Source organism: Bidens hawaiensis, unplaced genomic scaffold, assembly GCF_021521415.1.
Source record: "Bidens hawaiensis isolate Kalapana, Puna unplaced genomic scaffold, B.hawaiensis_p1.1 tig00009224_1, whole genome shotgun sequence".
Taxonomy (NCBI): domain Eukaryota; kingdom Viridiplantae; phylum Streptophyta; class Magnoliopsida; order Asterales; family Asteraceae; genus Bidens; species Bidens hawaiensis.
The window spans coordinates 543,951-661,898 of record NW_027491681.1 but is presented as its reverse complement, the minus strand read 5'-3'; the positions used below and the strand labels follow the sequence as shown (position 1 = coordinate 661,898).

At 35.8% G+C, this 117,948-nt stretch overlaps 10 protein-coding genes, 1 non-coding gene and 5 pseudogenes across 12 annotated transcripts; 8 read left to right on the top strand and 8 right to left on the bottom strand.

Annotated features, from left to right (window-relative positions):
* Window positions 1-1,736: 1,736 nt before the first annotated feature.
* LOC143531742 (cysteine-rich receptor-like protein kinase 2) lies at window positions 1,737-5,590 on the bottom strand (annotated as a pseudogene). Its single transcript, XR_013135071.1, has 7 exons — window positions 4,813-5,590; window positions 4,448-4,561; window positions 4,234-4,373; window positions 3,721-3,931; window positions 3,000-3,234; window positions 2,770-2,920; window positions 1,737-2,152 (listed from the first exon to the last, which is right to left on the bottom strand). The product of XR_013135071.1 is annotated as a cysteine-rich receptor-like protein kinase 2 (transcript).
* Window positions 5,591-11,554: 5,964 nt separating this feature from the next.
* Window positions 11,555-13,283, bottom strand: LOC143531775 (cysteine-rich receptor-like protein kinase 2). Its single transcript, XM_077027001.1, has 4 exons — window positions 13,033-13,283; window positions 12,900-12,928; window positions 12,072-12,211; window positions 11,555-11,854 (listed from the first exon to the last, which is right to left on the bottom strand). Exons 1-4 carry the CDS (start codon window positions 13,281-13,283, stop codon window positions 11,555-11,557), a joined length of 720 nt encoding a protein of 239 aa, XP_076883116.1.
* Window positions 13,284-23,555: 10,272 nt separating this feature from the next.
* Window positions 23,556-24,085, top strand: LOC143531774 (putative LRR receptor-like serine/threonine-protein kinase RPK1 pseudogene; annotated as a pseudogene).
* A 1,735-nt stretch (window positions 24,086-25,820) lies between these two features.
* Window positions 25,821-25,936, bottom strand: LOC143531777 (small nucleolar RNA Z103; annotated as a pseudogene).
* A 135-nt stretch (window positions 25,937-26,071) lies between these two features.
* LOC143531778 (small nucleolar RNA snoR137) lies at window positions 26,072-26,219 on the bottom strand. Its single transcript, XR_013135082.1, has one exon. It is a non-coding gene; the product is annotated as a small nucleolar RNA snoR137 (small nucleolar RNA).
* Window positions 26,220-27,275: 1,056 nt separating this feature from the next.
* Window positions 27,276-29,900, bottom strand: LOC143531707 (D-cysteine desulfhydrase 2, mitochondrial-like). Its single transcript, XM_077026950.1, has 6 exons — window positions 29,439-29,900; window positions 29,279-29,321; window positions 28,260-28,586; window positions 28,035-28,164; window positions 27,795-27,950; window positions 27,276-27,674 (listed from the first exon to the last, which is right to left on the bottom strand). The coding sequence occupies exons 1-6, from the start codon at window positions 29,721-29,723 to the stop codon at window positions 27,458-27,460; spliced, it is 1,158 nt and encodes a 385-aa protein (XP_076883065.1). The 5' UTR covers window positions 29,724-29,900; the 3' UTR covers window positions 27,276-27,457.
* A 1,197-nt stretch (window positions 29,901-31,097) lies between these two features.
* Window positions 31,098-33,548, bottom strand: LOC143531734 (putative pectate lyase 5). The gene is made up of 4 exons (XM_077026978.1): window positions 33,382-33,548; window positions 32,314-33,054; window positions 31,482-31,620; window positions 31,098-31,403 (listed from the first exon to the last, which is right to left on the bottom strand). The coding sequence occupies exons 1-4, from the start codon at window positions 33,486-33,488 to the stop codon at window positions 31,179-31,181; spliced, it is 1,212 nt and encodes a 403-aa protein (XP_076883093.1). The 5' UTR covers window positions 33,489-33,548; the 3' UTR covers window positions 31,098-31,178.
* Window positions 33,549-35,925: 2,377 nt separating this feature from the next.
* LOC143531773 (proline--tRNA ligase, cytoplasmic-like) lies at window positions 35,926-39,086 on the top strand. The gene is made up of 12 exons (XM_077027000.1): window positions 35,926-35,980; window positions 36,465-36,538; window positions 36,730-36,822; window positions 36,919-37,035; window positions 37,103-37,290; window positions 37,365-37,431; window positions 37,517-37,639; window positions 37,814-37,966; window positions 38,034-38,318; window positions 38,407-38,625; window positions 38,708-38,801; window positions 39,022-39,086. The coding sequence occupies exons 1-12, from the start codon at window positions 35,926-35,928 to the stop codon at window positions 39,084-39,086; spliced, it is 1,533 nt and encodes a 510-aa protein (XP_076883115.1).
* Window positions 39,087-43,252: 4,166 nt separating this feature from the next.
* On the top strand, window positions 43,253-49,460 carry LOC143531733 (uncharacterized). Its single transcript, XM_077026976.1, has 13 exons — window positions 43,253-43,371; window positions 44,389-44,564; window positions 44,680-44,800; window positions 44,996-45,169; window positions 45,587-45,784; window positions 45,898-45,975; window positions 46,260-46,600; window positions 46,681-46,791; window positions 47,148-47,632; window positions 48,231-48,399; window positions 48,510-48,749; window positions 48,943-49,077; window positions 49,234-49,460. The coding sequence occupies exons 3-13, from the start codon at window positions 44,683-44,685 to the stop codon at window positions 49,366-49,368; spliced, it is 2,184 nt and encodes a 727-aa protein (XP_076883091.1). The 5' UTR covers window positions 43,253-43,371; window positions 44,389-44,564; window positions 44,680-44,682; the 3' UTR covers window positions 49,369-49,460.
* Window positions 49,461-51,178: 1,718 nt separating this feature from the next.
* On the top strand, window positions 51,179-53,713 carry LOC143531732 (large ribosomal subunit protein mL101 (rPPR4)-like). Its single transcript, XM_077026975.1, has 2 exons — window positions 51,179-51,423; window positions 52,307-53,713. The coding sequence occupies exons 1-2, from the start codon at window positions 51,184-51,186 to the stop codon at window positions 53,549-53,551; spliced, it is 1,485 nt and encodes a 494-aa protein (XP_076883090.1). The 5' UTR covers window positions 51,179-51,183; the 3' UTR covers window positions 53,552-53,713.
* A 1,193-nt stretch (window positions 53,714-54,906) lies between these two features.
* On the bottom strand, window positions 54,907-58,328 carry LOC143531772 (protein neprosin-like; annotated as a pseudogene).
* Window positions 58,329-59,057: 729 nt separating this feature from the next.
* Window positions 59,058-73,299, bottom strand: LOC143531731 (alpha-glucan water dikinase, chloroplastic-like). Its single transcript, XM_077026974.1, has 33 exons — window positions 73,080-73,299; window positions 72,638-72,968; window positions 71,030-71,071; window positions 70,828-70,928; window positions 70,648-70,726; window positions 70,101-70,192; window positions 69,865-70,018; window positions 69,127-69,513; window positions 67,465-67,572; window positions 67,274-67,372; window positions 67,041-67,175; window positions 66,847-66,935; window positions 66,003-66,137; window positions 65,401-65,563; window positions 65,216-65,305; window positions 64,944-65,129; window positions 64,658-64,720; window positions 64,165-64,227; window positions 64,033-64,092; window positions 63,787-63,939; window positions 63,616-63,699; window positions 62,881-63,057; window positions 62,118-62,224; window positions 61,830-62,043; window positions 61,386-61,489; window positions 61,154-61,286; window positions 60,928-61,053; window positions 60,734-60,844; window positions 60,538-60,636; window positions 60,288-60,461; window positions 60,095-60,187; window positions 59,566-59,681; window positions 59,058-59,404 (listed from the first exon to the last, which is right to left on the bottom strand). The coding sequence occupies exons 2-33, from the start codon at window positions 72,920-72,922 to the stop codon at window positions 59,200-59,202; spliced, it is 4,227 nt and encodes a 1,408-aa protein (XP_076883089.1). The 5' UTR covers window positions 72,923-72,968; window positions 73,080-73,299; the 3' UTR covers window positions 59,058-59,199.
* Window positions 73,300-85,708: 12,409 nt separating this feature from the next.
* Window positions 85,709-90,877, top strand: LOC143531771 (cysteine-rich receptor-like protein kinase 2). Its single transcript, XM_077026999.1, has 7 exons — window positions 85,709-86,612; window positions 87,309-87,422; window positions 87,530-87,669; window positions 88,007-88,217; window positions 88,332-88,506; window positions 89,768-89,918; window positions 90,539-90,877. The coding sequence occupies exons 1-7, from the start codon at window positions 85,853-85,855 to the stop codon at window positions 90,866-90,868; spliced, it is 1,881 nt and encodes a 626-aa protein (XP_076883114.1). The 5' UTR covers window positions 85,709-85,852; the 3' UTR covers window positions 90,869-90,877.
* Window positions 90,878-95,973: 5,096 nt separating this feature from the next.
* Window positions 95,974-100,691, top strand: LOC143531728 (cysteine-rich receptor-like protein kinase 2). The gene is made up of 7 exons (XM_077026973.1): window positions 95,974-96,794; window positions 97,270-97,383; window positions 97,458-97,597; window positions 97,909-98,119; window positions 98,611-98,845; window positions 98,927-99,077; window positions 99,731-100,691. Exons 1-7 carry the CDS (start codon window positions 96,029-96,031, stop codon window positions 100,052-100,054), a joined length of 1,941 nt encoding a protein of 646 aa, XP_076883088.1. The 5' UTR covers window positions 95,974-96,028; the 3' UTR covers window positions 100,055-100,691.
* Window positions 100,692-109,545: 8,854 nt separating this feature from the next.
* Window positions 109,546-110,492, top strand: LOC143531729 (cysteine-rich receptor-like protein kinase 2 pseudogene; annotated as a pseudogene).
* Window positions 110,493-110,929: 437 nt separating this feature from the next.
* Window positions 110,930-113,382, top strand: LOC143531769 (cysteine-rich receptor-like protein kinase 2). Its single transcript, XM_077026998.1, has 7 exons — window positions 110,930-111,053; window positions 111,123-111,262; window positions 111,351-111,407; window positions 111,516-111,651; window positions 112,365-112,599; window positions 112,713-112,863; window positions 113,041-113,382. Exons 1-7 carry the CDS (start codon window positions 110,930-110,932, stop codon window positions 113,380-113,382), a joined length of 1,185 nt encoding a protein of 394 aa, XP_076883113.1.
* Window positions 113,383-117,948: the final 4,566 nt, after the last annotated feature.

The following is a 117,948-nucleotide window of genomic DNA, read 5'->3' as shown; positions in this document are numbered from 1 at the left end:
TATAGAGTCCTGTGGGTTCGATATTCCGGACTTACTTAGCTTTAGTACAATTGACCGGTTCACTTGCCGGTGTTTTGTGTAGTTGAGTCTTAAGTCTAGTTTTTATTACTTGTTAATTTAGTTAATATTTAATTGACTGTTTTAAGCACATCACCGGTTAACAGCAGTTAACGCCCCAATCACGGGATTCAACCAGAGTATCGCATACCCGCTAGGACAGCTGACATTCCCAGTCGAGCTAAGCGATGGGCTCCACTCCCGAACAGAAGAGGTGGATTTCCTAGTAATGGAAACTTCTCACCCACAATAAGATATAATCTTGGGAAGAGAAGCCATTGGGGACTTCAATGCCACCCCGTCAACAGCACATGGGATAGTCGGAGTACCAACCCCGACCGGGATAGCGATGATCCACGCCAACAAAGAATGCAACATGGCGGAAAGAAAAGCGCCAAAAGTGCAAAAAACGAACAAGATCAAAGAAGTGGAAAAATGGGTGCTCAACAAGAGATTCCCAGAGCAAAGCATAACCATTGGCCCAAACATCTCAGAAGAAGCATGCGCGGCGCTCAAAACCTTATTACTCAAAAACATCGATGTCTTCGCCTGGACGCCAGCAGATATGACAGGAGTCCCAAGAAGCAAGGCGGAACATGAGTTAAAAGTTAATCCAAATTTCGCCCCGGTCGTACAAAAGCAAAGAAAGATGGGGCCAGAACAGGCAAAAGCCTGTGATGAGCAGGTCCAGCAACTGATCGATGCAGGTATAATCAGAGTAATTCGATACCAAACTTGGGTAGCGAACCCGGTAATGGTACCCAAGGCGAATGGCCAATGGCGCATGTGTATCGATTTCAAGGACCTGAATAAGGCGTGCCCAAAAGATTGCTACCCTTTGCCAGAAATCGATCTTAAAGTTGACGCATTGGTACCCTTTCAGTTCTAGAAAATGTTTTGTTATTTTAAGAGATTATCATTTATAATAGTATTATTTGTACCATCAATAACTTGTAATGATGTTTCATTCTCATCTGTGTTGGTGACCGAGCGAGCTATTTTCAAGCGAGCAAGATTCGTGCCAAAACTCAAGATGATCAATAGTTATTGTCCCGATTTCGTCAATTTAATATATGCGAGAAGACATTCTAATATACCATAAAAATAATTAGAAGTTTCAATACATATAAATCTCTATAAAATAAGTGCGCTGAACTTTTCAAGATTAAGACACATTACACTATTGGTGTATAATAATTAAAATAAGAGTAAAACAAAGTTTAAAATATTGCAGAAAATATACATTGTAAATGTTTCAACAAATTACAAGAGCAGACAAATACTATGTCACCAAATCAACAGAATCATTAAGAAAGAAACTATATTATTAGTATGGTATCTTTGGGTTGGGCACTTGGGCCGTATATACTCGGGCTGGACTTGTAAAGTCCGGGGTGAGAAAGAATAAGAATGGGATAGGATAAGAAAGTTGAAACCAATTTTGGGTTAACTTAAATGAGCCGAGCCCAACCAAGCGGAGACAAGTTCAAGCTTGAACTCAGATTGTTTACAAACCGAGTGGATATAGTCTCATCTACAACCAAGTTAGTTAATTTCAAGCAAGCTCTTTCTGAGCTTTTTTTGAGTGAGTCTCGAGTTATTTGAATAGCCCTAACTATCGTAACTTTAGTCCTCCGGTTTTCACATTACCCCCCTTATCTTGCACAACATCAACTTAACAACCAACTCTAATAACAAATTTTGTAATCTTGACTTGCTATTTTCAACAATAACCAAAAATAATTACATCACATTGTTATATAATATACACTCAGAAACGGATATGGGAGGATGCGCTAGAATTTTCACCATTAAAGTTATTGAGTAACTTTTGTGTGATGCTATTAAGTTCCATGGTTCCTTCGTCTATAAAAGGGGGATTAGAGGGTGCAGGTAAAGGTTCATCATTTACTGCTAACATTCTTAGTGCCGCTGACATGGATGGTCTTAGAGATGGAGCTTCCTGGATGCAAAGAAGTGCCACGTGTACCACTTTTATGGCCTCTTTATGGAACTTTATGTTGGGATGAATATGCATCATTAGGTTTGGATCAAATATTTCCTCCATTCTACTTTGCTTGAAATGCTTCCATGCCTGTTTGACAACACACGAATTGAATTTATTAGAATGGGTCTGGTAAAGTTTAACTAATAAACACTTTATCAATAATATATAATTCAAACTAATCCATTAATAAATAAACATGCCAAAATTGACGGAGGTTGTAAACGAGTCAAACAAATGGGCACAAACACTTAAAAGGAACGAGTTTTCTTGTTGTGTCCGTGTTCATTACTTAACATTCAATATGATAATAAACAAAAATAACCAAAAGAAAACAAAAGTGTTGATTCGCTCGTTACTTGAATATTAAGGTTTGGTTCTAAAGTTTGATTAAACTTATGCACGATGGGCCAACTAGTATTGCTAATAACTATTTCAAATGAGTATATAAATGAAAATAAATGAGTGAAGGTAGATGAACACACATAAACGAACGTTCACGAATGTAAATAAGCAAATGGGACATGTGTTCATATTAGTTCATTTAATTCAATGAAAAAAATTGCTTCACATTCATTAACGTAAGTGGACTTAACGTTTAACCGTTCTCAAGGACGCTTGGTCTGTTTACAGAACTGGTTGTAATCACAAATATTTACTAGCAAGTGTGAGCCATTGATGGTGTGAGGTGAAGTTTCAATACTTACCGTAGACACTAAGCTGTCAATATATTCAGTAGTTTTGCTTATGTTGTTTGCTACTCCAGTAACCACCTCCAAAAGTAACACACCGAAGCTATACACATCTGTCTTTTCAGTTAAATGACCATGGGCTAGATACTCTGGAGCCATATATCCACTAATTATGTTGAAAATAAAAAAGTTAGCTTGCTAATTTAAATTTAAATATATTTTAAAGATGAATTTAAGGTACTTACAGTGTTCCAGCAATGGCGGTGCTGATGTGGCTTTTATCATCTTGGAAAGATCTAGCCAACCCGAAATCAGCGATTTTGGGAAGAAATCTTAAGTCTAATAAGATATTAGAAGCTTTAATATCCCTGTGAATAATCCGGTTCTTGGTATTTTCATGAAGGTAAACCAGACCTTCTGCTATACCAATTATAATCTTAAATCTCTTCTCCCAGCTTAATCCTCTGCCTTTAGTTTCATCTGTAACAAGTAACGGTGAGCATAAAAATCAAATAACTGAACCATAGCTGAAAAAACTTAACTGATTGGATCGATTATGGTTATGTGTATAAATAACCGAATTACAGACTATATAACCAACATTTACATATTTTTTTTTACTTTTCATAAATAAATAAGGCGCCATGTGTTACAATTTTCTTATATTTTTTTTTATATAAAATAGCATGTTACCTGTTTATTCTTCCTTATACTTGACCAAAAATATAATCGATATTATTATTTAAACTTAGCTTAATCCACTCATGTCCAAAGCTGGTGAATAACATACCAAACCATCTTTTCCAATAACTGAATTAACAAAACCATTAACTACCAAAACCAATTGGTTACAAAATTCTGAAAACCGACGAATTGGTAATATGTTTGGTTTTCGCCCATAACTTATCTAACGCATTCTCACCCCTAGTAACAAGTTCACATTTTCACAAGAGTGTTTGAGATTACCAAAAATGAAGAGGTCGAGACTCATGTTAGGTACATATTCATATACAAGAATGCTCTCGGGCCCTGAACAGCTGCATCCTAACAGCCTAACCAAATTTTTGTGTTCAACGCTGCTAATTATGTTCACTTCATTGTAGAAATCTGCTGCTCTGAATCTGTTGTTGAAGAAAAGTCTTTTCACGGCTATTTCTCGTCCATCTGAAAGAACCCCCTGAGACAAATTTCATTGTTAAGACTTTATGCTTTAAGGGAAAAAATCATGAAACAACTCACATGTTTCAATATTATTCCAACAAAGTCACTCTTACTTCATGAGTTTTTTCTAATATCCAAATAGACTTAAGTTTCATTGTCAGTTCAATCTAATGAAATTATTTATAAATGTTTGAGCTTAACTCAAGCTCAAATTTTAGCTCGTTAAGAATAAACGATATCCTGAGCCCGAGCTAAAGCTGGCTCGGCTCGCTCGTTAAGCAACACTAATTCATGTGGCTGTGTTATACAATGTATTACCTTGTATACAGTCCCATATCCTCCTTGTCCTAGCTTATTGATTTCATCCCAATTTCCGGTAGCTTTTTCAATAGTGGAGTATTTGAAGTTCAAGCTTATGTCATTAAGAGTCTTTACCATTTCCTCAGCATCATAAGAACCTGAAAATTTTAATCCAATCACTAATTCATTTGTTCGTTTCCCGGGTTCTAAAACAAGATGGATATTGTTATACCATTTCTCCTGCGTTGTATATATCTGTGTTTCGTGATGTATAAAACAATCACCAAAGCAACCCCGAGAACCACCACAGAACTAAAAACAGAAACTACAATAGCTATTATCCTCCCTGCAAGTTGACATTTAATGGTTTCATTCAAGTAGCAAGGTTAACAACATGTTATATTTCACAAACGAGTTATATGTTATCTTTGACCGGTCAAAAGAAGGAAAAGCTAGTTACAAGTCAAATGTAACCTTTTATGTTAAAACCTCAATAAATCATTTTTTAGTTAACAAAATAGGCCATTACTAAAATAGCATACTTTATATATATTAATTGCACACTATTCTATAGTTTGATTCAATAACCATCATTACCTCGATTGCTATTGCTAGATCTGCTTGTGATTGGTATGGGATTGAGAAAATTTGTATCCGAATACCTCATAAAACACCCCGTATTTAATACACGACCCTCAGACCATGGTAAACACTTTGTTATCAACAACGATGCATTCTCCAAACATGCCCTACAAGAACTCGGGCTCAAAGTCTCCCAACATTCTGCTAACACATAAACCGAGTCATTACTGTCCGACACCAACATCTCTTCCCTAGCAAAATAATCAACATTTCTTAATGCACCCGACATAGCATTGACCACCGCCCAACTTGTAGACTCTTGAAACAACTCACTCTTTTGTGTTGTATTCCCACAAATTATATCATCATTCGGGCCTGTATACTCCTCAAAGAAAGTATGGTTTTCGAGTCGCATAAAACACCCGTCAAGATAAATGCGCCCCCCGTTCTGCGGGTAGCAACTCGGGAAATAAGTTCGTAACTGCGCATAGCATATGAGGCAATCTAGTGTAGAGAGATCCTGGTAGCATTGGGTGAGTAAATAGAACTTGTTGGGCCCACTACCTACCGTTACCGTTGAGACATGTGAAGTCTGCAAATCAGTGGTAGTTATTGTCGTTGCACGAACAAAGTTTTCGACGAATTGGGTACGGTTTTCAAAAAGTCCTCCATCGCAGCGGATTTTGATGACTTGGGTTCTAGCATCTCCATGGGATTTAGATACTAGTAATGAGGTTATGATCAAAGTGATGAATATCAAAGCTGTATGTGTGGATTTCATCTTCTAGCACATGTTACACTTGTGTAAGTATGCATTTGTAGCTGAAATATGATTAATGAGATACAAAGCACATAAATATTTATTCTCAATGGTCAAAAGCTTTAAAGTTGTTTTTACACACAGAAAAATAAAAGTAGAAAAACACACAAATTACATAATCATTTAGTAGCCAAAGTAGAAAAAAACTTATTGTACTTTTAAGTTGGCAAAAGTCTATTAAATGGTTCTTTTTGTCAGCAAAAGTCCATTAAATGGTTCTTAGCAAAAGTCCATTAAATGGTTCTTAGCAAAAGTCTATTAGATGGTTTTTTTTGGTTTTTTTTTTATTACCACTCTAAACTTACCACTAAATCTATATATTTGTCTATCACGAGACACATTTTTAAATTTCAAACATCTTGGTACCGTTAGACTAACAAGTTTTTGGATTATTACTTGCTTCTTAATTACACACTCACTAGCTCTACTCCTAAGACCAAATGTGGATAGGTTTACTTAACCAAAAGTATTGTCACGACAACGCCATATAATCATGAGTAGTGAAGTGGCTTTAGCTAACCAAATTTATAATCATTAGTTAATACGCCATTGTTTTCTTCTTTTTATTATTTTCATGAACCAATCACATATTCACAACCACTGGTCAAAATGTCAAATGAAGATGTGTAGCGTCCACTATAGTATTGTGTCTAAATAACACATTATTAATAACTTCCGAGTTTAACCGCATCATTTGAAAAATACAAAGTTTTACCCGACGCATGTAGGAATTAGATAGTGACGTGGAGACATCCAAATAAGGAAATATTACAAATAAGTTTTCTCATAGAGTTAATAGCCATTTTCGTCTCTGTGGTTTGCTACTTTCGCCACTTCAGTCCAAAGTTTGAAAATTTGTCAATTTAGTCCTTATAGTTTTAAACATTAGCCAATTACGTCCTCTCGTCTAACGGCATCCAACTATGCCGTTAGTTTAAGGGGTATTTTTATCTTTCTTCTGTTTATGTTTAGTTAATGGTCAGTTTCGTCCCTGTGGTTTGATACTTTTGCTACTTCAGTCCAAAGTTTGAAAAATTTTCAATTTTATGTTTAATTTATTCGGTTTTTTTTTTTGTATATGGTGTATTATGCATAATACGTTTTCGTCTATCTGACTTGTTCAACCTTCAAACATGAAAATTGAAATTAACGTGTAGTCTTACACCATGGCCCACTTTAGCTTATTTTAGTATTTTACAATATTTTTATTACATGTATTTGCCTATTTTCAATTTTTGTTTAACTCTTTCTCATATTCAAAGTTGTGGGGCAAATACATGTAATAAAAATATTGTAAAATACTAAAATAAGCTAAAGTGGGCCATGGTGTAAGACTACACGTTAATTTCAATTTTCATGTTTGAAGGTTGAACAAGTCAAATAGACGAAAACGTATTATGCATAATACACCATACACTCATACACCATATCGAACTAAGGAATAACAATCAAATTAGAAGACGTTATGAGTTATTATTGTTGTCCATTTTTTATTTTTTTAATTGTGACATTGAAATAAAAGGAAAATAAACAACAAGCTCCACTACTAGCAATTTTTGGATAAAATAATGTAAATCGTTCAAATATTACATTCATACATTTTGAAGTCACAACATTACTATTCGACTATAGTATAAAAATGAAAAGTATTAAATGCAAATAGTATAAACACGTGTATCGGTTGTCAGGACACACTTTATGGTGTTTGTTTGGTTACTCACATGAAGCAGCTTTTAACGCAGTTTGACCTACCATTAAAAATTACATTACGGGTTTACAATGTAAAACAGAGATGTGTGAAAAAAAAAATAGTAGAATACCGACCAAAAACAAGTAAAACCATAAACAAAACATCGTACTGACTTTTTCGGTTTGGGTACCGATAGGTACCACTAGCAAATATCAAAACCGAATGGTACCAATTCTGAAAACAGGAAAAGACGATTACTGGTACGGTGGTACCGGAACGTATCGGTGCAGTACCAGTATTACCTCTTTCACAATTCGATTCATGATTCGGATATCATCAAAAGCATATAGTTAACGATCATCAATCGAAACACGTGAATCCAACTAAAAACTCAACAATTTCAACACCGTAAACAGTTTCATTCCCGCCTGAAGAGGTAGGTCCCCGCAAATCCCAGTTAGACCCGCAAGACACACCTTGAAGAGGTACGTCTGCGCAAAGACTAACTGGTCCCGCAGGACCCACCATGCTCAGAGAGATGAAGACCTTACACGCAGTAAGCCAGCTGTTCTCGCAGGAAAGCCTCCCTTGGTACAGTACCCTGCCTGTTCCCGCAGCTATGGGTACAAGCCAAGAAGGAAGGCTACCCGCACTGACGGTAAGGCTACACGCATAAGGCACTAACTCTTATACTTCAGCAATGTCACCGGAAGAAGGAATGAGCAAGGCGGGAATATTCCCGCCCAAAAGAGCCAGTCCGTACGCTTCTGGAAGATCTTTTGTACTATACCTACCAAGGTATGGACAAAATAGACAAGATCTGACCAAAGCAGCCCATGAACCAATCACAGGGTGACAGCTCACCGACAATAGTACGAGGAGGAGCACGCTCTAGTACAAAACGTCACTATCAGCCGCTGCCTACCCACCAGCTCCTATTGTGGCACGTACATAGCCCGTAGTTGGTGGAAAAGGAATAGTATACAGCCGGCCATGTCACTATCAGCCGCTGCCTACCCACCAACTCCCATCGTGGCACGTACATAGCCCGTAGTTGGTGGAAAAGGAATATTATACAGCTGGCCGTACCTGCTTAGAAACCTACCTTCGGCTATAAATACTCCAACACCTTGGAACGGTATCATCATCTTATCTTCTCTAGCTATTTCTCTTAATATACACTTATATTCAGAGTAATCTAGTCTGATTCTCACGCCGGAGGGTGGTCACAAGGAGGAACCCCCCTTCTTCTCAGTGACGAGCTCACGATGTCTGTTTTGCAGCTCAAGAAGAATAACCATCTTTGCCGGACCTAACCCTCGTGGGAAACATCTACTTAACCCTAAGATTATCCGTAATTTGCCGGGGTCACTTAGTGTTTCTTCATTGGCGCCATCCGTGCATAAAAGCTAGAACTAATTCTTTTTCTCAGTTTTTTCAAAACCTCTGGAAAGATGGTTAAGGTTACTCCGATGCCAAGGCCAACGAGTGACCAAGAAACTCCGGTAACCACAACCCCAGCTACTGGGGGGAACACCGGCGAGTACACAATTTTTACGAACACTACCCCGGTTACCCAAGCCGGGGCAAGTGCAGTAAACAATCCGCCCCTGGGATTCATTGATACCCAGTTGGAGAAACAACAGACGAGGCTCCCCCGCCAAACACTTGATCAAGTTAAAGCTTGGGCGGAAGCACGTCAAAAAGAATTCCAAGCTGAGTTGGATGAACGTTTACGTTCACTCCAACAGGCTAATGACGAATTCGGAAGCACTCGACAACAGCTCAACATGAGCAATGATTGCGAGTATTCGGATGATGAGTGGGAAGAATCTGACAGTGACGCAAACCCTCGTCATAAGACGAAAGGGAAGCGTAAGGAAGCAGACTTCCAGCCGAGAAGAAATTTTGGAGAAACCTTTAAGCCAAGGAACGCGGGGGGAAACCCACGTGACTTCTCCAAGACTTTCAGGCCAACTGTTGCAAATGCGGGAACATCCAAGTTTGCAAGAGGCATTGCGGAAGCAATCGCCCCGAAGAGTGCCAAACAGATGTCCAACATCGGCACTTATGATGGCATATCCGACCCAGACGATCACCTGAACAGATACATAGCGGGGGCAACCGTCAGCAACTGGACGGAACCCACGTGGTGTTATATGTTCCAGATGACGCTGGTCGGAGCGGCCAGGGCGTGGTTTGACCGTCTACCGGTCCACCACATCTAGGGCTCGAGCATGAACTTCTTGACGATGTGGTGATACAAATCGACAGAAAGAGCACACTGGCACTCGCCATCAGTACTCTTGTCGTCCTTGTCAGACGCAGACATCGGGTTCTCAGGGTATACGTCGGACTCTTCGGCAGTAACCTCAGGATCGTGAACGGAAGACATGTTTTAAGGTAGGAAAGAGAACGATTTCAGGAGAATGCTCGACAGAAAAGTTGAGTATTCGCCGGAAATCGCTTAGAAGAAGAAGAGTGAAGTGAAGGTGTGAACTGAAAGGCACCTTCTCCCCCCTTTATATACTCATCGCAATGAATGCGATGAATTTAATGCGGAAGAGAGAGGAAGCGCAGGTGCAATGAAATGGCGACACGTGGAAAGCGCAACAGCTGTCGACAGGACGCGTGCCGTAAAATTCGCGCCCACGCGCCTGAAAAAGCGTCTGGAATGACCATATACTGTCACGTCGCCATAACTTCCTGCACATCCTGAACTGTCAGAAGAAACCGTCGGAAGACGCTAACATCCCTTCAACAGTTTGGACTGTTCTTATCCTTACACCAACTCTTCGAATTTCAAAAAGATTCAAAAATATTCAAAAATAAGAGGGAATATACCCCCTCACCTTGGGAAGCAAAAAACCATAAGACAAGTGCGGGTACAGTGTCAAGGCGAAACCCTTCACATACTTAGCACTTGCAGGGAATTGAAGCCAAGAAGGATCTTGTGGGCCATGCTTGCGGAAAGGGAAATAACACCTCCGCATGGCGGGAACGTTGACAACTAGATTGTTTGAAACTTCAAGGTGGAATTGGTAGTTTAACATAACTGATCACTATGTCCAAAACTACCAAAACCTCGTGAAGAGTCTATACAAGTGAAATTCAACGCTCCCGACTTGCGAAGAGGTTAAACACCTACCCGCATCATAACCAAAGATCAGGCAGAAAAGTTGGGAATTTCTGCAAGTGACATTAGGAAAACCGCGGGAAGAATCCCCACGGAAAACCTTAAAAAACAAAAACCTCTTTAAAACCCCTTGCTTAAAGTCCAAAAGTTCACCTTACTTATTAACAATTCATGAGAAGAACAATGGACTGGGGGGACTTGAAGAGGTAGGTCCCCGCAAAGCCCAGTTGGACCCGCAATACACACCTTGAAGAGGTACGTCTGCGCGAAGACTAACTGGTCCCGCAGGACCCACCATGCTCAGAGAGATGAAGACCTTACACGCAGTAAGCCAGCTGTTCCCGCAGGAAAGCCTCCCTTGGTACAGTACCCTGCCTGTTCCCGCAGCTATGGGTACAAGCCAAGAAGGAAGGCTACCCGCACTGACGGTAAGGCTACACGCATAAGGCACTAACTCTTATACTTCAGCAATGTCACCGGAAGAAGGAATGAGCAAGGCGGGAATATTCCCGCCCAAAAGAGCCAGTCCGTACGCTTCTGGAAGATCTTTTGTACTATACCTGCCAAGGTATGGACAAAATAGACAAGATCTGACCAAAGCAGCCCATGAACCAATCACAGGGTGACAGCTCATCGACAATAGTACGAGGAGGAGCACGCTCTAGTACAAAACGTCACTATCAGCCGCTGCCTACCCACCAGCTCCCATCGTGGCACGTACATAGCCCATCGTGGCACGTACATAGCCCGTAGTTTAAGACTACGAAATTGAGGTGCTTACAGTGTTCCTACAATGGCGGTGCTGATGTGGCTTTTATCATCTTGAAAAGATCTCGCTAACCCAAAATCAGCTATTTTTGGACGAAATCTCAAGTCTAATAAGATATTAGAAGCTTTAATATCCCTGTGAATGATCCGGGTTATAGTATTTTCATGAAGGTAAACTAGACCCTCTAATACTCCAATTATAATATTAAATCTCTTCTCCCAGCCTAATTCCCTGCCTTTAATTTCATCTGTGACAAGTAATAGTGAGCATAAAGACCATATAACCGAACGACAAATGAATAAAACAGAACTAGAAAGTCGATGGTTCGACTATTTAAATTGGTTATATGTTCGGTTTTAGCCCATAACTTATCTGACTCATTCTCACCCCTAGTAACAAGTTCACATTTCCACAAGAGTGTTTGAGATTACCAAAAATGAAGAGGTCGAGACTCATGTTTGGTACAAATTCATATACAAGAATGCTCTCGGGCCCTGAACAACTGCATCCTAACAGCCTAACCAGATTTTTGTGTTCAATACTGCTAACTATGTTCACTTCATTGTAGAAATCAGCTGCTCTGATTCTGTTGTTGAGGAAAAGCCTTTTCACGGCTATTTCTCGTCCATCTGAAAGAACCCCCTGAGGCAAATCTCATTGTTAAGAAATTTCATTTAAGTGTCATTGTTGTTTCAATCTTATGAAATTATTTATAAATGTTTGAGGTTTGTTAGAGCCAAACTTGAGCTCAAATTCTAGCTCGTTGAGAATATACGAGATCCCGAGCCTGAGCTAAAGTGAGCTCTGCTCGATTGTTAAGCAACACTAATTCATGTGGTTGTATTATACAATGCATTACCTTGTATACAGTCCCATTACCTCCTTGTCCCAGCTTATTAGATTCATCCCAATTTTCTGTAGCTTTTTCAATGGTGGAGTATTTGAAGTTCAAGCTTATGTCATTAAGAGTCTTTACCAATTCCTCAGCATCATAAGAACCTGAAAAATTTAATCCAATGATTAAATTGTTTGTTCGTTTCGCTGGTTCTAACACAATATGGATATTGTTATACCATTTCTCTTGCGTTGTATGTATCTGCGTTTCTTGATGTATAAAACGATCCCGAAAGCAACTAAGAGAACCACCACGGAACTAAAAACATAAGCTACAATAACTATTATCCTCCCTGCAAAACACTCGGTGGATAAAAATATTTTATCAGAGGCATGTATGTAGCTTTCATCTTGTTGAATTATGTTATCTCAAATTGATATGTAAATACATTTCTCTTCTAGAAACATGTTTAAGAGTGTAAACTGATCAATTTTATAAGACTAAGTAAAAATCTATATAAAATTAAACTATATTTGGGTCCTAACATTTATCAAATATTAAACCATCACTCCAGTATTAGTTAAAAATTAAACTTCCAATTCTTATAAAATGAATAATTAGATTGCTCAAATAAGTGTGATCCCAATTATCAAAATGCAAGTTTTGTTGATTTCTAAATAGAGTAGTTTCAAGTCACTTATAATCCATTTAAAGGTCTCGTTCAAGTAATAATTATCTTTGACTGGTTAAAAAGAAAAATAAAATGGGTCATAATACACCAAATGCAACTTTTATGTTTAAACCTCGAAAACCATTTTTAGTTAATTAAATAGACCATTGCTAAACTCACACACTCTTCATCTAATTCCTTTTTATCACATCTAATTCAAAAGTTTGATTCAAGATAATCATAATTACCTTTATTGCTATTGCTAGACCTGCTTGTAGTTGGTATGGGATTAAGAAAATTTTTGTATCCGAATACCTCATAAAACACCCTGTATTCAGCACACGACCCTCGGACCACGGTAAACACTTTGTTATCGACGACGATGCATTCTCCAAACACGCCTTACAAGAACCCGGGCTCAAAGTCTCCCAACATTCCGCCAACACATAAACCGAGTCATTACTACCTGACACCAACATTTCTTCCCTAGCAAAATAATCACTATTTCTTAAGGCACCCGATACAACATTGACCACCGCCCGACTTGTTGACTCTTGAAACAACATACTCTTTTGCGTTGTATTCCCACAAACCGTAGTATCATTCGCGCCCGTATACTCCTCAAAAAAAGTATAGTTTTGAAGTCGCATAAAGCACCCGTCGAGATAGACGTGGGACCCAGTTTGCGGGTAGCAACTGGGGATGTAAGTACGTAACTGGGCATAACATATGAGACAATCTTGCGAAGAGAGATCCCGGTTGCATTGGGTGAGTAGATGGGCCTTGTTAGGCCCACTACCTACAACTACTATTGAGATATGTGAAGTCTGAATATCAGTGGTAGTTATTGTCGCTGCACGAACAAAGTTTTCTATGAATCGTGTACCATTTTCGAATAGCCCTCCATCACACTGGATTTTAATGATTTGGGTTCTAGCATCTCCATTAGATTTAGATACTAGTAGTGGGATTATGATCAAAGTGATGAAAATTAAAGTTGTATGTGTTGATTTCTTCATCTTCTAGTACATGTTGCACTTGTGTGAGTATGTAGTTGTAGCTGAAATATGATTAATGAGATACAAAGCACATAAATATTTATTTTATACTTTTCATTCTTAAAAGTCAAAGTTTTTGAAGTTGTTTTCATACTCATTCCTAATTTTAAGTTTTTAACTAGTGGCATACCACAGAAAGAAAGAAAAAAAATGTTAGATAAAGACACAAATCTTAATTCCCCCCTAAGACCTAAGTTCACATAGGGATAGAACAACATGAACATTTGTGTATTTTTTTTACTTTAAATTGTCTATTTCACTCATTTATCTCGGTTTTTTCTTCTCTCGATCATTTTTGTTAGCAAAAGTGTATCAACTTGTTCTTTTTATTTATTTTACCACTCTAAACTTATTGTTATTGCTAAATCTATACATTTCAAATTTCAAATATTGATACTGCCTTTGGATATTATCTAGTTCTTAATTTTATATAAAATTTTAAAAAGTTATGTATAGAAAGTGTACTAGTTTATAAATACTATATGAAATTTTAACAAGTTATGTATTGGAAGTGTACTAATTTACAATTAATAAATATATGGAGTAGCATTTTCCAAAAACTTGATAATTTTTTAGAATTATTCCACATCGATCCTAGTACTACTAACTCGCTAAGCAAATCACCTTTTGCTTAGAAACTTCGTTAGTCATTATTGCTTGATTTTTTTCCTATGTGATATGATTTTTATCTGGAATTAGATAACGACTTGGAGAGCAATAGTCAAATTCACATAAGAAAATATTACTTCGTGCGCTTAAAGTTTTCTTATATTCAAAGTTGTGGGCCAATTACGTGTAAGAAAAAATATTCTGAAAGTGGGAGATGGTGTAAGGCTGCTCGTTAATTTAATGTTTGAACAAGTCTAAGGCTAAACGTAGTGGGCGAGAAAAGTGGAAGTTTTGGGGCGATTTTTTGGAGGAACACCCCCCCCCCTCCTTGGGCGATAATTGGGCGAAAATGGGCGGGGGCGGCAAATATTTGTCGCCTGTGGGTGTTTGAAAATAATAATAAATTAATAAATGGACCGTTGTGAAACGGTCAAATTTAAAAAAAATAAATTAAACAATATATATATATATATATATAAACATACATCCTTCTTCTCCATTTTAACACAAATCATACCCAATTTCTTACAAAAAATAAACAAAATGAATCCTAGAAACAACCCGAACCAACCGAACTACCAACTCCCTGCTTTCGGTCAAGCGTATGGTTCGCAATCGAGCCAACCGAACCAACCGAACTACCAATTCCCTGGTTTTGGTCAAACGTATGGTTCGCAATCGAGCCAACCGAACCAACCGAACTACCAATTCCCTGCTTTCGGTCAAACGTATGGTTCGCAATCAAGCCAACCGAACCAACCGAACTTACAATGGAACCAACCGAGCCAACCGAACCAACCGAGCTATCCGTATCAATTTTCCGACCCGAACCTAAACATGTACGCCAACTTTCTCAGCCCCCAAAATACAATGCCGGCGTTCGGGTCTACACCACCGGAGTCGGAGCCGGTGACGGTACCGGATACGCAAACGTCACGGGCCTCCGGTTCAAGCAAAAAGCCGACCCGTAACACAAAAAAAACAACCGGGGGAGACGATGGTGCAACGTGATCCATACAAGCATTGGAACGAGGAGGAGGTGGCCCTTGCAAGGGCTTGGATTAACATTTCGGAGGATCCCGACGTCGGTAAGTTTTTTAATATTAAGTATTTATTAAAAATGTATTTAGTGTTTATTAAAATATATACTAATTGTTACAAATAAATTTAATTTGTAGCTAACTTTCAAGCCACCGGGGTGTTTTGGAAGAAAGTATTTGAAGCTTGGCTCGCGATAACCGGTAAACCCGAAGACTACCCGGGAAAAGAAGCGGTTCAAGCCCACTAGAAGGGGCTTAACGCCGATTGTAAAAATTTGTCGGGATAATTAACCGGTTGAAGGGGTCCGGCTGGCGTAGCGGAAATAACGACATCGACATTATAGGTCAAGCCTTAGGCGAATTTCGAGCTCAAGGTCACACTGTTGAGCGTCCCGGGAAACCGTTCAAGTATTTGAGTTCTTGGGAAAAGCTACGTCGTTGCTCGAAATGAAATGTGGTACCAACCGTTCCGGCCGCCCGACGATCTGGCTCATCCTGGCCTTCAAAAAGGTCGAAGACATCATCGTCGACAAATCCGAGCACACCAAACACACCCTCCGATGCTCGTAGCTTCTTCCTCGACGACACGGTCAATTTAGCCGATGATTTGAATATACCCGACGAAGATGAGGTAGAGGAGTTGCCTTGACCACGCGGGAGATCGAGGAAAAATAAGGGGGAAGGTTCGTCGTCAACACGATTCAATACGGAGCCCGTTGAAATAAACGAGTGGGTCGATCGTTTGGAAATAAATGCCACCGTAATTACAGCCGACATTCGAGCATCCAACAAACAACAAGAAAAGCTGAACCAGACATTCGAATTAAAACAAATGAAAGACGACTACGAATCCCTCAAAGCGGAGGGGTTTCACGAGGATGCCGAATTATTGATGTAACGCCGACGTGAAAAAATGCGCGAATATTACGGATATTAGTTTCTTTTTTAGTTATGTTTTTTTTTCTTTAGTTATGTTTTTTAATATTTTTAGTTATGTTTTTTTTTTGTATTTCTTTTTAATTTTAATGCATTTTAATTTAATTATTTAAATAAATTGGTTTTTATTTAATTAGTTTAATTATAAAAAGAAAATAATAAAAAAACACACTGTGAGCCCAACTTGTAGCCTACACCATTACACCCCAAAAACAAATTTCCACTCCATGTTGACTGGACGCCACGTGTCACAATTCGCCCCCAATTGTAGCCCCTCCACTACACATAGCCTAATGGACGAAAACGTTTATGCATATTAAAAGACGTTATAAGCTTTTTTATTGCTGTTAATTTTACTTTTTTTAAGTGACATCGAAAAAGTAAGTCGTTTTAGAATTATATTCACAGATTTTGAAATCATAGTATTTTTAGTTGTATACATAAGGATACTAAAAGTATCAAATGTAAATGGTATAAGTATGTGTAGGTTGTCAAGACACGAATTCTCGTGTTTGTTGGGTTACTTTGCATGAAACAGCCTGAACATTTAACGCAGTCTAACAAATTAAAAGTTACGTTACGAATTTAGAACGGAAAATAGAGATGCTAGAAGAACAATCAATATGTTAACGTAACCATACCAAAAAAAATACCAATAGAAAACGGGTAAACCCATAACCAAACACCCTAATAAACTTGTTGGTTCGGTATCAAACAGTACCAGTACCACTGACAAATATTGGAACCGAATGATGCCAATTCTGAAACAGAAAAAAACGAATACTTGTAAATGCACCGACTCTGTTCGGTCTATGCTGGTACGTATTAGTACAGTACCAGTATTATCTCTTTCAAAATTCGATTCATGATTCGGATATCATCAACAACAAATAGTTAACGATCGTCAATCAAAACACATGAATCCAACTAAAAACTCAACTATTTCAACACCGTAAACAGTTTTGATCCTTCTAAAAATATAATAATAAAAATACGAAACTTATAAGTAGAGATTGAATTGCATACCTAATATATAAATCACGTTTCAAATTGCTTCTTCAATTCTGCTCCGTCCAGCGTTATAGAGCAAAGTAGATACAGTTATACATATAAATATATACACAGAGCTGGAGCTTTGGATATTAGTTTACGTATCAATTATTTTATTGTAGTTTAAAAATATAATAACTCTTTTCTACTGTTCAGGTAAAAGATATTTTGAATATATAAAACTAGATATTTACCCGTGCATTACGCGATGAATTCAGTTAGTAAAACTTGAACATCGTAGTGACGTGTTAACATGAATTCTATCGGTATTAACAACGTCTTTTATGGTATCAGAACAAAACCTAAAAATAAAGAAAACTCATGTTTTGGCCCATGTGGTATTTTAATTTTAACTATTTTGGTCCAATCGACAAAACGTAATCATACTTCTCCTTCTCCCATTAGACCCCATCCATGTGACAGGTATTTGTGTCAATTCATAATTCTTTTAAAACCCTTTTTTATCCCAATTTCCTTTCAATAGATTAAAAAAACTATAATAATTGTTAAGATATTGTAAACATTATAATGTTATAAGAATGTTGTCATAACTGGGCTCACGTTATTTTTAGAATTTAGCTTGGGCATTCCTCCGGGAAACCACATCGCCGGTCACTTGACAGTCGTTGTGTCACCCTAAGAGCGACGTAACACACAGTGAGACTAAAACCCAGGTGGGCTCGGGATTCGAACTGACAACCTCGCAAGGCTAACTGAAATCATTCATTGTCAATATTTACCCAAAGTGTCAAAGGTGGGAATTAAACTTGGGTCTCCATTGAAGAACCCAGACGGCCAGACCTCCTACCACTGGGCCACAAATGGGAGACGCGTGCTTTATGTTAACATAATTTCTTTCTTTAAGGCCCAAAATTATGTTAGCTTTAAAGGAAAATCGTTCCATCTATGCAACGACGGTATTCAATGTTCTGCATCTGTCGGTCGATTTCAAGTCATATCACATATGTATTGGAGAAAGGGTCCTCGTAGCAGCCAAGTGCATTATTAATGTTACCAATTTAAAACGTTTTTTGGGGTCACTAAAAGACAGTTGTTACCTTTAGTCGGTATCAACTACATTTGTTACAAGTCGGAACTAAACCCAAAAAATAGTTTCGTGAAGTTAACATATTTAAAACAAAGACACTGGCGACAACTCGATACGAATTCGATCGGTATCAACTAGGATCATTACATATACAAGAACTAAGATTGATATATTTAAAACAAACAAAAAGATAATAATAAAACAAGCTAAAAAAAACTAAAAGTTGCATAGAAGGATAACTAAAAAAAAAGTTGCAAACCATGTGTACTCGATTTCACATATTACGTATCAGGAGTTATTAACCATTAGACCATTAACAATTTGAATAAAGGAATATTCTCAAAAGAGTCTATGTGAAGAGATTTTAAAAAAAACAGCTTTTAAATATTCAAGTTTTCCAAAATGTCCGAGCAAATTTGGACTGGGCCGACACTTTAGTGTTCGTTTCGACGAGATCTCTAGCCCAATTAAAAGATGACAAGTGGATAAAGACTTACACGGGCGTCCAAATTTTTGAAAATTTTGAGGATTCCGTCCAAATTATTTCATAAAATCTTTTGTTAGAAAACAGTCTCCTCATACGGTTTTTATGTTTCCTACCTGGTCCGTACAAATTCTAAATTTTTTGAAAAAAGTTCCATTTAAATTTGGTCTGCCAAGACGCATTTCAGAAGAATTTATTCTAAGGAGACGATATTTTAATTTTTTCTATCTGATAAGAACAAATTCCATACAAGAACATTTTAGAACATGGATTAGGTCATTTCTATAAATATTAAAAAATATATATATTGTTTGGATGGACTTTTGGTATCTTAAATATATATAAATGAAAAATCTTAATTTTCTTTCAAGCCATCAGATTGCTTTATTTGTAAATGGTGATTTCTCATGCATTTGACCCGAATTCATGAGTATGGGTCTCATCAAACCTAGATAGCCATTAAACGGGTATTACATCTCATTATATTAAAAATTAATCTCATCAAATATTTAATATGAAAAGCCTATAAAATAGGGATATACTAAAAATTAATATCTAATTTTTTTTAAGAAAATATACTATTTAAAATTATGAAACAATTTTATAGTAAAAAAATAAGCGTGTCATTGGACTCATCAAACCCATATATCTTTTAAACATGTTATAACTTCTCATTTATTTGTGAAACTCTTTTATTATTAAACTCTATGTAAATTATTAAAATCCTTACAATAAATAAAATTAAAACAAAAAAAATATATAAATATTAGAATTATAAAATGTAAAACAAACCTCGTAATCACCTAATTTAATTTGTCAATGTGAATTTAGTTAGACGATTCCTTTTTCTTTCAAGTTTAACTTAAATGAAAAGTTTCACAAAATAATATCCAAATTATAACAAATGAGCATAAACAAATAAATATAAAAATTAAGTAGATAATTCATTCAACTATTATTTAAAAAATGAACATAACCCAATATAAATTAATAAAAACAAGTTCAAGTATATTATTAACTTTTTACAATAAATAAACTAAAATCCAAAAAACTACATTCACAATATTATAAACAAAAAATTTAAACAACCCCCGTATTACATAGGATAAAAACTAGTATATATATATATATATATAAACACTATTTTTGTAAAAAAAATAACTTTGTCCCTCCCATTTATTAGTTTTTTTTTTCTTAATAAAAAGGATTTAGATAGCTTTGCATTATTTTCTATAACTAATTCTAGAAATTTTAAAGATAAAGTTTGTTTTATTGAAACTCTAATGTGAATGCTACAAGCAATGTCTTGACCTCTTAAGTCTAACCCATATAATACTCCTCTGAATACATCATCAAACACCAATTGAAATTTCAACCAACATTTCAACCCATATAATACTTATCGAGCCGAGGTCTCATCAGAAGCAGCCTCTCTATCCTCATGGAGTAGAGGTAAGGCTGTCTACATCTTACTCTCCTCAGACCCTACAATAACTTTGCTATTGATGGGATATACTCAGTACGATGATGATAATGATTTACAATAGCTTAGCAAGTCAACCTCAAACCCAACTAACGTCTTCAGTATTCTTCAAAAATTAAAACCAAACTTCCAGTTAATTTCCCCCTTCTTAAAACATCTTCATTTCTCTTTATTCTTCAAACTTTCATCAATTATTCAATTCCCGTAAGTGGAGTCATTTTAATAATTTGTTTATTTATGTATTATTTTCTTGTTTTGGTTCGTTTTAGGCTTTTGAAAGACAACCATATTAATGAAATTGTTAAATTATTTATCACATAATTGATAACATGATTTTAATTTCCCTTTTTACTCATCCCGTGTCTCAAAACTTTAATGAATTTTCAGAAACGGCCGGGTGTTATCCGGTAGGTGAATAGGGACATGAGCCCCCATACCACCCATCCTAACACTTGGTCTTATTCGCCACTAACAAAACTCCACATGTCACACATTGCAAGTGGCGAATTTATTTATTCTTTTGAATATCGGATGTTTTGGTGATGACAAAACCCCGGCCATATGACCCATTATAAGTTTCTTTCCTAGAAACTGGAGATTGAAGACTCGTTGACTTTAAACTAATAAACTAAACGATATATAACATGCATATTAAAGGCTAACAAATAACAATTATCTTCAGACCGTTGGTTTATTTTCACAATGAATTCAAAGCAACCAGCCATTTCCTTATCATCTTTCTCTCTTAGCCATTTCCTCTTTTATGCACTCATTATATTTCTAAACCCCACCTCCATCTTAGCTTCCTATGACCGCGGAAATGAGACCGATCATCACGCTTTGCTCCAGATCAAGTCCATGATCACTAAGGGAGCTCTAACCTCATGGAATGACTCCTTTCATTTTTGTGATTGGACTGGTGTTACATGTGGAAAGCGCCATAGAAGAGTGACTCGTGTAGTATTGGCCTCACAAGGCTTGGAAGGCTCTTTATCTCCTCATGTAGGGAACCTTAGCTTCCTCCGTGAGCTTAATCTTGTTAACAACAGCTTTAAAGGAGCCATTCCTTATGAACTCGGTCGTCTTTCAAGGCTACGACTTGTTTTTTTTGTACGGGAACAAATTCAATGGGATCATTCCGGCTAACATATCTGGCTGTTCTAATCTTGAAATCCTTGGTCTTTCCGATAATGAGCTAACCGGAAGCATTCCAAAGGAGATTAGTTTCCTCCCCAAACTTGCTATTCTTGCACTTGGGCATAATAACTTAACCGGTGGAATACCGCCTTTCTTGGGAAACATTACAACAATGGAAAAGTTTGGCGTTGCTGAAAATCCGTTGGGTGGGAGCATTCCAAATACCTTAGGCCATTGGAAAACATTAGATGAAATTTGGTGTGGGAGTTGTAATTTATCTGGAGACATCCCTCCTGTTCTTTATAACCTTTCACTCTTAACTCATTTTAGCTTGTCTGATAATCAACTGACAGGTAGTCTCCCTCCAACCATAATGCTTCCTTATCTTGTCCACCTTCAGTTATGGATTAACCAACTAACCGGGCCTCTTCCACCATCCATTTCTAATTGTTCGAGCTTAAAAATTCTTGAAATGAGTTTCAACGAGTTTAGTGGGAGTTGGAAATCAACTTCGAAAAACTAAGAGATATTAAATATATAATTTTAGGTAATAACAACTTTGGAAGCAAAGAAGCTGATGAGATGAAGTTTATTGGTAGTTTGAAAAACTGCACTAGATTAAAGTGGTTGATTCTTCCTAATTGCAAGCTTCAAGGAATGATCCCCACATCAATAGGTAATCTTTCAAATCAACTCGAGTATATAAACTTATACGAAAATCAGTTACATGGAAACCTTCCGAGTTCGATCGGTAATCTCAAAAGTTTGACCAAGTTGTCGTTATATTCGAATCAATTCACGGGTAGCATCCCCTCTGCCATTGTAAACCTTCAAAAGTTAGTAGAACTTCATTTGTATGACAACCAACTTTCAGGGAAGATTCCTGATGCCATTGGGAACTTATCATCCATTAACCACACTTGATTTATATTCAAACATGTTGGATGGGGTTATTCCATCAAGTTTGGGGAATTGTCATAAGCTAGTAAAGTTGTACCTTGATCACAATAAACTTGAAGGGAGTATTTCTACAAAACTTCTTCAACTTTCATCTTTATCCATTGATTTGGATCTTTCTAAAAACAATCTGGTTGGTCCACTGCCAACCGAAGTTGGATACCTCAATATGTTGAGTGCACTAGATTTATCGGATAATAATTTATCCGGTAATATTCCTAGTAGCATTGGTGGTTGTGTTAGTCTTTCATGGTTGAATCTCAAAGCTAACGTATTCAATGGTACGATACCAACGTCATTAAATTCCTTGAAAGGATTGGTGGAACTCGATTTTTCTCAAAATAATTTATCTGGTCTAATTCCTCAATTCTTAGAAGGGTTTTCATCATTAAAATACTTGAACCTCTCATATAATGATTTTGAAGGTGAAGTGCCAACTTTAGGAGTGTTTGCCAATGCAAGTGCATACTCTATTCTGGGTAATAATAGACTATGTGGTGGCATTGTTGAGCTTGGGTTACCCAAATGCGAAAAGAAAAAGAATCATAGGAAGAAGTTTCCTATGTTTGTAGCAGTCATTTTGATTTCAATCACACTTTTCACCATAGCATGTTTAGCGTATGTTTGGCTTAAGAAGAAAAGCAGGAGTAAACCATCTCAATCATCAACAAGCGATCGATTCTGAAAGTTTCATATGATCAACTTCTCAAGGCTACCAATGGCTTTTCCGAAGCCAATTTGATTGGTCAAGGTGGGTTCAGTTTGGTTTTTAAAGGTATTCTTGACGAATATGATAATATGATTGTTGCGATTATAGTTATACATCTTCAAAATCGAGGAGCTCAAAGTAGCTTTGTGAGGGAGTGTGAAGCATGGCGAAGCATTCGCCACCGGAATCTATTGCTCAAGCATTAACTTTCAAGGAAATGATTTCAAAGCTTTGGTATACTAGTTTATGCCTAATGGGAGTCTACAAAATTGGTTGCATTTAGGTGAAGGCACATCCCTCGATCTTCTCCAAAGAATAAATATTCTCATGGGTGTAGCATTTGCACTTGATTATATTCACAACCAATGTGTACCAATTGTTGTTCACGGAGACTTGAAACCTAGCAACATTCTACTCGATAATGAAATGGTAGCTCATGTTGGAGATTTTGGTTTAACTCGTTTACTTGGAACTTCACAACTAGACAGCTTAACTGGGATTAGAGGAACAATATGCTATCTTGCTCCAGGTAAATAAAACTTTCATATGTACTTACTCATAGTATTGCTTTATTTCTAGAGTCTTATTTCTAAAGTACTTGCTTATAAATTGTAGAGTACGGTCTCGGAAACGAGATGTCAAGTAGAGGAGATGTCTACAGTTTTGGAATTTTATTACTAGAGGTCATGACAGGTAAAAAACCGACTGACATCATTTTTTAGGAGAACCTTAGCATTCAAAAATTTGCTGCAACTGCCTTGTCAGGCAATTTAATGGATGCTATAGATGTTAACATTCTGAATGTTTATCTAGAGAATGAAACTTTTATGCAAAATAGGGAAGAAAATCTAAAATAAGTTGAGAAATGCTTGGCTTTAATATTGAAGATTGGAATATCACGTACCCTTGATTCTCCATCAGAAAGGATGGATATGAAAAGGGTTGTACAAGAATTGCAACCTATTTTGGACACACTTCAAAACATTTGAGGTAAGGTTTTTACATTTGAGGTAATGTAAACAATCTTTCAGGTCTAACACCAAGCTTCAATAAGGAGTTAAAAAGAAGTCATCTTAGAGATGGCGTATCGTGTGATTCTTCTTTTCTTTATTACTTTGCCCATGTATGCTTAAGTTTGCTTAATTTCATATTGAATGAAGTGTACGATTTTTGTGTTGTAATACTTACCTTCTTGTGTTAAAACAATATGAGCGTGAGATAGTAGATTCGTGCATCAGATGGGGTCGTATAAAAAGTAATCAAACTAAATTTGATATAATCCACCAAGTCATTGCAAATGCATAATGAGAACTAAGTAACCATCCTAGGGATGAAGTACGCTTCACCAACAAAATTAGGTTGATCACCTTCCTCTCGTTCGATGGTTTTCTTCCCGATAAACACAGAACATCATTCTTCCGTCTCTCCTTTGCGCCAGGCAATTGGCTCAACCACATTGGGCAATTGCCCAAACATTACAGTTGTGGCTGAGGCAATAATGACGGCGATAGTGGCAGTGACACTGACAGTCGTCTCATAGCTCAATCATAATCAATATAAACTCAGTGTTACGAACCTCGTTCGTTAATCAAATGGTTGAAAGAAAATAGACGGAAACCAGAATAGAATTCATAGATTTTTGAAAGAGACTTTGATTTATTAAATCATAATATTTTCATTCATAATCCTAAAACATAATGGCTTATATAGCCAAGATACATAACCAACCCACTACTTAATTAACTACCCACTAGGCCACTACAAAGATATTAAACGGACAATTATCAATCTAAACAAATACAAAGAACATAGAAAAGTTGCATTGCATGGCATTAAGTTGAAGTTATGGAAACATGGGTGTGGTGGCACACAACACTCAGCAAACGTGGGACATTTTCATTCAAAACAACAATTATGTCTGCAATGATTTCAGTTTCATTAGCAACTTTTAGAGCTTGGGCCAGTTATTGTTTTGTCACTAAGTTTGAAACTCATGTTTTTGAAAGCAAAAGCCTATCTGGCTTCAACCAAAAACCGAATATGTATTAATTTGGTCATCAACTTAGCTATATATTATTAAACTCATTAAAAGCCTAACTGGTTTCAACCAAAAACCGAATATGTATTAATTTGGTCATCAACTTAGCTGGTTTGAGTCCATATATTAAGTTCTAAACATAGAGATAGAACATTATATTTAATGAGAAAAAAATCAAATATAATGGCAGAGACCAGCAATAATGGTGGCGAAACTACGTACTCACTGTAAATTTGTAGTTTGGTTTGTTAAAACACCATACTAGCATTGCCACGTGCGCAACGAGTGAACTTTAACTAACCCATACAATTAGCTGAAAAGGGTTACCACCCCCATCTTTAGTCCCATGTTGCAAGTACCATGTTGTGATTTGGCTATCGAAATTGTGATGGTGTGGTGTAGTTATGGATAGCAATGAAGCAAAGGAAGCATGTTTTTACATCAAACATACATCCAGTAGCCTCACAATACAATAATATTAGAGTTAATGATTTTAATTACAGCGTATCCTATTTATTTTTACCAGTCAACAAATATACAAGTTATAATAGAGAATGGATCCGATTTCTGGCTTGGTTTCTCTTTAATTAATAAATAAAGAGAAATAAATAAATGCGCTCAGTATAATCAACTTCGATCGATCATCTGGGGAAATAATCATCACTTCCATTCTCCATTCATCTTAACAAATATAAAATTATAACAATAATTCTAAAACAAAAACAAAAACTCGAGAGAAAAATAATAATAATAACTAAAATGTTGAAGTTGACTTCTAATGTTTTTAAGTATATAAAACATGAAGAGATATGCCAGGAGACAGGTAGCATCAATGCGATTGAATTCACATGGAGCTGTTTAATACTGGCGAATAAATATTATTATTAATCTATGCTCCGGAAACTTGAATCACTCTCATTCGAATGTGAGAGAGTTCACCATTATGAAGCAACATAATTGATTGATACTACTCCAACGAAACTATATAAATGAATTAGGTAATTAACTAATTATGAATCGGAAATAGAAAACCGGTGGTGGTTGTTGCGGCAAGTACCGTCGGAATGCAGCGGCGGTGATAAGCAGTTGATATTGATGAATTAAAGGATGAAGATCTGGTTTTTATAGGGGTGTTAAACCCTAATTCTGCCTATTAGCCGTTGCAATGTGGTTGACTCTGCAAATACGGGCTTATTCACTATTTGGGCCCTGGCTTCCAATTTTTCTTTGGGCTTGAGGCTTTGTGTAGATAAAAACCAGTTTTAAACCCAAACCGAACCGGTTTGACTCAAACCGGTTCGGTATATAAACCGGTTTAGAAGCAAGATAGGACGGCCTGGTCACGTTGGTTCGGTCCGGTTTATAAAGTGTTTTTAACTGGTTTTCCTCAAACGGTTCGTTTGAAAACCGGTTTGGTAGAACTTAAGAGAAACCGGTCCTGAAACTGACGGTTTGGATGAAACCGGTTTTTGTACACCTCTAGGTAAAGTGTATAAAAGATAACGATACAAAATAAGTATATATTTAAATATTATAGTATTATAAAATAAAAATATATGTGATTGTTACAATACAAATACATAGTTTTTTTAGATATATCAATCTCAACGTGGTTTTAATGTTAGTATATTGGTATATATACATGTGTTTATGTGTTAGATACTTGAATGGTGGATGAGAATCAATGAATTATTTTACTTTTATATCAACGTGAAAGTGATCTCTACAAAAACTTCACAAAGTCTAGAAAACTAGGTGAGTCAGGTGGGTTTGGGTAATAGGTCAATATAGGTTTTTGAGCAAACTAAGTAAGCTCACATAAAAAGGATTGTTAGAAAAAAAATATATCAATGTGGGTCTAGTCAAAACGGGTTAAAATGAGTTTATGGGTGGAGGTGGCAGTGGCGGTTATATTGGCATGTCATGTCTAACTTTAAACCAGTAACCCCCAATTCCCAAAGATGTTTTTTGATTTAGTTTATATCTATTACGTCTTACACGTACAATTTTAACTAGAAGCTAAGTATTTCTATTACCACATATTATAATATAAAACCCTGTCTCTTTCAAACACCCAGCATAATTTGAAGCACTGTTAATATTAATAAATACATAATCAAAATGTTATATATGTCATGAAAAAGAGAATAATTGTTGTTATTGTGACAAACATGTTTGAAGAACACAGCTTTTAAAAGTAAGACTTGTATCGCTGAGCTAAGCCGAACATGCCAAGTGTACCACCCGTGTGCAGCATCACCACTTTTGCGCCCCCTTTTCTTCGCTGTTGACTAAGTTGACTCGCTAATTCCCATCCAGCCAAAGTATATATTGGATCCACTAACACACCTGTTTCTTGAGCTATTTTTTGGCATGCTTCTATTTCCCCTTTCAACACATTACCAAATCTGTAATTTAAGCCATAGAAAAGATTCCGTCTTTATGAGAAAAAATGTCACCTTTATTAACAGTATTAAGAACTTATGATCTAATGATGCTTTCAGTAATCAGATACGATAAAGACGTACTTTCTTGGATGTTGACGTTCTACCCAATTTACGAGTTCATTATGCATCATAGGCAAGTCAAAACATTGACATAACTCGGATATTAAACTTTGTTCCTTTTTTTTGTACCCTTCGACTGTGTCAGCCAGCATCACCGCAGTTACTTCCCAGGGGAGTCTAGTACAAAACAGAAGCGTTTGTTAATATTCCAATTAATTATTTACGATAATTATATAAACATTTTGCATAATGAGCACATACCCTAGACATAAGGCTCCGATTCCTAAACCAACAGCCGTTGTGCCAGTTCCCGCATCCACAATAATTTTCAGAGGCTGGCCTTTTCCAAGTATATGATCTTGCGACAAGTATTGTACAAGGCGAATCAAGCCTGTAAAGTTTAATATAGTCGGTCAAAACCTATAAAACCAAATCAAGCCATTTTTATTATTCATTTTATAAATAACTAGTGGGCTTGAAGCTTACCAGGCAGTGCAATCGCATCGCCTGCACCTTCATTAACGATTACAGTCTTTTTTGAATTTGAAGACTGCCCGTCGTCTGTATGTTGAAAATTTGACTTCATAGTGTGATTTGATGAAGCTTTAAGTAAGTCATCAAGGTGTACTACACTACCACCTATTGAATTAGCATGTGATGATAACATTTCTTCCCTGTTAGCATATATAGATCTTGGAACATATGTCACACTTCCATATAACATTGAGATTAAACTGTATCCTGTTAGTATCTGAGGTTGTTCTCCACGTAAAAGCAAATGCGCCTTCAGTCCCCTTTCTGCACAAGAAACAGCTGAAAAACACACAAACTGATAATCAAGAACTAGCTTTTAAGTGGATACACATGTTTCAACCCCCCCCCCCCTCCTCTCTCTATCACTCTCAATTAGCAGTGTGAACAAGCCGAGTTGGACTAGGTCGCGCTTGTCACTCTCAATTATTATTTATTAGTTAAATTATATACATTTTCTATTATTTTTATATATTTTGAGAAAAAACTTAAACGAGCCTAAGCTCGACTAAAGCTCGTATAGCACCTCAAACGAGTCAAAGTTTGGCTGTGAAGTGTTTACTTAATACATAGAAGTCCAAAAGAGGTCAAACTTAAAAGTGCACAAGGCTTGACAAACCTAAACGAGCTTAAGCTCGGCTCGAACTCGTTTAGTACCTAAAACGAGCCAAAGCTCGGCTGTGAGGCGTTAACTTAATACATAGAAGTCCAAAAGAGGTCAAACTTAAAAATGCACAAGGCTCGAGCTCGGGCTTGAGCTCGTTTAGTACCTTCAACAAGTTAAAGCTCAGCTGTGAGGTGTTAACTTAATACATAGAAGTACAAAAGAGGTCAAACTTAAAAATGCACAAGGCTCGAGCTCGGGCTCGATAACTAAACGAGCTCTTTATCGATCCGAGCTTGAGTAGCTTGTGAGCAGCTCGGCTCGTTTGCACCCGTACTCTATTAGCTTTAACCAACATATGCATACATACCAACAGCTGCAGCATGTGCACTTTGACAACCTCCACATGTAACCTATAAAAACGGTGTAATCGGAACCTCAAGTCATCATTCCTAATAACATTTTACACGCATTACCATAATCAACGTGCGCATTCGTACAAGCAATTAAAACAAATAATGTTACCGTACCACATCGGTTCCTGAACATTCTTCGACAAGTGGAAGCAATGCATCGAGTTTCCTCGCCTTGTTACCGTTCACTAGCGGATGCAACAAATCGTCACGAACGATATAAAACGACGATGACTCCGATTTCCTTACATTCTCACCCAAACAAGGATGTGAATTGCTGGAAAATGTTGTTTTACCAAATTGCCCTAAATGGTGTTGAATTTGCATATTAGAAACCCTAATTTGGTGGATTTTGGTATCTGGATTCATTAATGTCCATCTCCTGTTTAATATTTTAAGCATAAAGTCTTCACTACTACTACAGGTGACCTAGAAAACAGTATAAGTTCATTAGTTGTGAGTTTGGATGTTAATTAATAGAATGAAAGTAATGGCGTACGGACCTGATGAGTAATTGAAGTGCAGGCTGAGTGTCTGAGAGATGAAATTGGTTGAACGATTAACTTCATTGCCTGCTTCGATGTTAGCAGAGATTATGTCTTATCGGATTAATAAACGAACCGGACAAAAACAACAAAAATTGTTAGGTAAGCTTAACGGACAGATGTTGCATTCATTTAATAGTGTTTTGGTAATTTGGAGTATGTTGTAGTTAGTATGTTTTTATTTATTTGTTTTTCTACCAAGTTAGTGAATTACTCTAGTATATAAACCAATTGAAAAATAAAATAAACCCTACAATGTTAAGTGTTAAGTATTTAATGGTGTCATGCGGTGTAATTTTGAATTTGCGGGCGAACTTGTTTAGTTTAGACACTATTGAACGGGTACTTAAAAGGCAAACGGGCATTTTACCTGTTTAAACATGAAATTTAACATGTCAATTCGTGTTTACCTATATAGTACACGACATATTACGGTCATAACTGATACCTGATAAAATTGTGTAGGTCTGTGTCGTGTATATCTGTGTATCGTGTCTAAATTGTCAGCCCTACTTATTATATTATGTTTCTTATTTATACACTCACGTAAACTTAATGTAGGATGAATAGTAGTTTGTCATATATGAAAAGTTAACGTAACATTTTTTTTATAATTAAAGAAGTGAAATGGTGGAAGACGGGAGAGGGTTTGATGGAAGGCCTCCAAAAAAACAGCATAAAAAATAAATAACTTAGTCGTGAATCGTCTAATTTGACCAAAGACCGACCCATCTGCTTAAGCGTGCATACATCTTCGCAAAAAGTTGGCCCGCTAATGTTAAATTGAACCTAAACCTACTATTTCCTTGTTAAGCTTGTACAAGAAATTCACACAATAGTGTCAATAAGAATTACTATTTTAAGTGAGTGAATTATATGCATTTGTAGAGCATTAAATAATTGTACCTTAATATACTTTCTAATGTTGTATTATCCTTAATAGTTATTCTCTTCGTCTACACTTTTGATTTACGAGAAGTACATATATTTCAAATAAGCATAAAATGTACGATGGGTTGTTTATGAGATATGCTTATTTGAAATATATTATTTTACATACAAATAATCATATTAAAAAAAAAGAACAATCTCAAATGCCTTAAACCAACACCACACAATACATACATTAAATAAATATAAATATACCATGTAAATGTCAAGAATAATGTTAGCACATAAATTTTAGCTCTTGTATGTTTCATTTATAATCCATAAATCATGAACTCCCTTATGGCAATAGAAACATGCTAACTAAATTTTTTTTTTATCATTTTGTGTTAACTTATAAAAATATATCAAAATGATAGGTGGACTAATAACACCTAAAGCCTCTCTTGCATTGAAGCACGCCTGCATTAGCTGTGATCGAGCCAACGAGGGAAGATGATCTTGCACTCAGGCTTGATGCTCTTGCATAACTCTTGGACGCTCCTTTGCCAGATGGCGTGAAGTATGCACCATTTAGCATGAGGTCGCCTTCTGAACGCCAGTTCCACCTTTTCCACTCATCCTCCGATGCCTCCTCCCGCTTTGTCACCTAAAAACACAACATAACAAATTTATAACTATATGAAATGATTGTAATTTCTTCTTATACATATGTACCAAATCTCACTTCTTTGCTATCGTGAGAATTAGGAGCTAGGAATCTATTCCCTTGACTATTGATTGTTGGTGAAGCACTTCCTCCAATTGCATACATTTCCCAATGAGTGTAGTCATTGTTCACCACATGGAAATATCCATGCCTACATCTATATTCATAAAAACAACAAGTTTGTAAATTATGTACATTTTTTATTTGTTGACTCTAACATGAAAGGGTTGTCTAATTGACTTGTTTAGATATAAGCCAATTCAAACATAACTCGTTTAATAAACGGGTTAGATGCACCAACCTTTTAATGACGTGAACCCATATAGACAACCAAAAAGCTAATAATTTTCTTAGCTCGTGTAATGAGTTGTCGCCCCTACTCGATATATATATGTATACATATATATATATATATATATGGGAGGGTTATTTTGAGAACTATGGTGAGTTTTAAGAACTTTAAGAACTCAATTTTGAACCACACATTTAATTAAATGATATGAATTATGTGGCTGAGATTAAATTTAATTAAAAAATGAAGCAGGAGAGAGAATAAGTATTTTTGATAATTACACAAGTTTAAACGTTAGTTACACATGTGTAAAAAGTCGATTCGGTGTGTAAAAAAATACCGTAATTTTCTGTACATCACTTACACTTACGTATTACACATGGGTAAAAAAATTCGAAAAAAAAAATTGTTACGTTGAGTTCTTTCGAGTTCTTAAAACTCAAAGTGGTTCTCAAAAGAAATCAATCATATATATATATATATATATATTAGTAAAGAATTAATACTATAGTTTATGGAAACAGTAGAAGTGACTTGGAGATAGTATGTAGGACTTGCCTTGGCATCCTTTGAACAAGACCTTCACCAAAATGGTTAAATGCAATGGTGACTTGCATGTTTTTGTCTTGAGTTAAACTATCACTATGCCCTAATAACATGACCTTATCATGATGTGTCATGTAATTATTGGATATTGTGATGGCTGTAGATCCATGTATGGCATCAATCAAGCCATCATGACAATTAGACAATGAACAATGATCCACCCATATATGACTTCCACCAAAAATAGAGATCCCATCACCGTCCGATATTGTTCTCCGCCCGTAATGGTCAGGCGAGTCACGAACATCGGCATTCCCACCTTGCTTACAATCATGTATGTTGACACCATGTATGATGATGTTTGTTGAATATTGGATGGTGATGCATGGTCCACCGGCTATATGAACATTGGCACCGCGGCCATCAATGGTCTTGAATGAGTTCATCATGATTTCTTGTTTAAGTTTGATAGTCATGTCATGTGCAAATATGATCCATAATGGTTCTTCTTGGATCACACCGTATCTTAATGTTCCTTGTTTAGGGTTAACCGGATCATCATTTTTAGAATCTGTCACAACATATATTTTACCATCACGTCCTCCAATCGCCTGTTTGCCAAATCCAATTGCGCAATCAGCTAACCGTTGACGATGGTTTTCCCAACTCTTGTCACATCGCCAACAATCATCAATCGGATTTCCTGTCCCGCATGAGAAAAATCCCATATTTCTCCTAGATTCGTTTATACTCCTGCATTGCCACAAATGAATATTTATGAATATAGGTGTCACTAATTAAAATGTTAATGTTTCATTTAAAAAATCAATACTCTTTCACTAAAATTAACATTTTTCTAAAAATAAAAAGTTGTGTTTTTTTTTACAATTTGAAGAACCAAACTCACATTTTCCTAAAAAGACAACAATTTCCACATCAAATAAACAAATTTTAGCCGATGCAGGGTTGATGGACCCTCATGACCCTCCCTTAGTTCGTACATTCTTTTATGCAAACTGAAAACATGTACACAAGTTAAATATAAAAGAAGTAGCTAGGTTAATGTTATCCAAGGTTTACCTATGAAAATGATGCGCTACAAGCTTAGGATCTTGTACATGTGAAGATAAGGTAGAAATAGGGGCAATAAAAGCAAGAATGAGAGCTAGAAAGATTGTCAACCCCATGTCTTTCTTCCCTCTTGATTCAAAGAGAGAAAATAATGTGTCAAAAGGTATGTGGTGAATGACATTATTAATACTAAAGCTTGAGTGTGCATTCAAAGGCACATGCACCTACACACATCCAATAATAACCATTCAAGATAAATATTTTTTTTAAAATAATATAAAACTGGAATAATATTTTTTTAGTGTATATATTTTCGTAAAGACTGGCATGACTAGGGATACGATTTATTTGTTTTTATTAGAGAATTATATTTTTATAATTGTTTTAGTTGTGACACACTAATGTTGCATCTTTAACTATTTGATCTGTATATTAAAGATAATAAAGTTTAAAGCAATCTTTTCATGAACATATGTGTGTGTTATTGTTTTTAATTATATAAACCCTTAGTTTTTAGTTATTAGAATAAATTTTGAGTTTATATATATCTAAACGTTTAGTTGATTGAAAATGGCCTTTAGAATAATGTATATTTGGATTAGAGATCATACTTAAACACTAGTATAAAATCTGGTAGTGATATAAAATAATTAAAAATCAACTCTTTGATTATTGTTTGGCATTACATTTGAAAGTGAAAAGAAAAATTAAAGGAAGAATTCATATATATCTTTTTAAACCTTAATGATGATATATTTAACTAATATTTATAATATCAGCTATATCATTTACCAATAGCTTAAACTTTAGTCGAGCCACTAGATTACTTCGATTTTAAATAGTGAGCTCTCTTTCATTTGATCCAATTTCAACACATTTAAGTTATAAAAAAAATGGGTCACGGGTCTCATCAAAATCAAATCTTAAAAGCCCTTAAAAGAGTTATAACATTACACTTATTAATGAAACTCTTTGGCCATCAAACAATAATTTCCGCGTGTCATGAATCTTACCAAACCCAGATAGTCCTTAAACGGGGTTATAATATCACATTTAAGTAAAAAAAAAAGCATGTCATGGTCTCACGAAACTCGAATAGCCCTTAAACGGATTATAACATCACATTTATTTGTGAAACTCTTTCATCATCAAACAATAATTTCCGTGGGTCAGGGGCCTTCTATTACCGCCCACCATTGTCAACCTCCTTTCCCATGCGTCAACTACAATCTCCACCTACATCAATCACCCCTTCGTTGTTGGATTTCTTCTGAATCCCCGAATGAACATGTTAATCAGCCATCGTATCTGGTAGCCCCTTACATTCGCTTTATTTATAAACCCTACCCTCGCCAACTCATTTTCATCTTTATCACTCTTACCACCACCACACCAACCTTGATTCCAGACCTAGTACAATTGTAACTTGTGGCATATTACTAACATACTATGTTATGTTTAATTTATAACATTGATCTTAATGCTCTCTAATACAAACCCGGGTTAAATGTACATTCATTTAAAATTTAAAGAACAGTTCATGAACATAAACGAACAAAGGTAATAGAACATAAATGAAAATATGTGAACAAACGTAAACGAAGACAAACTAATATAGAGAAACACACTTAAATAAACACAAACGAACAAATATAAAACATTAAGTAGATGATTCATTCAACATTTTATCCATAAATAAACATAAACAAACACAATCAAACATAAACGGATCAAATTAGGTACATGTATATTACAAACTACCTTATAATAAATTAAACTAAAATCCAAAAAAATATGAAGAAAGAAAGAAAGAAAGCAAGCTAGTTAAATTAAATAATATATTTAGGAAACGTTTTGTTTGTATCTATGGCAGTATCAAATGTAAAATTAAATTAACTTAGATTGATGACAGAACATAGTATGTACGTGTGCCATATTGGAGCCTCATGACACGTTGTCATAGCCCAGCCTGAGAACAAAACAAGAAGCCCATGAGGAATGATATCTAAGGGTTTGTTTATAAATAAAGTTGACGCGCACGAACAGCATTATTAATTTATTTATTATTCTTTTGTCGGCAATAATTAAGGTGACTACTAGCGGGAGTTTTGTTCAGGTATTCGGGTTCGTTTTGTTCAGTTAGTTTTTGCAGAATATATGTTTTGACTTATTTTCTTGATGAACATCTTTAGAATATATTCTTGTTTGTTTAATGTTTTTTTTTTGTTTACTTAATGAACATGATGTGTTGAGTATTTGATGTAAAGTTCTTGGTATTATCGTTTAGTTCGTATGATTATATTTGGTTATATTAAACCCCTTGTGACCTCGTCTTGCATGAATTTGTTTCGTGTTTGTTTTTACTAGGTGTTTTTTGTTATTTTATGGTCTAGCTAGCCTGCCTAGCCATAGGGTTTAGTTAATCAAATTTGTCTAACATGGGTTTCTCTTCACTATTATCTGTTGACAATGAATTATATGATTTTATGTAGTTGTGTTGTTATCTCAATTTTATTATCCTTGATTGATTGCAGCTGATAGGTACCCAAAGATATGGCTGGTGGAAAAGGAGATAATAATGCCACTGCTTCTGTTGTCCGATCCACGAGTGGGTGTTTTTTCCTCTTTACGTGATCGAGCTTATTCCAACCTTGGTTTTTAAATGCGCACATCACATGATCCACATGATACCGTTTGATGCAATTAGCCAGTATTTTTTGAACAAATTTTACCATCGGTTGAGCAATGAGTTTTGAGTATTTGAACAAATTAGACACTCCATTCAACAAATCTGGCCATAGATGATGAGAGTGCACTATATTTTACTGTCTAAAAGTTAACAATTTAAATTATTATTTGTAAAACGCATTGATCGTCGCACTTTTCAAAACCAAGTTTCCATCACACGCACGCACGCACAAGCTTACCGGATGTTAGTTTAAATTTCTGCTTACACCAACTTTGGTGTATGTTAAATTAAATGCTTATAATGATAACTTAGGTTTTGATGCGAAACCAAAGAGCTTCTCATGTCCACATACTTACATTTTTATAAAAGCATTTTGTGTATGTAATCAACATTTTGACTGCAGAGGAAAGGAAGAAGGTGACCGCTCTATGTCTTACCAATTCTAAAGATAGCAACTTTGGGGAATGGTATTCCGAGGTATGCGGTTTGTATTATGATTTTCTAGCCTCCCATGTATTTTCTAGGCTGCACTTGTGTAAAATACAAGATTTCATTCATATACATATGAACCTTAGGACAAAAGTTGAACTCATATATTTAAGTCTATGTAGAGTTGCATAAAGCGTCCCGTTGTAATTGGATATTAACTCATCTTTTCTGACTCCCAGGTTGTTACCGTTAGTGAAATGATCCGATGTCATGACATAAAAGGCTGTCACATCCTCCTGCCATGGTCAATGGGCATTTGGAAAAGAATGCAAGTAAGGATTTTATTACAGATACATGTATTGGTACTTAGATTTACATGTGGCCATGTCCTAATAAGCTTGTTTTCGGACTTGTTGTTGTTCATGCAGAATTTCTTTGAAACAGAAATGGAGGAGATGAAAGTTGAACTCTGCTATTTTCCGATGTTAGCGTCCAAAGATGCACTACAAAAAGAGAAGGATCACATAAAGGGTTTTGCTCCTGAGGTAAATTTACAATTACAACCTCACATTCATCTGAGCGGGTATTTTCTGAGAGTTATTTGTTTTCCAGGTTGCTTGGGTCACAAGATCAGGTGACTCTGATTTGGAGGTTCCTATTGCCATTCGTCCAACTAGTGAAACCGTCATGTATCCCACGTATTCTGATACGATCAGGGGACACCGCAAGTTGCCCTTAAAGCTTTATCAGTGGGCCAATGTTGTTCGATGGGAGTTGACTAATCCTACTCCATTTATCAGGTAATAATCTCATGACGATTGACGATTTTGATTACTGCTTTGCTTTTGTTGTCTCCAACTTTCGATTATTGTAGGAGCCGTGAGTTTCTTTGGCAAGAAGGCCACACTGCTTATGCTACAAAAGCCGAGGCAGACAAAGAGGTATAAAGCCAAGAATTAAAAAACCAAACCAAACCAAAATTGTTTTTCTGTACGACTTATGTGATTAATGAATGATGTATTTTAGGTTCTTGAAATCCTTGAGTTGTATAGACGATTGTATGAGGAGTACTTGGCCATCCCTGTTGTGAAAGGGAAAAAGAGCGAGATGGAGAAATTTGCGGGTGCGCTCTATACTACTAGTGTCGAGGTACTTATACAAATGGCGTTTTTAATCTTTTACTTAAGAATGAATTGGTCAGCTACGCTTTCTTTATTCTCTAATGCGCGCTTAAAAAGTGTGCCTTTGACAACATTGTGGTTTGGTCGAATTCAGTTTGCCATCGACACAAGTTTTTATTATATATTAAACTGCTCCCTGCAGGCCTTTATTCCAAATACCGGTCGAGGGATACAAGGTGCAACTGCACATTGCTTGGGCCAGAACTTTGCTAACATGTTTGACATTAACTATGAAGATGACAAAGGGAAAAAAGCTATGGCCTGGCAGAATTCCTGGGCATATAGTACCAGAACGGTAACTAACTAATCGTCTCTCTTTTATAACAAAAAATTTTGATATAAAATGTAGTATTTGTTTATAGATTGGGGTTATGGTGATGGTTCATGGTGACGATAAAGGCCTGGTGTTGCCCCCTAAAGTTGCAAAAGTACAAGTTATTGTGGTTCCCGTGCCTTACAAAGATGCAGATGTTAAGGACATGTTAAATGCATGTTCTGCCACTGTAAAGACTTTATGTGATTCGGGTATTCTTGCCAAATCGGACCTTCGAGACAATTATTCGCCTGGTTGGAAGTATTGTCATTGGGAAATGAAAGGTGTTCCCCTCAGGATTGAAATAGGACCAAAGGACCTTGCTAACAACCAGGTAATAGAGATAGATAGATAGATAGATTATACTCGTTCAGTTTCAATCTTTAATGGAAAGCATGATCGATCATGCGTGTTGTTTTCAGGTGCGGGCCGTTCGTCGTGACAATGGAGCAAAAGTCGACATCCCAATGACAAAGTTGGTCAATAAAGTAAAGGGTATGTTGGATACTATCCAGCAAAGCATGTTTGATGTTGCTAAGCAAAAACGAGATGCGTGTATTCAAGTAACGAAAACATGGGATGAATTCATTGAAGCACTAGGTCAAAAGAAATTGATCTTGGCTCCATGGTGTGATGAAGAGGTAATATATATGTTAAATAAATAAAAACCATAACGGGTTTAACATGTCACTTGTTTGGTTCACATCTATTTATGATTAACAGGAAGTCGAGAAGGAGGTGAAAACAAAGACGAAAGGGGCGACGGGGTCTGCTAAGACACTCTGTTCTCCAATTGACCAGCCAGAACTGCCCGAAGGTATGTATTACCTCTTCAACTCCTAGGTCTCAAAGCATCGTTTTTAGTAGGATTGGCTTTACTATTCAAAAGGGGGTAGCGGCGCAGCTTGTTGCCTGTTTGTCTGCATAGAAATGGAAGTTAAATAATATTTTCAATTACCTAAAAAAAAAGATTAGCGTAAACAGCTGAATTTTCGATTGCTTATTGGTATGTATATGTAACTTTATCTTTGTTACAGGCACATTATGCTTTGCATCAGGGAAGCCTGCAAAAAAATGGACGTACTGGGGACGAAGTTATTAACAATTTCGTTATCTTGTCGCTTGGATTGGAGTTCCATCCAATGAATGTTACTTGCCTTACATGAATTCTAGTTTGAAAACTGACACTCTTATACACTTTTGTTGCATGTTTTAAATTTATAAATTCTATAGATACATAGGACTACTCAAATGTCACGCTAGGGCAAGTGCCTAGGCGCAATATAGGGACGGTAAGACACCAAGATCGTCCCATGACACAAGAGCGTCTAGTCGAACACTCGAACCCATATAGAATTGTTTGTTTTCGAGATAAAGTTTTGAAAAATATAAGAAATGGCTCGAAATATATATTAGATGGATGGTTAAAAGTGACGGGTTAACCTTTTTAATGGTAGTTTGGTGATTAATCACAAAATAATTGCGGTTTTCGTTCTTATGGTTTGTCCACATTTTACAGTTTTAGTTCAATAATTTTAAATTTGTGATTTTCGTTAGGGCTGTAAACGAACCGATCGAACACGAACAAGGCCTTGTTCATGTTCGTTCGTTAAGAAAATATTGTGTTTACGAACGGTTCACGAACACTTACCGAACGAGATTTTATGTCCGTGTTCGTTCATTAAGAAAATTAATGTGTTCACGAACGGTTCACGAACTCAAACGAACATAAATAAAAACGGTAGAAGCTAGAGAATAAGACTAATGTATTCATCAATGTGAATATTGAAAGCCCGTAAATGAATCGAATGGACACGAACAAGGGCATATTCGTGTTCGTTCATTTAACTTTATAATTAATCGAACAAATATTTATGTTCCCGTGCGTTTATTTAAAGGGGCAATTTCATATATGCCCTTGCAAATATTAGAAATATCATATATGCCCATGTAAAACTAAAAATATCATATATATATATATATATATACCTTTATAAAAAAATTAAAATATCATATATATCCAATTCATTAAAAGTTTTTTATTAAATGACAATTTTATCCTCGTCTCTAACCTAACGTGCACCATTAATCAAATGAATAATTCTTTCTGGCCAAGAACAATCCACCAACATATTTAACCACAGTGAAAATTGCTGTGGGGCTTTCGAATTCACAGATCAAAACCAAAACAGAGGTTCTTACCCTCACCATTTCTATTGCCCACATCTATCACATTTCATTTCCATTGGAGGTTCTTACCCAATATCTCACTGAAAACCATAAACCTAAACTAAATTTCCATCGATTTCATCGAAGAATTTCATGTGAAAAAATCATGTTGTACCCGCTGCGGCAAACCACCGTCCTCTTCTTTGTGGCAACAACCGTCGTTTCCGCCACCGCCGACACACCATATTCTTCTCCAAATCCAAGATGGATGTTTGAGAAAACCACCTTTATAGTTTACCCGTGGCGACGTTTGAAAGTCATCGAGTTTGTTACCTCAAATCCAAACATACGTAAACTAATATATATTGGTTCGATTACAGATGCAAGTTTGATATATATCGATCAAACATATTATGAGCATAGCATCAGATTCAATAAACAATTAGGTATCGACAAATAATAAAAGGAAAGGGTAGAATAGTCAATTAATTATAATTTGGTATATTTGATATTTTTAGTTTTGGTAGGGTATATATGATATTTTGAATATTTGTGAGGGTATATATGAAATTAATCCTTATTTAGAAATGGACATTTGTGTTCGCTTATGTTCGTTAGTTTAAAATATAAACAAACATAACTAAACAAAGATAAACGAACATAAATAAACATATATGAACCAATGTGAATGAACACAAACAAAGTTAAATCTGAAAACACATAAATGAACACCAATTAACAAATATAAAACTTTTAAGCATATGACATATCCAGATAATATTTAATTACTTTTTATTAATACATAAACGAACGTTCATGAACATAAATGAACGAACGGAACATGTGTTCATGTTCGTTCATTTAATTGAACACAAATTTTGTGTTCATGTTCGTTCGTTTATTAAATAAACGAACATAAGCGAACTTCCCGCCGAACGGTTCACGAACAGTTCACCAAACGTTCAGTTCGTTTACATGCCTAATTTTCATCATTGTATTAAACCCGACCACGCTAACCCGTCAAGTCTAGCAACGTGCCCCATCAACGTAGACCTCCCAACATGAAATTTAGTATTAGAAAGGATAATTGTTAAAATAAGTTAAAATAATAATTCAAGTTCACATAAGTTAGTTATAAGACCATGAGTAGTCATAAAGTCTCACCTTCAGACTCTAGGCATTATGCGACACGTGGCCTCTATAATGCTTAAACTGGAGCTTATTTAATAGGGTGTAGTCATAAAGCCTCGATAATGCTTCAACTTTATTATTTTTTTTGCCTTCCACGAGCGTTATGTACAAAAGGGCGAAAAAAAAGCCATAATGTCGGAAGGGGGTGCGGGGGTGCGGTGTGCCCCCGACGTTATAGCCCATAACGCCTCTGTAATGCTTAGAGCACGCATGGTGTAAGTATTTAAAAAGTATTTAAGTTACATGATTCCTAGTTAGAACTTAAAAGCTTTGAATTTAATGATACATGGTAGTTCTTTATATAAACCACAAATCCCAGAAACATAATTGTATATTCCACTAATCAAGTTAATCAAAAAAAATTTATAAAAACTAGAAGGAGATGAACCCAACTTACAAAGATAACTTTGTAGATATATGCACCCATTGCAACCGGTAGCCGTCGAGCCCTCATGTAATGATTATTATTGGTATTACTATTAGTAACATAAATGTCATCGTTAATTTGATCAATATTATTTTGACAACTTATTTACGTACGCGTGATTATGAATGATAAATAACATCATTTTATATATTTATATAACGACTAGTAGCTTCTATTACTAATCACTCATATTATTTTAATTATCGTTATTAAAACGTGACAAATAGTAATCACGATGATAACAAGACATGGTTGAATAAATAATAAAGGTAGTAAGTGGAATCTATAACAATCAAGTGAATCTATAAAAAAACGAGTTTTATCGTGATAAGTGTACAAATAACTAGAAAAATTATGTTAACACTGGAGTAATTATTAATATACTATAACTTTTGAACTAAAGTAATTATTATTACAATATATTATTTTTTATAACATAATTACTCTAGTTCAAAGTTGTAATTACTCTAGTTATTTGTATGGTTAGTATTCTAATTTTATTGTACCGGATCTCACCCCTATATATGATATGTATAAAATGAAAACCCACTTGAGTTGATAAAACGTTGATTGGATACGAATTCTACGAGTAAGGCTTGAGGCTTTTGTAACGACGGTGAATAAGCAGACGCTAATTGGACTATTCGAAGAGTAAGAATATATATTACGTATGATTGGATATTTCATGTCATGCACACAATAGTTAGAATTTGCAATTGACTCATGAGTTTGACAAACAAATAAATGATTAATGTGATCACTTACAAAGTCATACGGCCCGATGACCATTTTTTTTTCCAATGGCCCATATGACACGTCAAACTCTCAAATGCAGACTTAATTTGATATCATATGATCCATGGTGTTTGTTTAGCATCATCCATAGTAAAATACATTATTATTATTATCTTTTTTTGTTTTATGATGATAAAAAATATATTTATAATATTCATTGTTTAATTATACTTATTATTATTATTATCTTTTTTTTATGATGATAAAAAATATATTTATAATATTCATTGTTAAATTATACTTAATATTAAAAGGCATGGTCAATTTCAAAAAAACTTCAATTGAATAATGTGACGGAGTTGTGATGTTGCCACATCAATCTTTTTTCTCTTTTATTTTGCTTGTATTTTAACTAGTCTTTGTGCAATAATCTTTTGTTAGGGCCCACTAACTTATATTTAAGATTAAATGCCGGTACAATTAATACCGACCGATTTCGCGTTGGTTTACTGCCGCAACATGCAAGTTTTGTTTTGAATATATTAATTGTTGTATTTGAGCGTTGACGAAGTTAGACTTTTGTTTAGTTCTGGTGTCGTAACCCGATACCAATTGAATTCACGCCGACTCGTGATTGCACTATACATATTTTACTAACCGACTATACGTTATTTTAAAAATGTTACTCTTTTAATCATAAACTATACAAGTGCAAACACTATTTTGTCTATGCATTCGTTAATCAATACCGACCGAATTCGCATGACGGGTTTTGTTAAGCATTCGTTTATAAAGGGGAGTCTACTCGTGGATCATCCGAAAGTAAGTTAACCTAACCGCTTCTCAATCGACTCTGCACACTCTGGTTCGCCTTTTCATCCGTTACAATTATAATATAATAATCGCTTTGATTTCACTTCTGATTCATCGATTATATATGTTCATAGATTGTTTGACGTCTTTTGATACACATATATCCGCATTTTCTTCAATTACCTAGATATAATAGACTATATTATGTTATTCAAATTGATGATGTACAGAGTTATTTAGAAGATTGGAATATGATATTGTAATTGAATTATTAGCAAGTATACTGAAACCCTAATTTGTGTTTTATGTATGTACTTTGAATTTTGAGAGGAATTGGAAGGTGGAACACTGAACTTTATGGAAGGTATATTTAGTGTTACTGTTGGTAATCCTGGACCGTATTCACAAGTTGGTTAAGTTTCTTTAGTTTCCTAAAGTTAATAGGATTAGTATGCTACTAGGATTAGTAATGTCTTGGACACCAAGTTAGGGTTAGATACTTAGATCTATAAGTTAGGGCTTGGGTAGACTGAAGACACGTTGAATGCTTGATCAATAGAGAGTTTTTGAGTTAGTTTTCTTTTGCGATAGTAGAGTGTTATTGATCCTATTCCCTGAGTTACATTTGTATGGACAAAATCAGTACTATATTACCAAGAGTGTGTAAACTAATGGATTTTAATGAACTTACTTTCTTTGGTAGTAGCTTAAATTCTACATGATTACAAGTGTTCATGCGAAGAACGTGCTTCAGTGCTTCAAAACATGAACATTGAAGGCTTGTTGTTAGCTTTTTGAGTGATAACCGCTTAGCAATTTGTTATCTTCTTGTTATCACTATGATATTAGAGACAGAAAAGAAAAATATACCTGTATAATATTTGTTCAGTTATGTAGCAATTCTGTGTTTTATTCAGTTAACTATTTATTTAGTTATAATGGTTAAGAGGCTATAAATCCATTAGCAATTTACATTTTGTTGTCAAGTTAGGCTTTTTAGTTGAACGACTAACTCTCTAAATGTAGCAGACTTTTTTTATACTAATATTCATCCTATTTTTAATATCAGAAATTAATCTTTTGCTGGATGAGAAAACGGGCATGAAGTAGGAAAGCACTTCTTTGGCAGGTTATGATATCAGTTCTTTTGGCATACTAGGATTGTGTTGCTCTCTTTTGTCATATGCGAAGGAGTTGGATGATATTATTATTTTGACTCCGTATACTGTTTAAAGCAAAATTAAGGTAATTCTTATAGAAATTTATTCTTGGTTTAGATTTATTATTTAATCTGCATAGTATGGGTGACTTCTCTTTGTAAAGTTTCAGACTAATGTTTATTGGTTATATTTTGAACCAGGAAATGCCACGCAAAGTAACATACGGAGTTGATTTCGATGACGACTATGATATTTATGATGACTACCAAGAGGACAATTACGATTATAATTATGTCAATGGCATAGATGCGCATGACGCTGGTAATTGATCATTTGATCTTTATCCTGCAGAGTTTCTTGAGCTTATTAATGGCCATATGACTCCACTTTACTTAACATTTGTAAACCAATAGTTGTATCTGAATCTTTATGTTCTGCATATTGATTTTTACGATGTTTATAAAAAATAAGCTTCCTATGTTGTTGTGAGTTGTGACTATTATACTTTTTCTATAGCTTGGAACTCTGTTGAAGTGAAACCTGAAATTAGACAAGAAGTCATTCGGCAAAATGTTTGGCGGTGCCCCATATGTACATTTGATAATGAGGAGTATACGTCATCATGTGATATATGTGGTGTTCTTCGCAACCCTTTGGTCAGAAGTAATAACAATGGGCAATCAAGCACAGGTATGCATCTTTATTTAATGTTTTTGTGCTTTGTAATTAAATTATCTTACAGAGTAAACCAAAATTTAGAAAGAGAAACTAAGAGAAAGTCAACATTTTACATGTAATATTAAAAGTCTAATAATGGTGGCTAATTGCTAATTTGGTTTAAAAGAAAATGCACACTGTTGTTAACTGCTATATTAGAAACTGACAAACTGTGATGTGACATATATCTATATTAAAATTGTTCCTTCACTCACTATTAGTTGTACGGTAGTTGACATTTGACAAACATTTCTGTCTAATACACATGCATCGGTTTGTGCTAAAGAATAATTTGAAGTTTAAGGAGTTTACATACCTTTAGGAATTAGGATTTAGGACCTATTTTAATTTTAGGTTTCCGCTTTATAGACTTAGATTTTTTTAATGCAGCTGGTGGCAAAGGCGTGAACTCAGAAGCATCAGTGATGGCAAAGTCTCTTTTTGCATCATTGGAAAGCTTGCAACCACATAAAGATGCGTCTCTAATGAAAGATGACAAACTTTCCCACTTGAGCGGAAGTACTCAAGCGCAATTTCGTGATTTACATAACGCCTTTGTTTCTGAAAAACATTACAAAACTAACATAGGTCTGTACATGCTCTTGACATAGATGACCATTTTAAGACACATATTCTTAAACCCTTCTTACATAACGACTAACTTTAATGATCCTTGGACTTTCGTGTTTTGACTACTTCAGCCCCTTTCAAGTTTGATGTCCCATCTCCGGATGATGTGGTTTCTCTGGGGTTGAAATCTCACAGAATAGGTTCCAAAGGTACTCTGTAATCCTATTAACGTACTAACATGTAGAAGAAAACACTGTCATACTAAAGACACCCAGATATACACATGATCTATATTAGCATGTAGATGTTTCATTTTAAAGTACTTGCTTGTGTTTCATTAGTCATAATAATATGTTCATGATCAAATTCTACCAACTATACTAGCTGTATATATGCTGTTGCTTTATGTCATTTAATTTCTGTTATGCTCAAAATAAATGTTAAGTTTTCTAGTTGAGACCTGACATGTCCCATTCTGTTCCTAATTAAACAGTTGCACCCAACTTGAATAAGCCATCAACTTCTAATGCTCCTTCCAGCAAAGCAATAAACAGTGTCAACTCTAGTTCAAGTGCAAAACCTTCCGCCATGTCAGCATCACTAAATTCAAGGATTAAGTTTAATAATGTGGAAGAGAGTAGTCATGCTTCCAAACTTGAGGCGCAAGCAGTTAGTCTTTCCAGTGAATTGAATAGCATGACCGTGACTGGAAAATCTGGAAATTCCAAAGTTAATAACAAGGAAAAGATAGTAACTCGTGCAGAATATAAACCTGATAAGTGGATGCTACCTGAACAAACTGATGATAGTTTGACTCAGCTGAATCTTGCTATTGTAAGTTTGCTATGTTATTGATCTTAAGATTTATTAAGTTGAATTATAAGCTCGTGACACCATCTACTTAATATTTGCAGGTTGGCCATGTGGATTCTGGAAAGTCAACACTCTCAGGAAGGCTGCTACACCTTTTGGGCCAAATATCTCAGAAACAAATGCACAAATATGAAAAGGAGGCTAAATTGCAGGTATTTTTAGTTGGTGTGTTAAATGGGGCTGGTCTGGTTGGGCTGGAAATACAGGTCAAAATCGTGCTGGGTTGGGCTGGATACAAGCACTTTTTTGCATATAATTTAATTTGTTAGCATATACAAATGTCATATTTATTATTACAGAAATGACCGAAATCTTGAATTTCTACCCTTTTGACCCGTTGGTCCCATTTGACCGTTTTCCCTTTGCTATTTGTATTTGACCCGTTTTAGATAAAATACAACCCAAATAGACCCATTCATAACTAAACATGCAAAGTTTTCACCTATATTTTTTTTCTGTTGAACTTGGTTAACTGGATTTATGACTTAAATTTATATTTTTAATAAAGGGGAAAGGTTCTTTTGCTTATGCATGGGCGTTAGATGAGAGTGCTGAAGAAAGAGAACGAGGAATAACTATGACAGTAGCAGTTGCCTACTTTAATTCCAATAAATATCATGTTGTGATACTTGATTCACCGGGTCATAAAGATTTTGTTCCAAACATGATATCTGGTGCAACACAAGCAGATGCAGCAATTCTTGTTATTGACGCGTCACTTGGTGCGTTTGAGGCGGGTATTGATAGTGCAGGTGGTCAAACACGGGAGCATGCACAGCTGATTAAAAGCTTTGGGGTTGACCAAATAATCGTGTCTGTTAATAAAATGGACGCTGTTCAATATTCAAAGGATCGTTTTGATACTATTAAATTGCAACTTGGGACATTTCTTCGGTCTTGCAATTTTAGAGATTCTTCTGTGTCGTGGGTTCCGATGAGTGCCATGGAAAACCAAAATTTGGTGGGACCTGCTTCTGATGCACGGTTTTCCTGGTCAGTTTCTTTGTTATTGATACGCTTGTTTTGTTATCTTTATTTTTTAAATGATATGTATTCTTATAGGTTTTTGTAGGTGTGACAGTTTTTACCCGTTTATCTGTAACTGGGTTGGATTGGGTAATGTTCTATTTGTAATGGGTCAAAATCAGAACAAAAAAAAATAGAAAGGAAACAGGCCAAATGAGTTGAAACTCAAGTGTTTATTAAATACATGAAACCTCTTAAATAGTTAAATCATTTCATTTAAAAAGTTGGTATTATTGCAATGCTATTTTGTCACACTGGTTTATAAGAAATGAAATTGTGGGTCAAAGGTGCTTTGGGTTTTTTTTAATCCCTTTAAGGGTTTCAAATGGGTAATATTTTAAAAAGGCTGATAGGAAATAGGTCTATAGTCGCTCAAGTTGCTTTGTAACGCATGAAACCCATCAAATCGTTTATTCTTTAGATTTTTGTGGAATATAATGTTTATACTTTTGACACCATAATTTTGTGAAAACCAAATAGTTTGCCATAATGCTATATTATAAGCAACATTAATGGAGATTAAGAAGCTACAAGTTAAATTATCAGTTATTTTGTTATATTACAGGTACAAGGGCCCGAGTTTGTTGGAAGCTATAGATGCTCTTCAACCTCCTGCTAGAGAATACGCTAAGCCTCTTTTAATGCCCATATGTGATGTCATCAAACTTCCATCTCATGGTCAGGTATCTGCATGCGGGAAATTAGAGGCCGGTGCTCTTCGTAATGGAAGCAAGGTACTACATTCACTTATTATTTAATGATAAATTTATCACTGTAAAAACAGAAGGGCGAATTGCTTTCTGGTTGTTATTAATTAGCTAATAATGCTATTTTACATTTATAGGTTCTTGTTCTGCCTTCTGGAGAGATTGGAACAGTGCGATCACTGGAACGTGATTCTCTGCCATGCAGCATTGCGAGAGCAGGAGACAATGTAGCTGTTAGTCTACAAGGCGTTGATGCAATTCATGTGATGTCTGGTGGTGTGCTGTGTCATCCAGATTACCCTGTGGCGGTCAGTGATCGTTTGGAGCTGAAAATTCTCGTTTTGGATATTCAAATGCCAATTTTGAGCGGCTCACAGGTAATGTTCTTACTTACGCGTGTTTATATACGTTACATGTTAATACGGCTTGCTCTTTACTTGAAACACATTTTGACTCGTTATCCAAAAGTTATAAGTTATAAATCATATGCCAATTTGATCATTTCTTTTTATTTTTAATTTCCGGGGTCTTCATGATGATGGTTTTGTGATGGAACTACAAAATGAGCAGTTGGAGTTTCACATACACCATGCACAGGAAGTAGCGAAAGTTGCAAAGATTGTGTCGTTGCTTGATTCCAAAACGGGTAAAGTAACAAAGAAGTCACCGCGATTCTTGTTAGCCAAGCAAAGTGCTGTAATTGAGGTGCGCACAACTTTTCTTAATTTGATTTATATAAGAAACAGACTTATTGATATAAAATTACTTATATTATAATTTTAGACCAAAACCAGGGCCATATATTCTTTTTGTTTTACATTTAAACTATCTTTTTCTTGATATTTACTACAATACCCTCAGGTGGAGCTTGGGGGAGCGGTCTGTGTGGGTGAGTTTTCAAGCAGCAGGGCACTTGGCAGAGTATTTCTTAGATCTTCAGGGACAACAGTTGCAGTTGGTGTGGTAACCCGAGTCATAGCGGGCGAGCGTAATTAGTTCATCATAAAAGGAGCCGTTTTGAGTTTCCATATTTTTAGGTAATTAATCAAGTGTACAATTTTGTATCGATTAGGCGGTCCTTGTTTATGACAGAATCATTGGAGTATTTTTGTTTGTTGCGTTTTATGTTTTGTTTATATGTTTGTTATGTTTTTAGTGAACAAATCATATATTTTTGAATATGTTTGTGTAACTAAACGTAACCTGGCAATTTTTATTTTTATTTTTTCTATTTTTAACAAGTTTCATATAGATCTTTATACATTAAAATTAGAAAGTGATATACGTACAATGTACATGTTAAGATTGTTTCAAGTGTGATCGACAAGTTACCACCCTTGTGCATTGTTTCAGATTTTGAACACGGTTTGGGTGAAACTGGTTCCAGATCGATCCGATCTGCCGGTTTGAAGTTGGATTTTAAAACATATTGGTTGGAACTGAAACAAACCCGCATGTGTTTTCACTAATATTTTAAACTGGTTTCTAAACCTATTCAGTTTAAACCGAACTGGTTGTGGCTTTGTTAACTCGACCCAAATCGGTTTTCAAACCGTTTCTGTTTGACCCAAAATCCGAAATTTAAACAGATCCGATTTTATTAACCTCTATTTTCAAATACAAACACATGATAAAAATACATTATTGGACCCTATTAAAAATCGTCCTAAGCTCATGTACATGACACCTCATAATCATATCATATAAGAGGTGCAAGCTTAAACCGGTTAACAGTTAACTGAACTCAACTCGAAATCGAAACCGGCTAATATAACCAGTAGAGATGTAGCCGGTTTGGCTTAAAAGAACAACGATAGGTTACATCGGTTAGGATTTTTATGCCAGGAACCAGCTGGCAACCATTTAACCGAACACTGGTTAATAAGGTTACACATTTTTCACTCAAAAACCGATTAGGGACTAAAGTCAATTGCTGAGATTATCGATTTAACCATTTGACCGAAAAACATATTCGGTTAGTAACCGATAGCCTAGAAAAACGGATAACCGGTACGTGTTAAAGGGGCACAAAAAACCCGAAACCGGACCCGAAAAAAATACCCAGAACCGGTTTTTTTAATACCCAAATCCGTACCCGACCCTACCCGTAGGGTAAGGATAGGGTATGCAAAACCCGTACCCAGAACCGGATCCGATTTACACCCGCTAATACCCGAAAACCGGAATCGGTTCCATACCCGGAACTAGGTTTTCCAATACACGAAACCGGGTTTTTCAAATACATGATCTATACCTGAAAAATACCTTAAAAGGTACAAACCCCTTGAAAAATCCAATTTATAATAAAAAAATACCCAGAAAAAAACCAAAAAATAGGCTTTTTCCAAACCCAAAAATAGGGTATTCAAATACCTGATTTTAGAATACCCGGTTCTATACCCGACCCCGAACCCGATACATAGGGTATGGTTTTTAGAGGCAATGTCCGAACCCGAACCCGATACATAGGGTATGGTTTTTAGAGGCAATACATGAACCCAACCCCGACCCTGGGTATTGTCAATACCTGATTTTTCTATACCCGGTCATACCCAAACCCGGGTATTTAAAAAAATCCGATTTGTGCCCCCTCTATTGGGCCTAAGCAGCTAAAAGCCCATACAACCGAAGGTGCACCCTAGAAACCATGGTCCCACCAGCACCCGAAACCCCCCTGGAGGTCCATCGTAAAACCCAAAACCCTCGGTCACTCACAATCTAGGGTTCCAAAACCAATATCCATATCCATTCAATTCAATTCAATTCATATGATCTGATCCAAATTCACACTTATAATAATACAATACAAATATGTCATCATCACTGTTTATTCAACGATTCGGTAGAACAAAGAGTCTAACGAAGAGATCCACGAAGAAGTATCTGGAAGAAGCTCTTTACAGACGCTTACTCAAAGACGGAGGCTCAGATGTTAGCGTTCGACGGAATCTGAATGAGTTTATTAAGTCCAGAAAGAAAGCCTACAAATGGGAGGTGGATCACACGCTCAAAATCCTTCGCAATCGCAACCGTTACGCGCCTGCTCTAAAGGTATTATTATTATATGAATCATGATATGATGTTTAGATATAGCATTTTGAACTTAAACAGTTAAGTCCTGTTATGTAGAAACCGGTTTGTAACCGATTGAAACCGTAGGACTTGGATTTTATATGTGTATCTATGTTTATATGTAAAATGCACAAGCAGTTATAAAGGTCAGCAGTACTATTTCACTAGCGTGCTTATTATTAAAGTATTGGAAAGCTCATAGAGCAAGGTTCCGACGGCAACATTTCCAACTTTTTTATAGCTATATCATGAGTCGTGACTGCCTTTTGATATTATGTTTATAGAATGTATTCAGAAATCAGAAATGAACATAGCCAAACTTCAGTGTGCTGATTAAACGTTCTAAAAGTGTATGAGAAATATCTATGATTACAATGTAGGAACCCTCCTCACAATATTCAAGATAGAAACCTTAGATAAATATATCCACCCAGGGAAACATATCTTGCGCCAATTTGTTAGGTTTTATCTATAGATGACTTGGTGTATTTTGTCTGTATAGGTGTTATGAGGAGCTCAAGTTTAGAGTTTGTTACAAAGGCATGGTTATAGTCATTTTTGATTTCAGGTTTTTTGGGTGAAAAAACTTATGCTTTTAAGTAGTGAAGTTTTTGTATAAGCAACAAAATGGATGTGTGAAATGTTCATTTTTCACTTCCGTCTTTCTCTTCCCTTTTAAAAAGTAGACATTTGAAAGTACTCTATAGTTTAAGATAAGCATTAAGTTTTGAGCCTTTCGCAAGCTTTATGAACATCTGTAGTCGTCTATTTTGAAGCTTTTATAGATTATATCTCAGTGCACTTGTTACGGTTATATTAGTTTTCACATCCTTTTTACATTGATTGCTGTATTATTTTACAGCTGTCAGAAACTATGGCAGAAAGGGGAATGAACAAAACAGTCACCGATCAAGCTGTACACATCGATCTAATCGCCAAAACGAAAGGAATAAACGCTGCAGAGGCTTATTTTGTTGATCTCCCAGAACAATCAAAAAACCACTTCACATATGGTCCGCTTCTAAACCATTACTGCAAAGAGTTGATGACAGATAAAGCCGAGTCTATGTTTGCAAAAATGAAAGAATTAGAGTTAACTTTAACTTCAGTTCACTACAATTGCATCATGACTCTATACGAAAAAACCAATCAACCAGAAAGAATTCCAGAAATCATCATGGAAATGAAGGCATCCGAGGTCAAACTCGATACTTTGACCTACAATCTTTGGATGAGGGCTGTTGCTGCGTTAAATGATATCTCTTCGGTTGAACGGGTAATTAATGAATTAAAGAGGGATGAACAAGTTTCTGAACATTGGACTACTTATTCCAACCTGGCATCAATTTATGTCGACTCTGGTTTGACCAGCAAAGCGGAAGACGCTTTAAAAGAATTAGAAAAGAAAATTTCCCACAAAAATCTTTCTGCATTTCAGCATTTAATCACATTATACGGGAAAACCGGTAACTTAATCGAAGTTTATCGTGTATGGCGTTCCTTAAAGCTAGCTTTTCCCAAAACTGCAAATATTAGTTATCTAAATATGATACAAGTTTTGGTCAAGTTGAATGATTTACCGGGAGCTGAAAAATGTTTTAGAGAGTGGGTGTCGGGTTCTCCGTCTTATGATATTCGGATTGCAAACGCACTTATAGGAGCTTATATTAAATCTGATTTATTTAACAAAGCCGAAGAGCTTAGAGAGTTGTCAAAAAGGAGAGGTGCAAAACCTAATGCTAAAACATGGGAACTTTTCTTAAATTATCATTTGGAAAAAGGTGAGATTGTTTCTGCTGTTAATTGCATTGATAATGCAATTGCTTACAGTACATCAACGGGTAAAAAGTGGGTCCCGGGGGCAGCGGTTGTTAGGAAGTTCATGGAATATTATGAGGGTTGTAATGATGTTGACGGCGCAGAAGGGTTTGTGGAGGTTTTGCAGAAAGCTGATGATAATGTTGGTGGTGAAGTGTTGGAATCTTTAATTAGGATTTATGCAGCTGCTGGAAAAACGAGCCCGGTTATGCATCGTCGGGTCAAAATGGAGAATATTGAGTTGAGTGATGAAGGTAAAGTTTTGCTCGAAAAGATAACAGTCAAGTAAGGTTTATTGTTAACATTTATATGAATTTTTGTTTGGAATGAAAGATTTTTAATAGTCAGCTGCTTGCAGTTGGATCTTGAAGCAGCAATAAGGGATTTACTTTTGTGATTTTGTGTTTTCATTTTGAATTTCATTATGCAAGATCTCATGAGTTTGATTCTACAAAGTTGTATTGTGTAAGCGAAGCAGGATCAAATACATTTTATTCTTAATATGAAAACAGCGAGAACGAGTTTGTTGTTATTGTTAGGTTTATTTTTAGAGGTGTTTGCTGTTATTTTTTGTTCGTATTTGCTAGTTTTCGATTATGAGACGTTATAAGTATTTGATGATTTATATTTTGTTGTTATTATTAGATTTTTTTCTTTTGCTGTTATAAGTTTTTGTTGGTATTTGCTGTTATTATTTTGTTTTTGATTTTGATTCTTTTATTGTAATTTTTATGTTTTTTTCTTTGTTATTACCAATCGTTGTTTATGTATATTGGTTTTGGTATTGTTTCTTACGTTCTCATTTTTTTATAAATTGGTATTATTTCGTACGTTCTCATGTTAAGATTAAAATGTACATGAACCTTCCAAGCTATGCCTAGTTGCCTAAATAAATTATTTTTGTATAATTAATTTAAGTTTATTAAATCTTACCAATAGTTATACAAGTTTATATAAAAGTTAAAATGGATGTAATCAAAGAAACGTTAGGAAAACAATGGTAAAAAACTAATAAAAGTTTAATGTGTATGTTTTGTGTTAACTATTAAGATATATTTTTAATGTGGGGCTACCTCACTTGATTGAAGCAAATACCTTTTAGAGGCGATGCCTCGGGTTCTTGTTCAAAAAATATTATTAAGATATGTTGATTATCATTAACGATTTTGAACTGGTCTTCATTTAGTTTGTATAGTATAAGCATATGATGTACAGGGCTCGTTGAAAATAAGACAACTTACCACGTTGAAAACCGGATTGGTCATCAAACCTGCGCATATAGTCAGAGCTGCCAATCTGGCAATTCGTACTGGAAAACCGGATGATGACGTAATTAATTTTAAAAAATATTTATATGTTAAATAAAAGTTAAATACTATACTGTTATGTAAGTTATATTTAAAAGACTAAGATATATCATACACATGTTTTTTCTAATAAGAGAGATCATTGCAAAACTATCATCTTTCTACGTCCTAGGGTCGGTGGCCTAGTAACATACTACAAAGAAATTTGTCTCGTAAAAAATGAAAATTTTGCTTAAAAAACCAGGCTATGCACACAATCACTAGTAATAGCAAAATAACAATTTTTTTTGTTTATTATATATTTTAGATAATTGATACATCAACAATGTTTTAATTGTTAAGGGCATTTTGGACTCTTTCCTGGCCCTCCAAAAAAGATGTAATTATTCCAAAGGCCATTAAACCCGCTTGTAACGTCATAACAATTGGGTTTTTCTGCACGTACAACAATATCAGACAAATTTGGGCTTGTAGTGGTTGTCCCATCATTCAATTCTATGATATTAATAAACGCAGCTTTCCCAAATCCTTCTCCTGGGAAGTGACCGCTTCCCATTTGAGTTGATGTGTGTTGACCCGTTAACCCACTGTCAAACACTTCTCCTCCAAACTGAATCATCGTTGCGTGATCACGAAGGTCTGTGTGATGGCCAGTACCCTATATGATCACCATCCATACTTAACCACCAGTTCCCGTTCTTCGGGTCCTGTAGATGTCAACATTAAAACAAAAATCACAAGTCACAACCATACCCGCGATGGTTTCCCACAAACAACCACTAGGGATGGACGGATTACAAGACCCACGCATCAGAACTCCATATTTATTACATTATACTTCGTTATATTACATTTGTTTAGGAACGTATTTTTGACGTCTTTTAGTTACTATATTTTAGATGCTCTTAGACTCTTAGAGCGTCAACAAGGAACCTAGGAATTTACGGGCAAAAACCTAAAGGACCCAAGAACTTCCTTTCTCCCTCCCGCATTTCATAGATGTCATTTGTGGAAATCCATGCATACGAACATTGGGATTGGGAAACCATGAGGTCTGTAGTCCCCCCCCCCCCCCCCTCCTCTCTCTCTAGCAATGTTACCTAGACATGAAGGCCTTCAACTCGAGTCTAACACCAGCCAAGCACCTTAATGACCCATGTTATATATTAAAATATTTACCTTATATATTCCTAAGTTGATATTAATCTGGATAGCGTTATAAGTTGATACACCGACAGTAGCTCCTCCAATAGTGATCTTATTATTTGTTTGGACGAATCCTGAACACAACAAATTGTAACATCCAGATTTATACCCGTCGCCCTGTAGTCCAACAAATGAAACAATGTTACATTTTAAAAAGTACAAAAGTGTTAGTTATCACTTATCAAAAATAAGACTTAGTGTCCAATAAATAAAAAGTCTAGGGGAATTGTCTCCAAATAGTCCAGGGTAAACCTGAAATAACAAATACATAAACAATATCTTAACAGTTAAATATACTGCATATAAACTTAACAGAGATTATGGAAAAACTCTAAAATGTGCTTGAATTCATGCACATGTTTGAGTGTGCAGTAAAATATAGTTTTTTATATATTTATCTCGCATCTCGTTTTTCGTACTCTAAAATATAAAATATAGTTATGCGAGTGTATATGAAAAAAAATAAACATAAGTGTTTGTGAGTAACATATAGAGAAATAGAGAACATGATATTAGATTTTTTTTAAAATATAAACAAAATTTAGAGAAATATGATGTTTTTCAGTTAACATATATAGATAGAATCAGTGTTGTAAAAATCCCGATTAATCGCTAGTCTTTATTCCACTGACTTGTCACTGATTAATTTTGATTTGTCCAAAATATGTCAAAATTGAAAATTTTATACATAAAATTTGTAATATATATGCATATTTGAAAATTTACATATTAATTCCAATATGATTAATCCCGACTAGCACTTGGAGATTTTCACACCACTGGAGAGAACCAATGTTATTTTGAGAATTTGTAATCTCATAATAAAAAAAATAATTTAAATGAAGTAAATATAAAATGTAAGGAAATGAAGGTACCATCCAACCAGCTTCAATAACGTTGACATCATGATTGGGAATATTAGATATAACCCAAATTTGTGCATTGCTATAATCATCTTTATTTGCAATATTTGGAGCCCATACATTTACAATGGCTTTTATTCCATGATATTTTTTTCCCAATAAACATCCCAATGCATGCTATATCAAGTGCAAACATACAATAACCACAAATTAAACATTTGTCAGGATAATAATATATCAATGTTACTTCTAATTTTCTTCTTATTAAGACCGGTATATGGTAATGTTTTTCAGGCTGGCCGGTTTGTAACGGTTTTCGCCCAGTTACTCAAAATGTGTGTTTGATCCATTGGTTAGTAACTAAGTCGGAGACATTGATGATTTCCGGTCTAAACAGCCAAACTCACAGTTAAATTTGGCTAATAAAAACACAAATTAATGCACACTCTTTAATTTATTAGCTTATTAAATATGGTTATGTTAATAAGTTACGGTTAATGTATTGTCTTTATTAAAAATATATATATAAATGGTAATTGCCACCATGCCTCTGGTCAGGGGGTTTTCCCTTACGGGTTTTCTCTGGGGTGGTCCCAGGTTCGAATGTATGGATCGCCAAATTATTAATGGGTGGTTGAAACTCCGTGTTAAGACTCGAACTCGGGTATTAATGATTGATAGTAGTTTTAATGGCTTGAACTTGGGTATCGGTGATTGAAAAAAGGGTGTTATATCTTATGGACATTAAAATGGGACAGATAAAAAATAATTTATCAAGAAACCATCATGAAGACCTTTTTATTTTGTGTTTGACTAAGATGTTTTAATAACTATATCCCATTTTAAATAGTAGAATGGAATTAAAATAAATTATAATTAGGATTAAAAAATAAAAACCGGTTATCTCATGCCTTGAGCCACTTGAGTCATCTGTGGCACTAATTTTCTTTCCAAATTTAGTTATAGAATTAAATCTTGATATGTCACTTTGCACTTGTTCTTCTTATTGGTATTGTTCCATTTGGACATGATTCACCATTTGAGCTCCATAACTGCTTGATTTCCGACGTAATTGTCTTATTATCATGTCCTTTCGGTAACTCCGGAGGACCCTAACAATAACAACAAATTAAATTCATATAAATACCCTCAAATACCGAATAATAAGAAAAAGACAACGTTGTATACCCCTAGTATATAACATAAACATGATTTTAATACTAGTTAACGTAAAAAGATACTTTAAATATACCAATGGCATTGTTCTTCTTAACTCAGGGAGATCAAAAGCTGGTTGAAAATGAATCAAAACACAATCTATTATATCACCATCCGGGCTCTGCTTACATAATAAAAATTAATAAGTAATATTAAAAATATAAAAAATAAATAAATAAATAATAATAATAATAATAATAATAATAATAATAATAAACAAACCCATGCATAAAATATCAAATAGTGTCTTAAGAGTTACCTTAATTGACTTAACAAAAGGCTTGTTGATCTTCCTAAGGCTAGCATTTATCAATTTCATCTTCTTATACTCATCACCCGACATTGAATTTTCGTTTTCTTGCCATAAATTTTCGATACCCTTCACAACGTAAATGGGCGAAAACAAGAAGAAAGAACACACAAGAACGGAAATGAGAGAAGGAATAATCTCATGACAGTAACTAGACCTCATTGTATATTTTTATGTTCTTCATGAACAAAATATGACTTGATATAGGGAGTTTTGACAACTTTTCCAATTTTGAAAAGAATCAGAATTAAATACTGGGTTATGACCAATAAATGCAGAAGTAATTAGTATTTAATAATCCTTCCAATATATTTAATGATTATCAACACACATATGAATATGATGTATGTAATCCAATCCATTCCACCTTTAATACTTAATAGGAGACTTGTTTAATAACATGTTGAGAAAGATGTTTGATTCCAACCAAATGGTGGTCAAGGAGTACGAACCGAGAAGACTTTGGACGTGGCCAAAGTAGAGGCCGGGGTCCAGGAAAGGTCAAGATGGTGAATGGTTTCATTGGTATAAAAGCCACGTCACATGTTTCAAGTGCGGTGAGCTTGGTAACTTTGCGGATAAATGCCCAAAGTGCCAAAGTGGGGATAGAGGGACGAAGTTATCTTGGCATGATATGAAGATGAAGAACCTGCATTGCCGATTTGCCGTGAAGGATGAAGGCCATCTGGTTAGCACGATATTGATGAGGTCATATGAATTTTCCGGTAGCGGGTTCTATTTATTAGAGAATATCATAGAATACAATATTTATTCTAATACTATTGTTAAACAGAAATACGAATTCTTGTAATATATGTTTTACAAACTAATATACCAAACTAATATGACATGAGGATGACTAAAGTCACTAATTAAACAAAGACGATTACATTTAATTTAGAAGATAAATAAGCTATGTTCATAACAACAATTTGACCTTATAACAAATTTATTCTTATAATTATTTATATTTCTATATATGAGTTTTGTATGGACTAAATAATCAAAGTCGAGTCAACATGTACCGAATAGATCACATTTGTGGTCTTGTTTGGACAACATAGATTTTCCCATCTCGTACCACACCTTCAATGTCTTGTGGAGATCCATATAACTTCTCGATGGAATCTCCTGCGCGTGCAATACTTGAGAGAATCGATTTCTGGAAGCTTCCATCGATCATTAACGGATCAGACGAGTAATCAAGTACAACCTTTTCTTCTTCGTCCATAGGTACACTGCACATAAGGAAAATATTTATTAGTATTTATATCTTTTTCCATTGTATATATTAAGTTTTTTCGTTTAAAGTTGGTTACCTTATAATGTAATTAGCTCTAAATTTTATCAAGAAGGTAATGGAATTAATTATGGTATATAATTTTCATGGAAGGTTTACCTATCATAAAGTCCTGCACCGGCATAGCCTTCTAGATCTTCACCATTGGAATCAGATCGGAAAATGATGGATCTTCTTATGAAAAGCCCAATGGGCTTGCTCGGGTAACCCAAAACCTGCATAATTTAACATGGTTAATAGTTGCAAATGATGACAACCAGGCTCCTTATCCAAAACAATGGCCTGGGTTACATGCTATCTCCAACGGGCCAAATGGGTAAATTTTATTAATAATAACTGGAACGGGGTCAAAAGGTCGAAAGTTACAAAGCGTATATAAATGCTTACAACCTCAAAAATTGCTATATATTAAAAGAATATAGTGCTTTAATTGTATAGTTTTTGTAGTATTCATGTTCACAACGTTAAATATTTATCAAACTTAGGAAGGACACAAAAGTGTTGACAGGTCAATCGGACCGCTTTTGACCCCTTTGTTATCATCACTATTATCTTTTTAATTCTTTTTGATAATTAACTTATTCCTAAAATGAAATTTGGAAACAGACTGCAGTAATTATAATATGACCTTGGGAGAATCAAGCTTGTCTTTCTTGGCAATGAAACTTAAAGCCCGGCCTGGATAAGCTCCGACCAAAGTCTCGCCAAGTCCCTTTACAACCTGTTAGCACAAAGGAAAGTTATAGACCGGTGTTATAATTCCATATCCTAAACTAGGGGCTGTTTTAGGCTAATTTAATAATGTTAATATTTTTAATGACCTCAGCATATATCTCTGATGGATCTCCTGAGGATGGATTTGTGGTATGAATAACAAACGCATAGTCAGCATTTATGATTTCCTGAACCAAGACAGCCATGCACAAGAGGTCATGATCTAGCTTCACTTTTCTTGTACTGAAGTACGCTCTCTCGTTCCATTTTGAAGCCCAAACCTGGAAAATGACAACCAAATCCATTCCTCGTGTGTAAGCGAAGTGATAAGAAAACCTAAGCTTTCAAAACACTAACCTTCTTTATAGCAATCCATGCTTGTTCCCATCTCTGTTGACCTTCATCCCCGGGCCATGGCATACCAGAGCTTTGCATTTTGTTTTTCAGCTCTTGTACCTGAAATAACAATCATCATTAGCATTTTTTTCATTTTCACAACTTTGACCAGTGCAAAACTAGTAATTTGAGTATTTGACGATAATATGGAAGTTACCAGCTGGGGCGGTGCAACAAGCTCCAAAACCGTCTTGCGGATCTTCTCAAGGACATCAAAGTCTCCCGCAGCTAATGTTTCCTTCAATACTTGTAACTTTGCAGACACCCCCTGTAAATTTAATGCATTCTTTATAAACCGACCATTCATTCACAAATTTTAAAATTTTCTCAAAATTTAAAGATATGGAGTACCTGATTTAGTTCATCGGAAAGAACTTTCTCAAAGGTTCCAAAAGGTAACGCGACTGAAGTAGGAATGCCAACCCAAGATGGGACTTTTCCTTTAAGGTAAGCAATATTACGCGATTTAGCTCCAACCTTAAAACGTTTTTTTAAAGAGTGAATTACAAAATAGACACTATATGTTAGTGGATAAAGAAAATCTTATAATGTATATGAGTGATAGTGTAAGACTAACCATTTCACTTGTGAACTCCTCAGACGATATAGCAAATTTACCAGCAAACTGTTTTTTGACCAATTTTATGTTTGGTGATTGACCAACTTCTTCTGTGTTATTTGATTGCTTTAGATCTCCCTCTTGCACCTCACTAAGATCATACACACAATGCAGGGGAAGTAAGTTGAATAAGAACAATTAAAACGAATGTAAGATAAGATAATTAGTTTACTAAGCACCAAGGCATTACCTATAAGTTATATCAGCTGATGTCGGTTTTAGTTTCAACAATTTTCCTTCTTTTGACCGTAGATCATCCAAAATATTGGGATCAAAACATGTTGCAAAGCAAACCTGCCAAGGAAAACATGAATCATCTTCAGAAGGAATGCCTCAAAGGTAGACGTGGCAAATTTGACACATGTACTCTAATAGGCTACATGAGTATTATATAAAAAACTACTTAAAAATGGAAACATGTCAAACATGTCACAAGTAGCCAAAATGTATTTTTATTGCATACAACCTCCTACATCTTTTTACTCATAAAACTTATTGTTGTAATATATAGTTTTGTAGCCATGTTTAACCCACTAGTTATTTTAAAAAAGCATTTAGATTGGTAAAGTGCTTCATGTCAATCTGGCCCACCTGACCGGCCTGGGTAAATGATGTTTTCATGTTAGACCAATACCTTGCTGTTTCTTGCTCTAACAGAAACATGAGATAAAACATCTGGCATGTCAGGTGTTACTACAGCAACGGTACCACCAGGAATTTCCTCCTCTCCCCTCACAGACCTTGCCACTAAAATAGTTGGCAATTCATAAGTTTTGTTTTGAACAGAAAGTAATTCATCAACAACCACAACATATCCAACAGCTTCAACCGGGCTAATAACCTGCCAACTGTCCATGTGAAGAGAAGTTGAATGACATCATAAGCTGCAAACTTGATTAACCATAACGTATGTAAAACCAACCTTCCCAAATGAGCCACATTGCGAAGAATAGGATCAAGTCGATTAACCAATGATGACAAAGAAGCAGCTGATCCAGCACGGATCATTTCTTCAGTGAATATGCTCACCTGCAAGGATTTGAAGAGCAAGGTGGATCAAGAAAAGTTGCATAAAGCCACAAAAATGATCCTTCCAGCCTTTGGCCTAATGAGAGACATGTCTAACTAGGCCTTCAGTTGAAAATGTATTAAACATAATGATGTCATCACTTTAACTAATGACATAAATTCCCTTTTAAATAATAACTGCGTATACATTTATCAATATACCCTCCCATTATGATTTAATTACCAAAAACTTACCAACTACCCCTTTTTCTATTGATAGTTACTGATTCCTATTTAAGAAAAAAAATTAATACATTTACTATAATGTAACAAAAAGTAAAATATTCCTTTAAACAAGTTAATACCATTTAAAAGTTATCTTCAGTATATTTAAGATGAAAACAATATTGGCATCTTATTGACGTCTAGTTTTTTATTTATTATCTCATCATAAAAAAGAATGACACATTCTTAAAAATAATATATCTACGTTTTATAAATATATTTTTAATGCAGATTTAATGTACAACCCCTATATTATCAACCAATACATGATTTACGTATATTCAACTATTAGTTGTTATCTACAGTATATCAGCAATCACTGTATTGCAAATCCTAAAATTATAGCACAGCACCAGATTTAAAAGAGGAGAAGATATGTTGATATCACATACCGCCCATTGGTCCAAATTTAGTCGGGCCCCAAGGTACTCGGCAGAAGGTTGCAAAAGTTGATGATACAACTCTCCTTTGCTTGCAAGTGCAAGTCGGGTTCTATCAAGGACTGATTTTGCATATAATGCCCAACTACCATCACCAGTCTCCAACATGACAAGTGCTTGATTCCATCCCTTTAAAGCAAACAGAAGCAAAGAAGTTGCATTTTGAAATATTAAAGCAATAGGCCAATAATAAGCAGAAAGAGTTTCAGCCTTCCGAAATTAAAAATTAACTTCTGTAACAAAATAGTTACCAAAAGTTTATTTCCATATTATTTCATATCTGAAGACAAACAATATAGCTGGTAAAAAAATTGAGTGAATTTAACATTTTGCCAGGGTAAAATGCATAAAAAGGTAACATACGTCAGCCTGATTTCTCTTTGGATAAATAAACCATTAAAAGTTTATATATAGGGATCAGTTTTTATATCCCATATCAGGGTGCCATGTCAATACCACATCAAAAGAACGATCAACATGGTCAAAGTGACCAAAATGTATACTATCATGTCAACATCTTGATGTGGCAATCAGGTCAGCTTACCCTAAGTTAACACTTTTGAAAGTTGGTTGCCTTAACTAAATTTGTTTTATAGTATGTTATCTTTTTATGCATTTTACCCATTTTATAATCCATCTTCAACACATAGAATGGAGTAACATGATTACACAGGGTACTGAAACTACCTTTAAGCAATAGATCAGATCCTCATTGTTATCTGATGAGAGTATGAGATTCTCGAGAACAAGAGTGATTAAATACATAACTTTCTGCCAAAACATTGAGGTGAAACATAAGATATTTATTACAAACTAAACAAACAATAATACAAAAAAATTGTGATATATATGATTCACCTCTGGCTTAGCACTGTTCAAATCCTCATAACTCCTTTCAATGGCTGTCCTTACAGTAGAATCCAGGGCAATGTCCAAAAAGAGAAGATCTTTGAGCCGATCATTTGGTTTGGAAAGTAATGACCTAAGTTCCTCACGTGCCTCTAGTAGTCCCTAAATGGAAAAAGAAGTAGTTCATTTATTATGACAAGAGAAAATAATACATCATAGTTTTATTTGCATGAAGATTGAAGGTAGGCAATGGACCTCAAGAAGGGTTTCCACATTTTTATCTTCAACATGCTCTAAAACAAATTGAAGCAGTTCCTGCATGAATCATTGTGAGTTGAACAGAAATCATGAGTACAAGAAATTCATCCCTTGCGAAAAGATAATTACCGGAAATCCAGATGGCAGACCAGAAACATGATTTATATTCACCCCAACCATGAATCCTTGACCCTGAAAATTTAAACATTAACAAAAAAAAAGAAAAGGTAGCGTTTATCTAAAGCATAAAACTCAGGGTAAATCGCAAGAAGTTTCAATGTGCTTGTGAAGATTTCTGTTTTCAGCTAATGAACTTTGTTTTCACCTATAAACACCACTGAACTTTCAAAATCTTTTGACTTATCATATTCTTCTAAGTTAAACCGGTTTCCAGAAACCACATCAGAAAATAAGTCAATATGGTCAAAGTTACAACACATCAGTTACCACATCATCCCTTTTGATCTGGTAACTGGATCAGACTACCTTAAGTCAAATTTTATATTAGTTGATTACCTCAAATCAATTATTTTGGAAAGTTCAATGGTCTTATTGTTAGAAACAAAGATTGTTACTCTAATTCTAAAGTATCGTGTTGAGAAGATCAAGATAATATCTTTACCTCTGATTTATAGCCCATGCAGTTTGATATTGCTGATTCAAGATCTGCTCCTGAATGAACTGCCTGCACCAAATGAGAGACAGATTTGAGAAACAGCAGAAGATTGTGCTAAGACAGAGAGGGAGCGAGGGGACATTGCGTTTGTTTACTACATCCGAGTCACTAAAAGATGGATTTTGTCTTGTTTGGGTTATCACTGAAAATACCCTATAGTGACCCAAACAAGACAACTGAACATGGATTCACATTTTATGCAACAAAAGCAATACTAGCAAAGAGTCCAAACCTTCAATGTTCTCATGTAGTTTCCCAGATCACGCAAAAGGCCTTCCTTTTGGCCACTTGAGAATTTTGGCTCATTGCGAATGGCCCGATCATAACTTAGAAGTCGTTCTTTTGTTATTCCATTCGTATTCAGTGTGTTCCAGTAAACACTAATATCAAAGTCACTTTTAATATAATCAATTAGTGCCTGCAACAACGTGAGTAACAACATGTGAACATTCCAGGCACGTTACAAGTCTCAAAGAATATGAAGTATCTTAACAAGCAATATACCTGACAGATCACAACATCATCAGGACTGGTGTTATTATGCAGTTTCTGGTGCCATTCTTCCATCATTCCTCCTGCACAATCATTATTTCTCTACAGTTGGCAAATAGGTGAACTAGTATCAGCTTTGACAAAAGAGATATTTATGCAAATTTAATGACACAAAAATGCATAAAAAAAATTGTCACCTGGATGACTAGGATTTCATCACGGATACGCTGGCCAACATCCCCTTCACCTCCACGCCCGACAGTTGACATTATCATTCTCAGAAGTTGACTATACTGTGGATAATTCACGTATACGTTTTGAAGCAAGTCTGTGAGCCTATCCTGAGCTCTGCTTATCTCACTGCAGCAAACACAGACATTAAGCGTTTAGTCAGGATGTTTGAAAAAGGTGTTTTTTTGTGGGAAAACAAATATTTGTTATGTGCAAACATGATACATTTAACCACTAAAGATGCAGCTTAAATGTGGACATTTTGACCCATTTATCTTTTATAGGTCAAAGTCACCCTAAGTCGTTTTTAATGCACCAAACCTTCTAATTGTGAATTGTTCTATTAGAAATAGCTTTACTGTAATAATACAGTTTTTTATAATTATATTAATCACAGTAACTATCAGTAATTCAATACACATGTAAAATTTCTAAACAAAAAGTAGTCAATTCGGCTGGGCACGTCTGACCTAATTACCCAATCTGCCCAATTTGCCACTTCAGGTGTAGCTCAAAGAAGAAATGAGTGTAAATACACTTGTAAAGAAAGTTCAGTCGGACACATTACCGTGGCTTTACATTGTAGTTTTTATTCCAAATAAGCTGTCTTGTGGCCATAAAACGCATCCATACAAGAATTGCTGCCAGACCCAACTCACCAACGTCCTTGGCTTCTTCTACTAGATCTGCTGCAATGTTAAATCTGGGAAGTGCAGGAAGAATTCATTAACCATGATAAATAATAATAATGATAATTAACACAATTAGTAAAATCTTGAAAAGGAGGCTTCACTATAAAAAGACACCTAAACCATGAATATAATGTGGCTCATTATGACACCTTAAAAATTTTCAATCAATCTATAAATAGTTTTTATGAAACCTAGCAAATTGCTCAAGATCGAATCACTAAATGTACAAATGTCTGATAACATACCTCCCTCATTCTTAGCCTACAATAGAAGCTATCAATTTGCAGTGCTGTGTTGCAGATATGGGATTTTTGGGATAGAATATAGAAATGAGTTATTTTATTGATTCGGACCTACTGTATAGATAAAGCCTTGTCCCTTTAGGGAAACCTATATATAGAATACAAAAACATCTAAAGGGCCAAGATATACAATAGGGTCCGACAAACATTACTAAATACAATAAAAATCTAACTATGTATATCTTTTGTCTAATAGAATGTCCTAGAGAAAATCATTGTAAATGATAGTATTATAAAACACAGTTTACATCTTTACAGGTTTCTCAGTTGGCAAGTGACAATACTAAAACGTGTGGAATAAAACAGCATGATTTCTAAAAACAAACCCTCGGGTCTAAATATAAATATAAATATAAAAAATCTGAAGTAAAAAAGTTAAAATTAAAATCTTGTCAGGTGAAATTAACTGAGTACTGACCTATGCATAAAAGATTTTTGTGCTTCACTTTCCAGACCTGCTATTTTATCTAACAAGGCTTTAGCGGTACCTTTCCCATCACCAGCATCCTTCATAAGAAAAACAGGAAAACAGAAAAAAAATGGAACAATTAAAATAGGAAAACAAAAATGCATGTGAACTACAGTAATTAATTAGATTATATAGAGAGGAACCTTTGTTGCCTTCTTGGGTCCAATGAATTCAACATAAAAGTCTGAACCATTATTCTTGATCCATTTATTACCAGAAAAAAGAACAAATGGCAACCCGACAAAACCCTCTTCAATTTCTAATTCTAACAACTGTATCTGTTACACAACAAAGCAGCCATAATTGTAATATTGAATATTAATAACAATAGGCCTTTCATTTAACAGATATTCAAAAAGGATTTCTCTTGGCAGACCTTGTTAGTAGCACCATCTATAGAGATAGTAGAAAACTGTGTGTCAGCAGCTGTAGCTAAAGGAGTAGACCCTTGTGGTAATAAATGATTAGGTGGTGCCTACAATGCGTGCATCAGTTTAGTACTCAAATAATTTAACTTTATCATCAAACATTTGATGCAATATCAACCAGATTTAACTAGAAACTTGCCAGCCATTCCCCTGCTTTCTTTGACAATGCCCAGTGAAGGGTGAGCGGCTCCTTTATGCCTGTAGCCACATGAACTCTTATCTTACTAGAAGCCTTTGTTACAAGCACCTACAACATACAAAGGTTTTAGATGGAATGCAATTACTTTCATGTAGAGTTGGCAACCTCAACCCATTTCCTTGTGAATTAGTCAATTCAGGGAGTGTTTGTTTCTCTTCACAGGTCAATAAAAAGGGAAAAAATGCATGTGACCTACTTTATAGGTCACCCAATCATTTATACCAAATTCGGCCAAAAATATGTTAAAAGACAACACGCCCATACTTATTTAAAAAAGAAAACAATTTTAGCCTTTAAAACTTTGACACACCATAAAAAGTATGTATTTGCAAAAACTTTTAAGTGCATTTTCGTCATCAAGCAAGTTTTGGCCAAAATTGGTATAAAAAAAGCCTTATACATACTTGGGGTGGACCGTAAATTGTATCAGTATATGGGTGGCCATAAAGAAAAAAGTTGGCTACTAGGGTACACATACATTTTTTTCCAACAGTAAATAATAAAGAAAAGCTAGCAGAAAAAGAAACAGTTCAAAAGAGTATATAGTCCCCCAAAGCGGCTTTCATGCATAAAACTTCCTAAGCCATTTTACTCAAAAACTTTGATCATTATTAAAATCATATATCTTTAATCATATATCTTTGTTTTGGCGAGTGCCCTTTATAGTAAAACCGTCCAAAGTTTGGGAGAAAAGTTTAGCATGTCCTCTCGTCAGAGAGCGGTGTTAGAATGTCTTCAGGCTCCTCATGCTCAAGACTTTTTGACTGTCACCCCCATCGAAGGGTTAGGCCAGCACATGTCAGCAGTGGAGTATCGAGCCATTCTTAAATATCGGTTAATGATCCCCTTGTTCCCAGTTGATGAGCCCTGCCCGGTTTGTCGTAAGGCGTGTTTAGACAATTTTGGTGAACATGCGGTTCATTGCAAAGAACTCCCGGGATTTAAATATAGACATGATTTGGTCAGGGATGTCCTTTTTGACGTGTTAAAACGAGCGGGAATCTCGGCAAAAAAAGAGGCTCATGTGAATTTCTTGTCAGATCCGCGTGAAGGAAGGTCTACTCTCCGACCAGCGGACATTCTTGTGTTTGGATGGGCCGGGGGGAAGCATGCTTGTGTGGACCAGACTGGGGTGTCTCCTCTTGTCGGGCTTAGGGACACCGGGTTTGTTGCTAGGCAGGCCGTGTTAAAGGCAGAAGCAGGAAAAATTGCTAAGCACGAGAAGGCGTGTGTAGAGAATCAGCACGCCTTCATTCCTTTTGCTTTTGATACATTTGGGTCTCTTGCTCCCGATGCTGCTACGTTTCTTAAAAGAGTTCAGCGGGTCGTGCACAGTAACTCAACGACGCCAAAGAACGATAATTTTATTTTCAGTAGGATCGGTTTTGCCATTCAAAAGGGGGTGGCGGCGCAGCTTGTTGCCCGCTTACATGCCTCTTTATTGTAATTGGATACTTTTATTTTGAAATGATGAAGATGATGGAGACGAGTCATTCTCATTAAAAAAATAAAAATAAAAATAAAATCCCAGCCCATACCAAAAAGTTACCCCATTTCGCCATCTCTGCTTTCCTGAACACATATAAAGTAATAAATTCTTACCAAAAGCTCCCCTTCAGCAAGTTTATAGGTCTTCTTGTTTAGAATATCTATATCACTTTGTTCTTCTATGCCTTTAGAGTAAAGTTCTACTGCAGAAAATGTTTTTGGTTTCATTGACGTTTTTTCCTCTACAGGCTTTATGGAAACAGGAATAGGTTTGTTGAGAAGTTGCATGAGGTCCCTTTTCTTCCTCTGAATCCGTTGAGTGGAGTAAGTTTTTTTCTCTACGGGCTTTTGAACCTTAGTTTGTATATTTCCTTTGGAAACATCAGTATCTTGTTTGGGATTTGTACCATCTTTTTTGGTTAATCTTGTGCGTATGTTCTCTAAGGAACTGCCTTTAGCAATTTCTTCATATAGCTCTGCACGAGCTGCTTCATATTCCATCTGTGAGTTATTATTTTAGTATTGTGAGCAACCAAATGCAAAGAACAGGCATGCAAGTAATCTACAAGGTACAGAAACACCATATACAAGTTCTTCAGTCTAGCTTGAACATCTAGTAAGACTAGTATCATATTAAGAAACTTTTGAAATGTCAGCTTGGCTTTAAAGAAAGAATAGGCTTTGATATTGTAGGATTTAACCCCATAACTTTTAAATAACAAAAATATAATATTGTGTATATAATAATTCCATGCTTCAAATATTCATCATAAAACAGGCCATTGGTTTCAAACATATTCAAACACAAAACAAGATCAAGACAACATAAAATATATTTGAAAATTTACTTGCCTTTTCCTGTTCTGGGGTATACATTTGTTTCCCCTTCTTCTCCCATCTCAAAAAAGCTTGAATTTGTACAAGATCTTCAGGAATTACAACATTTGAAACTGGTGTTTCCCTCGAACGCAGTTTAACATGGAAGTTTTGACCATTATTTTTGTACCTAAATGAAGTAGGGCGGGGTCATTTAATGTAAAACTGAATGTACACTTCAACACCAACAAGCCTAAAAAATATAGCCTTACCATTTATTTTTCCCTTCATCTACTATTAGGAACTCAAGAGCTTGGAGTGAAGGATCATCAACTTCTACTTTCACAGATGAATTGGATCCAGACTAGGAGGAAAAGATGAATAGGAATAAATCATTGGTGTTAATACCCACATATGAAAATTTTTCCTCATGCATTATATTTTTCCTCATGCATTATCTTGTATATTGGCAAGTCACCAATTTAAAGTTAATAGAAGTGTCAATTGTCAAAGTCAAACCATTTATATGAAAATGGTCAATTCAGGTTGTATTTTGTTAAATAATGAGTCAAATGTAGAAAACTAGCTAAAAATTGAAACATGTCAAAGGGGTTAAACGGGTCAAAATTCGCCTAAAGTGCAACCAAATGCCTACAATGTCCTAAATCGTTCTACTTAAACAATATTCTTATTAGTTCAATAACTGGCCCGACCAACCCATTTGGCTTGTACATAAAAAAAGTAACGGTTTTGTCACAAACTTGTGTTTCGACCGTCCATTCTGGTACCTCTAGAATTTAATGTTTAATTGTAGCTTACTTTTACAAAGGGAGTTCTAAGAGCCCTGTCCTTGTATACTTTAGTCCCTTCAGGACGACGACCGGGAAGTACCCATTTCCTGGAGACATGAAAGATAAAAATAAAATATTGACAGGATGTAAATAAAATCTATATCTAGTAGAATTAGCATCACAGACACATTCATGAGCCACATCTTACTCTTTTATATTTTTTACCCCACCCCAATGTAGATATAGATTGCCAGAAGTGTTAGTGAGCTGAATCTCAACCACTGGAATAGAAGAGACTTTAACATCGACCTGTAAACAAAAAGATGTACAGATTTTTTAGTGCATAAAATTCTACTGAGGTTTATAATTAAGTAACCAAATTGTCATCTCATAGTTTATTCCATAGATACCTGCATCTCAATATCTCCTCCCAGATTGTACCTTTCTCCTAGCTGCTACAAGGAAAAAGAAAATATTCAATTAAACCATAAACCCGAATTTCTTTACTGTTTATCAGTCATGCGACAAAATATGTCAGTGAATAGTAGTTGTTCATAAGGTTTTTACTCAAATAACCTGCTCAATGGAGGACTGTTTGGACACTGAGACACATAACAGGAATCTCAGAGGCTAAATCCAAAAAGGTATTGCTCACTAAGACTAAAAGAATCATTGGGCATAGTTTATAGCTGATTAGCTGGTTCAAGGTAGGTTATTGTCATGTATGGATTACTACTTTGAAATCATCCTACAGAGTTAACAATCCAAAATGTTTAATCTCCTTAAGTGACCTAACTACAACACATAACCAGTTGTTTTGTAGCAAAATCAGAAATGCATCTCGTCCAATCAATAACAAAGGTTGTATTTAAATTATATATCTTTTGTGGGAAATCCTGACTTCTACATGTCAGATTTCATGATGGTTGATGAGTACTTGAGTATATATTTAATCCTGATGTTTGATCCCTTCACATGAAACTGCTATGTCCAAGGGAAACAAGTGTGAGTCTTCTATAAGTTACCATAAAGAAAATGTAGGCTGCTTTTGTACATCTAATACTTTATGTAAACAATGTTAAGTTTTACAAAAGTCCTCAGAATATCAATAGTTTATTTATCTGCAAGCAGTGAAGGACACACTTCTAACAAATCACTTTACTAGGTGCATGTGCTCACAGTATTCCCTTTTCTGAGCCAGAATGGCCAATTATTGGACAATAAATCACATATCACAATACTTTTAGAACCTTTTCATCTATAGCAGCATATTCATTATGTAAAACGCATGCAAAACCTATGATCAAAAGATAACCCCTAGATATTAGCCCACCAGTGCCCTTTGGCATCACATCTAAATTTCAAAATACATACTCTCTTTGTTTATCTTTAATTCCTTCATAAACACAAACAATCAAAAGATAAGCATGAATTTATCATCCTAATTTAAAAAAAAAAGAGATAATAACACACAATTGCCATAATCTACAGTCATAATCCACTCCAGAACATGTAACTTGTCAGTCATATCAAAATCCCCGAATTGATAATTAAATGACATAAAAGTATGGATGAACATCTTTTACCGTATACCGGTTCCATACCGAACACAATCGGTACCATTACCAAACCTCATTTTTCATGTTTTCGGTATTGGTACCATCGTTTTCGGTATTTTCAGTGGTACCCTTACAGTCAATCGATTCTATAGCGGTTATCGGACCTCTAGCAGAATATCGGTCAGAATATCAGTACCAGTAATATCAACGATATTGACCAATATTTGACTGACATATCACTGATTTTCCCAATATCAGTTTTTAAGTCTTAATTGTCAATTATTAGTGTTTTATGTTAGTGTTTTAAGTTTTAATCAGTTCCTACTTGCTACAATTGTTAATGTTTTGTAAGTTGCAATAGGTTAATTTGTTAATGGTAGGAGATATATATAAATTCAGCATGATATTAAAATTACCAATATCTCAATATCATCTTATATATATTTCATTCAGAAGTACCTCGGAAGTCGGATCAGTAGCTAAAACCGCTTGAACAATACCGGAAACCAAACGCTTCGTCTGCGATCGCGATCTCCTGACAGCTAATCTACCACCACGGAAACCGCTGGCTAATAAATAGGTGAAAGCAAACGAAGAAGACGATGAGTTCCGTTTCCGCGAAGTCGCTTGAGCTTGAACCAAAGTATTTCCGGCAATGCACGTAGAGGAATCTCTTTGACTTTGATGCTTTAAAATAACCGTGGATTGAAGCAAACTGTGTCCTATTGAATTGCTCATGCTCATATTCTATCCCTTCAATAGATTCAATATTCTCACTGTTTAACAAAACCTAATCACAGAGCTAAGAATCAGTTATTCAGTTAATCAGTTATTATAACTTTATAACAGTCGGACAATCACACATACATACAAAGAGTATAAGTTTAATTGATGCACGTACACTGATTAATCGAGAATAGCATCAAATTATGCAGGAAATTGAGATGAAAAGGATGAATGAGTGTGAAATAGAAGAATTAGATCTGAAATTGGTACCTGTGATGAGAGTTATAGGGATCTGCAATGCAAAAGTGTATAATAATATCTGGAAACGAGAGATGAGTGATGGAGGTTGAAAAGCTTACTTGATGTACAATGCGGTTAACTGCTGGTTAGGGGACTTTCAAATATTAATATTTTTTTTAATATTAGTTAATATTATTATTATTTTATTAGGAAGGATGGAGGTCCTTTTAGTTATGTTGATTGATGGAGGACACCTTCGTGTTTAAGATAGCTCCAAAATGGTCCATGAAGCTGAGTAGTAAAGCTCCTCAATATTAAGGAATTGGTCGGGTTTTTCTTTTCTTTTTTAACGGCAAATGTAACACTCGGCCCTCGCACAACCAATATTATCTGTTTTGCCTACGAAGAGCTCACGCGGGTTTTTTTGGTTGCTCGGGTGAGACTTCGCAGGAGGTCATCTATTCTGCTACTACTTCCAACTGAGCATGCTTCACATTAGAGCTCTCCTCTCGTCCGCTAGAATTAAGCCCAATACGCGTTGTGATTTAAGAGGTGGAGCATTTACTTACGAACCAAGAATCTCTCTTCACGGTTGATGTGTGATTCGCATGATGTTACAGCAAACTAGCCTACTCATAAGTATAGAAAGAATAGGTTGGTTCGTAATTTTATTTTATTTTTTTGCTAAGGATTGCAATTTATAAAAATAATTTAAGTTGAAACTAAAAAATGATTAAAGGATCTAAAATTCAAGGATTCTAGAATTCATTGAAGGATTTTGAGTTTGTAATGCATTTAAGTGACAAAACAATCATAAAGATCTGTAAACTGCATCCACCATATATCAGTCGCTGCCACTGTTGTCACACTGCTACTGCCACCAACTTTGCACCTCTGCCACCACAAACTAAACACATTAAAATATTGAATACATGTTTCAGTTACGATAAATTTGATGGACCGAGCATGCCCTTAGTGATTAATTAAATGAAACTTTCTATTATGTCGCTATGCAAGAAGTATTCAATATATCAAGTCATTATGTGTAGACAACAAACGATTAAAAGTGTTCTGATACACTGAAATACAATGTAAAAAATCATAAGGATATATGATAAATATCCCTTAATTTTTTAACAGCATAAGTCACTATATATAAGAAGTATGTTATACTTATAACTTTTTTTTAATATGTGAAGAATTCAGGATTTGTGAAAAAAATATATAATACTCCATTGCAACGTATTTAGAATCTTGTTATGTTGTCAATGAGTTTGTGGTGGAGTGATAAGAAAGATGTTTGGTGTTTTATGTGACCAATGTTCGATTCCTACATCCGACATTTAGTTTTAGTGGCAGTGTGGCACCAGCGTAGTGATGAGAGATTAGGCAAATATGTGGCATTCATTAGTTGGATTCTTGAGCTGAATTTATTTTATCTCACGCATCGTTGTGCCTTGGGCGAGTGTTCACGGGTGTTGGCATTAGGTGAAAGTTTTTACCGGATCAAAATACGAATGTATCCCTATGTAATGAATTTAGCCAGTAACTCATTTAGAGAATTCGTTAGCCGTTAAAAAAAAAGAATCCTATTGTTTTATTTTTTAATAAGTCTAGGGATTATCATACCCAAATCAAGGGTAATTAGTTTTCTTTTTTTCATTTTTGACAAAGTAATTAGTGTAACTTTTACATGATTAAAGGAAAAAACGATCCGCCACGTGGCGTATTCTCAAGCATGCACGTTTGAAAGGCACGGAAATAGAGTGCGTGATGCTGAATAAAGAGAAACTTCCGAAAAGTGGGCCATCGGTGGTGGGCCCACATTTGCTTTGATATTTGTTTAACGACTTATAATATTGGTCAATAAAGGCCCTTTATTTTTCATAGAACTTTCAATTAACCCCCTAAAGATAATATGTGCAACTGTGCATGTTGGATCTTTCTTAAGGTGTTAGAAAATATCATTCACAAATAAAGATTTTAGGAAACTTGAGTAGGGTCCCATGTGTATCATTTTCCATTTTATTTGTGTTACATATTGATTTATTCAACTCCAAAATTGATATAAACCATAAATGTTGTTTATGTTATGTGTTGGACTAGAACCGAGAGAAAACCAATTAAGTTAACGTAATCAATACAATTAATAAAACCAAACTGGAAAAACCAACATAATCTATGAAACCAATAACGAGAAGTTCAAATTTATTTATGTTTTAAGAAGGAAAATTACAGTTTGGTTTCAATTATGCTTCGTTCTAAACCAAACCGAGCCACATTGAACTTCTCTATATATATTGTTAGGATTTACGGCTCAAGCTCATTATTCTAATTGGAAAGTCGACGGCGAATACTTTTGGGCTTTTGGCCAAAAGTAAGTAACTTAAATTCATTGTTTTGGACGAAGTTTTTTCAGCCCAAACAATTTAAGCAAAAATGTAAAACTAAAAATGATCCATAACCGAATCAGACTCATACGTAAAACTAAAAACAAAACTGAACAGTCTTCAAAACTAAAAAATGGAATTTTTGGTTCATTTTAACCCGAGACCGACTCATGCACACCGCTAATTGAAGCACAAATTCAAGTCTGTTCTACATGTGGGTTTGGATAGAGGCGACAATTCCTAACACGACCTGAGCACGACATGAAAAAATCGTCAGAACATGTCAACTGAGTATTCAAGTTGATCATTTATATGTGAGAGGGGACGATTTGTGTACACTGAATGTGTGAAGGGCGCAAAATGTTTTTTTATTTTTGCACTTTAATTCATTTGATGATATTATTGATAAACTCGGATGTGTTCAATTGTGTAAGTTGAAAATCATGGAGCCCAAAATGGTGTTTTGCATCTTTTTGAATCCGTTTGAAGTTATTGATAGATCCAAGATTCTTCCTTTAAAACACTTCATCAATTATTTTATTATCTTGAATAATATTATTTTAATATGAAAGGATTAACGTACAAATAAAATTAATGTGCTAAACGGTAGAGTAACTATATATACAAGTAGAGTATTTATGTAATTATATCATAGAGTAATTATCATAGTGTAATTACATAATTACTCTACTTGTATTTATAAAAACTCTACTTAATTATCACGTTTAGCACGTTAATTTCATTTGTATTGGATCCATGTAAGGCATCGTACCCGGTAGCTCTACTTTAGCGTCGGATTTACTCATGAACACAGTTCTTACAAATCAGAGTTCATTAAAACTTTCGCGGAAACGTTAACTGAAATCATTTGTTACAAAATATTAAATCTTTTCTTTAAAACCAACTTAAAACATCATATTTTAAACACCATTTCTTCCGTCTTCAGATGTCAGCCGTTCAATCCATGTCATGTGCCATCCTCATGCTAGTTCTTTAATCTGCTCACCTGCATGCATACTAAAAGTCAGCTACGCTGAGTGAGTTCTAGTTAATAAGGCAACTTGTCATACAACCACTACACACAACATATGCGTATCCGAAGACATGTAATCCACTGTCTAACCTGCTACCGTTTAACCACTTAATTACCCCTACATCTTAGCCTCTTAATTACCCATACAGCTTAGCCACTTATGCCACTTTATGCCATTTTAATAACCAATACGTCATGCCACTTTAATAACGAAGTCACACATAGGCTTACCCTACCACATACTATCGTCATGCCACTAACACTCTTACTAGACCCTCGCCACTTCTATCACACCCTACTTCTACTTGTCTACAACACACTTTATATCATCATGTCATTCATATAATAATCAAGTTACATCACAACATTTATACATACACACTAATAACCACTTGGGGATCATTCCCGAATGACGGTACGCGCAATATCCGAAGATCGTTCGCACACCGACTAACCTTCCCTGTCTACGCGTGCAATATCCGAAGATCGTTCACGCACCAACAGACATCCATTCATAACATACATAAATATTTCACATCAAACATTATAGAATACACTTACCACTTAAGGTAAGTGTATTCACACTTCACATCGAGTATGCACACAGCCCCGAAAACATAACAAGGAATGGGGCTAGAAACTCATCTGAACTCGGTTAACAGTTACTCCTTCTTTAGCTGTGCGCGAGTAATTGTATAACAAATACACAATTACTATCCATATCGCGTTTTTAGTCTATTTACAACCCTCAACGGACGGGGGTTCGGGGGCAGCGCCCCTGGCAGCGGGGTCTAGGGGCGGCAGCCCCTAGCAGGGTCCAAGGGGCAGAGCCCCTGGCTGGGGTCGAGCTGTCTTATCACATTTTCCATTAAGATTTTAAATTATTATCTAATTCGCCCACTTGCTCGCTATAACGAATTAAGCATAATTCGTTATCTGATTCATGGCCTAATTCGTTACCATATTCGTTATCCTAACATTGCGAATGGTGAGTAACGAATCACCGGTTCGTTATCTTAACATGACGAATTGGACCTTGTAGCGAACCAGTCCTCCTAACGAATTGGGCCTTATAACGAACTGGTCATCTTAACGAATTGGAGTTCATTCTCCGTTAACTAATTACTTAACGAACTGATTCTAATTCGTCACCTCTTCTTTAACGAATTAACATGACGAATCAGCCTAACGAATGAGAGCTCATTTGTTAATTCCCGTAACGAATTAACTCTTCCTTAATGAATTCGTTACACACGCGCCTAGGGTTAGGTCATAATGTCAGAGAATGTTCTCTGTCATCTATACCTTGTACCGGCGCCGCCATGCCGGAAAACCGGGCGGTGGCCGGAAAAGCGTGTTTTACCCCATTGTACACTGTTTTTCACCGTTTTTCGTCCCGTTTGATCCAGATCTGAGCTAGGGTGACCCCTAAGCTCATCTTTTGACCGGTTCATACCCGATTCCACCCGGATCTCGTGACTTTAACGGTTTAAGGTGTCGGCTCGTCGTTTCGCGACTAGATCTAACGGGTTTGAGTATAAACAACATCATACTATCATTACCTCGGGTCGGAAATCAATTCTTCTTCTATTTCGGCTAGAGAGAGAAGGTAGGATGAGAGAGAGCTAAGTGTGTGTTTTGGTGGTGTATGGAATATGTGTAAATGAATGATAAATGGGTAATTTAGGCTTATATAATTATGGATCATGGGCTTAAGCCCATGGTCTCATCCTTCTTTCCTTCATGACCCAAGTCCATAACCCATATCCATTAACCAACACTAGCCCGACCCATACCAACTTCTACTTTATTTAATTATTTCTCGTTAACCCGAGTAAACTTTCCCTCCATTATTAAATAATTTAATTAATATTATTTTGGAAATTCCGGGATGTTACAATCCAAACTCATTTTAATATATAAAAATCAGTTTCTCTTGGTTGTTAAGTAAGCTATTCAAAAATCTACATCGAAAAAATCCTACTTTATCTAAAACATGTTTGATTGTGACAATTGTCAACTGCTTAAGGGCTTGATCATAAAATCTTCATGTTTCGTGAATCGCCATGCTATAGACGATGAGATCCCGTGAACTAACATACTGAAAATTAAAAATGACTTGTGAGATTGTAAAATGTCATGATGTATGTTGCAAAAAATGAAAATGCGTGTGTTTCTTGTGACTCAACTTGAATTCTATTTTTCCACCCTTGAATTCAGTTTTAATTGTCTCACACGAATCAGTTATAATTTTTTTTTTTTTTTTTTTTTGCATGTAATTGCACAAAATGGTGATCGATAAAAATGACCGTTTACAAATAAGTTATCCGGCTATCTCTTTATTCTTTAACTCCTTATCAAGCTTTCAGGATACATATAGTATTACTATTACTTTAGCTAAATGGAGGTATTTGTGGTAATGAAGAGCTAAAACAAAGAAAGGCGATTGAACATGAGAATACAAAGTAACCAAGATTTTTTTTTTAATAAAAATGTGGGCTGATAATTAACTGCAACTTGGGTTGACGTAATTGCATGGGCTCCTTGAGCTTTTGCTTGAAGCACAACAAAGAGATTATATTATATATATATATATATATATATCTAATTGGGCTGAATTATGTTATCATTATATTAAAAGAAGCAGCCCACCAGAACTGTGGGATTACGGTTTGATTTATTGTTTCACTTTGATGCTTTATGTTTGTTTTCGACACATGAATGTTTATGTATTGTGACAATTGGGTTGGTATTTATTTTATGATATTTTTTGGTTGTGTTTCTTTTTGGTTAAACTATTGTAGATGTCCTGTTGGTGTCGTTTGATATGACTCGTGTTTAAAGTTTATCAATTAATGAATGTATATTAATGTAACATCTGGTCATCTGTACCACCAATATTTTCCGCTATGACCACAAGGATTTCATAGAATTATTTTTTTGTACATTACCCTGATGGAGACCTCCCAAATGATCAACCATCATGGTGCTACTTCCACCTAAGCAATGTGGAGTTCTTGTAGATCCATAGCCAATACGCACAAAACACGTTAGTGATATTTGAGGCATCAAATTTCTTATAGCCTAGTATCTCTCCTATTGACAAAACCAGAAAGATATGAGATTTGTCTAAAGTGTTACAATTATGTATATATAAAAAACCAATCGAATATTTATACTAAACATCTTGTTAAAAAGTTACAATCCTACTTACATGAATGATATTAATATAATGTTCAAGCATTTGAACATCCTATGCATGAGATTTTTATTCGTTTTGGTGTGTTTGATTATGCGTTGATTCAACAAACGATTTATAGTACCACACCCTATCATGCTTAGTACACTCTAGTTAGTTTAGTTAAGGACCGGAAGATGTGTGTATAAGTACATGAATCGTCCTATTAGTCACACGATCAATATAAGTTATGTTTATGTAGCCTACTAAACACTATTCTCACCAATTAAGTCTTGCAACTAAGTAGCCAAAACCAAATCGGAATTAATACTTGCATGTTCCTTGTATTAAACAATAAATCTACCCAAGTGTAAGATATGCAATCACATAAATTAAATAAATTAAATGTTAAAATAATTAAACTAGGGTTTTATCTATAATATATATAAACGAAAACATAAAAATCCTACGTGTCGCGATGTGGTCGCTCCCCCTTTTTTTGGAGTCACCAGATTTGCTAGATTTTTAAATGGAGGCTTTTCATGCATTTGACCCGAATTCATGGGTATGAGTCTTACCAAACCCGGATATTCTTTAAACGAGTTATAACATCTCATTAAATTAAAAATTATTCTCACCAAATTATTGATGTAAAAATTCTATAAAATAGGATATACTAAAAATTAATATCTTATTTATTTTAATATATATATATATATATATATATATATATATTATTTAAATTAAAAAACCATTTTAGAGTAAAAAAAAATAAGCGGGTCATGGGTCTCACAAAACCCATGTATATTATTAACTTTCATAAATATTATTTATAATTTAAAAACTAATTTCATAGTAAAAAAATTAGCGGGTCTTGGGTCTCATCAAAACTATATAGCTTTTAAACCGGGTTATAACATCTCATTTATTTTTGAAACAATTTATCATTAAACAATAAGTATATTATTAACTTTCATATAATAAAAAAAATATAAATTAAAAAATTAAATAAATATTAGAACAAACAATATAAAACAACCCCCGTAATACGGGGGATAAAAACTAGTTATATATAAAAAATAAAAATAAGATATTTATTCTAAAAAAGCGGGTCCCACAGAGATTCACAATCCCATAAAGCGCGCCTTCTCGTTACCACGTAGCACCTGGATCTCAATCTTCCATTGTTATTGTTAACTTAATTAATTAATTAATTAATTAATCAATCAATTATTCTTCCACTTCCTAACTGTGTCCAGTCTATACGTACACATCCTCTACATAATATCTCACCTACCTTCAACGTTCTTATCAGTCATCGTTATCAATTCAAACGTACATGCTTCTAATTCTATCCGTTTCTGCAAGCGCTAGGTTAATTTCGTGATCTAAATGTAGTGAAATTAAAGGTATGAATTCAGATCTCCGGTTACATTTAACTGTTTTCATATATTACGATTTGATTGATGACACGTAACTGTGTGCTATCGATGTTGTTATAACCGTTTTCTCGACGATTGACGACGAGTTTGATACTTTGATTAGAATTGATGATTTAGATCTTCAACTGCTTTGGATAATTATAGTTATTAAACTGAATGAGCATATTATGAGGTTATAATCATACCTGCATTGTTAATTATCGGAATTATGCGTCTATGATGTTAATCAGTCAATGAGTTGTTTGTTAGATTTTACTGTTTTGAATGATGTTCGTAAGTACAAATCATAACCGGTGTAGGAGAAACCGGTTACTAACAGATGGTTAGGTACGGGTTAGGGAAATTCACATAGAAATTAGTTAACTGGTATCGATTAACCAAACGTAGGCTAGTACGCTTAGTGTAGGTTAATTTTTATTGGTTATTATCGGCTAGTTAGGAATTAGTTTGATCAATAACCGGTTACAGTTAATAACTGATATTCTATATACCGGCATCACTGATCGTAAGCTGTGGATTGAATTTATCAAAGTTGTTTTTAGATGTAGATCGAACTGTTTTGATTCGTCCACGAGGTTTTGATAGAAATAGATCCTCATCATATGTTAGTTCGTGGTTTACATTGTAAGATAATGAGATATTTTCTGGATGAATTAATTGCATTGAGTAGACCTTTAGACGTATATAAGTTTATTAGTTGGATTGGTCTTCACAACAAAAGTTACTCTAGTCAAAAGTTGTGCATTCAGAAGTTTTGGATACCGATTTGATTCGTCCATACGTTAGTTTGTGGTTTAAATCATAGGGAAATGAGGAACTATAGGTAGAATTGATTATGTTTGATAGGACCTTTCGATACAATTACGGATTGAGTATATTATGTGTGGAGTCAACCGACTTACTTTTTATATTAATTGCGTTGTTTTTAGGATCACATTTGATTCTTTGTTACAGACCCTTGATTATTGAATGACCCGGAAAAACAATATGATCATGAGCCTCAGATTATAATTTATAATTCAATTGCGGACGGGGTATAAGGTGTGGGGCCTAGTGGGCTGCATAATTTTTTACATTTATTTTATTAGTAAAGAAAGTTTTTAAATCTAAAATTTCATTTTAGAGGTAAAATAATGTATTACAAGTACTAATGTTTAAAAAACAATTAAAATATATGTAAAATTAGTATATATATACGGGTTTTGAAAATACATTAATTATTATTTAATGTAATTTATCTTCAACTACTATTTGATTTAAAACAAATGTTACATTATTAGATTTTAAAGTTTATAAAAATAGGTGTCATATTAACATAAACATGTTGTATAATTAGTATTTAATAAGAGATGGAGAGGCATGATAAAAAAAATAATGGTGAGAAAAGACACGGAGACTATACATGACAACGAAGCCTTTTTTTATCTTATAATATAGATATATATAGATAGATTACTTATGCTATCGTTTTTCGATTGCCTCTGAATTTTTTACATAATTACAGACTCCCGATTATTGAACACAGACTATTTTAAGCAAATTTATGAATCGGCCACCATACCCACCAATTATAATTCAATATATTGATTGCTTATTGAATTCGAAACATAATATTGCGAAACCTCATTTCTTCATTTGATGATTTAAAAAGTAAACTTTTGGTGCGTATCACTTTTTATTAATCACGTGGATACGTAATCTCCATATATTGTTTACTAGTTTTTATCCCCCGTATTACGGGGATTGTTTTATATTGTTTGTTATAACATTTATTTATTTTTTAAATTTATATTTTTTTATTGTATGAAAGTTAATAATATACTTATGGTTTAAATAATATATATATATATATATATATATATATTAAAATAAATAAGATATTAATTTTTAGTATATCCTCTTTTACAGGATTTTTACATCAATAATTTGGTAAGAATATATGTGTGAACCCTCGGGTGGGCAAAAGTGAAATTGCACTAATTTTGACGTTATTTTACTAATCTCGTGAAAATAACGTTAAAAGTGACGGACGGTTAATCAGGCATCATGTAGTGGCGTTGATAGCCGAAAGACAAGGTTACATGCACCGATCAGCCGGTGTCCCGATGATTGAGTGCTATGTGCCTTATGTCCAAGGCTTGATGCAAAACTACTATCGAGCCGGGGGTCTCACCGGAAGCAGCCTCTCTATCCTTATGGGGTAGAGGTAAGGCTGTCTACATCTTACCCTCCTCAGACCCTACCATAGCTTTGCTATTGGTGGGATATACTGAGTACGATGATGATGATGATGATGATGATGATGATGAATTTGGTAAGAATAATTTTTTATTTAATGAGATGTTATAACCCGTTTAAGGAATATTTGGGTTTGGTAAGACTCATACCCATGAATTCAGGTCAAATGAATGAGAAACCTCCATTTAAAAATCAAGCAAATCTGGTGACTCCAAAAAAAGAGGAAACGACCACATCACGACACGTAGGATTTTTATGTCTTCGTTTATATATATTATTGATTTAACTCTTTTAGAATCTGCACAACCCATTGCTAAATGTCAACCCCTGGCCCACAACCTTTTGATGATCAATTGGAATACAAGGTGTCATGTAGTCTGATTCGAATGTTTGGTTCGTCTGTAACAACTTCATACATATAATATAATGCACTTATATTCATATCATCGTACTCAGTATATCCCACCAATAGCAAAGCTATGGTAGGGTCTGAGGAGGGTAAGATGTAGACAGCCTTACCTCTACCCCATGGGGATAGAGGGGCTGCTTCCGGTGAGACCCCCGGCTCGATAGTAGTTTTGCATCAAGCCTTGGACATATTACATAAGGCACATAGCACTCAATCATCGGGACGCCGGCTGATTGGTGCATGTACCCTTGTCTTTCGGCTATCAACGCCACCACATGATGCCTGATTAACCTTCCATCGCTTTTAACGTTATTTTCACAAAATTAGTAAAATAACGTCAAAATGCACTTATATTCATGTTCATACATATTCCATTACAAGACACATTGAACATGATAACACAAAATCTAGGTGTACCTACAATAGAACACGGTTGAAAAGGTTGCAATAACTTAAGCTACTTTTTTGCTAACGATATAACTTACTCTATTATATTGTTATAATGCTATTAATTATCTTTCATGCATGTATTTTAATTTATTAGAAGTAACATAAAGAATCATCAATGGATGAGGTAATTAAAAACATTCTCTTGTTGAATCATTCTTGTAGTTCTCTGTTTAATAATCATTATACCATTAAAAATGCTAACATTTTCTTGTTGAGTAGTTCTTATAAATTTTATAACTATCTGATTAAAAAAAGTTATGAAATGATGCTTTTATACTTTTTCCAAGATGCATGAAATGCAAATTATTTGAGAAAGTACATAAAAATAATAATATAAACCACATGGGTCGGTACCTATTGTTGACTTTGTTTACTACTTACAATCACGAAGCCAACACCTCTGCTATAACAATACGAGCCATTTCTGGTTATTAAAATGCTCATGACTTCCAACTTTCACACTTTCTACACACATGGTTTTGTTTTCGTGCAGTTTTATATTATTTATTTAATTTTTTAAGGAATCTTTGTGAAGCACTCCATAGCATGTATTCTTCTTCTCACCCCCAAACTCATTACAAAAGTACCTCGAGTTTGGACCACAATTACATCAAGCTTTGATATCATTTCTAACAATTACATCAAGCTTTGATATCATTTTTAAGACACATGATTGATTAACACTTTATTATTGTAAGAAAAAACTGACTCAAAAACTTGTTACAATAATTCTCTATTAATCATCTCTAAAAAAATAAATAAATAAATAAATAAATAGAGAACAGAAGATTTTGGACCAAAACTCTAACCAAACCTTATATTTATAATCTAATCATAACTTGGTGATCAAGACATTATCATATTAATTATATATTACAATTAGCTAGAAAACCTAACAACTTAGGTCTTTCTATATTCAGGGGCGTAGCTTCTTGGCCCCGGTCGCTGCCGATTTTTCGATTAATAGGGTAATTTTTGCGATTTTCCCGAAAATTTTTATATATATTAAGCTCGGTCACCCCCAATGTATATTTCCAAAAAGCTTCCGTCACCACTGATATATTTTTTATATATAATACCCTATCGTTTGATTTTTTTTTAAAAAATCTCATAATTTTAATAAACAAAAGTTACAAAATAGTAGTCGAATAGTAAAAACTTTGTTTTTATAAAACTCAAAACTGAAGGGGACTACTATTTAATCTGACCCGAACCGAACTGAATCACCGACACGAATCGAATCGTCGACCGAAAATTTTTTGAGTCCGTAACTTCGATCACCCCGTAACTAAGCCCAAGCTTCGTCACTGTTTATATTCACCGAGTAAATACGGTTCGAAAGCTAGTACGTAACAAAAAAGTGCACCCTTTTCTTATAGTCAAAAGATTCTTGGATATGAAAACAGTCCATCAAACTCTAATAGCTCCTTCATCTTACAACGTGTCCTATAATTATAAACATGTGTTCACACATGAGTACGAATCAAACGTACACGTTAATATCGTCCTTGTTGCTCTTATGTCACATTAATTGAATAATTTCAATTCCTTTGTTTCTCAAGCCAAAGATGAAGAAACCAACACACAAAGCTTCAATTCTCACCATTTTAATCATAACTCTACAACTAGTATCAACAACAGAAGGTGATGCAAGAACCCAAGTCATCAAAATGATATGTGACCCAGAAAAAGAACACAATCAAACCCTCTTCATCCCAAACTTTGTTGGCATGATGGGCAGCCTGGGCTCCCAAATGCGCACTTCAACTAATGCAACCGCTATTGTCGGTACTGGACCCGATGGTAATTATGGTTTTGCTCAATGCTATGGTGATCTTTCACAACTAGATTGCATGTTATGCTATGCAGAAGCACGCACTGTTCTCCCTAGTTGCTTCCCGAACAATGGTGGTCGAATCTATCTCGATGGTTGTGTAATGCGAGTTCAAAACTACAGTTTTTTCCATGAGTATACTGGGCCTGATGACTCTTATGTTTGTGGTAATGCAACTAGAAAGAATGCAACGTTTCAAGATGCTGTGAAGCAGACGGTGTCGAATGCTGTGACGGGTGCGTTAAGGTATAGTATGTATTTTGGTAGGGGTGAGATGGTGGATGGTGGGAATGAGTCGGTTTATGTGTTGGCGGAGTGTTTTAGGACTTTGAGTCCGAGTTCTTGTCTTGCGTGTTTGGATAATGCGTCGATGGAGATATCAAAGTGTTTGCCGTGGTCTGAGGGTCGTGTGTTGAATGCGGGGTGTTTTATGAGGTATTCGGGTACTAATTTTCTTAATCCTGTGGCGGTCGCAAGCAGCTCTGTCAATAGAGGTAACAATAATGCTACTGAATCTAATTATTTTACTAGGCTGGGCTGGGTTTGATTGATCTGGGCTCGGTTGGGTTGGACTGGGCTGGGCTGGTGTGAGCTGGGTTGGGCTGGGCTGGTGTGAGCTAGGTTGGGCTGGGCTGGGTAATTACAGTCATATTTTGCTAAATTTTTATGAATAGTTGATTAGTTGTATATGATTATAATAATGCTCTTACAATAAAAATAAGTTCTATTTAATTTAAAATGATTATGTAGGACATAATAAGCTTTAAAAACATAAGTTGGGGTCTTTGATTTTTAAACCTTGGTGATCGATTTTTAAACTTTGGTTAACTGAAAGAAAATTAACCATTTATTCGAAATGCAACTTTTATTGCTAACTGAAAGAAACAAGGAAGCATTTAAAATAACTGGTGTTACTACTATTATAATGTATACTCAATAAGATTTTTCTAACATGGTATACCAATAACCATTTATGAACATGAAAAAGTAGTAAGTAATGGCTTAATCCATTGGTAAAATATGATGAAATGATGAATGTGTAGTTAAAATCTAAGTCAAAATTAATATATTATTGAACCTTTACTTCAAATCATAAAGAATTTACCACAAGAGCATTTGTTTCGGCATTATGATATCACTAAAAGTTTTCTAATACGTCTCTGATGTTTTCTTGTTTATGGGTTATGCAGGGAAGATAATTGCAATTGTTGTATCTGTTGTTAGTTCTGTGGCACTTATCATAGTTGCTTCAATGATTGCTGTATATATTTGGAAACACAGATATATACAGAAGAAGAGAAAAGGTATAAGCCAGTTTTTAAAATCATTAAATTGTTGGCTTTTTATAATTTAGTAACATAAATACTTTGCAGAATTCTTGTAAAAGCCTAATGATTGTTTAATGTTTTAGGTTCTTATGATGCTAAGAAAATGGCAAAGATGCTTAATGACAGTAGCTTAAACTTCAAATACTCCACTATTGAGAAAGCCACAGGAAAATGGGATGAGTTAAATAAACTGGGACAAGGAGGATTCGGGACCGTCTACAAGGTTGTAACTCAAACTAAATCTGATAATTTTGACCCATGTACCTTTGAATGGGTCGTTTCAGGTTACACTTAATCTCTAACGGGTCTAAAAAGATATAGGTCAAATGTGTCAAAAGTCGCCTAAAGTGTATTTTTAAGAGAATTGCACAAAAGAGAAACAAACTTTACATTTTTTCCTGATTTTAGTAACCAATTTACACCATTAGCAAAATAGAAATCAACTTATAGATACTAAAGTAGTTTGACCTGCCATACAACATGCACATTTTGCTACTTCTGCTTAAATTTTGTTATAGACACTGTTATATAACTAATGCAAAACATTTAAATCTTCTCAGGGGGTACTTTCAGATGGACGAGAAATTGCTGTGAAAAGACTTTTCTTCAACAATAAATTTAGAGCGGCAGACTTCTATAACGAAGTCAACATGATTAGCAGTGTTCAGCACAAAAATCTAGTCAGGCTGTTAGGATGCAGCTGTTCAGGGCCTGAAAGCATTCTTATATACGAATATCTACCCAACATGAGCCTCGACCACTTCATTTTTGGTCAGTTTAATATTGTCAATCATTAAGTTTCTTTTGAAAGTTTGTCATCTTATATCAAATTTTTTAACTTTTAGTATTATGTAATACATGTAATGAATTTTTAAACTTCTGCAGATGCAATAAAAGGAAGGAACTTAACTTGGGAAAAGAGACATAATATCATCATTGGTACAGCAGAAGGCCTTGTTTACCTTCATGAAAATACCAAATGCCGGATTATTCACAGGGATATTAAAGCTGCTAACATCTTATTAGACTTGAAGTTTCGTGCTAAAATAGCTGATTTTGGGCTGGCTCGATCTTTTCAAGATGATAAGATTCGTTTTATCTGCCCTTGGGACTGGAACTGATTGGTTGCTTGTTGTGACAGCCAAGGTCTGAACATTGTCCCACTTCCCTCATCGGGTTCCTCTCTGTTCATCATGGGGTTGTTGGGATAAAGGTGGGTTTGAGACGCGCGGGTACTCTTGATGCGAGGATATGGATCTAGAAGCCGAGATCAAAGCGTTAGTTCAAGATAAGAGCCCTTACGAACCAAGGCTTCTAAAGTTGCCGGAGGGTCCATCATCAAGAATGGCCTAAGATGGTCAGAAGCATTCCTAACAATGCTAGCCACAGCGGAATACTCCGGCAAAACGGGTCGCCATTTCGCGGAATCGAACGCCCTAAGAGGAAGATTTCATTTGCTTTCTGTTTCGTGGAACGAAGTTGATCCATGGTCATCGGGATGTCTATGTTGAAAGAGAACCTAACCTGAAGAGTCATTGGTTTTCCAGGTCGGAAAATGAAGTAAACAACTCAGGTGGACAAGAGGCGAACCACTCAGCTGATGAGTTAGCTATACTTTTTTAAAATAGCCTAATGAGGAGACGATCGTAACCTCTGAGCTCAAAGATGGAAAGCAGATTCCTTTTTTCAGGTTTTGCATAGCTTCCCAAGCGCCCGGCTTTCTTTTTGGGTTCCGAAAGGCAGAGTAGCTTCAGCATCGAGTAGGGTATGGGATAGAGTTCGAGTGAGGCATCAACCATAGATTACAGAACTTTCGAGATGCTTCCTTGCGAAAGCCAACGGAGTCTGTACTGTAACTCAACCTTCTCATCCATGGAAGGATTCCTTATTCGATGATAAATGTCAATCGAGGGCACCCTCATTTCCAGACATGGATAGTTCAATGTGCTCATCGGCGCTTGACCCTGAGATGTGGATCATCCAAGGCACATTAGCATGGCGTACTCCTCCTGTTCGAACCGGGGTTTGAAACCAAACTTCTCCTCAGTGAAGTAATTAGCCCTATTTGTAAAGTAGCTCTATTCCTATTTAGGGAGTGAAGGCTAAAAATGGCTTGATGAAACGTTCCGTTCGCCAAGCACCGGTCCTTCGGTACCGTATCACATCCCGAATCTAATGAAATAGGATGAATTGAGACGGTATTTTGTAAATACGTAATTATCTTGAATAGATTAACCATTTCTTTATTTTCCGATCGCCTGAGAAAAGAAAAAGTTTTAAATTAGCAGCTAGTTTGTTTATTATTTTTTGAAAATCAACAGAGGATATATGGCTCCAGAGTACCTAGCTCACGGTCAGTTAACTGAACAGGCAGATGTTTATAGCTTTGGTGTTTTGGTTCTAGAGGTGGTTACTGGAATTGAAAACAATAAAAGCAAAAACACTGAGTATACGGACAGCTTAGTTGCTATTGTAAGTATAATATTTTCCTTTTCTCTTTTTGTTATTGTTTTATTTTTGTCGGGATATTGTATGCATAAGCCACTTAGATTTTGAAACAACGTAACTACTTGTATGCAACTCGCTTAAAACTAAGTGAAAAATTAATAACAATTCTTCGGTGGGTAGGCCCAACTGGCAGGTTTACCGGTTTGACGGTTTAACGGTTCAATTTTAGTGGTTTGAACCGGCTCTTTTATTTTTTCTTTTTCAAAATCATAAGAAAAAGAATATATAAATAATAAGGTTAATGGGCGGTTCTAAGTTCCAAACCGGACCGCTCTGTTAAATTGTCCAACCGCCAAACCAAACTGTTTGGATCTCAAACGGGCCGAACCGCCCAACTTGGTTCGGTTTGGGTGGTAATGTAGGTATCAATGGTTTATGCGCACCGTATTTTTTGGCACGCCTAGAGTTGTAAAAATGACAAGAAACTGCCTTAGTATGATAGTATCACTATCAACTCTATTTGACTAGATTCAGGGGCATATTTGTCTTTTAACAAGTTCCCCACAAGCTTTTGTTCACTACTTGCATAAACAAAACTCATTCGAGAATACTAATCATTTTGTGTTATTTACGTATGAAAACAGGCGTGGAATCATTTCCAACAAAATAAGGCGGAAGAAATCTTCGACCCAAACTTAATCATAACACCAATTACCAAAAAGGAAGCGACAAAAGCGATACAAGTAGGACTTCTTTGCACTCAAGAAGACCCGTCATTAAGACCGTCAATGTTAACGGTACTAAAAATGTTGGCAAAAGATAATGAACCATTACCTGCCCCTTCTAACCCTCCTTTTATGGATGAGGATGCAATGGAACTCAATGAGATCACACAAAAGTTACATCACTACTTTAACACTGATAATTCTTGTTCAATTGCTACAGTTGACCACAGTCATTTCTATCCTAGGTAATTAACCATGGTTAGTTTTCAAATCAACTATTTATGATTTGGAAGCAAATGTCAACTAGTTTTATACCCGTCCGGTGGACGGGTTGTTTATTTTTATTATTTTTTTAAGTTATCTCATGACTCTAATTAAGTTTTAATTGTTTACATTTGTATACAAAGTTTGTTCAAAGGATAGTCACATTGTTTTTGAGATTCATAATACCCAAATATTCATTTTTGTTTTTTTGTATACTAGTACTTTAATTTGTTATTTAAATGCTTTAAATTGAATATGATTCTTCTTACATTTGGCTTGGTTATGTTGTTAGTACTTTATTTTATTCATAGATCGTTGAAACTAATTGAAATATCGAGCCAAAGTATGTGGGACGGTTTGAGATCCAAACGGTTCGATTTGGCGACTTTCCGGTTTAACAAAAGGTTTGGCCTCGTCATGTTCGGTTAACCAGTTTAGAACTTGGAACCGGTTACGAAACAACCATTTAATTTTTATAATTTATATAATTTTTTGTTTTAAAACTTGGAATCAGTTAAGAAACATCCATGTAACTTTTTATCATTTATATATATTTTTTCGCTAAATAGGCCATACGGTAAAGGTGCAAGTCTTTAAGGCGAGTGCAGGAACGAAGGATAACACCCCCATCCCCCTTTGCGCAAGTGTAAGGTTACCAGTTTTCCTTCGAAAAATTTTATACGTGATGTATTTCATCTGAAAAATTGAGCCCCCCCCCCCACCCCAACCCCTAGGCCCCCACACCCCGCACCGTTTTAATCTGAAAATTCGAGCCAGTTCCCCTGTCTTTTCGTCCAAACTTTGCTACTGTATGAGTGGTTTTGGATTCAATTGAAGTGAATATAGTTAGAGATCACACCGTTAAAAAATATGTAAATTTAAATTTGTTTTGATAGATTTAATTTTCTTTACATTGAAAATCCTTGGTTTAAATTCAATACCAAACACACCTAACCGTACTAGTCCCACAATTTATTGACCGTCAAGCCATCGATGGTCATGTATTTGGCGTAACCACATATTTAAGTGGGCCATATCCAAATATTCATTAGTCAATAGTTGACCAATTCTTTGAAGTCGATAATGCTTATAATAAACTATCACTTTAAATAAATATATTTAATATCAAAAGGAAAGTAAAAGTTACTTCTCAATAAAATGAAGTAGATAACTTACTTTTATAAAGGTTTAAAACGAAGATCAAATCTAACCAAACTGCATATTCGGTTTTTGTTTTTGTTTCCGGCTTCAACTAATTGGGTTTTCGGTTTCATAAAATTGAGTTCATTCGAAGAATAAGTCGAATAAGTTGAATGTCAGTTTCTCGTTTATCCTAATCTACTCGCAGATTTAACCAAACCAATCCAATAACAAATTGTGAAAAATAAAATTATTTGGTTTCTTCGGTAAAAACCAAACTTAACTCAATTCGAGTTGTTTTTTAGTTCTCGGTTCACTTTCAATGAACAAACTATTATATCAAATAAACTATAAACACCTCAACTACATATTAAGTATTATTCTGTAAGTTTATAAGAACTTTAAAATTTTAACTAGTCATATAATCAAAGTAAAATACATTAAGCAGACATATAAATATAATAATAATAATAAAACAAATAAAGATCCTAGCATCTAAAAAATCATCGACTGCAATTCACTTACTAGTCTAATGGTATAAATGTGATAATTAGAACCTAAGATTTTTGAGGTCTTTGAGCCTTGATAAAAGTCAAGAGAATTTTTTGAAGTAATGGATTTCAACCTTGATAATTGATGCCTAAAAGTGTCAAAGCATTCCCGATCAATTCTTCAAATTAAGTGAGGGGTTTTTTCATTTTTATAGACAGTTAAAAGTTGTTGTGAGAGTAGGTGAGAGAAAATGTTACTGTTCATGATTAAATTCGAAGAAATACATTATTCATCTATATAATTTTTTAATGTTTTTTTAAAGTGGTTGTGAGTGAAAAGGAGAAAAAATGTAATGATAAAAATATAAAAATAGTACTCCCTTCAGTCTCATTAAAAGTGTAAACATTTCTTTTTTGTTTGTCTCATTACAAATATTCACTTTCGAAATTTATTAGCTAATTTACAAGTTTACTCTTAAACACACACAATTAACATTAATAAAATATATTGATGAACCTAATTTTTAAGGACATTATTGTCATTTGTTAATCAAAGAAAATAATAAGTTAATATACCTTAAACTTTGTGTTTTTCGAAGACATTTTGACCGGAACGGAGAGAGTATAGAATGCTTTTAATGATTAGGTTCGACCTAAAACGTCTTCCAAAGCTTTTTTTTTTTTTCAAAAAAAGTCGAAATTGTCGACTATCGAGTCAATCCATAAATTCCGTACACGTATATATACTCTGTTTCTGTTCAAAACCGCAGCCTGCGGCCAATTGAAAGAAGTAACGTGAATTCAACAAATGTAACCAAAAGGTATGTAATCCATCCGATCTAAAGCTGTTATTAATTTCGTTTTATTATTAGTTTTTATTTTAGCGGGAATAAAGCTTATTAGTTAGATTCTGTTGTTTTCATTGATGATCGTTAACTATTTTGTAGTTATTATTGCGTATCACGAAATCGTTTTTAATATTAGAGATAACTGTCCGTGTGTTAATTTTATTATTATGCGATTAATTTGATTATCGTTACCGTATTCTACTGTTCGATCTTTGATCTCTTCACACACCAGATTCCTGTGTGCAAACGAGTTGAGCACCTCGTGAGCTACTTGAGCTCGAGTCTATAAACTTGAAATGAATCTAACTTTTAAGAGCCCGAGCTTTAGAAATAGCCTGTTTAGTTACCTTGTCTGAGGTTGAGTCCGAACGAGCATTGTGTATTTTTATATTTGACCTCTTTTGGATATCTACGTATTATTTTACACTACGCAGCCGAGCTCAAGTTGTGCTTTGGCTCGTTTAACATACTACACTAGCTTGAACCGAGCTTTGGCTCATTTAAGGACTTTTTTTTATCAAAATATATAAAATTAATTAAAAACGTATATAAATTTATTAATATATAATAAATGAGCTAACTCATGAGTTAGCCTCGAGCTAAAATGAGTCAAATTCGAGTCAAGACTTGGCTCGTTTACACCCTTAATTATTCTTGTTCAAACATCTCTATTATATGCCATGGTAAATTCGTAAAATAACTTATAATAGCAATAAAAGCTTATTAGCGTCTTCTATTTTAATGCTTCATTTTCCAAGCTCTTCATCTTCTTTCATTTCTACAATATACTTTAGGTGTTAATGGTGAGCGATAACCGAACGTTTAAATGAAACCAAACAGAAATTAACAAAAAAATCGGTTTTTTTGTACCTCTGTTAACCGAAACTAACCAAATCGAACCATTTCATAATTTCATATATTTTAAACTTTTATACCTAAAATTTATGTATTTATACCTCCGATTCATGTATATTCTATGCAAAAGTATTACCCAAAGTTTAACGGAATAATTGAACCGATTTCGGTTTAAGTGAATTGGAATAATCGAACCGAACCGAACCGATGTATGCTCACCCACTTACACATATACGTTTTTGTCTGTCAGACGTGTTCAAATTGACAAGCATTCTTACCCATGGCCAGCTGTAGATTAATTTTAATATTTTTTTTTATTGTATCTCACCGACCCACAACTTTGAAATTCGATAGGGTGTTAAGTTTCTTTATTTGACTACGGCTCTCCAGTCTCCATCAACTCACCAAACGCCTCCATATTTTATTAATACTTCATAGTTAATACATAGATAAGAATCATAATTTCTAGATAGGGGAAAAATGGTAAGCACATAGTATGTTAAATTTTGTTAGTAAGAATACTGTACTTAAATAGTTAAATTCAACAGCATAAAAAAGCTAGTGTTATGGTGTAATTCTTTTAAACAAATTATTCAATTTATGAAAAGTTAAGATTGTATTAAATCGTGTGTAGGTGTGTGTCCCCGGGGGGGGGGGGGGGGGGGGGGGATATGGATTAGACAAAAGTGTGAGTATTATTTTTTAAATAATAAAAAATATAATGGCGCACAAAAGACTATGTTGTCCCCTTACTCTATTAACTAATAATTGCACACTAAGGCTGGGGGTATAACCAATGTTTTCAGACTCGGTCTGGACGTCGACTCGGACGTCTTAACGGGTCAAAGGCCGACCTGGATGGGCGTACCGGTGTTTGACCTGAATGACGTTATAAATAATATATTTATTTTTTATATATAAATATAATTGATGTTGATGGATTATATGATGTTTTTTTTCCACCATTGTTTACCATCACTAATGATAATAACAGCCTTAGATTGGCAACTATTATAGCTTACAACATATTCTTTTTCTTCTAATTAGTTTTCAATTCACATATCTTGGCATCTTCTACTACCATTTCGGTCGATGATTGAGTTTTAGAGACCGAAGATGACATGCAGATGGGATGAAGCCATGATTAAGGCTTTGAGTTTTGATAATTTTATTTTTTTAATTAAAAGCTTTAAGAAATAATTAAAAAAATACTTTTACCAATTCATTCGGCGGTTCACCGGGTTCGGTCTAACCGTGACCCGTCAAAACCGTCGGGTTATTAGAGAACGGGTTAACTACTGCAGACCAAACCAGTATACTTACTGGGTCCCGGTCCTGGTCCGACCGGCCGGTGCGGGTTTCAAAATACTAGGTATAACCGATTCTTCTTCACGCGTGAGGTGAGTTGGCAAAGGAGTCGTCCCATATGGTGTCTTACGTGGAAAGGTCACACACCAAGACCACGGTCACACTTGATGTGAGGCTAGTGACCATGTTCACTCTCGACACTCACTCTCTTCCTCTCTTTGTATTGATTAAAAAAAAATGGAGATTGAGGAGAAGGGTGTATATCCCTGGTTTAAGGGCGATGTTAAATGATGAGAGAAAACTGATATGGCGCAGATGTGACGAGTGAGAGGAATGGTATTGAAGGGTGTATACCCCTTAGCCTAAGCATGATACCTCTCACATTTTATGATAACATTGCTTCATGCATTATATAATATAGTATAGATTTATGTCTTTTGTATCTCATTTGTCATTTTTAAGCTACAACTACATACTTACACAAGTGCCTTATGTACTAGAAGATGAAGAAATCAACACATACAACTTTGGTTTTCATCACTTTCATCATAATCTCACTGCTAGTATCTATATCCAATGGAGATGCAAGAACACAAGTCATCAGATACACCTGTGATGGAGCATTTTCTGAAAATCGTACCCAGTTCATCGAAAACTTTGTCAGTGCCACGACAATAACTAGCAATGAAATCCGGACTAGACATATCTCAACGGTAACGGTAGGTAGCGGGCCCAACAAGGTCTATCTACTCACCCAATGCTTCCAGGATCTCTCTTCACAAGATTGCATCATATGCTATTCCCAGTTACGTACTTATTCACCCAATTGCTACCCGGGTGGGGGCCGTGTTTATCTTGACGGGTGTTTTATGCGACTACAAAACTATAACTTCTATGAGGAGTATACGGGCCCGAATGATACAACAGTTTGTGGGAATACAACACAAAAGAGTGTGTTGTTTCAAGAGTCAACAAGTCGGGCAGTGGTCAATGCTGTCACGGGTGCGTTAAGAAATACTTATTATTTTGCAAGGGAAGAAATGTTGGTGTCGGGTAGTAATGACTCGGTTTATGTGTTGGCGGAATGTTGGGAGACTTTGAGTCCGAGTTCTTGTAGAGCATGTTTGGAGAATGCATCAACGTCGATCACAGAGTGTTTACCCTGGTCCGAGGGCCGTGTGTTGAAGACCGGGTGTTTTATGAGGTATTCGGATATAAATTTTCTCAATCCCATACCAATCACAAGCAGATCTAGCAATAGCAGTAGAGGTAATGATGGTTATATTCAATCAACCTATAGAATTAGAGGTGGTAAAAAAGAATTAGTGTCTAATTAATTAAATAAAAAGTATGCTATTTAAGTAATGGGGTTTTTAGTCGGATTGGGTTTGCTATCCAAAAGGGGGTTGCGGCCCATAAGAATCAAAACTTTGTTTTTAGTCGGATTGGGTTTGCTATCCAAAAGGGGGTTGCGGCGCAGCTTGTTGCCCGCTTACCTGCCACTTCATTGTAAATCGTTTGGATGTTTCTATGAAATATAATGTTTTGATGTGAAAAAAAAAAGTAATGGCCTATTTAGTTAACTAAAAAAAGATTTTTGAGGTTTAAACATAAAAAGCTACATTTGAGATGCAGCTAACTTTTCCTTCGTTTGACCAGTCACAGATAAAAAATTTAACTCAAATGAAACCATTATAGGTAGCAAGAAATAAAGCTTACTCAATGTCTCATGAATTATTTGCAGGGAGGATAATAGCTATTGTAGTTTCTGTTTTTAATTTTGTGGTGGTTCTCGGGGTTGCTTTGGTGATTGTTTTATACATCAAGAAACGCAGATATATACAACGCAAGAGAAATGGTATTATAATATCCATCTTGTGTTAGATACTGCGAAACGAACAAACAAACTAGTGATTGGATTAAAATTTTCAGGTTCTTATGATGCTGAGGAAATGATAAAGACTCTTAATGACATAAACTTGAACTTCAAATACTCTACTATTGAAAAAGCTACAGGAAATTGGGATGAAATCAATAAGCTAGGACAAGGAGGATATGGGACTGTGTACAAGGTACTACATTGCATAATACAACCACATCAATTAGAGCATAACAATCGAGCCAAGCCAACTTTAGCTTGGGCTTGAGATCTCGTTTATTATCAATGAGTTGGAATCTGAGCGTGAGTTTGGCTCTTAAAAAGCTCAAGTATTTATAAATAATTTCATAAGATTGAACCGACAATGAAACTTAAGTCTATTTGGATATTAGAAAAAAACTCAAAAAATACGAGTGACTTTGTTGGAATAATACTGAAACATGTGAGTTGTTTCATGATTTCATCCCTTAAAGTATAAAGTCTTAACAATGAAAATTGTCTCAGGGGGTTCTTTCAGATGGACGAGAAATAGCTGTGAAAAGGCTTTTCCTCAACAACAGATTTAGAGCAGCAGATTTCTATAATGAAGTGAACATAATTAGCAGTGTTGAACACAAAAATCTGCTTAGGCTCTTAGGATGCAGCTGTTCAGGGCCCGAGAGTATTCTTGTATACGAATATGTACCTAACATGAGTCTCGACCTCTTCATTTTTGGTAATTTAAAAATCTCTTATCCAAAATTAGTAATCTGGTATGAAAATGTGAAGTTGTTACTAAGGGTGACCATGGGTCGGGTAGGTTATGGGCTAAACCAAACCTATAACTGATGTTTCAGTTTTTAGATTTTTGTAACCGATCGGCTTTAGTGATAAACGGTTCTGTTAATTCAATTATTGGAAAATATGGTTTTGGTATGTTAGTCGCCATCATTGGACATTGGTGGATTAAAGCAATAATAATACCCATTATATTTTTGGTTAAATATAAGGATGCCTGAACGACAACTAACATGCTACTAAATAAACTTACAAAATTGTTTTGACGTACAACGTCTTATTTATGAAAAATAAAAAAAATTGTCTATGTTGGTTATATAATTTGTAATTTGGTTATTTATACACATAACCATAAGCGAACCAATCGGTTCAAGCCGTTCAGCTATGGTTCGGTTATTTGGTTTTTATTCTCACCGTCACTTGTTACAGATGAAACTAAAGGCAGGGAATTAAGCTGGGAGAAGAGATTTAAGATTATAATTGGCATAGCAGAAGGTCTGGTTTACCTTCATGAAAATACGAAAAACCGGATTATTCATAGGGATATTAAAGCTTCCAATATCTTATTAGACTTGAGGTTTCGTCCCAAAATAGCTGATTTTGGGTTGGCCAGATCTTTCCAAGATGATAAAAGCCACATCAGCACCGCGATTGCAGGAACACTGTAAGTGTTGTGATTTCATCTTTAAAAACAAAAGTAAATTAGCAAGCTAACTTTTTTATTTTCTATTTTCAACATAATTAGTGGATATATGGCTCCAGAGTATCTAGCCCATGGTCATTTAACTGAAAAGACAGATGCGTATAGCTTTGGCGTGTTACTTTTGGAGTTAGTTACTGGAGTCGCAAACAACATAAGCAAAACTACTGAATATACTGACAGCTTAGTGTCTACGGTAAGTATTGAAACTTCACCTCACACCATAAATGGCTCACATATGTTAAAGAACATGAAGATTTTTTTTTTAATTTAGTAAACGAATGAATATAAACACACATGCCACGTTTGTTTATCTACATTTGTGCAAATTCATTTATTTTTGCTCATCTACTTTCATTCATTTGCATACTCGTTTTAGTTTATTATTAGTTATTAGCAATACTAATTGTTAAGTTTATTATTAGTTATTAGCAATACTAATTGGAACATCGTGCTTCAACTCAATCAAACTTTAGAAACTGAACCTTGGTATTTGAGAAACAAGTGAATCAACACTTTACTTTTCTTTGTTTACATTTGTTCACTTACACTCGTTTATGTACATTTGAATGTTAAGCAACAAACATAAGTAAACATGAACACGTTCCTTTAAGTGTTTGCATCCATTCGTTTGCTTGGTTAAGTCAATAGAACGAACATGAACACTCCTTGATTGACATTTGTTCAGTTCATTTATAGCCTCCCTTCGATTTTAACATGTTTATTCATAAATGGATTGGTTTGAATTGTATATTATATATAAAAAGAGTAGTTAAAGTTAACCTGACTCTACCCGACCAATCCGTTTTTGATATATTTAATTCCCGTGTGTTGTTTATGGATAAACAGGCGTGGACGCATTTCATGCAAGGTAGAGTCGAGGAAATATTTGACCCACACTTAATGATGCATATTCATCACAACATAAAGTTCCATAAAGAGGCCATAAAAGTGGTACACGTGGCACTACTTTGCATCCAAGAAGCTCCATCTTTAAGACCATCCATGTCAGCAACACTAAAAATGTTAGCAGTAAATGATGAACCTTTGCCTGCACCCTCTAATCCCCCTTTTATAGATGAAGGAACCATGGAACTTAATAACATCACACAGAAGTTACTCAATGACTTTAATGGTGATGATTCTAGTTCACTGTCCCATATCCGTTTTTGAATGTATATAAAAATGTGATGGTTATTGTTTAAAATATCAATTCATGATTATAGAGTTTGTTATTGGAGTTGGTAGTTCATGTTGCTTATACAACATAATATGTGTGAAGAATAAGTTGGAGGGTTGTTCTAGAAAAAGGAAGTGGGTTAAGGGGGTTAAAGTGAAAACTGGAAGGTTAAAGTTGCAACAACTAGAGCTATTTGAATAACTCAGAAACTCGCTAAAAAAAGCTCAGAAATAGTTCGCTTAAAATCAACCTTGTTATAGATGAGACATTGATGCTCGGTTTTACTGTAAACAATCTGAGTTCAAGCTTGATCTTGCCTCCGCTTTGTTAGGCTCGTGTAAGTTAACCCAAAATTGGTTTCATATGCTAACCTATTTTTACTCTTTCTCACCTACACTTTACAACCTAAGATCAATGTTGTGAACTCCAAAGGGGGCTTTAATTGATGGTGATTATTTTTGCTAGGGAAGAAATGTTGGTGTTGGGTAGTAATGACCCGGTTTATGTGTTGGCGGAATGTTGGGGGACTTTGAGCCCAAGCTCTTGGAGAGCATGTTTGGAGAATGCATCGTCGTCGATATCACAATGTTTACCCTGATCTGAGGGTCGTGTGTTGAATACGGGATGTGTTAAGAGGTATTCGGTTACGGATTTTCTTAAACCCGTACCAACTACAAGCAGATCTAGCAGTATCAATAGAGGTAATGATGATTATATTGAATCAAGCATGTCGGTATTGCCTTCAACATGATCAAGCATGTCCCGTTTGAGCGATGTGGCTAAAGTGATCGAGCATGTCTTTATTGCCTTCAACACACAGTGTCACCAACATAGACGAGATTACTGAAACATCAATACAAGCTATTGATCAATCTAAATGATAAAAATAAAAAATGTACATATTATAAAATATGAATACATTTTCTAAAATGAAAACTAACATATATATTAATTTTTTTATCCTTAAAATAATCTACTCAGTGGACAGTGATTGATGTAAATAAAAAAAAGTTATTTAAGATCATAATTAATTTGTTTCTAGATTAGTAAACTGAATAGTGTAGATCCACCAAAAGTCAAAACAGAAGGTCTGGTCCACCAAACCCCAGATAACATCTAAAAACTAAGGTTATTAATAGTCACTCACGTAATCATGTTGGACGTTACAATAAAAAACAAACTTAATAGAGCCTATCTTCAGAATGCTTTTAAACCTTTGGGATCCATCTTTGTAATCTACAAGTTTTTTATAAATGTTTTGAAATCACAATGGAAGCCATATATTGTTGTCCCGATCAAACAAATGAATCGGCGGGTTTGATTTAAACGATAAAAAGATAATTATACTGCATAAGTTAACAGTTGAACTAAAATGAGTGAAAATCTTCAAACTTCTAACTTAATTGATAAATAATATCTATTTATAATTTATATTTTAATTTAACTAACTTATAAAAAAGTAATAAATGAAGTTCTTCATCCATATATTCTTCCTTTGACCGCTAGATTTAAATTCTATATAAGTCTTATCGATTTCTAACATTTTTCCTATGACTAATGAGCATTCTATATATTCATCTCTTGGAGCTAGATCTAATGTAGGCAAAAGGTATGAAGTACTATGACCCGAATTATTTGATTTTTCTTATTAGTTTTAATATGCTGATAACTATTTTAATTAATTGGATTTTTGTTATGTGTATAGTTAATTAGTTATTATGAGTTATGTAACATATTTGGATTGTGATTATGAGTTCAATCCATCAACAATTACAGTTTACCGTGCCAATGCGTTTGATCTATATAGATAAACGTGTGACACTGGTGAAGTACATCTAAGTTGCATTGTTTCAAGCGTGAATGGTTTAGAGTTGATTACTTTTTGTAGGAACCGAATTCGTGAATTGAGTAAATAAACAAAAAATTAACAAACAGTTTTATTACTTATACAATACAATACAAGAATTTGAAATACAATACAGAATCAAAGAAATAAACCAAATACAACACAAAAAAAAATGTAAACGGTTTGGCTGAGGATCGTGTTGAACATGGGGCCCTTAAAACAATATTTCGAGTCTCCCAAGAGAACTCGTTGTTTCCAAGGGTACAACAGCCGGAGCAGTAGTACTGCCGGATTTAACCGTAAACCTGAAAAATGTTCGAATAAAAGAAACCAGAAATGTAGAAGAAGAAGAAGTTGGAAAAACCTTGCAACAATGCTTGTGTTGTGTGTAAGGTTTGGTGTGTCTTGCAACTTAGTTTACCTCTCTATTTATAGAGGAAAAACAAGGCACAAGTTTTTCATCCCACCAATGTGGGATACACCACTATAGTATTTTCTTTCAAATACACACAATCATACATCGATATCTCATTCATCAATGTCTATTAGTGTGCATTTGTTGTGTCATAACAACCTACTAATGCACATGTAACAAATTTTCCAACAATCCCCCACATGAATGGAAATCGATTCTTCGAAGTAAGTTTCAGCAGTTGAGTATTGCCGGATAGGTAGGTGTTACCCTTTGAACCTTCCGTTGTGAAGCATACTTAGCCTCCTAGCGGTTTGTAGTCGCGATGACTTTGAACAGACCCCCATTTGTGTAGATGACAATATGCCTTCACACAATACTCTCCCTGGTTTGGTCAACCCCTCATTCTTGTGTCCGTTATGGTCATGGATCACGGTCCTGGTTCTGCGAGAGCTCTAGGAAATTGCGCCTCCCCACAATTCCATTCGAAGCGACCACACTTCTCTCTAACATAGGTGATTCCCATGAATCATTAAAAGCATCATGGTTATTTCACTTAACCTTAATATGCTTAACCTCTCCCAAATGTCACTGGTTTTAGGGTACTCCCCTAGGAGAAAGGACCAGGAAGTTCAAGACTCCCTTTGGTTTTGGGGTACTCCCCCACAGTGACTGCCTCTGGTCATATGATTAAGTTTGCCTATTGAACTTAGCTCTTGGGATCTCCAGTCTGCTAAGTTAGGTTTCCCTCATACTTTCTTTATCGCGGGCTTTAGTCCCATTCCTCTCGACAACTTATAAAATTTATCCGTGCTTAAGCCTTTTGTTAACGGGTCTGCAATGTTATCTTCTGACTTCACATGGTCAATCGTGATAACACCCGTTGACAGTAGTTGTCGTATCGTGTTATGTCTACGTCTCTTATGCCTTGATTTGCCATTATACATTGAACGTTGAGATAAACCAATTGCAGACTCACTGTCATAGTGTATGCAAATTGCCGACAACGGGTTTGGCCATTGTGAAATGTCTTCCACGAATTGACGTAAACATTCTGCCTCTTCCCCATATTTGTCTAAGGCAATGAATTCAGACTCCATTGTGGATCTAGCAATTACAGTTTGTTTGGATGATTTCCAAGATATTGCTGCCCCACCAAGTAGGAACACGTACCCACTTGTTGATTTGGAATCTTTCATATCCGAAATCCAGTTCGCATCAGTATACCCTTCGATCACAGCTGGATGGTTGGTATAATGCAAACCATAGTCTCTTGTGTATCTTATGTACCTAAGCACCCTTATAATAGCTTTCCAATGTTGAACACTTGGATTGCTAGTATATCTACTTAGCCTACTCACCGCGTATGCTAAATCGGGTCTCGTACATGTCATGAGATACATTAGACTTCCAATGATTCTTGAATACTCTAATTGAGCAACCGGCTCAGCTCTATTTTTACATAGATGTAGAGTAGTGTCAACAGGAGAACGAGCCACTCGCTTGTCTTCCTTGTTGAATTTTTCAAGAATCTTGTCGACATAGTGTGCTTGACTCAAAGTAAGACCTTCTTTGGTTTTAATGATTTTTATTCCAAGAATAGTATCAACTAAACCCATATCTTTCATGTCAAATTGTGCCATTAACATGTCTTTTGTAGATTGAACAATTTTATCATTACTCCCAATGATAAGCATGTCATCCACATAAAGGCATAAAATAACATAACCTCCATTTGTGTTTTTAACATAAACACATTTATCACACTCATTAATTTTGAAACCGTTGCTAATCATGACTTGGTCAAACTTTTGGTGCCATTGTTTTGGAGCTTGCTTCAAGCCATACAAAGACTTGATGAGTTTGCATACTTTGCCCTTTTGACCAGGGGCGGAGAAACCCTCAGGTTGCTCCATGTATATCTCTTCTTTCAAATCACCATTTAGAAAAGCCGTTTTTACATCCATTTGGTGCACTTCCAAGCTTCGTAAAGACGCGATTGCAATACTTCCATCGGCTTTAATCTTCTTTTTAAATATCCAACGATATCCAAGGGTTTGCAACCAACTGGAAGATCTACCAATTCCCAAGTATGATTTTGTAAGATCGAATCAATTTCATTCTTGATTGCTTCTTTCCATTGAGGTCCTTCAGGTGAGGTCACCGCTTCATGGTAGGTATTAGGTTCACCTTCAACCATAAAGCTTACGAAGTCAGGACCAAAGGATTTTGCAACCTTTTGTCTTTTGCTTCGTCTTAAATCACCATCCTCAGTCTCGGGCCGTTCATGTGTTCCTTCATGAACCAAGCCGTCATTTTGTGTTGACGAGCTTGCACCTACATCATTCGCTCGTGATGATGAGGCCTCATGTGTGTGTCCTAACTTAGGAAACATGTTCTCAAAATACGAGACAGTGTTGGGGCTCGTCTCCTTGAAAGTGTTTACGTGTACATTTGGATTTTTGGATTCATGTACCAAAAACCAATGTGCACTACTATTGTGAGCATATCCAATGAAAATGCAATCAACAGTTTTGGGACCAATCCTAAGAGCTTTAGGAGGTGGTACGGTGACTTTAGCTAGGCACCCCCACACTTTCATGTATTTGTACGAAGGTTCTCTTCCCTTCCATAACTTATAAGGAGTCTCGTCCCTATTCTTGAGAGGTATCTTATTTAAAAGATAATTTGCCGTTAAAATGGCATCCCCCCACATGTCATGGCTCACCCCAGAACTAACCAACATGGCATTCATCATCTCTTTCAATGTACGGTTCTTTCGTTCCGCCATGCCATTTGATTGTGAAGAATAAGGAGGGGTTAATTCATGTATTATGCCACTTTGTGCGCATAAATCCGCAAATGGTGAAATGTATTCACCTCCTCGATCGCTTCTCACACGTTTAATTTTCTTGTTAAGTTGTAACTCAACTTCATTTTTAAATAAGATAAAATTTTCTATTGCTTCATCTTTACTTTTAAGTAAATATACATAGCAATATTTTGAGCAATCATCAATAAACGTGATGAAATATTTGTTTCCCCCTCTTGTTGGGCACATTTTTAAATTGCACACATCGGTGTGAATTAAATCAAGTGTTTCGGTTATTCTTTCAATCGATTTGAAGGATGATCTTGTAAGTTTGGATTCAACACATGATTCGCATTTCGAGTTTGTATCAATGTGGAATGTTGGTATGCTTTTTAATTTAATTAAACGACGAAGTGAATTGAAATTTACATGTCCTAATCTACCATGCCAAACATTTGAATTTAAAGACTCAATAATATAAGCAGAAGTAGATGCCTTATTCATTTCATTTCCAATCACGGTTACATCAAGTTTAAACATACCATTGAGGGCATAGCCCTTACCAACATACATTCCACGCTTAGTCAAGACAAACTTGTCCGACTCAAACACTAAACGAAAACCAAACTTATTAAGCAACCAACCCGAAACCAAATTCTTACGAATTTCGGGCACATACAAGGTGTTGCTCAAAGTAAGCTCTTTTCCCGAAGTCATCTTCAAGATCACATTCCCTTCACCCTTGATGTCGGTCGTTGCTTGATTCCCTATAAACAACTTAGCATCACTAGCAGCCTCCTTAAAGGTGCTAAAGAGGGTCTTGTCACCACACACATGACGGGTCGCACCCGTATCAGTGAACCATCCTTGCGGTTTGTCCCCTACAAGATTGATTTCTTCAATCATTGCCGAGAGCTCGGTGATCATTGCCACCAACGGTTCACCATTTTCATCCACCATATGCGCACGCTCACGCTTAGGCTTCTTGCATTGGTTCGCACGATGGCCATTCTCATTACAATTGTAACAGACACCTTGGAAGTTTGAAGATTGAGGTTTCTTTTTCACAACCTCCTTCTTCGGTCCAAGGTTCACCTTTCCCTTTCCCTTATTCATTTTACCCTTACCCTTATGCTCCTCCTTAGAAGATTGTCCAAGTTCAACCATGTTGGCCTTAGCCATTGGCTCCACACGAGCTGATTTTTGAGCCGTTTTATTGTCTTCCTCAATTCGAAGACGAACAATTAATTCATCAATAGCCATCTCCTTTCGTTTGTGCTTAAGATAATTCTTAAACTCAACCCAACTAGGAGGCAACTTTTCAATTATGGCTGCAACTTGGGACGTTTCACTAAGTGTCATACCCTCGGCATGAATTTCATGAAGTATAACTTGTAGTTCTTGGACTTGGGTGATCACAGTCTTGGAGTCAACCATTTTAAAGTCCAAAAAACGGGCCACAATAAATTTCTTTGTTCCCGCATCTTCGGTTTTATACTTCTTGTCTAAAGACTCCCATAGTTCTTTGGCAGTCTTTACCCCACAATAGACGTTATACAATGGATCCGCCAAGACATTGAGCACGTAATTGCGACATAGAAATTCAGAATGTTTCCAAGCGTCCAAAGCACTCACACTTTGGGCATCATCTTGGGCAGTGGGTATGGGGGCTGTTTTCTCCAAGAACTGTGCTAAGTTCAAGGTTGTCAAGTAGAAAAACATTTTCTGCTGCCACCTCTTAAAGTGGACACCCGTGAACTTTTTGGGTTTTTCAGCATGGTTAGCCATTGTGGTCGCTCCCACATTGGCTGGGATGGTCAAATGGACAACAGGGGTAGCATTAGAAGTGTTTGGGGTTGGTCATGTCATTCTTGCACACAGAAAACAGACCAAGTTAGTAACTTAGAAAAAAAATTCAGAAAATTCTGAAATTTGCCAGATAAATTTATCCCGTGCGTGATAGCTTTATCTCGTGCGAGATAACAAAACCAGCCCCAAAAAGGAGCCTTTTCTGATTTTAGAATGCTAAACCAAGAACGAATCTGTCTAAGTTCAACTTTGAAGATCCAATTCTTGATTCTGATACCAAAACAGAAAAGAAAAACTGTTTTTAAAACATATACTATTTTGAAACAAAACTGGTTTGGATCAAAATAGAATAGTTTCTGAAAATTTAAACAAAGTTTTCACGATAAGCTATCTCGTGCTAGATAGCCAAAAACAGCCCAAAAAGAAGCCTTTTCTGATTTCAGAATGTTAAACCAAGAACGAATCTGTCTAAGTCCAACTTTAAAGATCCAATTCTTGATTCTGAGACCAAAACAGAAAAGAAAAAACTGTTTTTAAAACATATACTATTTTGAAACAAAACTGGTTTAGATCAAAACAGAATAGTTTTTGAAAATTTAAACAAAGTTTTCACGAAACGGTTTTAAAAATATTGTTTTAAGATTGTAGGAACCAAATTCGTGAATTGAGTAAATAAACAGAAAATTAACAAACAGTTTTATTACTCATACAATACAATACAAGAATCTGAAATACAATACAAAATCAAAGAAATAAACCAAATACAATACGAAAAAAAAATATAAACGGTTTGGCTGAGGATCGTGTTGAACACGGGGCCCTTAAAACAATATTCGAGTCTCCCAAGAGAACTCGTTGTTTCCCATGGTACAACATCCGGAGCAGTAGTACTGCCGGAGTTAACCGTAAACCTGAAAAAGGTTCGAATAAAAGAAACCAGAAATGTAGAAGAAGAAGAAATTGGAAAAACCTTACAACAATGCTTGTGTTGTGTGTAAGGTTTGGTGTGTGTTGCAACTTAGTTTACATCTCTATTTATAGAGGGAAAACAAGGTACAAGTTTTTCATCCCACCAATGTGGGATACACCACTATAGTATTTTCTTTTAAATACACACAATCACACATCGATATCTCATTCATCAATGTCTATTAGTGTGCATTTGTTGTGTCATAACAACCTACTAATGCACACGTAACAAATTTTCCAACACTTTTACATAAATTACAAATATATGAGTCGTGATTTGCTTCACAAATATCTATCCACCAACTTGGTGAAAAGGGATACCATGATAGAAATTTTATTTTGTTCTGTTTTGTTTTGAGTAAGTTGTAGTTTTAGTCCAAGTAGTTTGGTCAAAATAACCAGTTTACTTCTACCCAAAAAATCCCGGCCACTCCCACATATACTCGTCTTCTTGTCGGTCATGCTTTGTCTTGTCGGAAAACACGGGGGGCGTGAGTTGGTAGATGGTTGGATCTGGTGGTTTTGGTTAGGCGGCATACGTTGACTTTATTAATTGCCTTCGTGTGATTCGTCGGGGTTGTTGCTTTAATCGTATCAATCAATCAATCAAGCCCTGTATATCTCACCGCATAGCACGCTATCGGTAGGGTCAGGAGAGGGTGAGATGTAGGCAAGTCTTTCCTCTATCCGTGAGAATTGAGAGGCTGCTTCCAGAGAGACCCCCGGCTCAAAAAGTAAAAACAATATGTAAATGTAAAAATACATTTACATTGGAACCTATAGCATTTATGTTCCAATATTAAGATATCTATCCATTCCTTCGTTTTCTACTTTGCTTTGATTTTGTACTAAAGCCCTTCATAGTTACTTAATGTACTTTCAATACTTTAATACACCCGTGACGACTGACGAGTCTAAGTCCAGCCCACAAGCACAATACCAACTTCCAGCACATCACTGACTTATATTTAGCCCAGACTGATCTCAGCCCAATCTATCATACAAAACAAACACGGTTATATTAGAATAAATATATATTATTATTAACATCAAAACAAAAATAGAACTAACAACCTCATTAATATTTCCAATAATATATGCTATTGATCAATTAAAATATCCATACCTTTCGACATTTTTAAGAATTATGGGTTGTTTTGTAATTTTTTAAACCCTTGTTAGATCTTGTTTTGTGGTTGGTTTACAAAATCCAGCTGTTCAGAAAAAAAAAATAGTATCTAGCATAATATGCTAGTGGACATGTTAGCAAATACTATTCCCATGTTTTCCTGGTACATGCAATTATTGTTATCCAACACACACAAATATTAATAACCCAATTGTTAGTAAAGTCAAACAATGCAAATGCAAGATTAGCATAGAGCCGTGTTTTGTTCATGATCATATTTAATAAATATTTGTCACTATAAAAAGCCATTCAATTCAATACAGTACAGTTCTAAATAGAGAACCATATAGCATATGTATTTTTTTCTTTAATTATAATACATAAAACTGTTATCTGACTCTGTTCACCCTACTCTTTTTTCCAACTAAATTACATCCCCATAACACTAAATATATTAAACGGTGTTTACAGTTCTCTGCTCAAAATTGGTTTTGTATTATTCCAGTTGTCTCGGCTAAGTCTCGTATACTAGAAGATGAAGAAATCAACACATACAGCCATAATTTTCATCATTGCTTTGATCATACAAGTATCTAAATCAAATGGTGATGCTCGACCCACAATGATCAAATTGCAGTGTGATGACACCTTAGACGCCGATCAAGCGGTATTCCTCCAAAATTTTGTTCATACGATGGATATAGTTACAACCCAAATTCAAACTTCACATAAGGTGACAACAGTGTTTGGTACTGGCACTAACACAATCTATGCTCTAGCCGAATGCTACGGTGATCTCTCTTCAGAAGATTGCATCGTATGCTATGCCCAACTGCGTACTTCTGTTCCCGGTTGTTACCCTAGTGGAGGGAAGTGTTATCTTGACGGTTGCTTTTTTCGGCTCCAACTTTATAACTTCTTCGAGGAGTATACGAGCCCGAAAGATACTACAATTTGTGGGAATACGACAACAAAGGATGTGGTGTTTCAAGAGTCAACAAGTCTAGCGGTGGCCAATGCTATATCGAGTGCATTAAGAAACAGTGATTATTTTGCTAGGGAAGAAGTGGTGTCGGGTAGTAATGCCTCGGTTTATGTGTTGGCGGAATGTTGGAACACTTTGAGCCCGAGTTCATGTAGGGCGTGTTTGGAGAATGCATCGGTGTTGATAACGAAATGCTTACCATGGTCCGAGGGTCGCGTGTTGAACACTGGATATTTCATGAGGTATTCGGATACCAATTTTCTCAATCCTCTAACGGTCAAAAGAAGATCAAGCAATAAAGGTAACCCTAATTATACTAAACCAAACCACATAAAATAAGGTTAAACAAAAACCTCTTAATATCATAATAAAATTAACAAACATGGTTAGGTTTTAACTCTTAGCTGGGTTGTGTTCGGTTTGTAGCTTGGAACCATCTAACTAATAACGTGTATGCATGTATCTTAGTGGTTTTTATTTAATCTCTTCCCTATATGAGAGAGGATTCCAACATATATCGCCTTTATATAGGGTGAAGTTACCTAAAAAGGAAGGTAAAAAATGATGTTTTAATTTTATAGGCGTGGTGTCAACTTATAACATCACGCCTAAAAAATTTAAAACAGTATGCCAAAAAAACTTTATTTTTTACTAACTTTAGGCAAAATTGATTTTTTAACAGTATATATTAATAATGAATCTTCTTATTGTTGATGCAAACTGAAGATGTAAAAAAATGGTATGGTTGATGTCAAACTTGTAAAACTTTCCGACTCACTCAACCAGTCGGTTTGGTTTGAGCAGTTCAGCCTAGAATTTCACTAAATTTTAAACAACGTCTGCTTAGAATGATAAGAAATAGCATAATAACATAAACAATGGCTAGAAAATATTCCTAACGCGATAATGATATTGGTATTGGCAGGGAGGAAAGTAATAATCATCGTTTCGGTTGTTAGTACTGCGGTGGTTATCATGGTTGCTTTGATGATTATCGTATATGTAAAGAAAATACAACACAAAAGAAAAGGTATACTACACATTTGGACAAAAAAAACATGGTCCATGTAACAAACTACTGACTGCTTATAATTTCTAGGTTCGTATGATACTCGCAAACTAGTAAAGATTCTTAACGACAGTGGCTTGTACTTCAAATACTCCACTGTTGAAAAAGCTACGGAACAATGGGATGACTCTAATAAGATTGGACAAGGAGGATTCGGGACAGTGTACAAGGTTTGATTGATTTTAGGCTCAAATATGCTTACGAAAGAACTGTAGTTATATACATAATAATCTATATATTTTTTATCAACTTATTTAGAGCTTTGAAATTGTTATGCTAGAGGAAACTATCAAAATGTTTGCTGTTTTTTTTGTGGTACAATTACATGTGGTTGCCCATGAGAGAGCATATAAAACTAATCAACCAATTTATTATAACTAAACGGGTGGAAATTATTAACGTGAACAACAAAATTTATTTCAGGGGGTTCTTACAGATGGAAGAGAAATAGCTGTGAAGAGGCTTTTCATCAGCTACAAATTCAAAGAAACAGATTTCTACAATGAAGTTAAACTAGTTAGCAGTGTTGAGCATCCAAATCTGATTAGGTTATTAGGATGTAGTTGTTCAGGACCCGAAACTATTCTTATATATGAATATCTGCCCAACAGAAGCCTTGACTACTTCATTTTTGGTACGTTCTAAAAATTGTTAATACAATTTCGCTTCGTTTAGTTGTAGTTTGGTTCATTTGGGTTATTTATTCAATAGTTTTTTTTCCTTTTTAATAAATAATGTAATTTTATATTATTAATATATATATATATATATATATATATATATATATATATATATATGGTATAGAATGTAAGCTCACTCGAGTTTTGAAAACCGGAGAAACTAATTCTTCACCATATGTTTTAAAACATATGGTGAAGAATTAGTTTCTCCGGTTTTCACAACTCTAGTGAATTTTCATTACAACTCTTCCTTGTATATATAATAATAATGGGCAAGAAGTGCTTGAGATCAACCCAACCCATAACTACAAGGACCCGTATGAACCCGAACCCATATGATTATGTAACCAACCTGTCAATAATTCAAAAGTAGTTGATTATGCATGTTGACTTTGTGATCAACATGACTTTTTAACCCATTTGACTCTTTTGGCCCATTTTCCTCCAAGCAACCTTTTGTTATTTAACCTATTTGACATGTTAGAGACGATCCAAAATCAAACCAACCTATTTAAATGGGCTTGACCCAAACCAGTGACTATGAAATCATTATTATGATGATTTGAAATGTAACAATTATGAAATTGTACAGATGAATTACTAGGAAGAGAAATAGGGTGGGAGAAGAGAGTTGAGATTATTATTGGCATAGCAGAAGGCCTGGTTTACCTTCATGAGAATACCAAACGCCGGATTGTTCACAGAGATATTAAAGCTGCTAATATCTTATTAGACTTTAAGTTTCGTCCCAAAATAGCTGATTTTGGGTTGGCACGATCTTTTCAAAATGACAAAAGCCACATCAGCACCGGAATTGCAGGAACACTGTAAGTATCTTCTTGGTTAATCATCCTTTCATGCAAGTCATTTTCAATATTAAAAATGTTAACTGATATAGTCTACTAATTTTTTTTCTTTATCATTGTTTTAATTATACTAGTGGGTATATGGCTCCAGAATACCTATCCCATGGTCAACTAACCGAAAAGGCAGATGTCTATAGCTTTGGTATTCTAATTCTAGAGGTCTTCACTGGAATGCATAACAACCTAAGAAGCACCACAGAATATACTGACAACTTACTGTCTATCGTAAGTATATACATTTCACACAATAATTACTCCTTTTGGTTTCTAGAAAACTTTCAAGTTACAATCACAAATCCTTTTTACCAAAAACTTAAGATATCAGTTGACAACATAAACTATTTTTACATCAAAATGCATTGATTCAGGTTATATATATGTATTTCCATTATGAATGGACAGGCATGGAAGCATTTCAAGCAAGGTACAGTGGAGGAAATATTCGACCCGAATCTAATGATGCACATTTATCCCAACATAAATTTCCAAAAAGATGTCATTAAAGTGGTACATGTAGCACTTCTGTGCACCCAAGAAGATCCATCTTTAAGACCATCCATGTCAGCAGCGCTAAAAATGTTAGCAATCGACGAGGACTCGCTACCCGCCCCTTCTAACCCCCCTTTTATTAACGAATTAACCATGGAACTTAATGCCATTACACAAAGCTTACCGAATAACGGCGAGGGCGATGATTCTATTTCAGTTGCCACAGTTTCTCAGAGTCATATTTACCCGAGGTAACACTAGTTAAATAGGAAATATTTAGCTAAAATATGTTGGGATATATTAGGTCCTATTTTAATCTGTCATGTAACATTTTCATATTGTGAATCCTTTTTATAGGGCATGAAAAGAAGCCAAGGTGAGGTTTGTTTCTTGTTACAGAAGAAATGATGGTAGAACCACTAATAAAAGAAAGACGGATGGTGATATAAACGACATGAACCTCGTTTATTTTGAAAAAAATATTTATGACTTCAGAGGTGGCATAACAAGCAGGTCAGGCGGGATTGGAAACGTGCAACAATATTTATTTGTTCAAAAAAACAAAAGATGATGTTTGAATAATTAGTTTGTCAAGTATGATTATAAACTTGAATTATTTCAATTCCAGTATTATATTCTAACTTTTTGAGTAATACAAATTCGAAACCTAAAATAAGCGGTCAAATCACCGTCAGAATCATTTGTACATGACTAAAATCACCTTCATACAACATGTGAACCATACTAGAGTGACACATTCAAATACCGAATATTAGTGATCCCATTAAAAAATTCATGACTCCGTCACTCATATAGATGGAGGAAAGAGAGAGGAACGGACGAACGCCAATGTGCAAGGGATGGGTGTTTGAAGAAACACTAATTGACCCCGGGCAGATTACGGATAATCTGGGGGTTAATAGATGTTTCCCACGAGGGGTTAGGTCCGGCAAAGATGGTTCTTCTGATGACCTGCAAAACAGACACCGTGAGCTCGTCACTGAGAAGGGGGGGGTACCTCCTTGTGACCACCCTCCGGCGTGAGAATCAGACTAGATTGCTCTTGAATATAAATGTATATTAAGAAATTGCTAGAGAAGATAAGATAATGAGATATCAGATAATGTAAGGTAATGTAATGTGTCCATACCATTCCAAGGTGTTGGAGTATTTATAGCCGAAGGTAGGTTTCCAAGAAGGTACAGCCGGCTGAATAGTATTCCTGTTCTGCCAACTGTGGGCTACGCACATGCCATGCTGGCAGTTGGTGGGTAGGCAGTGGCTGATAGGGACCAGGCCGGCTGTGTACTATTCCTTTTCCACCAACTGCAGGCTATGCACGTGCTACAACAGGTTGGTGAGTAGGCAGCGGCTAATAGTGACAGGGGTTGGTGAGTAGGCAGCGGCTGATAGTGACCAGGCCGGCTGTGTACTATTCCTTTGTCACAGTGAGCTGTCGCTGCTTTGGTCAGACCTTTTGTCCATACCTCGTCAGGTACAGTACAAAAGGTCCTCCAGTAGCGTACGGACTGGCTCATTTGGGCGGGAGTATTCCCGGCTTTGGGCGGGAGTGTTCCCGGCTTGCTCACTCCTTCAGGTGACATTACTGAATTATTTAAGAGTTAAGTGCCTTGTGCGTGTAGCCTTGCTGCGCAGGTAGCCTTCCCTGATGGCTTGTATCCGCAGCTGCGGGAACAGGCGGGGTACCTCACCATTGGGAGGCTTTTCCTGCGGGAACAGCTTGCGTACTGTTCGTAAGGACGTCACGTCTCTGAGCATGGTGGGTCCTGCAGATCCAGTTGGTTTCTGCGCAGACGTCCCTCTTCAAGGTGAGTCTTGCGAGTTTAGCCTTTGCGCAGACGTCCCTGTTGAAGGTGAGTCTTGCGGGTTCAATTGCGCAGACGTCCCTCTTTGAGGTGAGTCTTGCGGGTCCAACTGGGCTCTGCTGGGACCTACCTCTTCAAGTCCCTCCAGTCCAATGTTCTTCTCATGAATTGTTAATAAGTGAGGTGAACTTTTGGACTTAAGCAAAGGGTTTTGAAAAGGGTTTAGTTTTAAGGTTTTCCATGGGGATTATTCCCGCGGAAGTCCTAATGTCACGTGCAGAAATTCCCGACTTTTCTGCTTGATCTTTGGGTATGATGCGGGTAGGTCTGTAACCTCCTCGCAAGTCAGGAGCGCTGAGTTCCACTTGTGTAGATTCTCCATGAGGTTTTGGTTGTTTTGAATATAGTGATCAATTATGTTTAAACAACCAATTCCATCTTGGAGCTTCAAACAATCTAGTTCTCGACGTTCCCGCTATGCGGGGATGTTATTCCCGTTTCCGCAAGCATGGCCCAGAAGATCCTTCTTGGTTTCAATTCCCTGCTGAGTGCTAGGTATGTGAAGGGTTTCGCCTTGACACTGTACCCGCACTCGTCTTATAGTTACTTTACTTCCAAGGTATTCCTGGCTTCAATTCCCTACGGGTGCTAAGTATGTGAAGGGTTTTGCCTTGACACTGTACCCGCACCCGTCTTATAGTTACTTGTTTGCCGAGGTATTCTTGGCTTCAATTCCCTGCGGGTGCTAAGTATGTGAAGGGTTTTGCCTTGACACTGTACCCGCACCCGTCTTATAGTTACTTGGTTGCCAAGGTAAGGGGTATAGTCCCGCTTACTTTTGAATCTTTTTGAATCTTTTTGAAATTCGAAGAGTTGGTGAAAGGATAAGAACAGTCCAAACTGTTGAAACGTCGTCAGACGGTTTCTTCTGACAGTGTCAGGACGTGCAGGAAGTTATGGCGACGTGACAGTATATGGTCATTCCAGACGCTTTTTCAGGCGCGTGGGCGCGAGTTTTCGGGCGCGTGGCCGCGAAGTTTGCGGCGCGCGTTTTGTCAACAGCTGTTGGCAGGTTGCTTTTTCCACGTGTCATAGTTTCATTGCACCAGCGTTTTCCTCTCTCTTCCGCATTAAATTCATCGCATTTATTGCGATGAGTATATAAAGGGAGGAGAGGATGCATCTCAACTCACAGTTTCACCTCTCTCTTCTTCTAAACGATTTCCGGCGAATACTCTAACTTTTCTGTCTAGCATTCTCCTGAAATCGTTCTTCTTTACATCCAAAACATGTCTTCTGTTCATGATCTTGAGGCTACCGCCGAGGAGTCTGACGTGTATGCCGAGAATCCGTCGTATACTTCTGATAAGGACGATAAGAGTACTGCTGGTGAGTGCCAGTGTGCTCTTACCGTCGATCTGTACCAGTACATTGTTAGGAAGTTCATGCTCGAGCCTTTCGAGCCTGAGTTTCCTAAGCCTCATCAGACGGTGTACGATGCCCCCAAGGGCAAGATAGGGGTGTATGTCGCCTTCTTCGTGTATGGGAATCTCAGGTTCCCATTGACGAAGTTTGTGTACCGTGTTCTGGAGAGACACGGTGTACATCTGACGGAGGTACACCCAATGGCGATCGCCAAGATTCGCCATTTTGAATGGGTGTGCCTCATTCTGGGCGTGGAGTCCCATGTCGACCGCCTGATGACCTTCTATTCCTGGAGGTGCATCCAGGGGTGGTATACCTTGGTCACTCGGATCAAGGGTTTGAAGATCTGCGCTACCGAGCGCAGTCTTCGGTCTTGGAAGCGGGAGTTCTTCTATATCTCCGCTCGCGTCGTCCCCATAGCGATGACGTTCAAGAACGGGAGAGCTCTCCCGAACCTTCACGCCTTCAACTACGAGGAGGCGGAATGGTTCACCAAGATTTCCCGGGTCCAGTCTCCGGTTTACCGCTTTGCGGAGTCCGGGATGGTGATGCTCGGGATGAGCCGGGTGTGGAAAGATGCTGGGGCGGAGACGTCACATGTTCCCATCGTCCTCGAATACGGTTTGAACTCTATCCTTTACGGTATGCTTCATCATCTTTGCTGATTTAAAGTTTTCTTCTAACTGTTTTTCTTTTGTTTTCAGAGGGAAACGACCTACAATCGCTCCTGCATCCGCGGGAAGCTGGTGGTCCCGCTCGGATGGGTACCCGTGCTCTTGATGAGAACGAGTTGCCCATCTTGGAGCAAACGGCGGATCGGTTTGTGGAGGTCTACCCGCCGGGCCACCCGATTCTGAGCGCCACGCGGCCAGGTAAGGAGTTATTTAACCCTCGCCCTGTCAATGCTCAAACCTCTGCTGGAATTCCTCTAATTTTGTCATCTTCTGATGAGGAATCCGCAGATGGTCCTTTCTTCACGCGGAAGAAGAAGGCTGCTGGCGGGAAGGGCAAGGCGAAGGTTGCCTCCACTGCCGATCAGGGGAATCGGTCAGAGTCGGAGACCGAGAGTGAAGAGGGGGCGGGGAACCCTGGTGGTGATGAGACCACTGTTCCGGAGGTTGAGACAGCTGTCACCTCCGGGCAGCCTAGTACAACGACGGTGACCGGCGTGAAGAGGCCGGCTCCATCGGGTTCGTCCCCGCCTATTCGCACCTTTAAGCTCAAGAGGACTCGTAAGTGTAAACTTTAACTTTAACTTCATATCTTTCCGCCATTATATTTAAATATGTTGTCTTCATGCAGGCGTGGATGCAACCGCATTCCAGGGTGGAGCGGAAAGGAGCACTTCTGGACCCATGACGGTAGGTTTGGTCAACCTACCCGAGGCGATGACCCAGGCGGCTGCGCCTGCTTCAAGTGTTAGTTCAGTTGCTCACTCGGTTGAGGCAACTGTTCCAACTGTGACGTCGTCTCCGCCGGCTGTCAGTGCCATATTCACTGATTCCTTCACTGAGCCGGCGGTGAGTTTTTCTGCGGGCTCTTCCGCAGCGGCGACCACGGTTGTGAGTTC

Bases quoted from the DNA above. Each gene is read 5' to 3' on its own strand.
- LOC143531775 (XM_077027001.1), bottom strand. From the start codon at position 13,283: ATGTTGTTTCAAGAGTCAACAAGTCGGGCGGTGGTCAATGTTGTATCG. The intron at 12,929-13,032 runs GTATTCGGATAC...CTTTTGAATTAG, and splicing joins AATACAGGGTGTTTTATGAG to ATGTGATAAAAAGGAATTAG. The intron at 12,212-12,899 runs GTGTGAGTTTAG...TAAATTTTTCAG, and splicing joins AAAGGAATTAGATGAAGAGT to GTTCTTATGATGCTGAGGAA.
- LOC143531707 (XM_077026950.1), bottom strand. From the start codon at position 29,723: ATGCTTAAAATATTAAACAGGAGATGGACATTAATGAATCCAGATACC. The intron at 28,587-29,278 runs GTATGTATGCAT...TGTGTTTTTCAG, and splicing joins TGCACATGCTGCAGCTGTTG to CTGTTTCTTGTGCAGAAAGG. The intron at 28,165-28,259 runs GTAAGCTTCAAG...TAAACTTTACAG, and splicing joins CGATGCGATTGCACTGCCTG to GCTTGATTCGCCTTGTACAA.
- LOC143531734 (XM_077026978.1), bottom strand. From the start codon at position 33,488: ATGGGGTTGACAATCTTTCTAGCTCTCATTCTTGCTTTTATTGCCCCT. The intron at 33,055-33,381 runs GTAAACCTTGGA...GTGGCAATGCAG, and splicing joins GTAGCGCATCATTTTCATAG to GAGTATAAACGAATCTAGGA. The intron at 31,404-31,481 runs GTGAGATTTGGT...TTGTGTTTTTAG, and splicing joins ATTCTCACGATAGCAAAGAA to GTGACAAAGCGGGAGGAGGC.
- LOC143531773 (XM_077027000.1), top strand. From the start codon at position 35,926: ATGGCTGGTGGAAAAGGAGATAATAATGCCACTGCTTCTGTTGTCCGA. The intron at 35,981-36,464 runs GTGGGTGTTTTT...TTTTGACTGCAG, and splicing joins TTCTGTTGTCCGATCCACGA to AGGAAAGGAAGAAGGTGACC. The intron at 38,626-38,707 runs GTAATATATATG...TATGATTAACAG, and splicing joins CTCCATGGTGTGATGAAGAG to GAAGTCGAGAAGGAGGTGAA.
- LOC143531733 (XM_077026976.1), top strand. From the start codon at position 44,683: ATGCCACGCAAAGTAACATACGGAGTTGATTTCGATGACGACTATGAT. The intron at 44,801-44,995 runs GTAATTGATCAT...CTTTTTCTATAG, and splicing joins CATAGATGCGCATGACGCTG to CTTGGAACTCTGTTGAAGTG. The intron at 45,785-45,897 runs GTCTGTACATGC...TGACTACTTCAG, and splicing joins ACATTACAAAACTAACATAG to CCCCTTTCAAGTTTGATGTC.
- LOC143531732 (XM_077026975.1), top strand. From the start codon at position 51,184: ATGTCATCATCACTGTTTATTCAACGATTCGGTAGAACAAAGAGTCTA. The intron at 51,424-52,306 runs GTATTATTATTA...ATTATTTTACAG, and splicing joins GTTACGCGCCTGCTCTAAAG to CTGTCAGAAACTATGGCAGA.
- LOC143531731 (XM_077026974.1), bottom strand. From the start codon at position 72,922: ATGAGCATGAGCAATTCAATAGGACACAGTTTGCTTCAATCCACGGTT. The intron at 67,176-67,273 runs GTCTGCCAAGAG...GTTGTGTAACAG, and splicing joins TAGATGGTGCTACTAACAAG to ATACAGTTGTTAGAATTAGA. The intron at 59,405-59,565 runs GTAAACCTTCCA...CCTTATGTGCAG, and splicing joins GGTGCAGGACTTTATGATAG to TGTACCTATGGACGAAGAAG.
- LOC143531771 (XM_077026999.1), top strand. From the start codon at position 85,853: ATGAAGAAACCAACACACAAAGCTTCAATTCTCACCATTTTAATCATA. The intron at 87,423-87,529 runs GTATAAGCCAGT...TTAATGTTTTAG, and splicing joins TATACAGAAGAAGAGAAAAG to GTTCTTATGATGCTAAGAAA. The intron at 88,507-89,767 runs GCTGGCTCGATC...GAAAATCAACAG, and splicing joins GCTAAAATAGCTGATTTTGG to AGGATATATGGCTCCAGAGT.
- LOC143531728 (XM_077026973.1), top strand. From the start codon at position 96,029: ATGAAGAAATCAACACATACAACTTTGGTTTTCATCACTTTCATCATA. The intron at 97,384-97,457 runs GTATTATAATAT...TAAAATTTTCAG, and splicing joins TATACAACGCAAGAGAAATG to GTTCTTATGATGCTGAGGAA. The intron at 98,846-98,926 runs GTAAGTGTTGTG...CAACATAATTAG, and splicing joins ACCGCGATTGCAGGAACACT to TGGATATATGGCTCCAGAGT.
- LOC143531769 (XM_077026998.1), top strand. From the start codon at position 110,930: ATGATATTGGTATTGGCAGGGAGGAAAGTAATAATCATCGTTTCGGTT. The intron at 111,054-111,122 runs GTATACTACACA...TATAATTTCTAG, and splicing joins AATACAACACAAAAGAAAAG to GTTCGTATGATACTCGCAAA. The intron at 112,864-113,040 runs GTAAGTATATAC...ATGAATGGACAG, and splicing joins CTGACAACTTACTGTCTATC to GCATGGAAGCATTTCAAGCA.